Source organism: Arvicanthis niloticus, chromosome 9, assembly GCF_011762505.2.
Source record: "Arvicanthis niloticus isolate mArvNil1 chromosome 9, mArvNil1.pat.X, whole genome shotgun sequence".
Taxonomy (NCBI): Eukaryota; Metazoa; Chordata; class Mammalia; order Rodentia; family Muridae; genus Arvicanthis; species Arvicanthis niloticus.
This window is the reverse complement of record NC_047666.1, coordinates 78,724,565-78,854,668: the sequence shown is the minus strand read 5'-3', so window position 1 is coordinate 78,854,668 and position 130,104 is coordinate 78,724,565. Positions and strand designations below refer to the sequence as shown.

General features: G+C 38.5%; 1 protein-coding gene across 5 annotated transcripts; it reads left to right on the top strand.

Annotated features, from left to right (window-relative positions):
• The first annotated feature begins 54,828 nt into the window (after window positions 1-54,828).
• On the top strand, window positions 54,829-110,394 carry LOC117715352 (solute carrier organic anion transporter family member 1A4). 5 transcript variants are annotated; one of them, XR_013112717.1, is made up of 16 exons: window positions 54,829-54,964; window positions 65,931-66,049; window positions 69,471-69,612; window positions 71,208-71,340; window positions 75,405-75,511; window positions 79,307-79,453; window positions 83,744-83,842; window positions 84,391-84,612; window positions 90,007-90,171; window positions 91,798-91,993; window positions 93,984-94,149; window positions 95,944-96,116; window positions 105,614-105,678; window positions 106,705-106,822; window positions 107,888-107,975; window positions 108,941-109,097. XR_013112717.1 is itself a non-coding variant. In XM_076940767.1 (16 exons), the coding sequence occupies exons 3-16, from the start codon at window positions 65,990-65,992 to the stop codon at window positions 109,158-109,160; spliced, it is 2,013 nt and encodes a 670-aa protein (XP_076796882.1). In that variant the 5' UTR covers window positions 54,842-54,964; window positions 65,308-65,468; window positions 65,931-65,989; the 3' UTR covers window positions 109,161-110,394. The 5 variants fall into 5 exon arrangements, 4 of the variants coding, with proteins under 4 accessions (XP_034368018.1, XP_076796882.1, XP_076796880.1 ...); XM_076940767.1 differs by lacking the exon at window positions 107,888-107,975 and adding an exon at window positions 65,308-65,468 and having other exon boundaries at window positions 54,842-54,964; window positions 108,941-110,394; XM_076940766.1 differs by lacking the exons at window positions 54,829-54,964; window positions 107,888-107,975 and adding exons at window positions 55,597-55,716; window positions 65,308-65,468 and having other exon boundaries at window positions 108,941-110,394.
• The last annotated feature ends 19,710 nt before the right edge of the window (window positions 110,395-130,104 follow it).

Below are 130,104 nucleotides of genomic sequence, written 5' to 3'. Positions count from 1 at the left end.
GCTTATAAAATATGGTTCAAATTATTTTAATTCCTTTATATTCAAAGTTGCTAAAAATGAGATGCTTTAGATTCCTCTAATATATGTGTAACAATTGTTAGAGAATAAGATTGGCTTTTATCCGATATTCTCATGGGACAAAAAAAAATGATTGGTTATTAAATTAATCCAAAATAAAGTTCAAATTTAAGATTTATACAACCTAACTTGTCTATTCCAGCTGCCATTTTAATAAATGCTTATAGAATTTTATAGATATAAAAGATGTTTTTATATTATCCCTTTACATTTCTGGTAAAGGTAAAAGGTTTACAGATAATAAATTTATTCATAATGTTTAAGAGCCCATGGAGCAATATTTGTTAAAAATAATTGCCTCAAAAATGGTTAATGTTTTACATTATATATATATATATATATATATATATATATATATATATATATATATAAATAAATTTTGTTGTTGCTTTAATACAAAAAAACGTAAGAGGTTAAATCTTTTGGTGTGTATTATTCATTGTGTGATATTTTATTAGTGGATTTCTCTAAAGAAATTTTTTCTGCAAGCTATTGCTTCAATATAACAAGCTTTAAAAATTTTTTAAAATACTTGTTACTTCAAAAAAGGATTCAAAGACAGTGTCTTATAAATTGGGGGTAGAGAGATAGCTCAGCCATTAAAGGCTGGACTTAATTTAAAATATAAAGGCTAAACTCCCAACGGCCACATGGTGACTCTCAACCATTTGTGGTGGGGATTTAACGCCATCTTCTGGCTTGTGAGTGTACATGCAAAAGGAATATAGTTTACTTTTAATCTTGATTTGCTCTTAGTGATTTTTAAAAGTTGTTAAGAGATATTATTTGGCTAAAACCTCATTTTAAGCTTACCATAGGAGGATCTAAACCTCTGGTTAATGTTTTCAAAGAGATGCAAGTCCTAAATTAAATCATATGTGTATTTTCTTGAGCTTATCTTGCTTCAACACAATTAAATTATGTGTTGTAGCCACTGTTTAAAATGTTAAAAGGGGTTTATCTGCCTTTGTCTTGTTAAATATGGTTTATAAAGTGCAAAATGTTTCGGCTACAAGATTTAATATCTCTAGCCATTTGAATGACAATAAAATTAATAAGGTGTTTTGGGAATGCATCTGCACAACCGGTGTTGGTGTGTGTAGACCCTCCATTTTTCTTTATGTTATCCAACCTTCAGAATAATTCTGATACCTTGGATTGTAAGAATGTTACGTGCTTTTTGGCACAATGCTGGAATGGATCACTAGACCTAGCCTTGGTTGTGCACGTGCCTACCTTTGTGCCCATCCCAGTACATCATTATGGAGACTTAAAAGAGACTTTGGTCAATCAGAGAGTTGATTGGCTCCAAGCCCATGTGAAGCAGCTCATGGATGTGGTTCAAATAAGCTGTGTGTCAGCAACTCCACATCCAGGTATTACACCTCTGAGATTTGTGAATGATACATTTATTTAAAGCCATAATCTTTCTGTTTATTTAAAAGGAAAGTGGAATGGGAAGCTGGACCAGGTACAGCAGCAATTGCAAATCCGGATTTCGAGCCTTGATGGAGTGTGGATGGAACTTGTTTCCCGTGGAGATTTTACTTGTTAAATTTCTTCTGCCTTTTCTTTCTTTCTTTCTAAAGAGCGGGAATAGGCCTGCTTGGTACAGCCCTATGTTGTGAATTAGTATTCATAGATGGTTGGTTTGTAAGCTCAGAGCCCAGCAAAAAATGTGACAAGGTAGCTAAAGCCTAAGCACTCGCAGCCTTAGAGCAAGCGTCTCTCCCTGAAATTTGACTATCTAGGCTAAGAAAGTAGCCTATGACTGAGGCCCTCAGTCTATGCACCCCAGGGGTTCAGCCCATTGCACTGGGTAGATGAGAGGTCTAGTCCAGCCAGCTCTTGCCTAAATAACTGTGGTACCTGAATAGTAGGTTGACAGCCCTTGCACTCCTGGGAGCTATACTCCATTGCACAGGGATGGGTGTCAATTCCTCTTTACTTCCCCTTAGCCCTTGCACCCAGAGGACTGGTTTCCATCGCACCTGGAAGGGTAAGGGAAAAATCTTCGGGCTATAAGCTCTTGATCGCTTATTCCCCCAAGATGGAGTTTGCTTGATCGGGTTTGAGTTCGAATCTTAATTGGTACTACATTTAATAGGCAAAAGGCTGTTTCATTTTTAATAATTTAAACAGGGAGAGATGTTAGGAGCCGCAATATAATCTGCCACCCCAAGTTGGCGCTAGCCTTGTGTTTCCCCAGAAGTAAACAATGATCTGCGCAGATGCAAAGGCAGAGAGCCCGCCAAAGTCACTGAATATTGGGTGGTGAGCGAACAGCCAATCAGAAGTGAATACGTCACTCTAGACTGTATTTAAGCCAGGCCCCTTCCACAGCTCAGCCCTTCCGCGTTTTCCATGTGTGTGATACAAAAGTAAAAGGTCCTCATTCTGCAGTAACTACCCGATCTCTGCGTCTCGTGTTTTCTCTTCCACGGATGGTAAAGGGCTAGGGGGTGCGCGTTAGATCTCTTCCTAGTCCAAGTCCTAAGTCTTGAGTTTCTAGTTCCTAGTTCCTAGTTGTACTCATTGTTGTTCTCTTCCGAGTGTCTAATGTCTACTCCTACTCCTAGTGTCCGAATCTCTGTTACTCCAAATTGTTCTCTCTAAAGTGTCTCTCCTCTCTCTTCTGTCTGCCTCTCGTCTTTATATGTCTCACTTCTAAGCCATGCCTTTTGGTCACACCTTTAATCATATCCTTAGGTCTTGTCTCTAAATCTGATCTCTAAGTCACACTCTTAAGACACACACCTTTAATCTCACATACCCAAGGTATCTAAACCAAGATTATCCGAGTGTGCTCAGCTGTTGTAAGCTATTATAATCCAAGTCTCATCTCAGGGTATAAGGCTCAAGATGGATGCAAAGCTGATAGCCACTTTCTGCTAAAAGTCAGCTCCCAACACAGAAATACCAGCCTTGCCACCAATGAGACACCAGTATGGGAGATGGCTCTGCCAATCTTCCAAGCTATTTCTGCAAGGCTGGGCATTGTCTAGACAATCTCACCAACCATGTGGGTTAAGTAGAAAAATGAAACTCTAATGCTTAGATAATCCAGAGACTTTATATATGTGGTAATGATCAATAACAACATGCCCATACAATCAGAAGTGTTACCCAATACCCAAACTAGATATACCAACTACCTTTGACTGCTAGAGACATGTGAACATCTGCCTCCATGTTTGCCTCTCTCTCTCTCTTCTCCCTCCCTTAGCTCCTCCTCTTCCTTTTTCTCTTTTTCCCTTACTCCTCCTCTTCCTCCCTTACCCCTCCCACCTTAGCTCCTCCTACAGTCAATATAAAGTATTTTCTGGTTACTAGTTCAAGGATTTGCTGATTTGGGAAAAAGGTTTTGTCTCTGTGTTTTTAGAAAAGGTGATCAGTGTCTGTACACCTTCCAGAGTAATATGGATCAGATTTGATAGAGGGAGATTCCAGAGAATCAAACAACAAAGTTACCTTGATCATACTAAAAATTTGTTTTGAGATTTGTATATTATAGAATATGCAGCCTTGGTGAGTCTAATCCTCAGACATGCTGAACTGACCTGCTTGAACTCCTGATGTCTTGGGCTTTCAGCCCAATCCAGTCAGGACATAGACATCAGAAACTAAATCAGTTGTTGGTCTGGCCTTCTTAATGCCAACCAACTCCTCTATTTTCCTTACCTGTCCTTAACCCTCCACCGTCAAAAATATCTCAATACCCATATTCAGCTTGAAGAAGTTATAAAGAGTCAGTGTCCAAATTCCCTGAGCTTTGAGACTACAGGGGGTTATTAGAGGAATGTCTTTCTAGATCATAATTGGAACAGGGAAAAAATAGCTTGAATTGATTGTATAGCCATAATCTCAATTGGTAGAAATTTTTATAATTGTTACTAACTGAAGTCATGATTTCTTAAATGGTACAGAATTTAGTTTGATGCAAAATCAAGGGTTTCATTGGTATAACTTTCTTCTATTGATACAAAATTTTAAAAGTAGAGGACTTAGACCCAGTCCTTCTATAACTGTTATTATAAATTGATCTGAGATGATTAAGCCTGTGAGTTAAGGGCCAAATAGCAAATTCATGGGTGTTTTCAGATATTTTAGTTTTAAATAGCTGGGAATAGTTAATGGATAACAGTCCAGTTTACTTTACTTAGATAGTTGGTTTTCAAAAACATTAGAAATCCCCAGAATGTGACATTTAATGTCACTTATTCACTTGTTGTAGAGATAAGTCTGCTCCTGACAGCATCCCTTTCTTGTATTCAAAGAAAAAATTGATCATCAATGATGTTGCTCCAGTTGTGATAACACAGCCACTAGGCAAGAATTGCCTCATTTAATCTACACAAAAAATACTGTCCAGTGAAAGAACACAAATTATAGTTTAGGGCAGCTTAGTTCTACCAAGACAGAATAGTCTCATCCTTAATAACTCCTGTCTTTCAAAGGTCTGTAAGATGATTCTTGGCCAGAAGGTTGAAGACTGATGCTCCAATTTCCTGAGTTACTGTGACTGCCATTTGTTCTACTATGTTCATAGAAGGGCAAGTGTCCCACTATGTTCATAGAAGCCTTATCTGTGAGTGCCAGAAACAGTCCAGATGCCCTACAGTGGAAGAATAGATACAGAAAATGCTCATTTACACAATGGAATTCTATTCAGCTATTAAGAACAAGGACATCATGCGTTTTGCAGGCAAATGGATGAAACTAAAAAATATCATCCTGAGTAAAGTAACTCAGACCGAAAAGTAGTACATGCATTGCATGTGCTCACTAACAGTTGAATATTATCCAAAAAAGTACAGAATATCTAGGATGCAATCCACAGAATTCAAGAAGGTTAACAAGCAGAAAGGCCCAAGTAAAGATGCTTCAGTCCCATTTGGGAGGGAGAAGAAAATAATCATGGGAGGCAGAGGGAGGGAGAGACCTGGGTAAGAGAGGGGAAGGGAATATTATCAGGTATGATGGGGGGATCAGGAGAGAAGCCCTGAGGGCAAGCAGAATGGATGGAAATATGTAACCTGGGGGTAGGATGGGAGGGGGGCCCTCTAGACAGTACCAGAGACATGGTAGGTGAGAGGCTCTCAGGATTCAAATAAAGAGACCTTAGAGGAAATGCCCAACAGTGGGGAGAGGGAACTAATAAAGTTAACCTCCAGTAGAAAGACAGGGCATCAAATGTAAGGATGGGTTTGCCATCTCACAGTCAAAAACTCTGACCCAGAATTGTTTCTGTCTAAAAGAACTGCAAGGACAAAATTGGAGAAGAAATTGAGGGAAAGATGGTCCAGTGATGAGTCCAAACTGGTATTTATCTCAAGGGAAGGCTCCAAGGCCTAATAGTAATACTGGTGCTATGGTGTGCTTACAGACAAGAGCCTAACATGGTTGTCCTTTGAGAGACCCAACAAGAAGCTAACTGAGACTTTAACAGCAGAGCCACGTTATTTATTTATTTATTTATTTATTTATTTATTTATTTATTTATTCATTCATTTATTTAAGTCTTGGAGCTTGTCTGGCAAACTATATGCCCTAGGCAGAGGTTTGCTAATTTACAGAGTTGCTAAGTGACTGTTTTTACATACATAGAAGGGGTTTCTTCAGCTGTAATAGACTTAATTTCTCCCTCAAAGGCTGCAAGCTACTGCTTTGAAATTTCCTAAGTAGTAGTAAGCTGCACTGGTTCTTTCCCTCACACTTTTGTTCAGCTTTCCTCTGGCCTATGATCAAATCATATTCTCATTGTTTTCTGGGTCCCAGGTACCTCATTGTATCCCCACCACTTGTAGAATGATAGATACTCCAATACTTTGAATAAAACCTCATAGAAATTGCAGTAGCTAAGCATTTGTGTGGGATACTTTGCCCTCCATCTCCCAGGTGAGTACTGGGCAGTATCAGCTAAAGGCAGCAGCAGCAGGGCATGCATTTTTAGAAGCCAGCCCTGGCTCTTCACAGCCTACTCCCTTTGTTTGGGACACCAGTCTTACCAGAGCAACATGGACTTAGAGGGTGGCATCCTTCCAATTCCTAGAAAATAGGATTGAACTGTGACTGCAAAAGTTACACCTTTCTTTCCACCTTTGCTTGAATGTCTTTGGTCATAGGGAGTATTAGTTTGCATTTTCCATCTGGAAATTTTCATAATGTCTGAGTATGAATTTTAAGGGTATGCATGACATGGCTGGCCATGTTGGGTGCCATCTGTTGAATTACTATTGTATTAACCATAATTAATAAAATTAGTATGGAGACATGAAAATGAATAATTCTTAATATAAATGTAAGATGACTTAATCTGGCAGCTGTATTTGTTTACCTTTTGCTAATCCCCAATAACTTCACAAACTAAGGTTTACTTAAAACTGCACCTCAATATCTGAGCAGTTCAGTGATATATCTTAATCTTCTATGCTAATAGAGCTACTGCCCAGATCCATCCCATGAAACTTGAGTATTATTATTAATCTGGCTCTTTAGATTGCTTCTTCATAGCTCCATAGCTCCCACTTTATTCTCTATTCTGTCTAGCCATTGGGTGGTCAGCATTTATTGACAAAGCAGAGAATAAATGGTAAGGACAGTTTACACAAACTTGAGACAAGAGTTCATGGTATAAGCATTACAATGTCATATTGAATTGAAGCAAGATATGAGGGCAGAGAAATCCGTATTTCAGTAATTAAAGGGTAAAATTTACACAGCATACAAAACATTATGCCTATAGGAGCAGCTATGTCTTAACGACATAATACCCCAGTAACCACACAGAAAGAGTAAGCTTTATTAAAATTTTCTTGAGGCAAATACTAATCAATTATTAATTCTAAAACTCCAAGTCAGTCTTCCTCCCAAACAATATTTCCATCTTACTTGTGTTTTCTCAGCCTTTCTTGATCTAGTTCACTTTTCCTGATGTTTTCTCAACCTCTCTGTATGGCTCCATGTTTGACTTCCAGTCTCTTTCTCCACCCTTCTAGAATCTGAAGTCCTATCTATTCTTCATAAAGCCCTGTATTGGCTGACTGGGATTTATTGGCAAGGCAGAGAATGAATGAGGAACAATGTTTATACAAAGTTGAGACAGGAGGACCTAAGAATAAACATAACAAAGCCATATCTGAATTGAGACATGATATGAAGGGAGAGAAATCAGCATTTGAATAACATAGCATAACCTTTACAGAGTGCACAAAAACCATTATGCCTGTAGTTTATGATGTAGTTATGATATGTAGTATATGAGTACACTGCCCATAGAGGTCAGAAGAGAGGGTTAGATAACTTAAAGCTGGAATTACAGATGGTTGTAAGCCACAAAGGTGGCTGGAAATAAAGGTGCTGGAAATAAAACTTAGAGTCCCCAGAAAGAACAGTAAGTTATCTTAACCACTGTGTTATTTTTATCAGTTGTTTATTTTAGTTTTCAGTATCTTTTTGTTTGGACCAGGCTTGCTGGTTATCAATATCTGTATCATTTTAAACTAAACATTAACACAGTTCTTTTTACCTATACCAAAACTCATAAAAAACACAGAGTTTTGGGTTGCATAGGAGAATTTATTTTTGTATCATTCTATAGAATATTTTTTAAAAACCAAAAATTGCTTAAATTGTCTGACAATATTGTTGAAAAAAATTTCTTTGTCTTTTTGTGGAATTTCAAGTTACTGAGACTGTGAGTAGATAAAAACAAATGGACAAAATTCTTCCTACAGTGAGAGAAATTCATTAATTAATGCAGTTTTCATATATTCCTGACATCCTTTAAAGCATCCTTTTACTGAATATAAAATAGAGTGGAAATTAGGGTTGAAGAGATGGATAAGCAGTGAAAAGCAGTGGCTGCTCTTTCTGAGGATCCTTGTTCAGTTCCCAGCACACATGTCAGGATATTAGTCATTTACTGTAACTCCAATTCCATAGAATTTAATGCATTCTCCTGCTTTCTGCTAGCTCTGCATACATGTGATGCACATACATACACACAAGCAAAACACTCATACACATAAAATAAAATAAAATAAAATAAAATAAAATAAAAATAATACATCTTTACAAACTGAAGGCAAAACCTCCAGACTTTTAGATTATTGGCTTCCGTTATAAGAACAGTGTTGTTCACATTGACAAAAATATGTAGAATAACTTAATATCAGAAGTCTAAAGTGTGAGTCTAACCTGTTTAGTACTCACATTTCAGTGCTCATGGCTCAGAGCAACAAAACTCTTTACTAATGATTTAAAACTATAAGTACACACATATCTTTTCTCAAATTACAACAGTGAGTTTTTAGTTCTCAGGGCTCATGGCTACTAGCTTCAACCTTTTAAATGCTTGAGACTTAAGCCTCAAGAAATACATTTTCAACAAGCAGGGCTGGATCCCCTTCTTGCCCACAAATAAATACATGTCAGAGATGTACAAAAAAAAGATAAAATTTGGAATTATAGTTTCAAGAATCATGTAGGCAAAGAAACACACTATAAAGGCAAGTTGAAAGTCAATATCATTTTCAATGTGAAATTATAACTGTATTTACTGAGACAGTGAAGTGCAGCTGGAGAGTGCCTAAGAAATCTGGCTGCTTTTGTAGAGGACCTGTGTTTGGCTTTTTGTAACCATGTCATATAGCTAATGACTGCCTACAAATCTAGCTTCAGGTTATCCAAAGCCCCCTTTTAGGCTCTGAGGGTTTCCTCCCAAATTTTCCCACATTAACATGTAGACACACATATACAGTTTTTTTGTTTGTTTGTTTGTGTTTGCTTTTTCAGTGATAGGAAAGTGAAATACTCAAAGATAGATAAGATGTAAACAATCTTTTCCACCAAAAAATTTCAGGATTCATACAGAAAAACAGATGGAGTTCCCTTTATATAATTACTTATTAAAACCATTTTAAATATGTGCTAAATCAAGTTTTATGGAAACTTGAGCTTCAAATTTGGAGAAAATGTTTCAAGTCCATTTGATAGACATAATTGTGAGTATCTCCAAATAATCTAAAAAAAAAAGTAGCAGATGCAACAAGCTTGTGCTTCATAGGGTGAGAAAAGAATCTCTCTGGGTAACTGCATGGAACTTGCATATCATGGAAGAAGATACTGAGATTAATCTGAAAGCAACAGAGTAACATCTTCGTGGGATCCAGGAGTTACCTCACAAAACACATGAACACTGATTTCAGTCAGACAGAGATAGTTTATTGAGCATATGCCCCAGGAGTGATCTATCAGGACCACGATGCTGATTTAGAAAGTGTACCATGACACTGAGTTAAGATCCAACAGAGTTTTTTAAACCTAAAGTGTGCAAACATCTCTACTGAGATATTCCACCAATCAAGATTTAGATGGGATTTCCTTAGGAACATGTTTCTGTTGTACATTTATCCTGCTTCCATTGCTTGGTGTATTCAACTGTGGCAGGGACTTGCTTTGTCTAATATTTATGTCTTAACTTGTTCAACCAGGATGAGACTTTTCTAACATTCATGTCTTAACTTGCTAACGGGGATATCAGTTACTCATGTCCATGTCTTTTTCTGCCAAGTAGGATGTCAGTTCCCAGGGAAGTCTTGGGAACTTAAACTTTACTCAACCTCTACCCAAATGGAAGTCTTCTTATATTGGTGTAGGTGTCTCTTTTATATTGGCATCCATTCCAGGGGCAGATTGTAAAAGCAAACACCATAAAAGCTTATGCACCAGTGAAGAAAGTATTGCTGGGTCATAGATTTGGGTCTAAGCTTACTGTGGGTAATTATACAAAGCAGTTCTCCTGTCTTCTATCATGATTGTTTTCCAAAGGCAGAGAACATAACAGAATATGTAATCAACTTCAACATAAGAAAAATTTCTAGTAATGGCAGAAACAATATATGAAAAAGTTTCCATATAATATTAGCAACAGAACAAAATGGCAAACTAGTCAAGTAATTTTTATAAAGGCCTTAACATTTCATATAGGACTTACTATTTACCTAGACCTTAACATATATTCATCCCAACAGAGTTAAAGAGCAAAAATTAGATTATACCAAAGCAGTTCTTTGCTCTGTGAATCAAAGTCACTATAATGTAAAAGTAACTTTTTATTCTTCTGCTATAATTGTCATCTTGGAGACATACAGCCTTCATCTGCTAACAAAGACCTAGTCATGGAAGATTCTAGCCTCCATACAATCTTGTCTAGGCCTAGAATGTTGTCAGTCTCTGAAACTTGCTGTTGAATAAGCTCACCCTTCCTTATTCTTTCTGAGCTCTGAGTGGCTGGCTCAATTCAACTCTTTTGGCTCAAATGCCTCTCCAGACTAACTGATTTAATCAGGCTTCTTCCTCTCTCAGCCCTCTACTAAGTTGCTCTGTTTGGCCTCATACTAACTTTGGCAATATATTATAATCTTCTTGTTCCTTCTTGTTCCTTCTTGTTCCTTCTTGTTCCTGGCTTGTTCTTTTTAACTTGTGTCTGGCGTGATCTCTCTTCAACCCATTTCTATAAAAGTTTCCTGGTAAAACAAACAAACAAAAGAAAAAAACAGCCTCTTCTGTCTATGTGATGCTTGATTCTTCCTTTGATCACTACTCTACTGCTCTCCACAAACTCTATTATATTCCTGTACTGTACTCTCTTCTTCCTATACTATCTGTTTTTCCATTAAGTAAATTCCCTTTTCTTTATCTTCTTGTGAGGCTTGGGCATATCCTATTCTGTCACATCTTTTTTGGATTCATCACTTTTTCTGCCACTCAATAAGGTATCATATTCATATATGGGTGTTTCCTTGTACAGATTAAGTTCACCTTCACTGTTTAAGATTAAACATGAGTACTAAGGGCATGTCTATATTCCAGCCAAAGTGATCAAAGGTTTATGCTAAGGTCAGAGCCACACCCTAATTATAAACTAGGTTCAAATACCTTGTTACATTATAGCTCTCTCAACTTTTCTTCATGTGTGATCATCTTGTGAAAAGGAAGGCAGAATCTCAGAAGTCTTAGTTTGAAAGCAATGTGCCTGTGTAAAATCAGTCTCCCAAAATCCCCTTTTTAGGAGACTGTGTTTGGATATTGTTATTAAAAAGAAGAAAGGCAACAAACAACTTAATTTTGCCCCTAAATGGACTAGGAATTATAGAAAACCAACAAAACCTAAATTAGGAAAAAAGTAATAAAAAGTCAATTTAAATATGGAAAAGGAGAAAAACATAATGTGTGTATTAAATAGAAAAAAGAATTATAAAAGGTACTATGAAATATTATAAGTCAACAAATTAGAATAAATTCTTAGAGGCAAACAATCTACAAAAGAGGACTCAAGAATCAATAGCAAGTTTAAGCACCCGTGTAACTAGAGAAAATAGTAGGACAAACATAAGAATCCCTCCAAAGAAAAACAAACACCAGGTTGCTCCACTTGAGAACTCTAGCAAACAGAGGTGAATTAAACAACCATTTCCAAACTCCCTCTAAGGGTTAAAGAGAAAAGGACTTGCCCACACTAAGTGTTATCACCATCATTCTGACACCTGCATGGGGTAATGACACAATGGACAAAGATTATGGTCCAGGAATTCTACTGAATAATAAAGAAGAAATGCTCACCAACCTGCTAACAGGAAGAACTCCACACCACACTGAGAACATGGCAACACAGCCAACGTTGATTCCATATATTGTTTCGCTTGCATTCTATTAATTTTGAAATAGTGTCTTTTCATTTGTCTCCAGGCCATTTCAAAATCACTTAAAAATTCTTCTTAATCTATTGGTCATTTAAGAACATACAATTTATGGGGTCTTGACTAATTGCACACTGGGAAAAAGCATTTACTGCTCTTCTAGAAGATATGAGTTCAGATACCTGCATGCATGTTAGGTAGCTCACAACTGCCTCTATATCCAGCTTCAGGGTAGCAAATGCTCTCTAGTGGAATCTGTAGGAGTTGCACTTAAAATCACACACTCATACACAGACAAACATGTATAAATAATTGTTAAAATAGTAAAAAAAAAAAAAAGTGCTTTACAAAAAGCACATGGTTGAAAAACATGGATTTTCTTGTTTTTATTTTCCTAATGATTTCTAATTTAATTGTTATGATACAGGGAAATAATATCATTTTAATATTTAAACAATTGCTAACTGGAAAGATTATTAAAACAAGAAAGAAAAGATGATTCAATTTATAAAAATTATTCAGTCTAAAGCTTAAAAAATTAATGATATTTTCTAGTTCCATCCATTTGCCTAAGAATTTCTCAAATTCATTGTCTTTAATAGCTGAGTAATATTTTGTTGTTTAAATGTATCACATTTTCTGTATCCATTCCTCTGTTGAAGGACATCTGGGTTCTTTTCAGCTTCTGGCTATTATAAATAAGGTTGCTATGAGCATAGTGGAGTGTAATATGTTGGAGCATCTTCTGGGTATGTGCCCAGGAGTGGTATAAGTGGGTCTCGTCCTGAGTGAGGTAACCCAATCACAAAAGAACACTGATAATTGGATATTGGCCCAAAAGCTTGTAATATCCAAGAAATCACTTACAGGCCACATGAAGCTCATGAAGAAGGAAGACCAAAGTGTGGGTGCTTCAGTCCTTCTTATAAGGAGCAACAAAATAGTCATTGGTGCAAATATGGAGACAAAGTGTGGGATAGAAACTGAAGGAGGGACCATCTGGAGACTGTCCCACCTGGGTATCCATCCCATGTGCAGTCACCAAATGTAGACACTGATGTGCTGATGTGGATGGCAGGAAGTGCATGCTGACAGGAGCCTGATATAGCTGTCTCCTTAGAGGTCTGCCAGAGTCTGACATATACAGAGGCAGATGCTTACAGCATTGAACTGATCATGGAGTTTCCAATGGAGAAGTGAGAGAGAAGACTGAAGAAGCTGAAGGATTTGTGGCCCCATGGGGAGAGCAACAATAGCAGAGCTCCCAGGGTCTAAACCACTAGCCTGGTAGCACATAGGGAGGGACCAATGGCTCCAGCTGTATATGTAGGAGAGTATAGGTGGGAGAGGAGGTTCTTAGTCCTGTGAAGGCTGGATGCCCCAGTGTGGGGGAATTCCTAGGTGGGGAGGTGGGAGTGAGTGGGTGCGTGGGGCCCATCCTCATAGAAGCAGGGGGAGAGGGGGATAGGAGGTTTCTGGGTGGGAGGGAAATGGGGAAAGGGGATAACATGTGAAATGTAAATAAAATATCCAATAAAAAAAATTAATGAACAAAAGTGCCATTGTATTTTCTTATTCCAATGTGTAGTTGATATCCCTGAGAGGACTCTTCTCTTCAGTTCTTTTCTTTTCTCTTCAGAGAAAAAGTGAGAAAGGGTAGATCTTGGGGAGAAGAGAGGTGAGGGCGAGACCAGGAGTGGAGAAAGAAGAAACTGCTGTCTGGATGTTAAGTATAACAGAAGAACTTAAAACAAAGAATCAAAAACATTGTGATAAGTGCAAAAAATATCACATTATAAGCTACTACACACTTAAAAAATAAGAGTGTGGTGGTTTGCTTGAGAATGTCCTCTATGGGTTCAAATATTTTAATACTTGGTCTCCATTTGGTGAAACTTTTGTGGAAGGATTAGAAGGTGTGTCACTATTGAAGGAGTTGTGTCACTAGAAGTTTTCTTTTCTTTTCTTTTCTTTTCTTTTCTTTTCTTTTCTTTTCTTTTCTTTTGACAAAAGAACTTGACATTTTAGAAGTGCAGGCCATTTCCAGTTAGCTTTCTCTGCCTGGTGATGTCCCTCACACTGAAAGCTCTTAGCTGCTACTGCAGCCGTGCCTACCTGCCTTCTGCCATGCATTCGCTGTGATGAACATGGACTTTAACTCTCTGAAGGAACTGTAAACTCCAAATAGGCCTTTTATCCTATAAATTTATTTAGTCATGGTGTTTTATCATAGCAATAGAACAGTAACAAATACATACAGACTAACTAGAAAGAAGAAAAGAGCTACTTCAATATAGAATCTGACATAACTGACATTATTCTCAATATGAGACTGATGGCATTCCATAGAAGATGAGAAGCAAGTTGACAATGATGTGTGCTCTCATCATGAAGATCCACCATAGTGCTAGAGACTAAAGGTAGTAAGAGAAATGGGGGGTGGGTGGGAATGAGGAGAAAATCATCTCAAATTTATATGAATCCAAAGACCCAAATAGTCTTCAGAAGAAAGCCATATTTTATGTTTTCTGCTTTCAATATTCTATAAATCAGTATTAACTAGACAAGGATAGAATCTCTCTGTCTCTGTGTCTTTCTGTCTGTCTGTCTGCTCTGTGTCTGTGCATCTGTGTGTGCGTGCACTTGTGTGTGCATGCATGTATATGTGTGTGTGTGTGTGTGTGTGTGTGTGTGTGTATGTATGTGTAAGTTGCTGGATGTGCAGCTGCATACCTGTAATCCTACCTATTTAGGAACTTGAACAAAATTGGAAGAACCTGAGAAACAAACATGTGCTGGCAGAAAAGAGATTGCAAAGACATAGATCTATGTTTCAGTTATTGTAGACATAAACCTCTGCACTTGGACACACACACACACACACACACACACACACACACACACACACACACACTGGTCCGTTGGGGGATCAGAAAATAAAAGGTAATAAAGTAGAGCCAAGCTAGAAACCTCAAGGCCAGGCCCACAAGGACCTACTTCCTTCAGAGGAGATTCATGTCCTAAAGTTATTCCTACCTCCCAAGCAGCATCACCAGAAAAGATTTTGGGCAGCATTCTCATCCATTCACAACAGCAATGGTAGGGTATTATGGCATATGTTCTCCTTTGTGTAAAACTCAGTTTGTAGAGCTGTCCAGAACCCTGTTCAGTGATCACTTGCTCTAGTTGCTGTGCTGAAGTGAAGTCACAATTTAGATTTTGCTCAGATACTTTATGAAGCTGAAAGAAAGGGGAGTTTCTTATAGACCCATTCACATGATAGATTTCCTCCAAAATTCCTAAGGACTTTGCCCTTGGACTTTGAAGCATTGTCTTGTCTGTAGGTGCAAGAGTTCACAACTTCCAGAGACTCTTTACTCAAATTTTCTCTGTGAAGATAAACATTGAGTCCTGGCTGTTAGATTTAGGGATTAAAATTATTGAAACAAAACAAAATTCCCATCTCAGTATGGATAAGGGATAGTTTAGTCTACATCCAAATATGAGTAACCATGACTCACAAACACAGACTTTGTCTATGCCAGCCCAGTCTCCTATGTGACACTGTTATAGCCACCAGCAGCTTCCTTTGCATCCTCTCCCTTCCTGAAGCCAATTTTTCCACTTATGATTACCAAGCAGTCTCTTTGCCCCTCCCCAGCAAATGCAGTGTACTTTATAGTCTTGTTATCTGGCTCTTAACTCAGCCTTCTCCCTCATCTTCAGCCACTTCCTCAACATAAACATTTTCTATCCTGTACTGCCTGCTTTGTCTTTTTCTCTGACATTTTTTTTTACAAATTACACAAACACAAGATCCCAAACTATTTTAAAATATGATTCTCTTCTACACTTCCAGAAGCCTCGTATCTTCCTCCTTTCTTCAGTGGAATTTTATTTTTTCAAACTCTTTCTCCCTCCTTCCCTACACATACCTACAAAGTTAAGCAGAATATCAATCATACTAGAGAGATGGTCCTCAAACTATTCAGAGATCTCCTGCATATATTTAAAATATTCTGCTTCCCATTAGAAAAAACATATGCATGCTTAACACAAGCCCACAGTCTCCAAAGAAGACAAATAGGACAGGACAATGACTTTACCTGGATTATGGTAATGCTAACCACTGAGTTAAACTGCTCTATACCTCACCTGCTGCCAGGGCTGTTCTCAGACTTTAAATACTTTGGATTTTATTCTCTACATCCTTCATTAGTCAATCCCACTATGTAGGATGCCACTTTTCCTTCCCTCGCTGCAGATCATAAACCGTTCTCTATTACACCCCAAAACTCTTCTGCCTACATTTTTAAACCCCAATAATCCCTCCCCTTATCCAGCCTCTGAGGACTCAAACCCATCATTCAATTCCTTTCATTCAAACTGTTTCAGTCTCACCTCTTCACTCTCTAACCAGCCCCCCCCCCATATTAACAGTCAAAAAGCCTAATGCAACTTTTTACTTGTCTAAGACCTTCTCTCTATTATGAACACTGCCATTGTTCCTCTCCACACTATGGCCCATCCCCTTCCATACAGTCTCCTTCTCGGTACTTTCATTGGACGTGGTTGGTACTTTCATTGGACGTGGTCTGCCTTGCCCCCTTTCCCTCCAGCCTCCTTCAGTATATAGATGACCCTGACAGACTTCCATGACAGTCCCTCCCTCTCTAATAGCCAATCTGACACCACCTTGTTCCTTAATGTCTTCAACAGCAAGAGTTACCAAATCTCACCTACCAAAGTTCAACTCTGCTCTCACCAAGTCACCTCTCTTGGATTCTCTCTCATCCCATCTCATAAACCCCTTACTTTCTTTCTTTCTTTCTTTCTTTTTTTTTTTTTTTTTTTTTTTGTCTTTTTTTGATTATATTTTTATTTTATTTTTTAGACCTCACTAAATTTACCTATGGCTTTCTTTTGTTTTTGAACCTCCTCCCATTTTTATTGGATATTTTATTTACATTTCAAATATTAACCCCTTACCCCATTTCCCCATACACACCCAGGAACTCCCTATCCCATCTCCCCTCCTCCTGCTTCTATGAGGATGTACCCCCACCTATCCCCCCACTCTCACTGCCACCCTCGAATTGCCCCCCATACTGGGCGTCCAGACTTCATGAGACCAAGGATCTCCTTTACCACTTAATGCCTGACAAGACCATCCTCCTCTACTCATACAGCTGGAGTCATGGGTCTCACCCTATGTGCTCCGAGGCTGGTGGTTTAGACTCTGGGATCTCTGGTTAGTTGGTATTGTTGCTCTCCTCATGGGGCTGCAAACCCTTTCAGCTCCTTCAGTCTTCTCGCTAACTCTTCCATTGGGAACCCCTTGATCAGTTCAATGGTTAGCTGTGAGCATCTGCCTCTGAATATGTCAGACTCTGGCAGACCTCTAAGGAAACAGCTATATCATGCTCCTTTCAGCATGCACTCCCTGGAATACATATCAGTGTCTACCTTTGGTGACTGCACATGGGATGGATATCCAGGTAGAATGGTCTCCAGACTGCCCCTCCTTTAGTTTCTGTCCCATAATTTGTCTCCATATTTGCTCCAATGAGTAATTTGTTACTCCTTCTAAGAAGGACCAAAGCAATCACACTTGGTCTTCCTTCTTCATGAGCTTCATGTGGTCTATGAGTTGAATCTTGGGTAACCAAAACCCTTACTTTCTAATGCTTGCCCATCTTCACTCATTACTTTCCTCTGCCCTGAACAAAATACAAACTCCTTTAAACTTAAACATTCTCCTTTCTTTCCCAGCCCTCTGCCTTCCAGATTTGTATGCATCTTTCCATCTTTATAGTTCTAAAACATATAAACATGTTCTAGGACCTACCCTTGTGCTTGTCACTGACCTCTCCAAACTCTAAACAACTGACTTCTTTGATTGTGTACTCTTGTCTCAGCCTCTCTACTCATTACTAAATCTACCAAACTAACTCTGGATACATCCTCACAACCTATTCTCTCTCTCTCTCTCTCTCTCTCTCTCTCTCTCTCTCTCTCTCTCTCTCCCTCCCTCCCCCCTCTTTCTTTCCATCTCCCTCCCCTCCCCTCCCCTCCCCTCCCCTCCCCTCCCCTCCCCTCCCCTCCCCTCCCTTCCCCTCATGTATAAGGGACTCCTCTCTTCTGCTGTCTTGGATTATATTCTTCCAACTTCTCTTAGGAAAAACTCATCACTTACAATTCTCTCCAGTAAAGACAATAATCACACTGAGATGACAGCTTGTCAACCTGTCCTTTCATCCTACTCAACACATTCCGCTTTTTTCCAGCATACCCTGTGGATACACAGAGCCCTGTGACTGGGAGAACCTGTCTGGAGCAAGAGTGAAGTCCAAATGTGTCCAAACACTGAAAATCTTGTCTTGAGACTGGCAAGAGTAGGATTCCTTCCTCTCTGTTCTGGGCCTGCATATCCCCATGCACATAGCCCTGTGACCCCCACCACTGTCACCCTTAAGGTAGTCATGCAGTATGGTGGCCAGGTTACAGGTTAAACTTCCTCTCTTCTTAGAAGGGCATGTCCAGAAAGCACCTGAAATTCCTTGTAGTGGTTTGAATAGGTTTATTTGAATGCTTGGCGCACAGGGAGTGTTACTATTCAGTGTGTCCTTGTTGGAATAGGTGTGGCCTTGGTGGAAGAAGTATATCTGCTGGGGTGTTCTTTGCCAGTCTTCTCTTGGTTCCTTTCAGAACAAGATGTAGAGCTCTTCTCTCCACCACCACCCCCAGTGCCATGCCTACTTCGAAACTGCTATGCTTCCTGCTTTGATGATACTGGACTGAACCTCTGAACCTGTAAGCCAGCCCTAATTAAATGCTGTCCTTTATAAAAGTTGCCTTGGTCATTGTGTGTCTTCACAGCAATGGAAACCTTAACTCAGATATTCCTTTCCATGCAAGTGAAGTGTTCCCAGTACCTCAGCCTCAGCAAATAATGTGCACTTTCCCTAAAAACTCCTACCCACTCCACAAATGTACATAGCCTTTGTTATCCCCCATAAAAAGATATGTCACTGAAAACCATCCCAGAAAAGATTGTTTCCCCTCAGTCATGTCAATCAAGATCCTGTCTAATCCACCTGCCCAGCTAAGCTTCATTTTGTTTTACTCATGTCCAGTATACAATAGTACTTGGCTATCCCACAAGGGAAAAGCAGACCCAGACTAGCACTATCTTACTTCATAAACTAAATAACAACAAACTTAACCTGCCTTCAACATGGGACATTAGACATTGCTTATATAAAATATTTCACTCAAATCTAAATCTCTTGCATCCTTTCTTCAAATTCATCTGACTCTCACACCAGAAGATGAGACTCTAAAAAAAAAAAAAAAAAAAAAAAAAAAAAAAAACAGAACCCAAACCTACAGTGTATGTCAGTGAGCCAATCCCACATATACTGTTCAACCCTCCACCTTTCCCAGTCACCAAGTTATATAGGACAGAATTTATGATAGTCTAATAAATACTAAAGTTATCTAACTGTGATGGATGAAGATACGAGGATGTAAAAGCTTAATTGTAAGTCTATAAATGTAATTTATATAAAAAAAATGTTTTAAGGTCTGAGAATTTAACAGTTTAAGTAAATTATATGGGTTTAAAAAGTGATGTATAGGTCTGAGAAAGTACTCCCCACAGACCCAAAGTAGTTAAACAAGAAGACAGGACCAAGCAAGGATGCTTGAATCACATTCAGAAAAGGAAACAAGAGCGTCATAGGAGGAAGGGGGAGGAAGGGAACTGGGTGGGAAGGAAATGGGGAGGCAAGATCAGGTTCAGGGATAGACAGAAGAGAGGCCCAGAAGGTCAGGAGACTTAATGGAAATCTGCAGCTGTGAGGGTTTCGGGGGTGAGGAAAGGAGAATCTCTAGGAAGTCCCAGAAACCTGAGATAAGGGAGGCTCTCAGGAGTCAATGCAGTTGACCTTAGCCAAGATGCCTAACAGTGGAGACACGGAACCTGAAGAGGCCACATTTTGTAGCCCGGCAGGATCCTCAGTGGAGACTTAAGGACACCAACCTGCCCACAAAACGTTCAACCCAAAATTTGTCCTGTCTAAAAGAAATGCAGGGAATGGAGCAGATACCAAAGTAAAGGCCAAATCATAACCAGCCCAACTCGAAACACATACCATTGGCAAGCACCAATCCCTGACATTATTAATGATAGTTTGTTATGGTTGCAGGCAGGAGTCTAGCATAACTGTCCTCTGAAAGGCTCTACCCAGCAGCAGACTGAAACAAATGCAGATACCTACAGTCAAACAGTCAACAGTGGTCAGGGACAATTATGAAAGAGTTGGGAGAAGGACTGAAGGCCCTTAAGGGGATGGAACCCCACAGGTAGACTAACAGACAACAAACCTGGATCCCTGGGATCTCTCAGAGCCACCAACCAAAGAACATACAAGAGCTGCAACAAGACCCCCAGCACATATGTAGCAAATAGGCAGCTCAGTCTTCATGGCTGCATTGTCTGTCCTCAGAGCGAGAGGATGTGCCTAATCTGACAGATGCTTGATGTACCAAGGTGTGGGGATATCTGGAGGGGCACCACCCTCTCAGAGGAGTAGGGGGTGGGGTGGGAGAGGGATTCTGTGAGGAAAAAACTAGGAAGGGGAGCAGCATTTGGGATTTAAATAAATTAATTTATGTTGAAAAGCACATGGAAGTTGTTTCAAATTTCTATCCTTCTCTCTACTCTTTGTTTGGGTTCCCAAACTTGTACTATGACTCAAAAACGTAAACCTACTACACTTTCCATAATATAAATCACTAGCAATGATAATGTTAATATATCTAAATCATTTATCTCCTTTATAAACTTAAAAATCCTTGAAAGCTTCAGAAAATCAATTTAAATCAAACTCCAGATGAGTATTTCTAAAACCAATAGCCTAAGTTTCCAATGTGTCTATTCCTAAGGGTAGGATCTCTCCCATTTTCTCCTGGTCTGGAGACTCCCCTCTTTCAACTTTCAGGGCCACGAACCTAAAAGATTTTAATGTACACCCAAGAAAAAGTTATTTCTTTCAACTCTTTAATTTTACCTCTGTCCATAGTCTATCTCCTCACAGATTTCAAATCAGTTGTAGACTGCTCCAGTAACTCCAGCACCAAATCCAACTGTTTCTTCTGATCTATGTCTTGTGCCATCCTTCAAACTACAATTCCCTAGCCTCAGCTTGTCCAACAGAGCCTGGAAAGCAAATGACACAGCCTGTCTTGTTCAACCTTGAGCAAGATGCCAGCATTCACAGGTACTTCATAAGAATGCATGCAATGTCATCAGAAATCATCCAGAATGATGTCCCTTACCCTATACCCAATAGCCAAATAGTAAAACAAAAATGGGAACGAAGGGGCTCCAACAAGTCTAGCTCTAGCACAGCAAACATAGGCATGAGCATGTGGAACATGGACAAGTATGGCAAACATTGCGGACTGATATTGCCCTTTTACTCATTTTTTCTTTTCCTTGCCAAAAAAAAGAAAGAAAAGAAAGAAAGAAAGAAAGAAAGAAAAAACCATTAAATTTCTAAAGCTAGTCACCAAGATCTATTTCCACCCCCTCCCTTTTTTTCCACTGACTTATTCCCAGGAGAAAACACCAAGGTCCAAAAATCAAAATTTCTTATTTTGCTAATATGTACATTTAGGTATCAACTTACACTAGCACAGACTCCCTTTTCCCTTAAAAACCTAATCCTGCAGAAACACTCTCACCTGCTCTTGCTTGCTTGCTTTTCTTGTTATTGCTGATGCTGCTCTTGCAGCATCTATTCCCCCTATCTCCTACTTGCCCCTCTGGCGTGATAAATCTCCCCTGTGTTAAGAATTTGGTGTCTGGGTATCTCTTCTACTGATTCCAGGGAACCAATCTCCTTTAAAGAAATTTGTTATTTGATTGTGAGATTCACTCCTTTGTTGGTTTCTGAGAAATATTTGAAATATATTATTTAGATTTATAAATGGTTCACCAGCTGTACTTCTTCCACTTAGATAACAACACTAAACAATTAATTAGTTGGGTACTGTCTAGTGTCGGACTTCCTCAGCCAATAATAAGTCAAGGAAAGGTCTGTTTACCTTTGACAACATGTTTTTTTTTTCTTTAAATATAGAAGTCTCTGAGATGCTTCAACACAGATTTAAGACAGATTGAAAAATATCTTTTGTAGACTTTTGTATCTACATTGATTAGAAATTTTCTTAGTGATTCAACAGTGCTTAATAACATTAGAGAGCTTATCAGTTTCAGAGCAGGAGTAATCAGTCTTAAACAAAGGAAACTGCTTTTCTAAGGTTTAGGGTATTGCTACTTCAATGACTTTTAAAAATGTTTCCTTCCTTGCATAAACATAGATATTATGATTTTTAAGAATGCAATTTCCCTTTTGAGAAAACTAACTACAAAGCAAAAATATTTGGCTTCTACTACATAGGACACTTGCAGGAAGCCTGGCCTCATAGGGTGTTCCCTGGGGAAGTAGCAAAGTGAATTCTTTGATAAAGGGGAAGGAGAGAGTGAACATTTATGGGAGATGAGAGGTAAGCCTTTCATATGAAATGTGGGAGGAGAGATTATGCAAGAGGAGATTGGAAAATTACTACATGATGTTGTTGAAATTTTTAATCTTGACCCAGGGTTTTCACCCTGCCTTTGACCATTTTAGCTCCTGGATAAAAGACATGCACAACCCTTATATTCACAATAAGCCTTAAAACACACAAGTACTGGGCAGCTACCAACCCTCTATGCTTTTAGATTCTACTTTCATATTCATTACCCGGAGTTATCACTTACTGTGTTGCAACTGGGCTACTCTTAACTCCAATTGGCCAGCCCTCTGGGCCCTTTTCCCTTGACTCTTAATCCATGGTGGCTTCTCCTTCTTCCTCCTGCACCATCTTCTTCTCCTTATGGTTCTCTTCTGACCCCAATCCCAAGAAACCTAAACTGCACCTGTGTCTCTTCTGCTTAGCCGTTGGGTGTTGGCATCTTTATTTATCAATCAGAAGTGACTTGGGGCAGGATCACTTTGCTAGCATCTCTGTGCGAACTCTCTCTTTTCTGGAGCAACCAGTCTTGGGGGCCACATATTAGCATTAGAATACAAGCAGCATCAGGCCAACCCACCATATGATGTCTAAACTATGGGCACATTTTATATTGGCTTTTGTTTAGAGAAAACTGACAATGAACGTCCTTATACTTATAAAACCTATGTCAAAAATTATGTAAATATTATGCTAAATATTCATGTGTCTTAGTTAGATCATGGGGTTCTAGACTATCGGTGAACTTAGAAAACAAGTGGAAAAGACTAGGCTTTATGGGACTGACAAGATAGATCACTGGAAAAGGCATTTGTTGACAAGCTTGAGAATCTGTGTTCAGTTCCTGGGATCAACAGTATAAGGAAAGAACTGATTCTTGCAAGTTGCCTTTGAACCTCTACCTATAAACATACACAAATGAATGAATGAATGAATGAATGAATGAATGGAGTATAAAAGATCCTTGTGTTTAAAGAGAAGGGAAATTTTAGTGATAGTGTTGGGCTGTGTGTTCTGCTCCCAGTTCCATGAGGCAGCAACAATGTTCCTTTTCCTGAACTCAAGTTCAGTAAGCATGACTTTAAGAAGTTTATTCTAATTGCCTATGTGTGTTTCCAGAATTTTGTAGGATTCTGGGGATAGATGTCAAAATTTTGCTTAAGGAATCCAGACAAAAGATTGGAGCTTGTGGTATTTCAGTTGATAGAGATTTTGCTTAGGATGCAAGAAGCCCTGGATTTAAACTCCAGCACAGGATAAAATCATACATGGTTTTATATAGCTGTCATCTCAGCACTCAAGACGGGGAGAAAGAAAAATCAGACAGTCAAGGTTGAGGCTGAAGAGATGGATCAGCAGTTAAGAGCATTAGCTTTTCCACAGACAACTTTTCATGTTTGGTTTCTAGCATCCATGGTGGTTTATCCTCATCTGTAACTCCAGTTGCCAGGAACCAGTGCTCTCTTTTGGCCTCTATGGACACTGTGTGCACATGGTACACAGATATGCATAAAATGAAAAATTAATAAATCTTAACAAAAGAAGTTCCAAGTCTAGTGAATTTAAGGTCATCCTGAGATACAAAGAATCCTGTCTTTAAAAATGGATTTGTCTGATGTAGCAATTGTCTGAAATAAAGAGGAAGTATGCTTATTTTTTTTCTTTTTTTATTAGATATTTTATTTACACTTCAGATGCCATCCACTTTCCCCATTCCCCCCCCTTAGAAAACCCCTATCCCATGCCCCCTTTTCCTTTTTGCATTTATACATTTTTTTAAATAATGTTAATCATAAGCGTTATAAGTTTGGAATTGTTCAATCAGAGGTGTAACCCACTGACCGACCTAGATATAACAACTATCTTTGACTGGTGGAGATACATGAATATCTGCCTCCCTGTCTCCCCCCTCTTTCTCTCTTTCATCACCTAGCTTCTCCTATCCTTCTTCTCCTCCTCTTCTTACTCCTTTTCTTCCTCTCAGTACTCCTCCTACCTTAGCTCCTCCTGCACATCACCCTTCCTGTTAAAATGAAACTTTTCTCTCAAAATACAATTAGAGCATAATTATGCCAATTTGTACCAGTGAGGTACAAGATAGTCCTAATACCCAGTCCATCATTTTGTTGACTAACCAGCACCTCTGTCATCTATCCTAACTAAAATATTTACTTCTGAACCTGGCTTTAGGATGAATGTCAGCTGACGACCATCCACTCAAATCTTTTCTCTTACGGTAAGTAGCTATAAGTTTTCAACCCCGTCAGAAATCCAGAATGACTGAGTTAACTATAATTGTGAGAAGCACAAAGCATAGCTTCTAAAACTTAGCCAATTTATAGAGACCTCTGAACACCTGAAAAGCCCCTATACTACCGAACGTTGGAGCATCAAATCTTCAGCCTTCTGGCCCAGAATCATCTGACAGACCTTGGTGATGCAGGATTATTAAGGACTGATTACTCTGTCTAGGCAGATATAATCAGTCGACTATTCTGCATGTGTGTCCTTTTCTGGACAGTAATTTGTCTGTAGATGGAGAGAGGCAATTCTTGCCTAGTAGCTGTTACCACACAACTGGAGTAACTCCAAGGATGCTCAGTTTCTTCTTAGAATCCACGACAGGAAGCTGTCAGGAGCAGACAGGTCTCTAATCAATATGAACATTAATATATAAATATTTGTAGCATCAGTTCTATGGACTTCTGATGTTTTGAAAACCAACTATCCATGTAAGGTAACCTGGACTGTTTTCTGTTAACTCCTCTCAGCTATTTCTAAGTAAAATATGGAAAGCACCCTAACAATAAACTCAAAAATATGAATTTGCTATAGTCCCTTAACTCATAGGTTAACCGTCCCAAATCAGTTTAAAAAGTTAAAAAAGGGCTGGGTCTAGGCATTGTATACCTAGATGTGTTATACAGGCACAATGCCCATGAGTGTATCAATATTCATCTCATTTTTATATTAATAAGAGGCTCGTACCAATGAAAACCTTAAATTTGAGATCAAAGTAAATTTTGTACCATTTAAGAATTTATAACTTCATCTTGATAATAATTATACAGATTTCTACCAGTAGGTTATGGCTATGCAGTAAGTCCTAGCTAATCCCCCCTGTTCCAACAAAACCACTACTTGTCCCTAGAAAGACAGACCATTATTAACCACATTAGTCCCCAATAGGGGAATAATAATAATAGGGAATAGGGGCGCTGACTCTTCTTTAACTTCTTCAAGCTGATTAAGGGCGTTGAGATTTTAGAAGAGGGGTGGGGGGGGGGGAGAGTAAGTTGATAAGCCTCTGATGCTGTGTCTTCACTGAATCCAGATGGAATTCCAGGACATCACAGGTTTGGGCAGGTCTGCTCAGTATGCTTGATGAGTAGATACACCAAGGCTGTGTATTCTGCAATATACAATTCTCAGAACAAGTTTTAGTATCAAGAAAAAAAAAATTCCCACCCCCAGGGGGCTGACATTTTTTTTTAAAGATGTTGGTTCTGAAGACTTTTTTTTCCCCTGCTTCTTAAAATTGGTTGTAGTATTTACGTTTCAGATTTTATCCCCTTAGCCTACTTCCTCCCACCACCCAGAAACCTCCTATCCTATCCCCCTCCTCATGCTTCTATGAGGCAGTGACCACACCTACCCCCCTCACTATCCCTTCCCCGCCCTCACATCCCCCCCCCACTGTGTGTTCATTCATTCATTTCATTCATTCATTTTTCATTCATCTTTTTTATGGGACCAAGAAACTCTTCTCCCACTTATGTCTGACAGGGCCATCCTCCCCTACATATACCTCTGGAGTCTTGGGTCCCTCCCTATGTGTTCCCAGGCTGGTGGTTTAGACCCTGGGGGGCTCTGGTTGTTTGGTATTGTTGCTTTCCACCTGGGGTCAATAACCCTTTCTGCTCCTTCAGTCCTCTCACTAAGTTCTCCATTGGGAAACCCCTGATCATAACAGTGGTTAATTATGAACATTGTCCTCTGAGTGTTTTAGTCTTTGGCTGACCTCTAAGGAGACAGCTATATCATGTTCCTCACATTATGCACTTCCAGCCATCCACAACAGTGTTTAGATTAGGTGGCTGTACATGGGGTGAATACCCAGGTGGAAAGGTCTCCTGATGGCCCCTCCTTCAGTGTCTGTTCCATGTTTTGTTTCCCTATTTGCTCCCTTGAGCATTTTTATTTCTCATTCTAAGTAGAACTGAGGCATCCCCTCTTGGTCTTCCTTCTTCATGAGCTTCATGTGGTCTGTGGGTTGAGTCTTCGCTAATCGAAGCTTTTGGGCTAACATCCGTGGAGATATGTTTGTGTAGCTACCTTCTTTTATGGTTTTTGGAAGATTACTTTCTTGCTTTTTCTAGGTTGTAGTTTCCCTCCTTGTGTTGGAGTTTTCCACCACTTATTCTTTGAAGTGCTGGATTTGTGTTGAGATACTGTGTAAATTTGGATTTGTCATGGAATATTTTGGTTTCTCCATCAATAATGATTGACAGTTTTGCTGGGCATAGTAGTCTGGGCTGGCATTTGTGTTCTCTTAGGGTCTGTATGATATCGGTCCAGGATCTTCTGGCTTTTATGGTCTCTGGTGAGAAGTCTGGTGTAATTCTTATAGGTCTGCCTTTATATGTTACTTTGCCTTTTTCCCTTACTGCTTTTAGTATTTTTTCTTTGTTTTGTACATTTGATGTTTTGACTATTATCTGTCGGGAAGTATTTCTTTTCTGGTCTAAACTATTTGGAGTTCTGTAAGCTTCTTGTATATTTATGGACATCTCTTTCTTTAGGTTAGGGAAGTTTTCCTCTATAATTTTGTTGAGGATATTTACTGGTCCTTTTAGTTGGGAGTCTTCCCCCTCATCTATACCTATTATCCTTAGGTTTGGCCTTCTCATTGTGTCTTGGATTTCTTGTATATTTTGGGTTAGTAGCTTTTTGTATTTTGCATTTTCTTTGACAGTTGTGTCAATGTTTTCCATGGTATCTTCTGCACATGAGATTCTCTCTTCCATCTCTTGTATTCTGTTGGTGATACTTGTGTCTATGACTCCTGATCTTTTTTTTAGGTTTTCTATCTCCAGGGTATTGTCCCCCATTGTGATTTCTTTATTTTTTCTACTTCCATTTTTAGATCCTGGATGGTTTTGTTTAATTCCTTCTCCTCTTTGGTTTTGTTTTCTTGCAATTCCTTAAGGGATTTTTGTGTTTCCTCTTTAAGGGTTTCTATCTGTCTACCAGTGCTCTCCTTAAGTTATTTGAGAGTGTTATTTATGTCTTTCTTAAAGCCCTCTATCATCATCATGAGAAGTGATTTTAATTCTGATTCCTGCTTTTCTGGTGTGATGGGGTGTTCAGGGCTTGCTCTGATGGGGGAGCTGGGTTCTGATGATGCCATGTAACTTTGGTTTCTGTTGCTTACATTCTTGCTCTTGCCTTTTGCCATCTGGTTAACTCTAGTGCTGCCTGTACTTGCTGTCTCTGACTGAAGCCTGTCTTTCTAGTTATCTAGCTTATGTCTGATCTCCTAGGGGTCCAGATGTCTCTGTGATCTTTTCCAGCTGCACTGATTACAGTGGTACCTCTAGGATGCCTCAGGATTTGGTGCCTCCAAGGTAGTAGTCCAGCTAGGTGTCTGCTGTTCTGGGTGCAGTGTGTCCTCTAGAATATCTCAGGATATGTTGTCTGAAGCTCTGAGTTCATTTGTTCCTCTGTGAATCTGGATTGAGTGGACCTTCCAGTATGTCTCAGGTGGAATCCGGGGTCCACACAACAGCAGACCTGGCAGAGGTCTGATCTAGGCCTCAGATCTGAGAACTAGTTTCTAAGACACTGTCCAAGTTAGAGCACCTGGGATCCCTGCTTCCTCTGGGTTCTTGGAGGTTGGGGACAGAGCTGCCACGCAAGATCTGCTCAGTGCTCTGGCCCAGACAGGAAGGAACCAGTGTTCCAGGCCAGGAGTGACTTCCTGGGTCCTTTTGGTTCCCAGTTACTCCCTGTTTAGGGCAGGCCCTGCTGTCTGCTTACCTAAGATACTGCCTGAGTTCGAGCACCTGGGATCCCTGCTTCCTCTGAGTTCTTGGATGTTGGGGGCAGAGCTGCCACCCAAGATCTGCTCAGTGTTCTGGCCCAGACCGGAAGGAACCAGTGTTCCAGGCTGGGAGTGACTTCCTGGGTCCTTTTGGTTCCCAGTTACTCCCTGTTTAGGGCGGGCCCTGCTGTCTGCTTACCTAAGATACTGCCTGAGTTCCAGCACCTGGGATCCCTGCTTCCTCTGGGTTCTTGGATGTTGGGGGCAGAGCCGCTTATTTTTAAGATTTTATTCATTCATTTGTTTATTTCATGTAAATGGATTTTTTTGCCAACATGTATGTCTCTGTACCATGTGTGTGCAGTGCATGTAGAGGCTAGACAAGGATGTTGGAATTCTAGGACTGGAGTTGCAGATAATTGTGGGTTACCATGTCGAATCTGGGAATCAAACCTGAGTCTCTGTAAAAGCAGCCAGTGCTCTTCACTGCTGGGCCATCTCTCCAGTCTCATGAATAGGGTTCATAGTTTAAAAAGAACACTTATCTAATTGAGACCAGGGGCTAACTGTTGGGAGTTTGAGGCTATCTTGGAGAAGGCCTGGACTGTACACTAGGTTGATAAAATTCCAAGAGAAAACTTTCAAGTCGTATTGCTATAGCTGCAGGAGAAATTGTGTGTAGCAACCAAGGGAGTTGCATTGATCCTACAGATAATACAAGAGGACTGAGATTTTCAAAGATCCCACTAATGCTACCATAAAGAAAGAGCCAGATTTAAATATACATCAGATTTAAAAATAGACCAGACAGGCAGGGACAACATGTTATTTAGAAAATGAGTATTAGATGATAAGCGCAAACTGGATGGAGAAACATAAAAATCTGAATTTCAACTTTTAAAACTTATCTTATTTTCATGTGTGTGTGTGTTTTCATTTGTTTTAAAAAGTTTTTGTGAACAATGTATGTGGAAGATCCTGTTGAGGTCAGAAAAATGTGTTAGATCCTTTGTTATTGGGGTTACAGATGAAGCTGGGAACCAAACCTGGGCTTTCTGATAGAGCATCAGTGCTCTTAACTGCTGATCCACCAGTCTGGGCCATTAAATAGCATTTTCATCCTTTCAAATGTTGTATATTTCTCAAAAGATGGGAAACAGGATTACATGACACACATTTGAAATGAGGACAGATAAAATAGAAATGTCTTAGGAATTACTGAGTATAAGAGGTTAGGGGTGGCATGAGACAAGGCAGTACTGGGGTTAATGACTTTTCAGGTATCTTGCCTTGGAAATTATAATATTTTGATATGTTAGCTATTTTTTTCATTGAGATGACCAAACACTTGACAGTAGCAACTTAATGGAAGGAGTTTTTTTTTTTTTTTTTTTCTGGCTTTGGATTTAGAGGCACAGCCCACCATTATGGGAAACACAGCTTGATCTGCAGTGGCAGGATTTTGTGGCTGCTCATATTAGTGACAGGTAAGATGCTGTGATATAAGATTGGAAGCAATGAAAATGTAAGCTAGAGAAGTGAGACCCTGCCTTTCTCCCTCCCTTCCTTCCTTCCTTCCTTCCTTCCTTCCTTCCTTCCTTTCCTTCCCTTTCTCTTCCCTTATCCTCCCCTCCCCTCTTCTTCTTCCTCCTCCCCCTACTCCTCCTCCTCTTCATTCCTCCTCCTCTTCATTCCTTCTCATCCTTTTCTTTCTCTTCCCCTTCCCCTCCTCTTCCCTTACCTCTCCTCCTCCTTTGTGTTTGATAGTATAGACTGAGTTGAAGGTTTGTGTATGTGTATGCATAAAATAAAATGAAGTAACAATAGCTTGCTCACTGGAAACATATGTATATATTAATGTATTTTATGTATGTGTGTATATGTCTGTGTATGTATGTATGTATGTATGTATGTATATGTGTGCGTGATCACTGTACACTCCTTGACATGAAAGGTTTATTTATGTGATTAAAAAATTCTATGAAACATTTAAACAACATCTTGGGTAATGCTATGAAAAGCCCAGAGGAAGTCTTTCATCTCTGTGGGATATCACTAGGATAAAATGTCCTAGTGTTGTGACATTTCTGTTTGTGTGATTGTTGTCTCTAGTTTGTAAAACCTTGGTGCTAAATGAAGGTAACTGATATGGCTATTCAATATTTGAATTCAACACAGCCTGTAGGTTTATAAATATTCACTTTTATGAATGTAGCTTTGATACTGTTATCATAACTTTTTCCTGTATTTCCATGAGTGTAACATACACACACACACACACACACACACACACACACACACACACACACACCACCACCACCACCACCATCACCACCACCACCACCACCAACACCAACACCAACACCAGCAGCAGCAACAACAACTCAGATGTTAGGCCATTTTTCATTTTCTAGTCAGAACACTGACTGTTCACTGAGGTTACTAAGACCTCTTCCAGTCTGTGGAGACTGCACAGCTGGAAGTGTACTCACCTTGCAAACTGGAGGACCTGAGTTTGTTCCTTGAAGTTCATGTAAAAAGAATCAAGTGTGGTTGCATGGAGTTGTCATATCGGTGGTGGAAGGTTGGAACTATGTGGATCCTGGGGCTATACAGGCAGCCCTGCCTACTTGTGAGTTCTGGCCAATGAAATAGCCTGTTTTAGATATTTGTTCATTTGTTTTTAATATGGGTCATTTCTAATGTATTCCTAGAAGCCACTAGAAAGAAAAGTGTATGGTTATAAAAAAAGGGGGTAAATCTCTAAAGCTTTCCAGAGGCTACATCCACAAAAGCACAGGGTAACCGGAATAATGAGGACAGATTTTTAAATTAATCAAATTTATATCCTGTTACCTTCACGTCTTATAGATAGAAAAATGATTTATTCAGGTTACTGGTCACGGTGAGCAGCTCTTTGTTGGAGGTAACAGTGTATTATTCATCTTGGATGACCCAACCCCTGAAGCTAACTATACCCAGAGGGCAATCTGTACTAGTGATAAGCGCTGTCTCAGACTTTAAGGAAGCACCACACACTGTTTCTGTCTCAAAGCAGTCACCCTGAGCAGTTGTTGGACTGCAGTATGTGCTTATAATGGTAAGGTATAGCAGGGTTGTCTCTGCACCCAGATATATTCCAGAACCTTAGCCCTGCAGCATTTTACCAGATGTAGCTACCAGAATCTCCTAAACATCTTGACCCATGAGTTTTCTTTCTTACCATCCACTCAAAAGGCTTGGGATTAAGGTGGGACTAAGTGTGAAAGCTGTTGATTGATCTATTTTAACATTCCATGTTTTGGACTGTGTCATAATATTCTAGGATGCAAAACTTTGTTGCTATCCTGTCAAGTGTTATTAATTACTGAAGTCCTCTGTTGTGTCCTGTCTTGTCTTTTTATTTTTTATGTGACTGTGTGCACATCTCTATTTCATATACAAAGGAATAAACTGAAATTAAACTGTTAGGAATGTACACAGAGTTTGAAAACAGGATGCTCAGAGAGCCCTGCCTAGTTTCCAAAGCTAGCACTTCCTCCCATGGCAGTTGCTCAGCATGCTGCAGGCCTATTATTATTTTCAATGTCTTATTGGTATTTGAATCTTTCCCTGAAAATTTATGGAAAAACCATTGAAGAATTCACCATGTTGGGCTTACACACCCATCAAATTCTCATTGAATCAAGAAAGTTTTTCAAGTTTTATACCAAATACAGAAATAGCAGTTTCACTAGGAAGATGTAAACTGCACTGGAGAGAGGGCTGTGTGTAAAGCACTTACTGTGAAAGTAGCACCCATGTAAAGTAGCAGCTCTTTTTCCCTAGATTTCCTATGTGGAGATGAGGGGGAACCCTGGGAGCCTGGCATCTACAGCTAAGAAATCAGCAAAGAAGAGACCCAGCCTCAAATGAATGGAAGGACTAATATGCAGCATTGTCCTTTGAACACCATACATGTACACAGCACATGTTCTCACACTCATACAACTCCAAACTTTCCACACACACACACACACACACACACACACACACACACACACAGAGAGAGAGAGAGAGAGAGAGAGAGAGAGAGAGAGAGAGAGAGAGATCATTCAAATCATTGAAATTTTGGAAGGAAAAATATATACTAATCTCTCAATGTTGTAAATATTAAAGTGTGTTAAATTTCATTTTTAAAGCTTTTTCCACTTGAGATTCTTTTTATTGGATATTTTACATATTTATATTTTAAATGTTTTCCCCTTTCCTGGTTTCTCCTCCAGAACCCCCCTATGACATCCCCCTTCCCCTACTTCTACGAGCTTGTTCACCCACCCACCCCACCACACTCTTGAGATTTTTAAATCTCAAAATTTAAATCTTAAAATATAAAATTTAAAAAATTCTTGTATACTGTGTAGAGCAAAGAACTTTTCTTAATTTCCAGTTCTTCATATTTTGTTTTGGGCTATATTTTTCATCAAAATGTTGAACATTCTATTTTATTTCTCTAAGCAGTGTGAACATATGTTTAACTTGCCTGAAGTAATTGTCATCCCCAAGGCTTACTGCCTTCCTTTGCTAACCGGGGCTTAGTCCTCAAAGCTTCTAGCCTCTGAACAATCCTATCTAGACCTAGAGTGTTTTTACCCTCTGAGTCTTAATACTGAACAAGCTCAATCTTTCTCTCCCTTTCTGAACTCTCCATCTGGTTCAACTCATATGTTCTGGCTCAAAATCCTCTCCAAGATGACTGGTTCAATCTGGCTTCTGTCTTTAAATCTCAAGTTGAATTGCTCTGTTTGAACTCAAATTAACTCTAGCAATCTGTTCTAATCTATGACTCTTTCTCATTCTCTGGCTCATTCTGTCTTTACCTGTGTCTCGCTTATTCTCTCTTCTATTTGTCTCTGTAAAACTTTCCTGGTAAAACTGCCTCCTCTTCCCATTCTCTCTTTTCACTGCTGTCTTAAGTAGCTTCCCATTCCTCTCTCTTCTCCTGAGAGTTGGGCATATCCTATTCTGTTAATTCTTTGTCTTATTAGTTACTTTGTCTGCCAATCAATTAGAGATCACTTTCAAACACAAGTGCTTCCTTCTACAAATTCACTTTGCCTGCATTGTTTGGGATTAAAGCTATGTACTAAAGATGTGTATGTATTCTAGACAGGAATTAAAGGTGTATGCTAAGCACTGAATCAGACCACAACAAGAAACATTTTCTTTTCCAGTAAATCACATAATCTCCAGATTTACAGTGTGATCAAATATCCTGCAACAAAGCAGTGGTTCTGTACACCTTTAAGCTCAGCTTTCAGGAAGCAGAAACAGGTAGATCTCTATGAGGCTGAGGCCATCAAGGTCTACAGAGCAAGTTCCAGGACAGCCAAATCACAACAAAAAATCCTGTCTTAAAAAATGACATACATATGTATAAACGTGCACCCTCCCATTCTTGGATAGAATGCCAGGCTCCTTGAGCATGAGGTAGCACTCAAGCACTGAATGATAACCCAAAACCACAGCATCTCTTTTGTTCCAGATGCTGAAGTGAATAAGGGGTGTCAAGGTGAATTAGAAGTAAGATTGACTTCCTGCTGATGCAGCTTCAGGTCTAGCTGGTGTAGAGGCTTCAGCAGACAGCAATGGAGAGAGTGATAAAAAAAAAATAAAACCCTCCAGCCAAGGGGAACATGCAGACAAAGGATACCAATGCTAGCCAAACTAGAAAGCCAGTGTAGACCAGCAGTCCAAAAGAAAACCTCTCTATTGGCCAGAGGGTAAAGAACTGTGGGAAGTATTCTTCCTAAGAACATTCCAGAAATAAACAGTATCTTTAGGTTTCTATGAATATGGAGTAGGTTGTCCTGTATATATGAGCAAAAAGTTAATTACTTGAATTCATTATGAGTTTTCCATGGAGTGGGTCTGTGATTAACCTGTACATTTCTCTTATTAAATTTTTTGTGGTATTTACTTTAATAACAACTTATAATATTTTATTAAAGATCTCAAAAAATCCTCTAGACTTACTTACTGTACTCACCTCCTTGGCTTTGAGTATGCTAAAGGTCTGAACAGAGGTAAATAGTCCTTTATAATTAAAAAAGAAAAAAAAACCAAAAGGACCCCTTTTCAAATATGCATCTGCTTGGGAAAAACACAAAACTAAAAGTTGGTGGTAATAATACATTTGTTAGAATTTACTAATTAGGTGACTTTGCTGGCAAGTAGATTAGAGATTGGCAGGGAAGGTTGTGGGCAGTAGGTCAGATGGAGGGCACTGTGTCTCAGGTTGCTGTGTTGCTCAGATCTACTGAGTTCTGTGAAGTGATCAGCAAAGCTTTATGCTCGTTTCCCTCTTATTGGTGTATATAAGTTTCTCGAAGGCAGTTCATATAATATTTTAGTTTATCAGTCATTTTGTGAATTAGATTTATCTAATTTTTGAAAATACATGAAGTTATTTATAAAAGTACCAATTCTCAATGTTCAGCTGTAATTTTATCAGAGTCAAAGGGTGTTACTTCTTGGGAAAAAAATAAGTTCGACCCACCTCATTCCTTTTTATTTGCCTTCTCATTTCTTTTTCATGTTCTTTTTTTTTTCTTTTGGTTGTTTTGTGACAGGGTCTTACTATGTATCCAGGATGACCAGGAACCTACCTATATAGCTTATACTGGTGTCAATGGCTAGATTTAATTGTCACCCTGATACAATGTTGACTCAGCTGGAGAAGAGTCTCAATAAGAAATTATTTACATTGGCAGGTATGTATTCGGAATTGTTTTACTTTACTAGATGGTGGAAAAGCCAGTTCATTGTACATAGCGCCATTCCTAGGCAGGGTTCTTGCACTGAATGAGTGGATAGGATATATATGTAGCCAGCTAGATTAACTGGATTAACCTTGGTGATCAATAGCATGGCAGATTTCACAGCCAGATCACCTTCACATCCTAAAGTACATATTAAATATTAAGTCCTCAATGCTTCCTCATGGAGAAGCATGGAAATTTTCAGCAACCTAAAAATGGTGGGTTGGTATTGATTTATTTATCATTGCGTCAGGTAGACAGACACTGTCATCCAGAGGAAAGGAAAGCAGTAACTGCATTCCTGCATCCTGATAGAGCCGATGGGATTTCAAAGAAGAGAAATCTGAATAAATTTCATCTATTTGTTATATTGTATAACCAAAACCATTTCAAGTATCATGGAGATGAAACTCCACACATTTTTACTAATTCATAATTATGGCCAGCTTGGTAATTAATGTAGAATGTCATGTAATCATATTAACCTGTACTGATGAATCATATTTCACCTTTTGCAAAAAACTTTGGGGAGGATGAAACCTTTGACCACATCCAATTAGCACCATGGATATTTGCTCTTGTGTATCAAGAGATTTTCTGTGCCACAGCTACTGTGCTGTCAATCCCAAGATTAGAAGAACTCATAAAGGTTGTACTTTGTATTTTAACATGTTTCTCTACCTTACATGATAGTATCTTTCAGGGTGGGAAGAGAGATGGGTCCCATGTTGAAAAGCACTTACTGTTTTCTTAGAGGATCCAGTTTAGTTCCCAGTCCTATGTTGGGAAACTTAAAACTACCTGTACCTGCAGCTCCAGCTTATTTGACACATTTGGCCCTGTGGACACCTGTACTCCCATGTACATACTTGTCGCCTCCTGAACCGACCAGCAGACAGAAGACAACGGACACGGGATCTCCTTCCCAACACGGTTTATTCAGGAATCTTGAATTACCACAAAAAGCCCCCATAAAAGCTCCAGCTCCCAGCCCTTAAATCTGTGTCCTCTCCAATCAGAACCTGCCACATGGTCATTCTCAATTGGTGCTGAGCACATATGTCACATGGCCCGAACTTACGTAATGATGAACAAGCAAAATTCATGCACAGTAAAGCCTTGCCTACGTGCCACTCAGGCTTCCTGAAATGGTGAACCAACACGCCAGGGGCATCTGGCACCCAGCCAGGCACCATCTTGAGTTCTGCTCCCCACACATACTCTCATGATTATACACATATATACATAATTAAAATAATAAAAATAAATTAGTTTTTTTGTGTTGTTTGTCAGGATAGGATTTCTCTGGCTGTCCTCAAACTCAATTTGTAATGCAGGCCTGGAACTCACAGAGATCAGTCAATCTTTGCCTCCAGAGAGCTAGGATTATGTACTACTAATATCTAGCTGAAATTAAACTCTTAAAAATAGTATTCTTTTAAGGAGTTACATTAAGTTAACTTCATGAACTTGAGATGATACTTTAACTACTGGTATACTGACATTAATTCCATGCAGTCTCAAAGTTAAAGGACATTGGTAGCTACCTACAAACTGTTACAAGAAAGTGCTAGTTTTAATAATTCAAAGGAATACAGTTGTGAATTGAATTTGTATTTGGTGTCCTCACTAGTAAATCACTGTCATTTGTGTTAAATCTATTTGCCTTATTTTCAGGTATAAACATTTGTCTTTCTTGACATTTTTCTCCATACATAATAGTGTTATCCTCAACTGGATTGGAGGAGTGAGTTCTTTGTGGCTCTGCCAACTCTAATAAATGCTTCTAATGAGAGGCTACAAGGTCACCTCCTTGTAGGTTTCCAGAAACCATTGATTCACCATGGAAGATAGCTTAGAATTGATGAAAATTTGACCATTACCTCATGGTGTTCACATTATAATTCATGTTTGCTTTCTTGTAATCATGTAGAAACTCAGGTGTGATTATACAGACATGAGTCTCCTCAACTGTTAACTGAGAAAAGACACACCATGAATGTGGGCAGCTCAGTCCACTGACTGTAGTCCTGAACAGAATTAAATAAAAGAAATAAAGGAAATAAAAGAAATATAAAAGAAAATAAAATAAATAAGAAAATAAGCTGAGAGCCAACCTTAATATTTTCCTGTTTTTAAGGAAGTAATATAATCTGCTTCTTTGAGATCCTGACTGTCTTTCTGAACATAATTACAGTGGATCTCACAGGAATACAAAAGATCATAAGAAACCATTATAAGCAATTACACATATTTCACATCGAAGATTCAGTGGGATAGTGTATGGGAGACAGGAGAATGTTTCAATGGGATGGGCTCAAATAACCTCTTTAAAATATTAACCTGAGCAGTCTTTAGCATGGTTTCATTGGCAAAAAATATGGACCAATATGCTAACCTTGATGCTTGTTATTAGTATTGACTAGTTCTACCAAGTAACATGTGCTACTTAAATGCTAACAGCTATCTACTATCCTCAGTTGTTTTACAGAGTTAAATCTCCACTTGATTCTCAAAAAGCCTTGTAATAAAATACGCTTTCCTTTTTGTTCAAAGATGTATTTTTATTTATGTATATGTGATTTGTCTGAATGTATGTGCATGCTGTACCTGTGGAGGGCTAAAGAGGGAACTGGATCCTCACAAATGGGAGTTAGTGGCCATTATGAGCCATCATATAGGTGCTGGGAACCAAATCCCAGTCTCATGCAAGAGCAGCAGGTGCGCTTAACTGTTGAGCCATCACTTCATTCCCTAGGATAAAACCTCTCAGAGCCATCTGTGGCCAAGGGCCAGAATCACAGAGGTTCTCAGAGTATTTACTATAACAGGTGTGTTTGAAATTCTTCAGTGATACACTGATGGAGGGCATGGTTGTAAACCTCGTTTCTGTGTCCCTTGGAGCAGACTTCTTTGAGTTTTTATAAAGTTCTCTTCTGTTATCTCCCTTGGAAATTATGACTATTTTCTTTTACTTAGTGTGAACTATTACTTTCCTGAAGTCTCAGCAGTTATTCCAGAAGCATCCCAGCATCACCATGGCTAAATATTAAGTTTTCATTGACACTTGTGTGCAAGTATGGGGGCAAGGGAAAGGAGAAATATAAAGAAAGTTTAAAACATTGACTTTGTAAATGAAAGATGAGTACACAGCTTGTCAAGTGCTAAGTACATTTGTGAAATGCTAACTTTGTAATCTAAAAGTTTCCAGAAGGCCTGTTTGAAGAACTTTTGTTTTGCCTGAAAAGATTTCACACCTTGTGAAACGAGTGTCTGTTTATCAGCAATTCTGAAGTTTTCCACTTCAGTGACTTATCACTGACGCTTTTATTAAAACAACTCACATGTTTGCATTTATGTGGCCCTACCTTTTATCTTAAGCAATTACTATCCGTGGGTTGCAAAGACAACTCATTAAAGTAGCTAAAGTGATAGCAAAGCAAGCATGAAGACTTGGAGTGCAATCCCCAAAGCCTTGGACAAACCAGACATGTGTGGTGGCAGATTATCCCTGGATACAGAGGATTCTCTGAGGAAATTGGTTAGCTAGACTAGAAGTAGGATTTGCTTTTGAGAACCTTCCTCAATAAAGAAGGTAGCGAATGATCAAGGAAAATTCTCAACATCAATAGCCATATGCACATGCCACACAGGTACACTCAGACATAAGTGATCTCTCTCTCTCTCTCTCTCTCTCTCTCTCTCTCTCTCTCTCTCTCTCTCTCCTCTCTTTTGCTCTCTCCTCTCTTCTCTCTTTCTCCCCTCTCTCCTTTCTCTTCTCTCTCTCTCCTCTCTCTCTTCTCTCTCTCCTTTCTCTTTTCTCTCTCTCCTCTCTCTTCTCTCTCTCCTTTCTCTTTCTCTCCTCTCTCTTCTCTCTCACCTCTCTCTCTCTCTCTCTCTCTCTCTCTCTCTCTCTCATACACACATGCAGAATTTATTTACTTCTCATACCTCCTACCAGAAGACCCTTCCAAATATTTTCATAAGATTCCATTGTATTAATATCTTTTATATTTTTAATGTCTTTGATATTCTTAAGTAATTAGCTTCTCATATGAATCATGTCTTTCCTTTTTTCTCATTTTTCTCTCATTTTTAAACAATTTCTTTGTTTCTTTTATTCTTGCATTAACAGGAATAAGGACTGTGAAGTTGTCTTCACAGTCAATGTTTTAAAATTTTACTTACTGGGTGCATGCATAGATTCTTTCATGTGTGCATCCATGTTAAACAAAATTGTCAGTTTGTCAGTTTGAGGTCAACACCTGCATCCATGTTTGTCCTTCTTTCAAGTTAAGAAAATATACACAGCACACATCTTGTGCTCTTGATTAACTTCTTTGAAAACACATCTCATCCAGATTCTCACACTTGAAAATCAGGTGGACTCACTAACTCCTCATTCACCTCTATTTTAATTTTGGTTCTAATCTTCATGGTGTCTGTGTTTAGTTTTTCCATTCTACTTGAGTGGCCCATGATATTTTGATCACTTTGAGTTCTGTGGGTGACTTTGATCTTGTCAGTAGGAGAATCATGGGCATATACATGCTGTCTTACATTCCTTTACCTCAAAATTCCTTTAGCTTTCTTTATTGTTCATTTGAAAATTATTATTTATATCTGACAGAGGCAGGATTTCTAAAAAATATATAATGAACTCAAGAAACTAGACATCAAGAAACCAAATAAACCAATTAAAATGAGGGTACATATATAAACAGAGACTTCTCAAGAGAAGAATCACAGATATCTAAGAAGTACTTGAAGAACTGTTCAACATTCTTAGCCATCAGGGCAATTTAAACCAAAATGACACTGAGAGTTTATCTTACACCTGTCAGAATGGCTAAGATAAAAAACATAAGTAACAGCTCATGCTCATGAAGATGTGAAGTAAGAACACTCCTCCAGTGCTGGTGCTAGTACAAATTGGGACACTTTGAAAATCAATGTCTGTTTCTCAGGAAATTGGGACTTGATAAACAAGACCAAGCTATATCTGGACATATACCCAAAGATGTTATAAAGACACTTGCTCAACTATGTTCATAGCAGATCTATAATATCTGACAGAGGCAGAACTTTTAAATAAATATAATGAACTCAAGAAACTAGACATCAAGAAACCAAATAAACCAATTTAAATGAGGGTACATATATAAACAGAGACTATACAGAAATTGAAAATGACTTAGATATTCTTTAACCAAAGATTGGATTTAAGCAATGGTACATTTATGCAACTGAGTATTACTCAGCTATTAAAAACAGTGACATCATGAAATTTTCAGGCAAATGGATAGGGCTAGAAATATCATCCTGAGTGAGGTACCCCAGACTATAAAAGACAAACATGGTATGTACTTATATACAAAGTGAATATTAACAAAATGTTAAGAATAACCATGCTATAATCTAAAGACCCAGAGAGGCTAAGCAACAAGAAGGGTTGGGGAGGCATGGAGGGGATACATGGATTTCCCTGGGAAAGGTTAATAGAATAAATATTGTAGGTGGACTAGAAGGATAGAAACAGGAGGGATCAGGTGGGAAAGTATAGAGGGAAAGAGTACTGGAAGAGACAACTGGAACAGCAGCATGGTAGAAACCAAGCATAGTGGAAATTGCCAGAATCAATTAGAATAACTATAGCTAAGACTCCAAGTAATGGGGGATACAAAGCCTAAACCAGCCATCTCCTATAACCAAGCAAGACTTCCAGTGGAGTGATTGGGACACCAACCCAGCCACAAAACCTTTGACATACAATTTGTCCTGACATCATGATATGCTGGAGTAAAGGTGGCACAGAAACTGTAGCAGTAGCTGAACAGTGACTGGTCTCCCTTGAGACCATGTCACAAAGTGAGCCTACCCCTATCACTGTCTGGTAGATGAGGAAACTAGAGGCTTGATAGTACAGAGACCTAGGATAGAAACAAGCAAAACTCACTCACACACACACACACACACACACACACACACACACACAATCAAATAAATGATGTCTAATAATGTTCTGCTATACTCACAGATTGGTGAGTAACCCAATTGTCATGAGAGTGGCTTTCATCTAGCTACTAATGGAAATAGATGCAAAGACTCACAGACAACCATTAGGTAGAGTTTGGGGAATCCTACTGAAGAGGGCAGACAAGTATTTTAGGAGCCAGTGGAGAAAGGGGCACCAGAAGAAAACTCACAGGATGTACAAACCTGGACTCATAGGGGCTCACTTAGATTAATTAAATCAACAATCAGGGAGCCTGCATTGATCTAACTTAGGCCCCTTTTATATAGGTTATAGTCGTATAGCTTGATGATTTTGTGGGACAGAGAAAACAGGGGCTGTTTCTGATGCCTTTGCCTGCTTTGGGACCCTTGTCCTTCAACTGGGTTGCCTCACCCATCCATAATATAAGGGGGAGTGCCTAATCTTATTGCAAATTAACATGCCATGTTTTGTTAATATCTCTGGAAGGCCTGTCCTTTTTAGAGGGAACTGGTTGAGAAGTAAAAGGGGTAAAGAAAGGGAGATATAGGAGGTGGAGGGCAGAGGAAGGGTGTGGAAATTTTGGTCCGGATAGAAAGTATAAGAATATTTAAAAAAAAAAATAATAATGTGTGTGCATGTTTTGCTTGCATATATTTCTGTGTGCCATGTGTGTATAGTGACCTCAGAGATGAGAAGAGGATGTTGGATCCTTTTAAACTGGAGTTATAGGTGGTAATGTGCTACTATGCTGGGAACTGAACATGTCTTCTGTAAGTGCAGTAATGCTCTTAACCATCTATCCATCTCTCTAGTCCCAGCTTTCCTTTCCTTGAAACAGCCCATCAGCTCCCTCTTCTTATACAAGGATTATGCATGCAAATATATAAAGAGCTGGATTTGTATAGAATATCTTAGTAAGGGATAGAAAAAACTTAAAGAACAAATTATCCATATATGTTCCCAGAAAAGGTGTTTAATAGCTGTAGTAAAATGTCAGAGTCTAATGTTTCTACCAAATGGGATGGCAATGTACTATGAAACCAATGTAGGTAAAGTTCTGGCCAAAAGCAAAAAACAAAACAAAACAAAACAAAACAAAACAAAACAAAAAAAAAAAAACCACAACCAAATCCACATAAAACAGCATGAAGAAAGAAGTTCAAACATTATTTCTCCTTTGCTATAGTCTAGTAAACACAAAAGCAAGCAATCAGAGAACACAGTGCTACAAGGAGACAAGTGCGCAAACCCAAGGGAATCACAAATAGATATGACTGCTGTCCTTGGTTAATAATTATAAAACTGTGGTAAAATTCTTTTGGAAGTTCAGTTTTACTTCAGTGACATAGGAGAGGCCACAAATGTATTGGTAGATGAATGCAAATAGAGGAAAGTTCACATTATCAATAATGAAATATGGAGATCACATGTACTTGAGCCTTTGGAAAGGCATCATATCATTCCCAGAGGTTCTCACACTGTGTAATGAGAACTTTTTCAGGAAGGAGATTCAGACAGATTTGCAGTGACAGGTGTTTTGAAAAGCTGACATTCTTAGAGAATTTAATTAAAAACTTATTTTTAAATATTTTTTTTTTTATTTTTTGAGACAGGGTTTCTCTGCATAGCCCTGGCTGTCCTGGAACTCACTCTGTAGACCAGGCTGGCCTCAAACTCAGAGATCCACCTGCCACTGCCTCCCAAGTGCTGGGATTAAAGGAGTGCGCCACCACTGCCCGGAGATTAAAAACTTTTTGTATGTGTGTATTTGTGTCTGTCACATATGTGTTTGAGCCAAAGGAGGCTAGAAGAATAGATTAGATCTCCTGGAGCTGGTTAGAAATGAGTCTGAACCATCTGATGGAGGGGCAGCAAGAGCTCTTAATCAATGAACCATCCCCTGGATGTTCTGTGTAAACAGCAGGAATCCCTCTCTTTCCAAGAAAATGCTGAGAGACTGTTTCTATCAAAACAAACAAACAAACAAACAAACAAAAACTACAGATAGTCACCTAAACACAGTGTTGATATTGAATTGAATCTTGGGATAATATTTTTTAAAACCTATAAATGAGCTTATGAGGTGCTTCAGTAGCTAAAAGTCACTTGCTGCCAAGTGTGGGAACATTAATCGAATCCCTAAATCCACATGTAGAAGTAGAGAATTAACACACATGCCATAATATATATACACGCAACACACACACACATACTTTCATACATACTAGAAAATCATGTGTGACAAATTATCCTATGTGAACAGGTGGGGAGGGTAGAAAGCAGCTAAATAGTGAATATATACACCTGATAAAAGCAATGGGAATTTTAGATTTTAATATGTGTGTTGGGTGCTGTAGCAGGTCTCCATGTTCATGGACTACTATAACATTGCTGTTTCCATGGTTGCTAAAGAAGGGTGTGATTGAACCAATAACATCAATCCCTTTTGACCTTTATGCCCTTCAGGATGCTTACCATTCCAAAAGAGATGGGTGCACTGAGTCTACTGATTAATTTTTTACTTTCAACTTTGTGCCTCTGTGGTTACTAAAGGAGCATGTGGGTTCTTGCTTTGAGGTGGCTTCCAAAGGATCCCAGAGTTTGGATTCTGGAATTCAAATATTTGGCAATTACACATTGAAATGAGACTATTGCTTCAGCTGGTTGAATGCCTTATAATCAAACATGAGGAAAGATTCCAAAATCAAAAAATTAGTCCACATTACACACACACACAACATGCCATAATGATATAAAATGCATATACTATATGAGCTGAGATAGATTACAAAAAAATACTTAGTATGTTAACAACAGAGAAAAATCGTCATCACAAACACTTAACTAAAAATGCCCTAAAGTTAGTAATGTATTAGAAAATCTCAAAACTTTGGTAGTTGAGGAATAGAGACCGTCAAAAGCATTTGTTCCCTCTGTGATCTATAATGGAGATTTGGAGGCTTGCTACCCTTTGGAAATTGTGTTCTAGCAACAGACACATTATTTACCATAGCAACATAAGCTCTGATAGTGTGGTTGACAGTATGGAACATGAGCCCATGCTTCAGGAAGCTCTAAGATAGGAGGTGGGGCAATTGTTTAGCTGGTCAAGATCTTGTTGTGAAAACATAAGGATCTGAGATCAAATCCAAGGAAACTAAGTATAGCTAGATGTGTCTGTAGTTCTAGCTCTACCACAAAGAGATAGGAGGCAGAGACAGAAGTATCATGGGAAGCTCACAGGGCAGCTATCCTGGGTATGGAGCAGCAAAAGAGCCTGTCTCAATCTAGTGGAAGGCGCTTACCAATACCTGAAGTTATCTGCTGACCTCCACATGTGTACTTGTAAGTGTTTGTTGCCAGAGTCCAGCCTCAATATGAGTCAGAGGTCATCAAAGACTAGGGATACCTGTTAGGTGAATAAAAAGACACACAATTGAGATACAGTATTGACAGGATGTTCCTTCCATGAGAACCTCTGAACTCAGGAGTCAGGGTGCTCATATAGACTTGACTCAGCCTCAGTCTTTAATTGAAATCATACAAAGAAATTGGGTTACAAACTTCTTAGGGGGGTGGGTAAATGCTTCTCTGTTTTCCTATGCCAACATTTTCTTATGATACAGACTAGAACAGATTTATAACAGAAAAAGGAAACTATAAAATCTCAAACAAAAGTTTGTAGTAAGCACACTTTTTCTTTTTTTAATCTCCTGACCACTTGTCTCAGGTGAGGTCTGGGGCAGCAGCATTGTGATTCCAAAGTCAGTATCTTTCATACATGAGTGAGACAGTATGGTTTCATAAAAGGGCAAACATGAGATCATAGTGTTGACCCTGTAGTCTTTGTAATTTTTGGACCCCATCTGTCTGTCTACAAAAATATCCTCATTTAACCTTTATGGCTGCCACCATCACCCCTGAACCCAAGGAACCCATCGCTGACTTTATGGAAAATATCTGTATGTTATTCCACCCTCACTTTTATGATAAAAATATCCTATTTTTATTATACAAAATTGAGACTAAGAGTGAGGGGAACAGCTGCAGGTTTACTAATCGCTGCCTGCAGCTCTAGGTTACTTTCATTTCCACATTGAGTGAGTGACCTAACATGAATGTTTTGAATTCATAAACAGCCTTCACTTTAATATTATTGGTAGCATCTATTTTCTGGATATTGAGAGGGCTCCTGCTACATCTTGCCAGGTCACCAAATAGCAGTTTAAACAAGCAAGGAGGAAAGAGAAGGAATAGTAAATAGATAAGGAGAATTATAAGTACTAAGAATAGTTGCAGAAATGACATCACAATGTACCTGATTGTACCAAAGAAGCAGGTCTTGGGACCTCTTAGTAGTCATACTGTGGCCCACAAGAGGCTATAGCCTCATGCTTTGAAATACGGTACCCCCGGCAGGTGTTTCTTCCTTGTCATCTGGGTCCCAGGCATCTGGAGTTTAATGTGGGTTGTCTCCCACAGTTTGTCTGTGTGTGCATTTGTATGTGTGTATGTCTAGATACATGTGTACACACAAACACACACATACACACCCACACAGGCACCCACATACAAACCCACACATCCAGAAATTCACAGATAAAGAAAAGAAAATAGTATAAAAGCTATGTAAATACCCTGATGGAGTTAAACCCAGACACTTGGTATTTACACAAAATGGAACACCAAATGGAATACCAGCTACATTTGACCCCAGTATTTGTAAAGCTCATTGTTGTTGCAATGCTTCAAATATACACATAAGAGGAAACCTCTGGAATGGTAACAAGACTTCATTGGAGACACAGATAAAACAAGAACATCTATCAGTAAGGTTCATGACTTTATATTATGATAATGAAAATCCATTATCCAGTTTAATTGTGGGAGCCCACCAAGAGAATCATCTGCCATTAGAGAAACTAAAGGGAATGCCAAGGGCCTTCAAGAAAATGTGTTTGTCTTTGAACATATTCCGCACATTACCAAAGTGATTATTCTCCAGAGATCCCAGACTATAAATGACATTAAGAATACCACTCATCTATTCTGAGCAAACTGAACTGAAATCTTCTTTGTCCTACCTAAAGCTTCTTGTTACAGAAAATTGCCAAAATACCTGAGTAAGTAGGTAGTTGGTTCTTCTTCTTAGTTGCACTCTTGAACATAATTTTTTCTTAGTAAGACAAAATGTAAAATTCAACCTCCAGCACCAACTAGAATCAGTTACATCATGCTGGAATACTGTTACCCTAATTGTCATACATCTCATGGTCTTCCCTGAAATGAGAAGGAACTAGGTTTTTCCATTTTCTTCAATGAGTGGGAGACAGTGATGTGCAATGTGTCCAATGGGAGAAAGTCCCTGATCAAGAGGAGTCTACTTATATTTTAAAGTCAGTTATGACATAGTCTGAAATTTGTTAGATGTTGAAATTAAGAAACAGAAGGCTCTTAACAACAAAAGGAGTTTATTTTTACAGAGATATTAATATGAAATAGGCAATAGAGATGAACATTTATTGATCATCTGCTGGATACAGGACCATGACATACTTACGGTGGGTAGGAGATAGCAAGTGCTCTGTGTGGCTAGTTCTCATACCAGGAAGTAATCATCACAGGATTGGAAATAACTAGTGTTGCAAATATTTTAAGGAGATTTAAGAGAAACTTGAGCCAGGAAAATAAGGATTTGGCAGAGGTTGGGGGTAGAGTGGGGATGAAATTGATGGAGTTAATAAGATGATTCATTGGGTAAAAGCTCTTGTCACTGAGCCTGAGGACCTGAATCCAATCTCAGCAAATCAAGGGATGAAAAGAGAAAAGAGACTCTTGACACCTGTCCAGTGACCCCCACAAGTGTGCTGTGTCACTCCTGTGCTTGCATTCAAATACAGAAACCATTCATATACTCACACCAATAATAATTCAAATATTAAAAAAAAGAATTAAAAAGATTGAAGCTACAGAATTTAAATGAAGCAGAGCAGCCAAGTCTCCTCTTCAGATCCAGTGCCCTGTTTTCCTGAACTGGGGTGTCACGGTCACCTGGTAATCTAATAATTAAATGTGTGATTCATGTCCCATCACCCACTGGGCAGACGCTCCTGTCTGTGGAGCACTCCTAATATCAAAATATGAACTCCCTTCTTTATCTCCCTCCCTAATTTATTCTATATATTACTTAACAGACCTGCTGAGACAGCAAGCAGCTTCTCTTTGACCTTTGCTCTTTCTTCCTGATCTACATTGATCCCCAGAGATTGTGTTACTCGTATTATTGATTGACTTCTAAAATGTTTTAAATAGATGGCTCCACCTAAAGTGTTTTATTTAGGTTAATGTAGAGATAATATATAAAGTTTATTATGATATCTGGCAATAATTACTACAAACATCTTCTTTCTTACATGTCATTAACATGTGATATTCACTTTTCATAGTCATGAAAATAGTGAAAATAACCTGTAAAATAAATTTGAAGTTGGCATGCGGTAGCTTTGCATTTATTATATATGTTAAGTTGTAAAAATCACTAAAAGCTGATATGGTTATGTTTCAAGTTTCAAACCCAAAGACTGAACCTGATTTTTAAAAAATCAATAAACATTTATTTCTTTAAAATTGAGGACATAAAAGAATTTTTTAAACTTTATTTGCAGATATTTCTTCAAGTCTGAAACATCCAAGTAGATTCAATTTTCCTTATAATTTATATCTAAATATTGATTTCTGAGCAGTAAAACCATATAAAGTGGTACTATATAAATTTTTGAGTCAAAAATTCAATTTGAGAATCAAGAGAGAGTAATTTATCTAACCAATTTTCTTAAGCTCAAGAGGTTCATCAGTACAGCTGCTTGCTGTTCCTTGTGGGTTGTTCTTTCCCAGCTCTTTTCCATCCTTTTTCTACCCCTTCAACCCCCTAACACTAGATAGGGGTGAAAAGGAATAGACGGCAGAGAGGGAAAGAAAGAGCTCCCCAAATCTAATTTCTTTTTTTCTTCTTGTTTCTTCTTTGAGCATGACTACTCACACACCACAACCAACCCCCCTGAACGACTAACAACCACTAAACTCACCTCTCTGGTCCTTAATATTTTTATACCCTCTGAAAAGTTTCCAGAATTCCAAATGTCACACAATTGTAGAAACCATTTGCAGCTGGCAAAACTGTTTCTCAGCTAGAGCACAAGGCAAGTAACAGTGAGCCGCTGCGGTCTCTCTGAAGCAGCCGCATATCCCACACCTGGGACTAAAACAAGCACATTCTTGTAATATTTCTATGTTTTTTTTTTTAAGAAATCAAAATTCCAAAATTCTCACTTCATCTCCCTTTCCTGTTTAAACTCATTAACTATATTGTGTATAGAGGGAAATTATAAATAAATAGAGACATTATAATTATATATTATTATATATAGAGAGAAATTATAATATAAATAGAGACATTTTTAGTGAAATAACCAATTTTTTGAGTCAATGACCAAGGTTGTCAGGAGACTTCTCCTAATCAATTCTAATCTTTATCCATTTTGATGGTATCTACAGCTTTTCATTTCCTGTGGGAATATAAACAAATTCAAATTCTCAATGCAAAACATTTGCAGATTTTCATTCTGATGTTAATACATCTCTATAGTATATAGGCTTATTCAATTCCGCAGCATTTTCTATAACCCAGTGCCTCTTGGCTACTGTCTGTTGTTCTTTTTCATTGCCATTTAGAAAGTTTAAATTGACAGAGCACAATTTAGTCTATACCTGGGGTGGGGGGGGGCAGTCTTCTTTCCTCTTTTTTGTTTTATAAGCATTTCCTTTAAGGTAGGATTAGACTACTTATCCTGTAGGATTGTGTTTTATATATAATATGTTTTATATTATAATATGCAAAGAATTGCTTCAGCTTACTAGAGACATAGATAGGGGGCATTGTGAATCTTAATTTATACGGGTGATATAGCCATGATAGTTCTTAGTGTCAGCAAATATGTAATTACAGAATCAGCCTTTGGGAACTCAAAGTAATTTCCCATTGAAATTCATAATATTTATAAATGGTATGGTGTATAAACTTTAGTTTCCCAAGTTCTACAAAAGGAAACATATCCATCAGCCAGATTTTATTTCTTTTCATACTCCTAGGGTGTCTTAGTCAGGGTTTCTATTCCTACACAAACATCATGACCAAGAAGCAAGTTGGGGAGGAAAGGGTTGATTCAGCTTACACTCACACACTACTGTTCAGCACCAAAGGAAGTCAGGACTGGAACTCAAGCAGGTCAGGAAGCAAGAGTTGATGCAGAGGCCATGGAGGGGTGTTACTGATTGGCTTGCTTTCTTATAGAACCCAAGACTTCCAGCCCAGAGACGGCACCACGCACAATGGGCCCTCCCCCTTGATAACTAATTGAGAAAATGCCCTACAGCTAGATCTCACAGAGGGTTTCCCCAAGGGAGGCTCCTTTTTCTGTGATAATTCCAGCTTGTGTCAAGTTGACACACACACACACACACACACACACAAAAACCAGCCAGTGCATAGGGTTACTTCCAGCAGGTGATGGAGTTTGGTTATACAAAGAACAAGTAAGATTGATATATATTTCTTTTCTTTGGCTTGTTGCCAAGTCATAAAAAAAATCCTTTAAACATTTTCCATTAACATGGTGTTTTTCATGGAATTTTGGCTTCTAACGCATTTCCTATCAATAGTCAGTCAATTTCACTATTTTCTTGTGCTAATGGACCTGGCAAGCCTATATGAGACCAAAAATAGGTGATTTATAGTGGATAGTTTCTATACATGGTTGCCTGTTGCAGTTGCAACAATAACACATTGGTGTTCCTCATGCATATCTTCTTTATCTAATAAACACAAGGGCACCTGGCCGTAAATAAACACTGAAAGTTGTCTAATGATCTAGAGTTGGTGCCTGACAAATGGTAAGTTATATATAAACATACCTTTGATGAAACCAGTCCCCGATTACTCCTGATATTGTTTCAGAGCCCCACACTGTTTTCTTTGTGTAACGTACACAAGTATTTTGTTTTCCATCTCCCACATAAAAATTTGGACAATATTGCTTTGACATTAAAGGTCTGTAGGCAGAAGGACATTCTAAGCAGTGACTCAAGACACCTGTTGGTCATTCAGTGGCTCTGAGTAGAAACTTAAGATGGATTTGGACTCACTCATTGAACTCAGATCTATGTAAAGCAAAATAACAGCAAATGAGGAGAGTTGACATGTTGAGAACTTCACTACCCCACATTTGGGGGCCAAGATGATGTGGACCGCTCTGTCAATGTTGGACCCGCACTGCCAAAGCCTTGGGGGGCCAAACTGTTAGAGTCTGCACTGCCCCAAGCTGCTCTGGTCCATGGGTCAGGGTTCAGCAAGAAAGAGAGTGAGGATGGACTCGAAGAATGGAGACCAGACAGAGTGTGATTCAATCCTGTTTATTCTTCAGTCTCTCTTCCTAGTCCAAGTCCCAAGTCTTGAGTTCCTAGTCCCTAGTTCCTCCAAGTTCCAAGTTTCTTCTTCCAAGTGCTAAGTGCCTAATGTCTAATTCCAAGTTCTTCCTCCAAGTGTTAAGTGCCTAATGTCTAATAAGTCTTCTTCCAAGTGTCTTCTACCTAATACCTAATAACTAACTCCAAGTTGTACTGTAACCTAATTCCTAGTTCCAAGTTGTACTGTAAGTTGTACTCTCTAACTTAATTCCTAGTTCCAAGTTGTACTCTCTGAAGTGTCTGATTCTCTGTTCCTCTCTTCTGTCTGCCTCTCACCTTTTATATGTCTCACTTCTAAGCCACGCCTCTAAGTCACACCTTTAATCATACCCTTAGGTTTTTGTCTCTAAATCTGATCTCTAAGTCACGCCCTTAAGTCACACACCTTTAAGTCTCACACACCCAAGGGAAGATCCTGGGTATCTAAAGCAAAATGTTATCAGAGTGTGCTCAGCTGTTGTAGGCTGATGTAATCAAGTCTCTGGTCAGGGTATATGGCTCAATATGGCTACTGGGATGATAGCCACCTTCTGTCGGCTCCCCACATTGACAGATGCCCTAAATGAAGTAAATAGAATTTAAAAAAAGAATTTATGAAAAGAATTAAGATTCAACATTATTCTAGCTTAGCTAATATCTTTTTTAATATTAAAGATTTAATTCCAGAAACACTGATTAATTTTACAACTGCTTAAATATTTTTTTTTTTTTGAGACAGGCTCACCTTCTTTACCTTGGTTAGCCCAGAGTCTACCATGAAGATCAGGATTTCTTTGAACTTACAAGTATCCTCCTGTCTCTTCCTCTGCAGTGTAAAAACTAGGGTTATAGGCTTGTGCTCCTTTTATCGATGCTTTAAAAAACATTTATTTCATTTATGTGCCTGTGCACTTTTGTGCAGATGCGCATGGAAGCCAGAAGAAGAATTTTGGCATTCCTTTCTGGATTCCCCAGGGTTTGAGTGCAACCTGATGTGGGTGCTAGGGTCTTGTGTGCAAGGGTCCCTGATCAATGCTAGGGTCCAATTTTCAGTCCTCTGGCCAAGGAACAGGAGTTGTTAAGTAGTAGTTCTTTATCTCCTGTACCATAATTAAAATAAAATCTCCAATGATACTTATAGATAACAGCATAGAAATTATCAAGGAAGAAATAAAACTAATGTGACTGTAAACCCATTCAGAAGATTCTGGCTTACCACTTATACAGAGACACACGATAAGGGCCAGATTAATTACTACAGTTAGTCAGAGTCTTCAGGGGTAAATATTGCCTTTGGCCTTTATAACCTATGTGACATTAGACAGTGAGCGATTCAACCTCTCTGTGGTTTAAATCCTGTATCCTTAAAAATAGGTGACAATACTCAGGCCACAAGGCTTTAGGAGAATTGAATGCACTGATATGACAAACATTTCCAGAATAATGCATAAAATATGCAAAGCACCTCGAGTTGATGTCTATTATTTATTAGCTATAATCTCCTATGTTGTCCATCTGTATCAACATAATGTGTTCTCTAAATGAGATCAGAGCTGTCTTTCCAATGTAGCAGCAGTCCTGTAGGAACAAAGGCTCTTTTAAACATTTCTTGTGTGTTACTCAACTGAGAAACACACTTCATCAGTGAAGTCCAAAGTATCACTTTGAGCAGCAACTAAACTGGTGTTTTGGAATCTGGTGGCTTATCTCTTTTGGCAAGTAGATTTCCTGGCAGCAATTCTCCAAACACTTGTTCTTTTCCTTGTGAACAGACTGTACTCTGTGAAGATCTGATGACTGTGGCCTTTTTACAGTGATACTGAAGGGATGAGTTCATGCATCCCACTCAGTAAAGAAACCAGTTGACATGATGGCAAACCCTTGTGTTTAGGTTTTGTTGTTATTGTTGTTTTTTGGGGTTTTTTTTTGTTGTTGTTGTTGGGTTTTTTTTTTTTTTTTTTTTTTTTTTTTGAGACAGAGTTTTTCTATATAGCCCTGGCTGTCCTGGAACTCACTCTGTAGACCAGGCTGGCCTCGAAGTCAGAAATCCGCCTGCCTCTGCCTCCAAAGTGTTGGGACTAAAGGTGTGCACCACCACTGCCCAGGTGCCCTTGTGTTTAGTGTAACTCAGAGATGTGAGTGTAGGAATTGAGAGCTGCAGAAATATGGAAGTGAGTCAGAGCACTAAGGACTTAAGTCTATTATGTAGCAACAAATAGGTACCATTGGCTCAATGTTGCTTGTGCACCCATTTTATAATGTGCACTAAGCATATTTAATGCTGCAGTGAGGATTATGGCTATCTTGGCCAGTGTTCATCTCATCTTCCATCAATTTTCACCCATGCTCTCTTCATTCTCTATCTCAGAGACTGACATATAAAGCTTAAACTTGTTATGCTCCCTGTTCATCAGAGTCTGTTAGATTATTGCTGGGAAATATTTGTGTGACACTGGAAGTGTGAAAATTTAGTTAAAAAGCCTAGCATCAGATGATGGCTTTATGTCCTGAACATCTCAGCTCTTTCTTTTTCTGATACAGCCTTTAACCAACTTTCTAACTCTTCTAAGCCTTTATGACTGTTTTCCAACATTAAATATTTCTACTATCATGAATTCCATCTCCTTCCTAGTTCTTTGAGAAAGATAGATGTTGTTTTCATGTGTAGATAGAGAAGTGAGTGGCCTGTCTAAATTGTGGAGAACTTTTGGGGCTGCTTTCCAGAAATCTGACATTAGCCAAGGACAAGGAAATGGGCTTTAGGCAGGAATCTGACATTGGGCCATGACAAGGAAGTAAGTTCAGGCAGGAATCTAGGCTAAAACAGATAAGTAATTTCAGTTAGGAATCTAAGTCTTAGGCTAGAACAAAGAAGTAGGCCTCAGGCATAAATATGACTGTGGGCTAGGACAGGGAAGTAGGCTCAGATATTTTGGTCATCCTGACAAGCCCTTAGAAACAGTGATCATGGGAGTGATCAAGGAACTTTGCTTATTGCCTTGCTTGTTCCTTGACTATTTGCATTTATTGTATTGCTAGTTCCTCAACCTAGAACTGACCTAAATACTTGCATGTAATTAAAATGGTTTAAAAGCAAATTGGGAAAAAATAAACCCTCCTTCAGCCTTAGAACTGGCTGGGGTCATGCTACAATGTTGTCTAATCATCTTTTTTCTTTTTACTCCTCACTCTTGTGCTGAAGAACCTGTTGACTGACTGAGCTGTCTTGGTCACTAAATGTACCCAGATAGGTTGCAAGTAGATCTTCAAATTTGTGCTAATTTTTAGCCTAATTTTTAACTAATTTTTAGGTGGTTAAACCATTTTGCTGCACCCAAATGAAAGATGAGAATGGTTTTCATCAATCTCTTTTTCTCTCTGAAATTGAATGAATCATGGCAATTGCCATCCATTACCACTTACTAATCCAGTTCCCTCAACAGTTTCTGAGACCTCTTGAGTGCAAGCACAATTCATCTCCAGTTCCCTAACACCTACTCCTGTGTTTAGAGTTTAGTAGACACTTAATAAATATTTGTGTGATGAATGAATGTTAATCAGTGCCAACAGGACTGTGCATTAGAAAGCCTAAAGCTGCCCAGTAAGACTTAGTGTCTCAAGTGTGGAAAATTGGCTTCTCCTGCAACTATCTCCTCACTCTCTACATAAGATTGGTACAGGAAGTGACAGTGATGCCATTAACAGCTGGCTCTGCTATAGGTAGAACTTATATTTTGAATTTCCTCTTCTGCTTCTCAGTTTAGATTTAGAACATGTCTAAATTGACAAACTGACTAGATTGCTGATTGGTCTATATTCCAGTATTATTTTGCATGATATAACCATATTAATGGGGAATTTTCTTGAATCAGATAAGGTTTCCCAGGTATCTGGAATGTAGAAAATAAAATGTACCTGTATATATCATACATAACAAGTGGAGTTTAGCATTGTCTCGTTTGGCTTCTGGTTGAAAGGAGCTGATCAAAATAAAATCACTTGCTAGGAATCAAACAATTCATTGTATTTTCACAAGTCCTTTCTTGGCAAGTCCTTCCTTGGCTTGGTATTGGTTGAAAGCATTTTAGCTGGAAGGCACCCAAGAAAGAGGCTGTCTTTCACAGTTAGAGGCAAATTGAGGATTCTGAAAATAAGTGCTTTTCAAAGGACTTTCGATGCTTTGACTTTCTTTTAGTCTCAGCTTGGAGAGGACCATCTTCTAAAGCATCTTCATGTATGGACTTCTCACTTGGCCATGGTAAAGCAAAGCCTTCATTTCCTTAATTCAGTAATGCAGAGTAGATGCAATGAGTAGCATGCATTTTCTGATACTGAGTGTGTGGATGCTGAGTGTGTGTAAGCGTGTTTATTCACTTTCGACAAAGTTGTATTCTCCTGTGATGAAGATATTATTAAGGACCACAAACCAAAGGGTGCCCACTCCTGAAGATTTCTGCTTAGTGAGTGTAGAGTCTCAGTACTGCAATGTAATCACAGTTCTAGATATCTGCTTTCTAGGATGCTCACCCACCTACCGAGAAACAGTACACTGTGTTCTCAAATAAAAAAGCAGATACATCTTCCATCATATTCCTTTAAAATAGAACAAGCAATGCAAAATGTTTCATATTTCTGGCCAGTTTTGCCTAAGAATGGGTCTGATGCACTCCTATTTCTCATGTAGATGCTAAAGAGGGGAGCACATTGCATTGCTGACTGCTTAATTAAAAGTGCAATGTCCTCCTTTCTAGCATTCATGATTGATCTGGCTTTATCTGTGCTACTGTGTGATCCTGGGTGCAGGAACCATTGTTTAAATAACCCTGTGCTAACCAAGGACACTGTTTACATTTTAAGCTGCTAAAGAAAGTGAAGATAGCTTTGACGTGGGAGAAGAATAAGTTCTCTCTTACTGATGAGTAAGGTGACCAGCCTGGGCTCAGACAGGGGTGAGGAAGAACAGAAGAAAGGCTGATGAGAAATTGCTTTATGTATGAGAAAGCGAGGCAGGTGAGGAGAGTTGAGAATGTAATATTTCAGCTATATTCGAAGTAGATTTGAATCATGAGTTTCCCTCTAATGATTCCTCTAAAATCTTCCTCTTTCTACCATTCTTTCCAAAATCAGTATCAGCTCCTCTCAGGAAATTAAGTGGACTTGAAGTTTTATGTGAGAGCCTTGAGTCTGGAGGTTTCATTCAAGTGTCTGCTCAGGACTCCTGAGATAGTCTCTGTAATTTTCATCCATATATTATGAACTTTCAATCCTATTTATACAAGAAGCAAGTTGAGCCTCAGCCTAAATGGTCTGATTTAATCACAGTGTATGTTTATTTATTTGTTTATTCATTCATTTATTTATAACAAATTTTAACTTTTCCAGAACAATAGGTTCCTGGGGATCTGGGTCCAAGCAACTTTCTCTGGTGTTTGAGCAGTCTTGAACGATTCAGCCTTCTGTAGAACAGCAAGCTTGTGTTGTTATTTGTTGAATATTTGTGTTTCATGAAGTGAATGGAACATTCACTTACATACTTATTGAACACCTAGTATGTGTTCAATAAGTATTTGTTGTAGTTGAAAGGCAGTAAAGAGAACTAGAGTCATACAGAATGGCTCAGAGCTCTGATAAATGTTTAAAACGATTTATAAACTTAGAGCCATTCTGTATTAATTGTAGAATAGACATTGTTCAGAGCATTTTCATACATTTGTACCGTGGACATTGCTGAGAAATCATATGGATATGTTAAAATAAATTTTGTAGATTAATTATGACATTAAAATACTTTGATAGTGATAAAAATTATTCCATTTTAAAGACACAAAATAGATAAAGTTTTATGACATTGAAATAGTTGAATATGGCTCAAGTCACCTTTCTGCATTGCATATAAATACTTATACTGACATATTGCTTGTACAGAGATTGACATATTCACCTATATATAATATGTAGGTCATAAATAACACACTTAGTTCTCTTTTTAGGTGTCTGGTCTTTTCTTAAACTCTACATTTTTAAACAGCATTGTTATATTTATCCACAGAGACTTATTTGTTGTTTTTACTTAGTTTGTTTTTAATGATTAAAATTCAGTGTCTCCCCAGGTTTCTTTGAAACAACAGTGTTTCACAGTGTTTCTCTTTCTGAGACTCCAGGGAAGTCTTGGAATGCAAAGAACTCAGGAAGTAAGCCTGGTCACACAGACTTTGTTGGCTCAGTGAAGCAGAGATTTACTACAAACACAATGGATGTCTTTGCATTTTTTTTCTTGTATTTAATCACATTAACATCTTAATATAGCATGAATTTGTTTGGGGTTTCCATGGATCAGAAGCTGAGCATATTTTCTTGGAACTTCTACTCATGATACCATAAAGCCTCAGTGTTATCATAAGTGGACTGCATCCTTCTGTGACTGTGGATCCAGTAACAAATGGAGAATGTGATGGGAAGACATTATATTGTTAGGTTATGTTGCACTGCACAGTAGTGGGATAGGCTTTCTCATTATTCTAAGTCCTTAACAGGAGCTCTTACTCTAGGATTGGAGGAAATAAACTGCTTTGACTGTAAAGATTGTGAGAGGGTCACATGGCCAGGTCTAAGGTTCTTTTAGAAATCTAAATGAGTCACTATGAAGACTCATTACTACCGACTCAGTACTACAACTGCAAAGGAAAAAAAAATCAATGTCTTTGCATTCTTAAAGGCCAAAGCTTTCCAGTGAGTTAAAAGGGTATCTCCTGGGTCTCACATGCTTTGACTAAAGAATAGAAAGTTTTATTTTAACTACATTGCCATTAGCTTACAGTCAGAGCCTAACAAGTTCCAAGGCTATCTTTAATATTTTCAAAGAATAAGTATGCATTGGCTTTTTTATTAGAAATTAATCAACCCAATCTCCTCTTATGGATGTATTTACAATGACAGTCAAACTAAAAAGACTTTCATAAGTAACTTTATAACATTTAAGATATTGTTTAAATTGTTCCTATTCAAGAGATTTTCTCTCTCTCTCTCTCTCTCTCTCTCTCTCTCTCTCTGTGTGTGTGTGTGTGTGTGTGTGTGTGTGTGTCTGTGTGTGTGTCTGTGTCTATGTGTCTCTGTGTGTTTGTTATAAATGTATTTATGGATTTGGGTGTATGTATTTGAGTATAAACATAAGTATGTCTGCAGGTGCACATGTACATATGTTTGCCAGCCTGATTTAGCTCTGGCCTCTGGGTTTTAGGATGGACTCAAAGTAATGAAGCTTAGCTTAGTTGGTATATTCTACAGGATCATGAGTGATGTGAGTGCTAGGACAATATAGCCTTCTCACAGATGGTTTTTAGTGAAACAGCTCTCCTTTATTGGGGGTTACAACTATATAAACCTTGGGGAGAGGTTAGCAGTTTAGGGGGTAAAAGTATATTATTGGCTGGTGCTGAGGTGCTTGGAATGCTTCACTTGCATGAAGAGAAATTCTAGGTGCTTGCTAGACATGATCTTATATAGAGAGAGGAAGCTAAGGCTATGTGACTACTTCAAGAGTGTCAGAGTTGGGTGTTGAACAGATTATGTTGCTGGGACATGCAGGCACAGAGCAAGAAGGGAACAGTTCTAACTCCTGCTGGTCTTATGATGAGATTTTTCAGGGTTGGGACATGTCTTGACCTCACTCTTACTACAGGCTGGCTCCTCATAAGGCTTGCTAATCTCCCCATTTTTGTTTTATAATGGGGAAGTGGTATGATAGTCATCAATCTCTGGTTTAGTGTTGAACCAGAACCCAATTGGCAGTGATTTTTGCAATGTTATTTATCTGCCATTTTAGAAATTGGATGAGGCAGGATGCCAGATGAAGTAGGGCTCCAATGGCCAGTATGGGGCCAAGGAGGTGCCTGGCAACTTTGCTGAAGATCTTTGAACATTTGTATTTTTGTTTCACCAGCTCATATTCACTGACATAGAAACATTATTCCTCCCCCAACATAATGCAAGTCCTTCTCTGTTCTGTAGTCATTAAGCCCAGAACTCTCCAGTTTTGGAGAACAACTCCCATTAGGTAGGTGACCTGTTCCTGGAGGGACTAAAGACTGCCCGTGGTTGAACCCCTGGCCTGTTATGCTTATCCTGAAGTTCTCATCCAGCTGTTGTGTCTGGTCCTTTTGTTCTGAAAACACACAAACTTTTGAACATAACATTCTAAGTATATTTCTGCATTAACACATGTATGGAATGTGGAGTGTGCACAATTTATGTAACAATGATTCTCTGCTCTGTGTTTGAGCAGGTAAAAGGAATCTGTCAACTTTATAAGTCTGTTGGGACTGCATGACCAGACTGTGACATAAATTTTCATCCATGCCATGTGAAACAATGGCACATAATAGTAAGTCATGAGGAACAGATTTGTTGGCTACACAGAGGCATTCGTGTCTCAGCTGATCTCTTGTTGTCTATGGAAATTGTTTCCACATAGAGGAAGCAGCATTTACATAACATGTTTTGTTGCTTTTCTATGTCTCTGTCTTTATGTCTACAGCCAAGATTTTTCGGAGGTCTCTCCTGACCAAATCTAATTTTTATTAGCTTTGAAGTCACATTTTTTTTTTTTTGCTTCCTTTTAAAGCAAGAGAAAAACTTCTTCCACACATTCCTTAACATGTCCTTAAGGTATATAAACAGAATTAGTCAGTCCTTTCCAAAATCTACTACTTTTTAGCAGCTGTGTTATCTTTCTCATTAATCTTCAAGAAAATTTGAATTTAATAAAGCATCATTTATCACACCTGCTTAGTGTAGCTGAGAAAGGAAACCTATGCTAACCTATGTGACATGTATAGAGAAACATGGAGAGGTCTATTAAAAAGGCAGTATTTTGGAGAATGGTGATGTTTCTTGGTGACCCTTAAAAATTTAATTTAAAAAAACCTCAGAAACTTTAGAAATTAAGTACCTGGAGTTAATTTAACTTCCATGAAGAAAATAAATCAATTTGGAGATTGCTAACTACTAGGATTATTATAAGCAGCATTAGTTATTAGAAAAATTCCATACATTACAAGAGATGACATTATGCCAATATACAATTTTTTTTGTCACAATAACAGCTTGCCTGTGTAAAATAAACTGGCCCAAATGAATAGTCTTAATTCTATACATTAATTAAAGACTAAATAATATAAACAAAATAAAAGAGGTCAAAATATTTCTGTATTAGTTGTTGTACATGTTAGATATATTGGTAAATAAAAAAGAAATGTATTAAAGTAACTTTTGCCTATTTTGTTAGCTTTTAATGTGGTTACTGGAAGATATAAAATTATACAGTTTACATTTTATTTCTATTAAATGGTGCCTTTTAAGATCATAGACTTTAATTAGGTTGATTCAGAAGCAATCCTATGTATGACAGCATGCCTATAGATAATTTCTCAAGAGCAATATAAAATAGAGTAGTATCTTGGCAGCATTTATCAATCATAATTCTGTAGTTTTATTAATTTAGTAATTATAGATTGCATTTGAAAAATGGTAAAATATGAACTAGTTGGTTCATTTTACACGGACCTTAGTAATTTCAGTTCTAAATGATAAAATGTTATTTTTAGATTAACCAAGTATATTGATCAAATTAACATGAGTACTGTTCAATCTTTTCTTAAAGGCAGACCTAAATCTATAATTGTTGATATATAAAATTTCTACAGATCAATACTCTATAGTCCCCTTTACCTGGGAGAGTGGATGCAAGATGATTTTCTGTGGTTTACAAGGTTTTTTAAAAAGTATATTGAAAGCTACATTGTAGAGAAGGAAATAGATTCAAACCTTTATGTTACAGTAGAACCTTGGGAAATGCTTTTGCATTTAAAGCATGAACATTCTTCAGTTTGACTGAAATCCATCAATGAGGGGCTTCTTTTCTCTATCCAGAATATTGGGTGTATATAGATTTAACATTTTTTAGCCTATACTTAAAAGACAAAGAAACTTAAAAATCCTTAACTTGTGACTATGATATCATCAGAACTCCATTGACCAACATAAAGACTTCGGACTTTATATAGTATGTTGTAGTAAATACCTCTGGATTCTTATCATCATTACCCAAAAATCCATACCAAAGTAATATATTGAGATAGGTTGCTATCTTAGAGAGGAGCTATAATATCATTTAAACCATTGATTTTTAATCTTTCTGATGCTGTAAATCTTTTAAAAATGTTAAAGAAGTTTAAAATCCCCCAATTGCGGGTTTGTAATATTAAAATAAAGTAGCTTTTAAGAGTAAAGATATAAAGCGTAACCATAAGTTATGTCAGAAGACAAAATAACCGAAATACAACTGAGTCAATCCATCAGTCTCCTGTAGTTTATTTTTATTTAAAGTCAATTCTCTTTTAGCCTCAGCTGATAATTTTCTTCAACTACTTAAGTTCAAATCATCTTATAAGATTTGAGATACATAACTTAGTTTTTGAGTGGTTAATTTGATAGTGGGTTGTAGCTGGTCAGTCAATATGTCCATGAATGGAACGCTGACAATCAGTTGTTTCTGCTATAGGTGGAAGGGAGGGTGGGGGTCTAAAGGAAGCAACAGAAAAATTCTAAGTTTTGGTCAAGTGGCATTGTTCCAAGCTAAGTCAGCACAAGCTGCAGCTCTAGCAGGAAAACTCCACCCATCATTCTTATAATTCTGGATTTGCAGCTCTGTTGCCCTTAGCTGCTAAGCTGCTAAGCAACAAGTTTGCTCAGTCTGCCCAGAGTGTTTAACTTGGCAGTGAGCATATAGTACAACCTGGGAAGATCCTTTCCATTCTTCCACCATCCATGCCTGGCCTTGGGGAGGGGATCCTGGAGGAAAGGACCACCCAGCCTTTTCCAGTCAATACCTCTTTCCTTTGTTTGTTTGTTTGTTTGTTTGTTTACCCCCTGTAAAGTAGACCAAGAAAAGAAGAAAGGAGCAGGGAGAGGATATGGGTGGGGCAGGGGGTGTGGTTTTGTGAGCGAGAGGTTAGGAAGACTGTCTCAGTCTTGAAGCTGGCTGAGGGGCACTCAGCTGCAATACCCTGCTGGCTGAACTGTGGAAAAACAGCATGTTTAAATTAGAGGTCTGCCAGAGTCTGACATATTCAGAGGCAGATGCCCACAGCTAACCACTGATCTGATCAAGGAGTTCCCAATGGAGAAGTTAGAGAGAAGACTTAAAGAGCTCAAAGGGTTTGTGCCCTCATGGGGAGAGCAACAATACCAACCAACCAGAGCTCCCCAGGGTCTAAACCACCAGCCTGGGAGCAGATAGGGAGGGACCCATGATTCCATCTGTATATGTACGGGAGGATGGCTTGTTGGGCATAAGTGAGAGATCCTTGGTCCCATGAAGGCTGATCACCGAGTTCGGGGGAATTCAAGGGTGGGGAGGTGGGAGTGTGAGAGGGTAGGTGGGGACACATCCTCATAGAAGCAGGAGGAGGGGGGATGGGATAGGAGGTTCCTGGGTGATGGGGGAATGAGGTAAGGGGATAAAATCTGAAATGTAAATATAATATAAAAAAATTAATGATCTGCCTTTGAGGGATCAGATTAGTGCCACCCTGGTGGACTGGGCATTAATTGGGAATGCCTGAAATTCGGGACCCTTGGCAGAGCCATGAGTAGAGGAAGTGGTGGAGCTAACTGGGAGATTAATTGAAATTTTTTCTGCTTTAGGGTAGGGTAGGAAGCCAAGGGTTTTATGTAGCATTCTCTCTCTCTCTCTCTCTCTCTCTCTCTCTCTCTCTCTCTCTCTCTCTCTCTCTCTCTCTCTCCCCAGCGTTGTGAAAAGTGAAGCTTTGCTGGCCAGTGGAAAAAGGAAAGGGGAAACCACAATGTGGGGATATGGTTCATCTACCATTGTAAGGGAGTCCTGGGGAGTGCAAGGTTGTTAGCTGCGGGGAGGGGAAGCTGATGGGGCTAAGGGACCATGGGGCTTTCTGGTGAGTTTCATTTTGGGGGATTTTAAGAAGGCCCATATTTTCTTAATCTGAGAGGATTTTGCTTTGTTCTTTTGTTAGTTGGATTTATTTTTTATTTATTCATGTGATCTTCATGATAGAAATCAAAAGAAAACCTCTGATCCAAAGAATAACATTCCTGCAGCCTGTCAAGGAATTCCCCAACAGCCTCAAAACATCAGCCTACTTGCAAGTTTTAAGAGGTCCAGCTACCACCCTGTGTGGTATTTACTGGACACTGTGTTGCCATTTTTGGTTTTGTTTCCTTTGATTTGTCTGTGCTTTTTTCTTTGTTGTTTTTGTTTGTTTGTTTGTTTTGGAGAAAAAGATATAGGAAGTTTTTGATGTCAGGGTTTAGGCCAGAGATTTAGGGACCTAATACTAGAGAACGCCCTGGTCAAAAATCTTCTGTTGACTCTTCAGTGTTTCTGAACCAAATGTGACAATGTAAACCAAAAACAAAAAAGGAAAAGGTAGACTACCAGTCCTCAAGGATACTTGGGATTTTGAGCTGATGCCAAGGTGGGGTGAGGGGGGTGGGGGGCTGGAGGTGGTCTGGGGGGGGTGAGGGGACAGGGAATGTCATTCACCCTTCCCTGCTCAAACCATAGATCCTGTTGTGGGGGTCGGCAACTGCTGCCTAGGATTCTGCTTCTGGCCTCAGAGTAGGCAGTCTGTAATTGAAGGAATGAAGCATGGTTGGGTGGGTGGGTCCCACAGGATCTCAGCTGGCATGAGTGCCAGGGGGTGGGCGGAATAGCCTTCTCAGAGATGGTTTTCAGAGAAATCATCTTTACTGGTGGGTAAGAAGAGCTATATAAACCTTGGGGAGTAGTTAGGGATGGGATGAATGTACATTATTGGCTGGTGCTGAGGTGCTGAGCATGTTTTACTTGTATGAATAGGAATTCCAGGTGCTTGCTGGAAATGTCCTTACAGGAGACAGGAAGTTAAACCTATAATTTGGCCACTAGACTATGTGACTGTATCAAGGGTACAGAGGTGGGGGTTGTATAGGCTACATGTACCAGGAGATGCAGGCCCAGAGCAAGGAGGAAACAGTCCCAACTCCTACTAGTCTCAGGATAATATTTTCAAGGTTTAGACATACCTCAGCTGGCAGAAGTCATGCAGGGTAGGCTGTGGCAAGCAATTGAGCTTCCTGGAGATGGCCTGACATTTTGTATGGCTGCGATGGGTGTGCTCTTTGAGGCAAGGACTCCAGGGACTTCATCCCAGGATTGCTTCTTGCTGATATGTTTTCCATGCTCCCCAGTGATGTGTCCCTCAAATATACTACATGGCTTAGTTTGTTTCCTGGGTCTATACCAACTCTGTTGTGCAGATTTTTTGCAGAATCAATAAGAAGATGAGCATTTCATAATGCTGTTTAGACAAATGGATGACTTTGTAATTCTTGATAATGATCTTATAGAATGCTGAATTCATTCAAGTAATTTTAAATTTTAAACGTCCTGAAAAAAAAAAAGCTACAAATAGACTTCCATGTTATGAGATAATTCCAAAAAAAAAAAATAGGCTTGGAGCAAATTTATGATTAAGGAAAATAGTCCTTCTAGGTTAGGAGTGAGGATACTAATCTCAGTAACTGAAAGTCATAAACTAGGAATGGGCAATTTATTATTGGCACAAGGACAGAAAATAAATGATTAACTAGTTTATCTATATAAGACTTCAAAATAGAAAAAAAATATAGATACAGGCAGATGACTTGTCTCTTGACAAAACCTCACTAACTTGTGATGTTAAAAACTGTTGCTCTAAACTTAAAATGAACTTGTGGATCTAGAAAATAGATAAGGAATGTTTAGTCAGATATGACTCTTAACAGAAAGACATGTAAACAATTCTGTTGTAACTTCTTGAGCATTATTGACTTATGACATGAACCACTGATTTAAACTTACTGTGAACTTGTGGAATGTAAAATTGCTTTGAAAAGCATGTATTCAGTTACCCTGCTGTAATGATTTTAGCTGTCTTTAAGATAATCACTTTCATAGTTGTGAGGTAATTTATTTAGACAGAGAACTTCTGTCTGACATGGTATAAAAACTAACAGCAAACGTAAAATGTGAAAAAGCCCTTTTCTGCTTCATCCAGTGTGCATGTGTGTGACTGACTTTCTCTCTTTTTCTTTCTCTTTGGTTCACGAAGAGTTGATGTGCTCCAAGCCTGCCTGTCACTTGTCCAGAAATCAGCCCCTGAGTTAGAGTAAAGAGCCCAAGTAACTAAGTTTATTTTCCTAATCTCCTGCTGCTATCAGCAGGAGTCAATTGCCACCAACTCTGGCCCCCAGAATAAAAAAAGAGTATTAATTGTCAGAAGCTATCAGCTCTGGCCTCATGGTATCAAGATAGAGTTAATTGCCAAAAGCTATCAGTGTTTGGCCCCACCAACTCTATATCTACTGCAGTACCTAGAAATCAAAGGTAGTCCTTGACACTCAAGCTCCCTCTTGCTAAGGGACTGGCTCTGCAAGTCAAGTGGCTTTCTGGCCCCATGTGTGTGCATATTATGAAGACCTGAAGGCAAGACCATAGGAGAGATTGGTACACACACTGCTATGTTTCCGCTGTTTGGGTCCTCCCAGGTTACAGGCCATTGCAGAGAAGCCCAGCTTTTTTGCTTGATTAGAATTCAAACTAAGATACTCAGTCACGTTTTACCCACTGATGCACCTGTGCTGGACAATTCTATACCAACTCTACACTGGCTAGAGTCGTTTGGGAAGAGGAAACCTCAATTGAAAAAGTATGTCAAGGAAATTGACTAATGTTCTACCCTGTGGTGTATTGACTTGATTGATGTTTGATGTTGGAGGGCCTAGATTACTGTGGGTGGGGTAAACACTGGGCAGGAAGTTTTGGGCTGTATAAGTAAACAGGCTGAGATTGTTTTTAAGGATCAAAGCAGGAAGCAGGGTTCCTCCATGGCCTCCACATTGGCGGTTACATCCAGGTTATGGCTTTGAGTACCTGCCCTGACTTCCCTCAGTGATAAACTGAGATATAAAACTCTAAACTACCATAAGCCTCTTCTTTCTTACTTGCTTTTGGTCCTGGTATTTTATCATAACAACAGAAACTCTGAATAAAATACCCTATCCCTAAGAGAGTTTGGGTTGTTTATCATTGTTTTATTTTTGGTTTTGTTTTTAAGAATGACTTATTATAGTTTAGTAAATAATTTAAATAGTAACTGTCTGCTTTTTAGGAAAGACAGCAATAAGACTGTTTAAAGAATAGACATCTGGAAATAATCAGAAGAACAACATGGAAAAATCTGAGAAAAGGGTTGCAACCCATAGGGTCAGATGCTTTTCCAAGATCAAGGTATGGATTGTTTCTATGTATGCATGTATATAGTCATAGAGGTCTTTTCAAACAATCATTGAAAGTTCTTAAAATATTACTCAGTTTGCATGAAATTTTCCAACACAAAAACCATTTATCAAATATGCTGTTATTTTCTTCCCTTAAAGAAGTTAGTTTTCTAATTACAGATATTTTTATCATGATTATTTACCCAGGAAAATTTATCATAATGATTTAGTGCAGTGGTCCCCAACATGTGGTTCATAACTCTTTGGAGGTGTCAAATGACCCTTCCAAAGGGGTCACTTAAAACTATCAAAACCCACAGATATTTGTATTACAGCTTTCAGCAGTATCAAAATTACAATTAGGAAGTAGTAACAAAAATAACTTTATGGTTGGGGTCTACACAACATGAGGAACTGAATTTAAAAAGTTACGAGCATTAAGAAGGTTGAGAACCACTGATTTAGAGGATATTAAAGGAGGGTGGGGTTTAAAATGTGTTAGATGTGTATTATGTTGTGGTTGAATTTAGCATGAGGTCAGAGGTCAATCTAGTGCTCAACCTTCCAGGGTTCCTGACATAAAGAAAACAGATCATTTGGTTAGCTGCTTTTCAGTATTTTAGATACAACTATTGTTCTTATAGCTCCCAAAGCATCTTTACATCACCAAATATGAACTTACATTAACCCAGGAAATTTGAGCACTGGTGGGTTTCTGCAGAGTCCCTCCTCATTCTTCTCTACGTTTCTGCCTCCTAAGTCATCCTATCAAATGCTCCTTTATTCACATGTAGTGGAATCCATGTATTAATGTAAAAGAGGCTTCAGGCTCAGTTCCTGGAAGCTGATTACCTCTAATGATGTACAAATTATTAGAACTCAGCAGAAAGGGGAGAGGGGCTATGTGAGTGGAGGACTGGGAAGAGAGGGACACACTGGCATCTGGATGTAACACAAATAAATAATTAATGGCATAAAAATAAAGTAAAGAAAAAAGGAGGAAAGAAAGAAAGAGAGAGAGAGAGAGAGAGAGAGAGAGAGAGAGAGAGAGAGAGAGAGACAGAGAAAGAAAGAGAAAGAAAGGAAGTTTTCCTGGACAGGGGAAATTGTGGCCTTTAAGGCCTTTAGTCATGTACACACTGGTGACCTCACCAAGTACCAATGCTTAGTTCTAATCTAGTGGCTACACAGATAGCCCAGATAAACTACCTCATAAAAACCAAACCAAAATTCATGAAGGTTACAAAAGCACTACTAGCAATTTGGGTATTTGTAGGGAAGACAGGAGAAAAAGAGAGAAATAATAATCCAAATATACCATATATGTATGAAATTACCAAAAAAATAATTTTAATCATTATAAACTATTAGAGAAAACAAAGAACAGCTTCTCAAGGAGACTAGGAAGATGCTTTGATCAACAAAGTCCTTACTTAGGAGCAAGAGAGCCTACTTCAGTCCTCAAAGCCTACATAACAACTAGGCATGGTGATAATAAGTGTAGTTTCAGCATGGAAAGATGGAGTCAGGAAAGATCCTTAGGGCTCACTGATGAGCCAGCCTTGCCTCTTGGGTAAGTTACAGGCAAATGAGAGTCTTTATTTAAAAAGAGAAGAAGTAAATTTTTTGAGGAATTACACTTGAAGTTGTCTTCTCGTCTCCCCATGTACATATACATACTGTTGGACGCCAAACTGTTTGTTGCAGCCTGTACTGCCCGTTCCTGTCCGAGGGTCAGGGTCTAGCGAGAGAGAGAGTGGGGATAAAGGGGAAGAGACGCGAAGAATGGAGACAAGACAGAGATTCTGATCAAGTCTCGTATCAAGTCTCTTTTATTGAAGGGAATTCTGAGCTCTTTATAGGCTTTTGCCACGTACCTTGTAGGCGCGTGGATACCACGTGCCTTGCAGGTGTTGATATTACGTAAGCCTTACAGGCGTCTATAGCGTGGACAGCACGTGCACCGCAATGTCTTGCAGGCATGGATAGCACGTGCGCCTTACAGGCATGTATGGCGTAGATAGCACGTGGACAGCACGTGAACTGCAATACCTTGCAGGCGTGGCCACCACGTGCACCTTGCAGCTGGGGGCAGTAAACAGCAACACAAAATATGTGGGATATCAGAGTGTGCTTCAGCTGTTGTAGGCTATTGAAAACCAAATCTTTCGTCAGGGTATATGGTTCCAGATGGCTGCAAAGTTGATCTAGCCGCTTTCTGCTAAAGTCGGCTCCCAACAACATACAAGAGCCAATTCCACACAAACATATACATATACACAAATACACATAAAGAAATGATGAAAGAAAAGAGAATTTAAGATAAAATGCTCTTAGAAAGCAGGAAAAGACTGCTCTAAAAGATTTTGCTTCAGACTCTATAATGCTGAGTTTAAATGTCAGTAGTACTACCTTCATAAATATGGATGTTATGTAATCTTACACCTGAATGTGCATGTCTGCAGGTTTATTTTCTTTCTTCTGCACAGAACCGAATGCTTTTGAGAAATACCAGTGGGCTCACTAATAATTAGCTTTCTTCATCAAAACATAAGAAAGAATAAATCTTCCCAATTCTGTTTTCTTTTTTTTTTTTAATTTGATAGATCTCACTTTTAAATATAGGATCTGAAATATAAAACTCATAAAAAATTATCAAGATTCAGTCACATCCTCTGAAAGATTTATAGTGGAGACAGAACATCTCTGACAATAGGAATTAGAAGACAACCGTCTATACTTTTGAACTATGCTGAACTTGTTCTCATTCTCCAATTCTCTTATTTTTTTTTCTGCATGTGTGCCTGCTAAGGGTTACCCAAATTAATTGGTGATTGTAATAATAAATTCATAAACAGAAAGTACTAATCTAGCAAATTATAAATTGAATATATAGCCATCCTTTATCCTGTACCCAAGGGACCCTAAAAATGTTCTGCCCTAAATTTATATGCAATGAACACGACTTGGACTTTATTTATTTGCAGAAATAAAGTGTTACAAAGAATATTGTGTAAGGAAGAAACACAGTAGGCTTGCTGCAGACATAATGCCTTGGTGTAATTCTATGTTCTCTTTCTTTCTTTCCTTAATAGGAAAACACTTGTCCTACAAATAACAGTATAGTGTTGAAGCCCCATTTTTACCTGAGTCTTACAGAGAACAACTCCGTATCTTTCTGTATCAATGAGGTACACTGATAAATGAGCCAAGCCATAACTATCAACAACACAACTGCTGACTATTCTAACCACATGTTCAGAGTGAGAACAGCAGAGCAGAGGAGAGATTACACTTTAGAGTTTCTTACACCGGCAGCAGCTGTCTATGTTAAATACAATAATCAGTCTCGTGTGGAGGCTTTTGATTAGTAGATGCTAGATTCATAATCAGAAAAAAATTTCTCATTTTTTCTTAAAATTTTTTCCTAGATGTTTCTGTTGGCATTAACATGTGCATATGTATCCAAATCGCTATCCGGAACTTATATGAATTCCATGCTCACACAAATAGAGAGACAGTTTGGTATTCCCACATCTATAGTTGGGCTTATCAATGGAAGCTTTGAGATAGGTAAGTTATTTTTATGTTTACTTATTTTTTATATATTAATATTTCCTTATTTCCTACATTAGATCATTTAATATGACTGAGATCTATGCTTTCTGAAATTGATTGGTAGTCTTGGTTGCTGTGAAGAAGCCACTATTTAAGTATTCTCATGATGTCCACTAATGATTGCCACACACTCTGACTGTCTTTATCTTTCTTTTCCCCTGAGGGATTCAGCAGATTTAGAGTATTAATATCTAATTCTGTTATTTGAAAATTCAATGAGAAGGTAAGGAATTTTTGTGGCCAATTTAGAAGGTGGCTGTGGGAACCTGGGAAAATTTCTATTCCCAGGAAGAGAGCAAATGTCTCTTCCACATCTATGTCTGTGAGGTTCATGGCTCTCCACTCCTAGCCACTAGGGAAGACAGGGAATCTTTCCTATGTTTGAGTTTTGTCAGACACAATTTTTAAGAAGAATGGATGAACTCCAACTCCTGACTTGGTATGATAAACTGGGATACAAGAGTACAAGGTGTGAAAGAAGGAAATATTCCCTCTATAAACCAAGTGACATGGAACCCGTGGTGCATGTTGTCTTGGGTTTATTCAAAGATTTTACTTTTTTTCTTGTGAAATTGTCATTAATGTATTTAATCCGAAATAGCAAAGAAAGTTATCACTAAGTTGCCCAGGCTAGTCCTGAACTCACTCTGTGGTGTAGACTGACTTTGATCTTTCAGTCTTCCTTTTCTGGCCTTCTAGAAGCTGGGAATGAAAGGTCTGTGCTACCAGGTCCAACTTGTTCTTTCAAGTCCCACACATGTTAATTGAAAGACTCTTTGTCAGTACAGGGCATCCCAATTCTTTTTTTTAACCAAGCTTTCTCATAAACCAAAAAGATGAATTTTTGTTTTAACTTCCAACTCCTGTGATATAGGTTTACATTGGATAATAAGTCCAATTTGGAGCATCAGGACTCTGAACAGTATTATGTGGTCTAAGGAAAGAAGTGACAATAGAAGCAAGCATTCATCTTGGCCATGTTGAACAATAAAGGTGTTTTTAAATAGTATGTTAAAGACATGAACCCATTTGATTCTGAATTGAGCAGGCCTGAGAGGAGATTTCAGAGGTGACATGCAGGCCTACACTTGCTTTTGTATTCATTTACAAGGACAAGATAAGAGTGTATAGAAACGTTCATACACACAGAATGATAAATATACTTCTGTTAGGATACATTTTTTTTACATAATAAAAATACATAGAACATCCTAAACATCCATCCCTGTATTCTTTTTGTTTTGTTTTTTTGTTTTGTTTTGATTTTTGTTTGTTTGTTGGTTTTGGTTTTTTGAGACAGGGTTTCTCTGTGTAGTCCTGGCTGTCCTGTAACTCACCCTGTAGACCAGGCTGGCCTTTAACTCAGAAATCTGCCTGCCTCTGCCTCACAAGTGCTGAGATTAAGGGCCCGTGCCACCACTGCCCGGCCCATCCCTGTATTCTTAATGTGGTTGTGAAACAATGAACCCTGAGTCTAAAAGCTGGAGGTTCTGTTGACTAAAAGTTGGCAATGCTTTAATAAAACATGCATTCTCATTTCCCCCTCCCAGGAAACCTTTTGTTGATTATATTCGTGAGTTATTTTGGAACAAAACTGCACAGACCTATCATGATTGGTGTAGGATGTGTGGTTATGGGCCTGGGGTGTTTCTTAATATCGATACCTCATTTCCTCATGGGCAGGTGAGTATTCCACTCCTTGATGTTATTCTCAGGTCAACTTTCACCTACAGGAAATGAGGCTCAGAATTTCCTCTCTGGGAGAAACAATGCTACCCAAAAATACACAAGTCTAATATGGAGATTAAAGTCTTTGTTCTGCCAGTATCATTTATGAATCTTGTGGCCTCAGGTCTATTTAACGTCCCAACTAATCTACTTGTGAAGTGGGGACTTGAGGCAACTTTTTCATGAAGTTGAAACACATGAACACATTCTCAGAATCTGCTAATGCACGTACTGAGTCATTCCTAAGGACTATTTAGATACATTGGTTACAAAATATCTACAGTATGACATAATCATGCGTCACCATATAATATAATAATGTAAAGGCTGATTATCTTCATGTGTACTAAAGTAACTTACATGGAAAAATTGAAGTTATGTTACTTTTTTTGCCTCATTTCCTGATTTCTGCTTTCTTTCGTTTGTCTGAGTGTCTTGTTAAATTTTAATACTTTTTGTTAAACAATATAAAAATTACTATTTACATTGACATGACTAAAAATATTTCTTCCCATAGGACCATGCTATTTTTGTTATAGAACTTTTTTTTTTTTTTTTTTTTTTTTTTTTGGTTTTTCGAGACAGGGTTTCTCTGTGTAGCCCTGGCTGTCCTGGAACTCACTCTTTAGACCAGGCTGGCCTTGAACTCAGAAATCCGCCTGCCTCTGCCTCTGCCTCCCAAATGCTGGGATTAAAGGCCTGTGCCACGACTGCCCAGCTAGAACTCATTTTTTAAAACTTGAATTTAGTTCTTAGTTCATTTTTTCTATTTGATTGACTTTGTTTGTTTCTCTGAATATTAGACAAGTCCCTCAGCAGCTGGCAAATTGAACATCTCTCAACACATACATTGTTGTCATGGGGATATCTCTTGCTATTGTCTCTTATACCCCTCCTGCTTGTGAACTACAAACTTATAGATCAGCTCAGTGCCATGTCCTTGGAATTCTCCATCTGATTTTTGTCATGAATTTGTTTTTCTTCTTTCCCTCTTCTATTTCTTCCCCCTGCCTCCCTTTCTTCATTAATTCTTTCTTATTTCTTTCCTTTTTAAGATCTTTTATCTATTTTATGTGTTTTAACTGCACATCTCTGTATCAATAAGTCAATCTATCATATGCATATATATGTAACAGACACATACATGTGGCATATATACACACACATTATTTACATATATATATATATATATATATATATATATATATGCCACATGTATGTGTCTGTTACATACAAAAATGAGAAAAGGATGGCGGACCCCTGGAACTTGAATTACAGATGGTTGTTGGCTACCATGTGAGTGCTGGAAAATGAGCCCCGTTCTCTTTAAGAGCCCTTAACCACTGAGCCATCTCTCTAGTCCCACTTTGATTATCTTAAAAACAAAACAAAACAAAACAAAACAAAACAAAACAAAACAAAACAAAACATGGTCTTACTATGTAGTCCGGGCTTGCCTGAAATTTATTTTGTAGCTCAGGTTTACCACAAACTCTTGGTGAACACTTTGCTTCCGAATTCCAAGTGTTGCTATTCCAAGGATGAGTTGTCACAATGACCCTGCTTTGCCTCTTTCTTGCTCTTAATTATTCACTGGAGGAGCATCTTCAACCAAGTTTTGCTCTTTACTCTTTTACACTTTATTCTGTAGAGGAAAATTTTTCCTTACACAATTTAAGGATTTTGTTGCAAAGTTTGTAGATTTCGGAATCAGAATTAGTATTCTAATTCCTGAACCTATTTTGGTTTTTTAGCTTTTAGCTCCACGGTCTGAAATTGATAGCTACTGGTATAATTCCTTTGCCAGCTCTATCAGGTGTCTTCACTCAGGACATTTTGTGAAGTTTTTGCCCTCTTTTCTTCTTCATACTATGTTCTTCCTCGACTCCCCTCCTTTTTCTGCAGCTGCTATTTGAACAACGTCACCCTATGTTTTATTCATATTTTGCCATCTTCATTTTCTAACTTCATGTCTTCTCATTTCCTTGGTGCTTCCTGGGAGATTTAACTTTTTTATCCAGTCCCTTGAATGGGAATGTCATATCTATGAAATTTTGTTGTCAAGGATACCTCTCTACGTTGTGTATTTCTTCTGGAGGAACATCTTATTACTTTGTCAAGAATTCAGTGACTGTTCCTGTATGACTCTCTTCTTTTGTCACCATTGTCTCTGGCTCCTTCAAATATAGCTTTTGTTTGTTTTTAACTTTACTGTAATAACGAATTCCCATGGTGGCCTTGGCTATCTGTTCATATCTAAGAGAAAATAATAGAATGCTAACTGGAAATTCTTTATACACGTATAAACTTGGTTAATGGGGATCTTCTGTCTTGTTCAGAAGAATAACTCAATAGGTAATTGAACATGGACTGGATGACTTTGAGTTGTCTCTAAAACCTGTATAGATCTAGGAAGGAATTCTCTGCTCTTGTCAGGGGATAGAAAGTTCACTACCAGACAGAGAGGAAGGAAAAGATAATTTTTTTTCACAGGTTTTGAAAAAGTAAGGACCCTCCCTTTTGGTCTCCATGTCCTTGTGTACCTGTGTGAATCCTCCTGCACCTGTGAGCATTTCAACATGGAGAGTTGGAGGACAAGTCTGAAGATCTATCTATTCCTTATGTGTACGTTAACTGTAACATTAGATTTTGCCTTATGTGCCCATCTGGGTCCTTCATAGAGAGTATCTTCTTGCAGTCTTTCATGGAGGCCAAGGATGTATCATGTTGCTCTGCACAGCATGATGGTCATGTTTCCCTGACTTTCTGATTCAGTGGCCATTTGCATATCCACATCCCAGTCTCAAAATTGGAATGTCCAGGCAGTTGTTCTAAGGAAAAGTTATCAAGTATAGCTCCATACTAATGTTGAATTCATTAGCCCATTTTTTCCCTCTGGGTTTCTTTTATCTAAGAAATCCAGCATACTTTCCAATGGACAGAGACTTAGATGAACACATTTTTCTCTATGTTTACATTCTATTATTTTTTTTTAGGACAATGATCCTTGGTGATGTGTTCAAGTTAAATGTCCACATTTTATTGGCACTTTTTGTCCCACGACACTGTTGTCAGGTGATGAATTCTGTAACACCTAGTTATAATATGTAGATTTTTCTTCTGTTGGAGTTATTGAACATGTGAAAGAACAATTGTTTGAATTCTCAGAAAGGAAGGATAGGGACACAGCTCAGAGAACCCAGATCACGTGTCCTGTTTTGTATCATTTGTGTTGCTCTAAAGAGTTTGTCTTCTTCATTCTACTTTATTGTGTCTTATTTTTTCTTGCTTTTGTTCTTTTCTCTCACACCAATTATTTCTAGGAAAGTGTCATTTAGAAATCACGGCGAGTTGATATTAGAAAATCTGAAAGCTATGTCACCTACATGGAGGGACTTGAATGCTAACTATAAATAAGTTTCACACTTTTTTGATTATCAGTATCTTTTGATGATATTGCCTACTTACTTTTATTCATTTGTTTTTGTTAGTTTGTTTTATTTTTTTTCAGAAAAGTTAAAATCCGTCCTAAGCTGGCCTCAAACTTGATATATAGCTGAAAATGGCTTTGTGTTTTTGGTTCTGATGTGTTCACCTTTCAAGTGCTTTGGTGGCAGGCATGGGCCACTGCACCAATTTTATGCAGCTCTGGCATTTATATCTAGAGATACCTGGCCAGTTTAGTGTTTTTTAATTATTTATTTGCTTACTTGCTTATTTGTATACCTGCATTTATGTACACGTGTGTGTGTGTGTGCGCGCACGTGCGCAGGCATGCACACACACTCCTGTGGGTTCCAAGTAGTGAACTGAGATCATTAGGCTTTTGTACCAAGTACTTTATCTGCTGTATCATCTTGCTCACCCCACCATAGGATTCGTAATTATTAGACTGGCTGCTGTGGAAATGTCTTCACTGGCTCTCAACCCCCTGTTATCAGGGAATCAGGAGTCAGTAGTCTGCAGATGCTCTCCTTGCACTCAACTCCTGACAGTGAATGTTTCCTGTGTCCACACAGATATGAATATGAAACAACGATTTCACCTACAAGCAACTTGTCCTCAAACAGCTTCTTGTGTATGGAAAACAGATCCCAGACCTTAAAGCCAACGCAAGACCCAGCAGGTTGGTTTGTGCTTCTAATTCTTTTGGGCTAGAGACATGAAAACAGAATGCTCTTTTATGAAGGGCTTTAATATGGCACTGGATTTAGTAGAACATGTAAGACAAATGAACAAAATTTATTTCCCTCTTCAGGGAAGGGACATGTCTAAAAATCTAGCATGCTCTCCCTCCTGAGTCTGAATATACTTATTAAGAATCCTTTGTTTCTTAGGCAACATTGTAGAGTTCCTAGAAAAGAAAATAATTTAGAAGAATGGATTTAGACACACTATGTCATTTGTGGTGGGTCTAGTTTGTTTTTCTGTAGTAATAAGACCCTGACTAAAAGCAACTTGGAGAGAAAAGAGTTTATCTAGTTTCCCAATTACAGTCCACTATGAGGGAAGCCAAGGCAGGAACCTGCAGGTACAGACCAAAGCAGAAACCACTGGTGAATGCTGCATCCTAGCTGGCTTCTCTGGCTTGCTCCTTTATGTCTATTATACAACTTTAGACCCACCTTCCCAGGGGTGGTACCACTCACAGAGTTTATGTCATCTCACATCACTTAGCCAAGAAGTAGAGTGCATTATAGACATGCATACAGGCCGATATGTTGAAGGCAATTTCTCAGCCGAGATTCCTTCTTCTTCAGTATGTCTAAATTTGTATGAAGTTGACAAAAACTATCCACCACAGTGATTAAACAAATAGAAAATACAGCCAGAAAAAAGCTTACCTGGATCTGTGCTGTGTACCAAGCTTTCTTTTTTACCCAGAACTTGCCTTTTAGTCTCTGTTTCCCTCATTAACAGAAACATTACTATGCAGCTCAACTGAACAGTGTGCTTCCTTTATTTCCTTTTGGCCCAGGCCTCTGATACTGGCTCAAGCCTATTCATCTGCTCTAGTAGTTATGTTCACTGGGATTAAAATCCAAAGGAAGAATTTAAGGGAGAAAATCTTTGTTTTCTTTCACAGTTTTAGAGGGTCACTTGGCCCCATGTTTATGGACAAAATATCACAGTGACATGAGTGTTGGCTGATACTGGTCTTCACTTTTGCTAGGCAGAAAGAGTAGAAAACAAGATGCAGGAAGTGGTGAGATAATCTTTGTGACCATGCAACCCCTATGACCAACTTCCTCCAAATAAGCCCACCTCTTACCTTTTAGTTCTGCTCAACGATCTAAGTCTCATGACATCAACAGATCAGTGCACTGATTTTGTCAGTGCCATGATGGCCTGTCTCTGGATAAGCCCTCATAGACACAGTGAAATTTTTTGTAAATGTACTGCATGTATTCATTGCTTCTGCATGCATTACTGCTTCTATTTTACTCTGATACACACCATGATGAAAAGAACGTATACAAGGAGGAGTTCATTCCTGTTTATAGTTACAGATGAGAGGTTCTCAACATTCCCAATGCTGCAGCCTTTTAATATAGTCCCTTATGTTGTGTTGACCCCAACTATAAAAATATTTTCTTGCTACTTTATAATGATTGGTTTGTTACTGTTGGGAATCATAATGTGAATACCTGATGGTCTCATGTCATCCACTTAGGTAACTTAGAGGGATGAGAAGCAATCATGGAAGGGAAGCATGGTAGAAAGAACAGGAAGCTCAGAGCTCATATCTCAGCTATTAGCATAGGACAGAGATAGAGAGAGCAATCTGGAAGTGAGGCTTTAAGCTCCTGAAGCCTGTCTCCAGTGGCATGCATCCTAAACCTTTCCAAACAGCACCACTAACTGGAGACTAAGAATTTAATACCAGAGCCTCTGGGAAGTATTTCCACTCAAACCTCCGAAGTATTCATACAGAGGGCCTGCTTTGGTTCTAGCACTGTCATCAGGTTACTTATGAACACCTGTAAGTCCAGTCCCAGGGAATTGGGTACCCTCTTCTGGCCCTCTTGGGCACCTGCACACATGTGAACTCATGAAAGTGCACACATTTACATTTTACAAAGTGTTTTTAAAGTTACATATTGTAAAAGATCCAACACATTTCCTGAACATTTAGTCTGGAAGCAACTCCTCAGAATCATCTCAGGCCAGAATATCTCCATTTCATGCTGGATTTTTATGCCATAGAAATTGAAGTAGTCTCTAAGGCTTGGATTGTCACTGAGTTCAGGAAATCTGTGGAGATCAAACTTACTTGAGAGTCAAAGAGCAGCCACGTCTGAAGTTCCCATCCATAGAAACCTTATAAGCACAGCAATGTGATGTAACTGTGTATGCTTTTCTAAGTCTGACCTAGTTCCTAACTAAGGACACAGAGGATTGTTTTTATTAACAATGATTTTGACCTTAGTTTGGCTTGTTCCCTAACTAGCTTTTAAGATATTTTAAACCATTTATTCTATTATATGTCTGCCAGATGGCTTATTAGTTACCTCTCCTCAGTTTCATACATCTGACTTCCTCTGAATCTGAGTGGGACTTGTCTTTCTTACCATTTCTACCTCCTTCTAGAATTTCCGTCTTCTACTTCCTCCCTTTGCTATAGTCATCATATTTTTTATTTTGCCCAGTCACAGACTGCCTTAGACAGGAAAGGATAGACAGTGATATATCTTCACACAGGGTATATAAACATTATGCCTACAATATGAGAAGGTAACCTCTATACCACCATTATCACTTCCTGAACTGTCTTTGAAAAGTCTTCCCTTTGTTCTTTTTGCATTGTAGTGAAAATTAATATCTCCTCATGTGCGGAGCCCCAGAAAAGCACTTGATTCTTCTAGTGTCTGACACTTGTCTTAGCAGAGGGTTAAGCATCTCCCAGTGGTCTCTAGACAGAAATTGTCATGTTTCTTAAAGAGAAGAATCTGAATTCCTAGATATATAAATTGATTTTACTGAACTAGGAATTGATAAGTTATTCCACATGGAATAACTAAGTTATTCCTGACAGTTATTCCTCGTGGCCTAGTCGTACTTAGGACATATACAGGCAGCCACTGACCAGTCCACAGGAGGCGGTACATTGTTCTTCAGTTCCCTTAAAACATGATGTCATAGTTTGCCTCTGGAGTGGCAGTTCATTTAGCATAGAATAAACTTGACACCTGCATGCAAACCTTCAATGATTTTCCCTTCTGCCTTCCAGTTCCCTTTGGCCTAGTTTTTGACACTTAGTTGATTTCCTGATACAGCAACTGTTAGAGTACTTTATTGATAGATAATAAGTGACAAAATTTATAGAAAAAATAGACATTTACTATTCACTTAAAAATTTAGTTTCTAAAACTGTAGAGAATTCAGACTTCCACCAAACTTCTGTCTGTGTTATATAAGTACAGCAGGACTTTTCAGAGACATAGACACGTGCATGCTCATTTTCCCTTCCTCAAAATTGTAGAAGAATTAAATGAGGCAACACACCTACTACCTAACTGGGTCCTCTGACTGATGTAAAACTGAGACCCTGTAGATGAGTGAAATTCATAGCTTTTAGAGTTTATTTATTTCTGTGGTGTATATTCTCACTATTTATGTGTTGTCTCCAAAATCTGAGTTGGGAAGAGGTATTGATCTGTAGTCATCTCTCTCACCCAAGTGGGAATTGGCTCCAGTATAGCACTTATACTCCATTGCTGAGTATTCTTTCAGAGTACACAGTAGAGGTGACTCAGTTATTCAGAGCCATCATAGTAATATAAGTCCTTGAATGCTTATCATGAGCTTATGACTTAATAAAGCCTTACGCAAAATTTTAAATATTTTGTAATACTTTCAGTTACTTTCAATAACTCTTGACTGTCAAATACTCATACAGTTTTCTCTCATTTTAATGCAGAGTGTGTGAAGGAAATGAAATCATTAATGTGGATATATGTACTGGTAGGAAATATTATACGTGGAATGGGTGAAACTCCCATCATGCCATTGGGTATTTCCTACATAGAAGACTTTGCCAAATCTGAAAACTCTCCTTTGTATATTGGTAAGTTTGAAAATCATTCTTAGCATCATCCTTAGGATAACAAGTTCTTGGAGTGTAGAAATCAATTATTGATTTGGATGCTTTGTGGTTTCCAAAAGGTAAGTAGAATGCTACAGCTCTGTAGGTCATGAGATTGTTCAGTGGGAGATTGACTACTAGCTCCAGACAAGGCCTTCACCCATCTGCTTCTCACTGTTGGAGAGCCTCAGATCTGCTGACCCTAGAGTCCTCTGATGCCACCACACTCTCTCTAAACTATTAACAGATTCTTCAATATTTCCTGAAAAATGTTTTTAGATTCAATTGTTTTTTTTTTCTATTTTTGCTACTTTTAGGTCTTTATCTATAAGTTACTGCAATTTCATCATTGGCCATTTTGTGTCTGTTGTTTTTTAAAATATAGTTTTACTTTTACTTTTTTTAGTCACTCTCTTTTTGTACGTGTGTGTGCATGCATGTATGTGTGTGTATATGTGTGTGTGTGCATGTGTGTGTGATGTGCATGTACATGCCAGTGTGGTAGTCAGAAACCAGAGTTTTTCTTTTAGGAGTTAGCCTGGAGATTGAACTGTTGCTTTGGATTCAGGTTCAGTGGACAAGTGCTCTTATCTGCTGAGCCATCTGACCATCCCTGTTGTGTTTTCTCTTGTCATATTCTCTTGCAGAGTAAGCCTTACCAAACACTGTTTTAATCATGTCTTGTCTATCATGTTCACCATACCAACTGGCTTCTTATCAGCTGCTCTCTGTACTATTCCAGGCTCTACACTCTGATCTTTTATAATGTTAATGATACAGTTTCCTTCTTATTACTCCTCAGCATAGACAGGTTTCTTCTTTATATTATCGAATATCCATGTTTATTCTTATGGTTGTATTCCTTTAAATTACCTTTTTAAAAAACCTCTAAGCATCCCTCAAGCAATAGCCAATTTACTTTTCACCTCATTATGTTGTCTGCTAGATGATTTGAGTTTACTATGAATAATGTACTTATGTTCCTGAGTAAATCCATCCTTACTTGATTATAAACCAAGGGCTTTGTATACAGAGTTCTTAATTAATGTACACACATCACTTAGAAAAGAAAGAGTGGAAGAGATGTTAGAAATAGGCTGAGTGTTAATCAAGCTGAATTAAATTGAAAATAACTTTTAGTCACATTTTAGAGACTTATTAATTTGACAATAAAATTTTTAGTATTAATCTAGCCATTGTCTTCATATCTCTCACAGACATATAAAGAATAAAATACAAGCACTTTTCTATAATAAATTGTTATAATATCGATCTTTTTATCAAAACTCCAGAGACAAATTATATACAAATATACATAAAGCATAATAACATAACTTGTATATTTTATGTTTAGTACATAAATAGCTAAATTTTCTAAAAATAGCTATATAATCATATAAATATTATATATGGATATATAATCAAATAACTGTGAAACAGAAATTAGAAATATAGTTTTGTATATGGTTCTGTAACTGAAGATATACTGAAGCCAAATATAAAATCTGAAAGTTTTTGATGTAGACAATAAGTTAAACAAGAATCAATTTGTCTTGGGATGGCACATAAGTACTGAGAATCCCTAGGTCCACATACTTGGAGATTGTTCTACTTAGTATGTGGAGTGAGAGGAGGAAACTTCAACAAAGGGTATCAATGGGAGCAAAGTAAATGATAAATACACAGTTTGGAGAAAGTGTTAGGAGGAAGCAGACAGAAGAGGAGTTGGCCAACACTATCAAGTGAGTTAAGAAAGTAAGAGTCAAAAGTGTACAGAAGCCAAGATGGCTGAGGTATAAACAGCATCTGCAACAGGCTAGAGGCAAAATCAAGGCAAGTCTCCCCAGCAATCCCTGGCCATGGTAGCCAGCACAAAGCCACAGCTTATAGCTTCAGTGGTTAGGAGGGGCTCAGTGCATGGATGAGAGATACCACCAACAAGCACAAGCCCTCTGTCCATTTCAATGTCAGCCCTGTAGCCTCCATGAATGAGCCTCTATATTGGAATCCAAGCCCAAGCCAGAGTGCTGCTGTGCTACAAGAAGGAGTCTGAAATCTGCAGAGCTTGCAGTATTTTCAGAACAACAACAACAAAAAAATCAAGTCTGGTGGGAAGATGCTTTGAAACCTTTGTCCCCTATCACTCTCCTCCTCTCAACTCCACAAAATGAAACAGCCTTGACACGAATCCAGTGAGAACTCTTAAATATTGTGATGTGGATTCTGAAGTATAACTCTTCAGATTTGGTGGCTTCTAGCACTGATGTGGGTAGGGAAGGACTCTTTTATTTAAAGTGCTGGCCACTGAGAGTTTGCCCATGCTCCAGTGAGAAAATGAATTGGATTTTTCTATTTTTCCCCTCAACTTTGGGGGAGGTTATGAGAGGGAGATGGACCTGAGAAGACAGAGAAGTGAATGTTATCAAGGTTCATTATGTGAAACTCTCAAATAATCAATAAAAAAATTAACAATATTGAAGAAAGTGATCCATGTGGAGGTCATTTGTGGCACCAAGAGAGAATCTTAGAATCAGAAGGCAGATGAGCATAACAAGAGGCAGAGAGTGTAGGGCAGGAAAGAACTTAGTGAAGGTTGGAGATCTTGTAGGAATTTTTGCATAGAGGACATCAAACAGAAGAAGTGTTTGAAATAAGAAAGCAGACAGAAGTATTTGGTATTGAGAAGTCAGACACACACAGGAAGAATAGTCCATAAAACCACAGAGGAAGAAAAAAACAGAATATAAAGTAAAGAGAAGGAAGGAAGTTGATGTTGGTATCCGGATTTTCTGTGTGTAGGGATGGTTTAGGAGGGATTCTGAACTACAGATACATTGGAAGATTATACAAGTAGTTTCAAAGAAGCCAGGTGTGGTTGGAAAGGAACAAGGAAGTGAAAATAATTATAAGATAAGCAAGGTGACCAGGATAACATCAAAGAGAAGTGCTGTTATGAGGACACATTCTTTCTGTGGAAGGAAGTTTCAAGAATAGAGCTTTGATGAAGCTGGAGTACAAGAAGTTCAGTACAACAAGCATTACTTTAGAAACAGTGTTAGTTTCATTTCTGTCTCTGTGAGAAAATGCAACTTTGGAGATAAAAGATTTCATTTGGAGAAAACAGGTAAATTTGGCTTAGAATTCTATGACAACAGGGAAATGACAGTAGCAGGAGATTGAAATAGCTGGTCACACCCAAAAGGGCAGAGAGAGTGAATGTACAAATTTTATGTCTTTGCTTACATTGTTGGGCTCAACTGTTTCTTCACTCTTACATAGTTCAGAACTTCCATGGGGAATGATGCTGCCCACAGTGGACAGGGTCTTCCCATATTAACTTAATTAAGACAATCTCCTACTGCCATGTCCTCAGTTAAACACAGCATACACATTACTTTATTAAGACCATCCTCCCAGGTAATTCTGTGTTATGTTAAGTTGACAATGAAAGTTAGCCAACACAGAGACTCTCTGAAAACATGGCCATGGAAGAAAAATCAAAGGGCTTAATTCACATCATGGCTTTGATGGGACTTCCAGTGATATTACATCTTTGCTGTTATCTCAGTGTAGAAGACGATTTGAAAGGTGGTTTTAAGTAATGAGGCTTCTGTGTCAATAAACTTTCATTCACTTTAATAAATCCCAGAGTTAATGTTTTATAAAGAAGAAAAATTTATTTGTCTCACAACTTTGGAAGTTTTCATCTATGACACTGGACAATGTGGTTTGGTGTCCTGTCATGAAGCACTGCATTGTAGTTGAAGGATTGTTGAAGTCAAACCATTTATCTTTTGATTGGGAAATAACACAGAATCAGGAAGGTGTTATGGCTTTACTCCAGACAACCTGAAGACCCATAATCATGGCCTGTATAGGAAGGGATCCACCAGATTCCAGTTCCCCCCTCCCCCGCACCGACCCCAGAAAGAATTCTGTAAGTGGAGGTTCTGGGAAACATCCAATATTAAAGCAATGGGAGCTTCTTTTTCAACAGTTATAGAAAACTAACACATGTACAGATACTATGCATACATTACATGTATCATTTAAGTATAGGTAACATAGATATATGTTGAATATATAAAAAAGTAAGGTAATGAGATGTGTAGCTCAGCAATAAAATTTTTTCCTAGAATACTACATTTGATACCCAGCTCTGCAAAGTAAGGAAAAGAAATCTAAGGTTAAAAATAATTTGGTCTCAAGCCTTTTTTTTTTTTTTTAATTCTTTGTGTATATATGTAACTTCCTATCTTTGTTTACTTCCAGGGATTTTAGAAACAGGAATGACCATTGGCCCTTTGATTGGACTTCTGTTGGGATCTTCCTGTGCAAACATTTATGTAGACACTGGGTCAGTGAATACAGGTAACACAATGTATTCTATTTATACAGCCCGGTCCCAGGGTGTGGGAGAATGCTCAGGAATGCTATGTCATTGCCTCCTTTGATGCTGTTAGGTGAATGGTCACATTAGAGATGATAGACCTAAGGGAACAGGAAAAGATAAAATGTTACCTTCTGATTCCAAGTCCACTATCCTTCAATGTTTCAGCCACATGCTTGGTTTCAAACAATTACTCATATAAAGGTTTTTCTCAATGAGGCTATCACAGTATATAAACAGATCTTTCTCTTATGTGGTAAGCACCAATTTACAAAGGTTTCACATGGCAGAGATACTTATTTACTGCTGTTAAAATATATCACCATGTACTGCTTGATAAAATTAATTTTCTTAATAAATACACAAACCATAAAAATAATTGGATACCATGTATTTTATTACATGGTAAACTGATTACAAATTATATACAAAGTTTACATTTAGATAGGATTATGATGATTAATAATTTTCTACAGTCTACACAGGAAAGAATGATGCATGCTAATCCAATATCTGTATTTCTTTACAGATGACCTGACCATAACTCCCACAGATACACGATGGGTCGGTGCTTGGTGGATCGGCTTTTTGGTTTGTGCAGGAGTGAATATCCTGACCAGCATCCCTTTTTTCTTCTTTCCAAAAACACTCCCAAAGGAAGGATTACAAGATAGTGGGGATGGAGCTAAAAATGGCAAAGAGAAGAAGCACAGAAAAAAGGCCAAGGGGGAAAACCGAGGAATCACTAAAGGCAAACATGGAAACTTTAAACTCTGCTTTAGATGGGTCTGTGGTTAATGGGTACTTGTCGCTTGTGCTGAGTCAAGACAGTTTGTGACTAATCATCACTCATCAGTTGTGTTAAATGTCTTCCACAGTCACCACTCAGAAACAATTGACATGATAGGGAACTTGATTTACATGACTTATATTAGACTTTATGAAAAATTCAAGTCAGTCTGAATACTCAATGAGAAAACACATTTTACCATCTATTTTGAAAATCTTATTTTGCAGAAAATACTAGACTAAGTTAAGAAAAAAAGAAAACAGGAGTAAGCAGAAATTCAAGCTCTAGATAGTGGTAAAAGAAAATCTGTTTGATAAGGAGCATTTTAGTTTAGCTTTGAACATTCTTGTAGTCAAGGCTTAAAGAGAAAACATGATAGGTGACATAATCCTCTATATCTGAAGGTGTGTCATAGTTTACCGGACAATTGCTTCCTTAGAACAGACTGTTTTAAGACAAGCAGGAATGTTACTAAGCATCCATGCAGAGTAGAGATGCTTCTGTGAGAAGGTGCAATGGGACAGTGGAGTGTTTTAACTCTCTATCATAGCTGTGTGTTGAGACCTGTGTAGTATTCTCAAGACATCAGAATTCATATATAGGGGGTCTGGCTTGGGCTCTGGAATTCTGAAAGTGTGTAAATTGGAAGATGGGAAGGGCCAGTGCTTTACCTGTCAAATGAGGGTAAAAGTGCATTATATTCCTGGGTTTCTGTTTTGTTCTGGCACAGACTACTACGGTGAGCACCTTATTGATAATATTGCTATTTCTCCCATTACTTATAACCTCCAACACTGTTGTGCTCTGAATAGTCAGTCACATGTCAGCCTTAAACACCAGGGCTGAGGAGCCAGTGACACTTGGAGCCAGTGCAGAGGCTTGAACCTTCTTAGGATCATAGCCATGTTAAAGATTCTCCAGAAAGGGCAAATACTGACTGTTATTTGTGCACTTTGTGGTCTGTCAGATCAATCTAACTTTCAAATCTAGGAAAGAGCTTAGCAGAGAATCAGACATACAGAAAGTAACTGTGCACTGTGGAGGCTAGTTTAGGAGGACAGGGATGTCAACAAACATGGGTGAGTTCTAAAGCTCCTAGCAATACTGGCTGCAACCATTTCACTCGTAAAGATTGATTTTGCATTTAGAGTCCATTGCTTTTCATTAAACTCCTCTGCCTCTCCTTCTAAATGGTATCTTCTTGATACATTTCTCTAAAAAAAAAAAAAAAAAACCTAGGGAATTTATGAAGGGTAATGTAAAAGTAGAAAATCAAGACAGAGACATGAACACATGAAAAGGAAAGAGACAGATAACTGTAGATTTCAGTCAAATTGTCTCTTGTGAGATCCAATCCATTTCCTAGAGATAGGCTACAAATTTGACTTTCACTTCTTAAACAGGGACCAGTTTGGGATAAGTCACTTGGAAAGTGCTTAGTATACACAGACTGATCAGCATTCCTCACAGCAAGATCTTCATTTTGAAATGTTTAAAATTCTTTTGTTTTCATTAATATATATGCTTATTCACTTTACATCCCAATCATAGCCCATCTTCCTGGTCTTTCTCACATGATCCTTGTCCCTATCCCCCTTCCCTTTCACCTCTGAGAATGGGGAGGCACCTCGTGTCATTGCAGGATTAGATATATATCCTCTACCACTGAGGCAAGACAAGACAACCCAGTCAAGGGAACAGGATCCACAGGCAGGGAACAGAATCAATGCCAGCCCCCACGCCAGTTGTCGCCAACGCTTATGAAGTCCAAGCTGCACTTTTGCTACATTTGTGCAGGCAGCCTAGGTCCATCCCCTGTATGCTCTTTGGTTCATGATTTAGTGTCTGGGAGGCCCCAAGGGTCCAGGTTAGTTGCGTCTGTTGGTCTTTTTGTGGAGTCCCTACGACCTATGATCCTTTAATCTTTCCCCCGTCTCTTCCACAAGACTCCCCAAACTCAGTCTAATATTTAGCTGTGGGTTTCTGCAGGTGCTTCAGTCAGCTGCTGTGTGGATTTTCTCAGAGGACAGTTGTGTTAAGCTCTTGTATACAGGCATAACGGAGTATCATTAATAGTGTCGGGGATTGATGCTTGCCCATGGGATGGTTATCAACTTGAACTAGTCATTTGTTGGGCATCCTTTCAATCTCTGCTCCATCTTTGTCCCTGCACTGTTGGAAAGAAGAACACATTTTGGATCACAGGTTTCATGGGTGGGTTGGTATCCTTATACCTCCAGTGGAAGTCCTGACTGACTATAGGAAGTGGCCACTTCAGGATCCATATTCCCAGGTACTAGGACCCTCAAGTGGAGTCATCCTCATAGACTTTATGGAGTCTTCTCCATCCCAGGTTTCTGGAAAGTCCTTGAGATACTTCCCTTCCCCTACCACTACCTCTTTCAGTTCACTCTCCTTGTCCTCTCTCCTTACCTCTTCCTATGCCTGTGCCCCCTCTATTCCCCTTCAAGTCCCCCTCTCCCATCCAGTTCCCTCCCTCTATATACCTCCAATGACAATTTAATTTTCTCTTCTGAGTGAGATTCAAGCTCCCTCACTTAGACACTTTTTATTATTTAGCCTCTGTGAGTCTGAGGATAGTATCAGGGATATCCTGTACTTCATGGCTAATATCCACTTAAAAGAGAATACATACCATGCATGTCCTTTGATTCTGGGTTACATCACTCAGAATATTTTCTAGTTCCATCCATTTGCCTGCAAATTTTATGATGTTCTTGTTTTTAATAGCTGAACAGTATTCCACTGTATAAATGAATCATGTTTTCTTTATTCTTTCTTTGGTTGAGGGGCATCTGAGTTTGTCCCAGTTTCTGGCTATTACTAATAAAGATGCTATGAACATAGTGGAGAAAGTGTTCTTGTGGTATGGTGTGGCATCTTTTGGATATATGGCCAGGATTGATATAGCTGGGACTTCAGGTAAAACTATTCGTGATTGATTTCCAGAGTTTGTACAAGTTTGCATTGTTCCCCATGCTTCACATCCTCTCCAGCTTGTGCTGGTACTTGAGGTATTTATTTATTTATTTATTTATTTATTTATTTATTTAATGTATATGAGTACACTGTCATTGTCTTCAGACACACCAGAAGCAGTTGTTAGATCCCGTTATACATGGTTGTGAGCCACCTTGTGGTTGTTGAGAATTGAACTCAGGAACTCTGGAAGAATAGTCAATGCTCTTTACCTCTGCTCTGTCTCTCCAGCACTTTAGGTTAAGTTTTCAATCTTGGCCATTCTGATGAGTGTAAGATAGAATTTTAGAGTTGTATTAATTTGTATTTTTCTTATGACTAATGGTGTTAAATGCTTCTTAGCCATCAAGATTCCTCTGTTGAGAACTGTCTAACTCTGCACCCCATATTTAATTGGATTATGTGGATTATTGATGTCTAATTTCTTGAGTTCTTTATATATTTTGGATATTAGGCCTCAGTAGGATGTAGGGATGGTGAAAGTCTTTTCCCAATCTGTAAGTTGCCATTTTTTCCTATGGATAGTGTCCTTTGCCTTACAGAATGGCTTTAGTTTTAGGAGGTCCCATTTATTAACTGTTGATCTTATTGCCTGAGCTATTGGTGTTCTGGTTAGGAAGTTGTCTTCTGTACAAATGAATTAAAGACTATCCTCCATTTTTCTTTTCCATTAGATTTAGAGACTATGCTTTTACATTGATGCCTTTGAACTACTTAAACTTAAGTTTTATGCAATGTGATAAATATGGATCGATTTCCATTCTTCTACATGGAGACATCTAGTTAAAACAAGACCATTTGTTAAAGATACTTTCCTTTTTTTGTCTTTTTCCCCCATTGTATGATTTTAGCTTCTTTGTTAAATATCAAGTGTCTATAGGTGTTTGGGTTCATTTCTGGGTGTTTGTTTTAATTTCATTAATCAGCCTATCTGTTTCTATACTAATACCATGCAGGTTTTACTACTAATTCTTTGTAATACAGCTGGAAGTCAGGAATACCTCATGAAATTCCTTTACTGTCTAGTAGAATTCTATGCTAAAACCTTCAGTCCCTGGCCTTTTTTTGGTTTGGGGACTGCTGATGGATGTTTCTCTTTCCTTAGAGTACACAGAGCTGTTTAAATAGTTGACCTGATCTTTATATAACTTGGGTAAGTGGAATCTATCAGGAAAATCATCTGCTTCATTTACATTTTCCAGTTTTGTGGAGTATAATCTTAAGTAAGAATAATCTCTTGGATTTTCTTTGTGTCTCTATGTCCCCTTTTTATTTCTGATTTTATTAATTTGAATATTGTTTCTCTGGCTCTTAGTCAGTTTGGCTAAGGGTTTATCATATTGTGTTGATTTTCTCAAGGGAGCAGCTCTTGGATTTGATGAATCTTTGAATTGTTTTCATTGTTTCTATTTTATTGATTTCAGCCTTGAAACTTATTATTTTTTTCTGTTTAATCCTCTTGTGTGTGTTTGCTTCTTTTTGTTCTATAGCTTTCAGACATGCTGTTAATTTGCTAGTATGAGAGCTCTCCAATTTCTTAATGAAAGCACATAGTGTTATAAAGTTTTCTCTAAGCACTGCTTTCATAGTGTCTCATAAGTTTGGATATGTTGCACTTTAATTTTCATTGAATTATTGAAAGCTTCTAATTTCTTTATTTCTTTCCTGACCCAGTGGTTATTGAGTATAGAGTTGTTCAGTTACCATGAGTTTGTAGCCTTTCTGTTGTTTCTATTTTTGTTAATATCCAGTTTTAATGCATGGTGATCTGATAATATGCAATGATTTATTTTAATTGTTTTGTATCTGTTGGGGCTTGCATTGTGATCAAGTATATGGTCAATTTGGAGGAAGGTTCTGTGAGGTGATAATGCTTCCAATGCATGTACTGCTGTGAAGTGCTGGAGAGATGAAGATGTTGTCTGGGCTGCAGTATAATTTCTGGAACCTTCCTAAGCTTTTAATTTATACACTTTTGCATAAAATACTGATAGTATTATATTATATACTGAAACTTCATCAAATTGAATTCAGGCAGATTTCAAAGAACAGACTAGTCAGCTTTAGCAAATACAGGATATTAGTAGACAGAAGTGACAGAAAAAGAAATAAAAGAGTGTGGCCACAGAAACAATCACATCTCCTTATAGTCTTATTTGATGGCACAATTGTGATCTCATTCTTGTATAGCCAGTTGTTTCCAGAGGTGACTCAAACAATGTTTAGCCCTATAGGGGTAAAAACTGATCAAATGCATTTTTGTCGCAGCACAGGATCTGTGAGAAGATTTTAGGATAACACTGAATACAAAAGACCAGGCGGTTAGCTTGGTAACTAGACACTTTCTTGTTTCAGATTTCTTTCTGTTCATGAAGAGCCTCTCCTGCAATCCGATTTACATGCTTTTCATCCTTGTAAGTGTAATTCAAGTCAATGCATTTATCAGTTCATTTACCTTCATGCCTAAGTATCTGGAACAGCAATATGGAAAATCTACTGCTGAGATAGTCTTCCTCATGGGTATGTAGTTTCATTATTTCTTTAGTAGCATCTTCCTTCCCACAAGGACATTGTCTTAGTTTTACTGCTGTGAAGAGACATGGTGACCTAAGCAACTCTCACAAGGCAAAGATTTAATTGGAGTTGGTTTACAATTTCAGATTCTTAGTTCATTTTCATCATGGCATGAAACATGGCAGCGTTGCAGCAGATATGATGCTTGAGAAGAAGTTGAGAGTTCTTCATGTTGATCTGACTGCAACCAGGAGAAACTGACTCTTTCATTATAGACAGAGCTTTAAATCCCATCCCCACCATGATGCACTTCATCCAACAAGGCCACTCCTACTCCAACAAGACCACACTTCCTAATAGTGCTACTTCATGTAGGCCAAGCATATTCAAAGCACAACAGACATTATAAACAGTATCTATCCTCAAGAGCATGATGAATAGTAAGAGGAGACAACAATGAAATGAAATCTGTTAGGATATTTTTATAAATTTCTTCTTTCCAGTCTCCAGGGAAATCAAGAAAGAATAGGGAAAGAAAGCAGCCATAAATACTCTCTCTGATTTTTCTCTAATCAAAATGAAATATTAGCATAATTATGGACATCTTGGAAAAAGCTTAGATCAGTCAATTTTCATATATATTAATTCAAAGAGGAGTATCATACACCAATATAGTAATTCAAAGAGGAGTACTTAACTCACTGGGATTCTGGGGTTTTTTTTCTATTTTCTATTTTAAGATGCCATCCCCTTTCCCCACGGGACACAAGCAGGATTAGAACACACGGAGACACAGAGAGAGCAGAGGGCCCATGCCCTCTGCAGGTGGCCACCTTAGCTGCTACACCACTGCTGTTCACTGGAATTCTGTTTCTTACTCCAACAACTTACATCCCAGGTTCAGTTCTTGCTCTCCACATTACTCCTAATTCAGTGATTCAGACCCAAGGATCCAATTTACTCTTGAAAACTGAGGATCACAGGCTGCCACCATCCATATTATGTAGGGTTCTCTGAAAGTCCAAATCTCAGTCCTCACTGTCAGATATATAAAACTAAATGCAGCGGTGTGGAGCTACAAAGGATGGTTAAATTCTTCTAAGCCTGGCACTGGTATTGTGTGAATCCACCCTACACAGGTTTATCTCTCCCCTTTCTTTTTCATTCAGTCTTTCTCTTTCATTTTTTTCTTTGATTTTTTTATAGGGAAAGAGAGACAGGGAGTAAAAATGATAGACATAAACAATGCACAAAATGTTCTGAATTTGATAAGCGGGGACTTAGCAACAGACTCAAAATCACACAGAGATGAGTGTAATTCCCATACAAATTCAAAAGAAATACATGAAACATCTAATACCATAAACAAATGTATGTTTATTTGTGAGTGTGTGTGTGCAATGTTTATAAGATATTTATAACCTGCTCCAAATTATTAAATGAACACTAGTACTATTTTAAAAGTGACTTGATACACATACAAAAACCTCTTTTTATATAACATGAATGAATAGGGGTTAGGATCACTGTATATTAGAGCTCTATTTATTCTTAAGTTAGATGTATTAGATAAATTCATAATGTGTTTTTATTTGCTATCTTTTATCAATACTATTTTACTTGCAATTTTAGGTCTTTATATGTTACCTCCAATATGCCTTGGATATTTAATTGGTGGTTTGATTATGAAGAAGTTCAAGATTACTGTGAAGAAAGCTGCATACATAGGATTCTGGCTAGCCCTGTCAGAGTACCTTCTGTCTTTTGTTAGCTATATGTTGACCTGTGATAATTTCCCAGTTGCTGGATTAACTACCTCTTATGAAGGGTATGTTGTTTCCTAATGAAGATTATATTTTCACAATTGCTAGTAAATTTTCTTCATAGATTGAATATAACCAGATCATTTTATTATGACTTAGTAACACTGATTCATGGTTTTCTTGCATTTTCCTTCAACCCATCAAGCCTATAGAAGCCTGCAGAAGTAAGATTATTAAAGATATCTGAGGACTAGCACTGAGGAAGTTTTTGATTCAATAGGCATCCAATGGTGATATCCTACTCTGCTTTAAAGAGTAAGGAAGGAAAATAACCTAGAACTTTGTAGTCTCAATTAGCCATGTATTTTATACTCCCATAAACAGATAGCATTAAAAGTTAACTATATAAGTCAGAAAGTCTTCATCAGTTGCTACAGCAGTCTCAAATTTAGAATAATAGAATGTAACTCATGGTAAGTCAAAAATGTATGCATTTTTATATGGCACTGGTAGAGTAATATCTCATGTGTTCTGTGGTCTCAGATTTTGAGTTTCAAGAGATGCTGGGTCATAGTCGATATTACCATGGGAAATTTAAAAACTTTTAGGGCATAGTTATATAATCAACCATTCAGTTAATGTGAAGTAAAGTATATACTTATAGCTTCCTTTCAAAGGGCTAGAGAGATGACTCAGTAGTCAAGGGACTTCTGAGCTTGCAGGAGGACCTGAGCTTAGATTCCCAGTACTAATCTAATGCTTAAGATGGTAGGGTATCTATAATCCCACTGCTTCTACAGTGAGCTGAGTGGCATAGGCATGAACACCTGAAAGCTCATGTGTCTACTATTCTGTTATTTTTAACAGTGAACAACAGGGGACTCTGTCTCCAACAAGATGGAAGATTATCGTCTGACATTCACATTCATGGTGCTGTACAATGTGCCTGTACACACACACACACACACAAACACACCAGAAAGAAACAGAGTAAGACAGAGAAACAGAAACAGAGGCAAAGAGACAGATTAAAACTAAATTGAATTAAAAGTAAAGAGTAAAATTGCTTTCAAAATTTTTAAGTATTATGATTAGAATAATTTTTAATATAAAATCATGAGGAAATACATAAATATATATGTATATATCTGATATATATCCATATGTGTATATGTGTATGTATGTATGTGTATGTATATGTACATATATATAACATATATAAATATATATGTATATATCAGATATATATACATATATATACATATGCATATATATCTGATTTGGATTTGTATCTTTTTAAAACAGGGATATTTCCATTCACTTTGGAGATATACAAATTAAAACTCATGGGTCAGTAGTGTGTTTAAAGAAAATGGCTTCAATACCACCAGAGTAGAGTTGTACATACGGAGTCCATCTCCACCCATGCTAACTCCACACTGTGTTTGAGGAACAGGATTTAAATTCAGCCTCTAGACTCCCACATTTTTCTGTTTCAACATCATTGTCACTACTAGACACTTTCTCAGAAGAGCATCTTGGTTAGTAAAATGAATCTGTTTGGGGAGCTAAATATAGCATCTATCTTATAAATGAAAGTTGCAGGTTTATTCAAGCTAGTCCTTTTTCATTATTTTTCATCTTGCAGATCAATGAGAGATTAGTTCTCTTCAATTTAGCTCTAACAGCACTGTATTTTCGCATATGATAGATACTTAATGCTTGTTTTGGAAATAATTTTTTAAAAGCAGTCATGCAAACACTGGCACAGATAACTTTTGTGCCAAAAACATAATATAGAGACCACATGTTGATATATGGATGATTTTTGTTTCTGTTCTGGGGGAGAAGATACACTGTGATAATATGTTTTTTCTTTCTGTCTTTGTCTTTCTGTCTCTCTGTCTCTGTCTCTCTGTGTGTGTGTGTGTTTGTGTGTATGTGTGTGCGCGTGTGCATGCATGCACACACATGCAAATCCTGAGATGAAAAGAAAAATTAAAGTGTTTGAGTAGTTTTCTTTAGTATCCATAATATTATTTCAAATCATTTCAGAGTTCATCACTCTCTGTATGTGGAAAATGAGGTCCTTGCTGACTGCAACACAAGGTGTAGCTGCGTAACAAACACATGGGATCCAGTGTGTGGAGACAATGGCCTAGCATACATGTCAGCCTGCCTTGCAGGCTGTGAGAAGTCTGTTGGAACTGGAACCCACATGGTAAGAATCCTTTCAGTGTTTGGGCTGGTGTTTTGTGTACTGAATTAATATTCTAAAAAGAAAAATGTAGTCCTTGCTTAAAATAGATCAGTATTTTTTATGAACAGTTCAATATACTCTTTTCAACATATTTGACCTTAAAATTTCAGGATGGTATGTAAAACCATGACACAGTCTGAGTGTTCTTTCATAATTTCAAACACTTGAAATCATTGTTCAGTATCTGAGTTACAATGCTCTAGACAGCTTGGAAGGATAACTCAGCTATAAAGATCACTTGCTGCTCTTTCAGAGGGCATGTTTAGTTTACTGAACATACAAGGTGCAGCTCACAACTCCATCTCCAGGCCATCTGATACCCTCTTCTGCCTTCCTCAGGTACCCACATGAATGTGTTTGTATATACACAGATATAGAAGCATATGCATAAAACATAAAAATGATAGCCTTAAATTACTCTGTGCAGAATCTGCCTTTTGTTTTAATAGGGTCTCATGAAGCCCAGGCTGACCTCCAACTTATTATGTTGTTAAAGTGGACAGAAATTTATCTTTTCATGCCCCAAGCCTTTCTATTTAATGTGTTTATTTATTTATTTGGTGTGTGTGTGTGTGTGTATGTGTGTGTGTTATGCATGTACATGTGCACATGGAGGCCAGAAGGTAACCCTAACTGTTGACTTTCAGATCCCATCTTCTTTGTGCTTCTGGGACAGGATATCAGTGATTTTTAGATCTATTTCTGGTAAGCTGCCTGGCCTTCAGATAATTAGTGTTGCAAGCACATCCTCTGTGCATGCACTTTTCACATGTGTGTTGGGATGAGAGCTCAAGTCCTTATGATTGTGCAGAATTATACTGACTGTCCCATTTTCCCAGTCTACAACATAGTAGTTTAGCAACATAAAGGGTCAAGCATTTTTCCTTGCCTCAAACATGGTATAATAATGAGAGTTGGTTGATAATCAAAATAAAATATAAATGTTGATTCTTAATCAAACCTGATAATATGATTCAAAAATATTGGCTTCTTTGTTTAAATAAACTTTTGTCCTTGGGGACACAACTTTATTTAATCATAAGCAATTAGCTATATCATCAACATTTTGAGATATATATTGATTTAGTATATAGTATTAGGTAAAAACAATACAAAGTCATACTTATTTATTTAAAAAAAAAACTATGTGTAGGCTAGAAATTTGGCTCAGTGAGTAAAGGCATATGTCACCCACTCTTACCACCAAATTAAAAATTAGGACCCACATAGTAGGAAGTATGAACTAACTGTCATAACAACTTCTGACTTCTGCATGCATGACACGGCATACACATGTCCACATATATACACACACATGCATGTGTACAAATGCACATATGCACACACACACACGGAAAACTAAACAAGCAAATAAATATAAACAAAACAGTGTTAATTCTAGATAACTGAATTTTTGCAGATTTACTCCTTGTACTGGGAAAAAATAACAACTTTTAAAGTCCACATCTTTGTATGGAAGTTATATAAAATTACATATTATAGAATTGTAAGATAGCAAAAGATAAAACAACAAGGAAGAAGGATCTACTATTTTACTTAGTACTTTTTTATTTAATGGTGTTTGTGGTCAAGCTTGTGAACATGTTCAGACTAGGTGTGTGCTCTTTTCTGAGTCATATCATTGACCCCAACACTCTCCTGTTAGAGCCAATGAGCTTTGTAGAAAATACAGGTTTAAGTTCAATATTTTCTTCTAAGTAGGTCACTGGTTTATTTTATTTTATTTTTGGACAGGTGTTTCAAAATTGCAGCTGCATTTGGTCATCAGGAAACTCATCTGCAGTCCTGGGGCTGTGTAACAAGGGTCCTGAGTGTGCTAACAAGCTGCAGTACTTTTTAATCATATCAATAATTGGATGTTTCATCTTCTCACTGGGAGCTATACCTGGGTACATGGTTCTTTTGAGGTAATAAATAGCTCATTTATATTTCTCTCTGTTCTTCATAGTATGTGTATATGCGTGCATGTGTGTGTGTCACTGTGTTGGCATGTGTGTGTGTCACTGTGTTGGCATGTGTTTGTGTGTGTTGTATACCTGTGCAGTGTGAGCTCCTATGTACCCCTAAAAACAATGTCTCTCAGAAGACAATGTTGGGGAATCCATTCTCTCCTTTCACCGTCTATTTGAAGCAGGGTCTCTCATTATTTCAGCTACTGTCCTGCTTGTGTAGTCCAGCATACCTGGGGCCCAAGGTCCCAAGCAATTCTGTTTGTTCTTTCTATTTCCCTGTAGGAATGCTGGGATTACAGATGCCTGACACTGAATTGGTCTTTTATTTTTTTTATTTTTATTGGATATTTTATTTACATTTCAGATGTGATCCCCTTTCTGATTTCTCTCTCATCCAGGAACCCCTTATCCCATCCTCCTCCTCCTGCTGCTATGAGGATGTGCCCCCACCCACCCACTCCCACCTCCCCACCCACAAATACCCCCACACTGGGGCATCCAGCCTTCACTAGACCAAGGACTTCTTCTCCCACCTATGGTCAACAATGCCATCCTCTCCTACATATACAGCTGGAACCATTGGTCTCTCCCTATGTGCTCTCAGGCTTGTGGTTTAAACCCTGGGAGCTCTGGTTGGTTGGTATTGTTGCTCTACCCTTGGGGCCACAAACCCTTTCAGCTACTTCAGTCTTCTGAAGTCTTCCCTCCATTGGGAACCCCATGATCAGTTTAGTGGTTAGCTGTGAGCATCCGCCTCTGTATATGCCAGGCTCTGGAAGACCTCTAAGGAGACAGCTAAATATTTTTATATATATTCCTGGACTCCGGAGGCTGATCTTGCGTCATCAAGCCTTATTTTTTTTACCTCTAAGCCATCCTGCATACTCCAGCACACCTGGTGCCAAGGTCCCAAGAAATTCTATTTGCTCCTCCTACTTCACTGTGGGAATGCTGCCACCGATGCATGCCACTGAGTTCGGCTTTTTATAAAAAGTATTTATTTACATATGTTCCTATGTTTTGAGGATTGAACTTGGGTCACCAAGACTTCCTTTACCCACTGAGCCACCCCACCAATGTCATTTAGATATTTTTGATCACTATTAAATTTCTTTTCCCAAAAATGACCGTTGGAGTCATGGTTCATAGACCCTCAATGCTCTAACATACCTTTATTAGGACTCTAAACAATGCTTTATTAGGTTCTGCTAAATTTAACAATAATTTAAAGTTTACTGTAACTTTCTTTCCTGTCCTTTCCTATGGACTGTGAGAGTACTTGGCTAGAATTAATTTTCTATGGCTCAGCTAACTGACTTGCAGAGAATAAAACTCTCTGTGTGAAAGGAACTAGGGTCCCTTCACATCCTGCTCTCAATCCATCTTGAACAACAGCAGCAATGACAGCAACAACCACAAACAATGCAATAACATACTCTCTAACAAGAAGGTACATTAATGCAATGATCTATACTCAATTCTCTACCAAAAAGTAAGGAAATTTCAGAGCTAGGTTTCATTTTTTTTTTTATTGCAAGAAAGTGTTCCTTCCAGTGCTAAAATCTTTACACCCACTAACAATGTGAAAGGGTTCAGTCCTCCTTTTCTTGTCTCATTGGAATTCAGAAGCGAAGTTGAGTTAATCTGGATGTGTAATTCATAAGTTTATCCTTGTAGACTGGACTAAGCTTCTCACTTCTCATTTCCTTTCCCTGTGTTTTTTCATTTTCTTGCCCACATTCCCTTTCCACCTTGAACCTCTCCTCCTCTTCTCTTTATCCAAACTCCATTCCCTCTTTTTTCTTCTTTGCTTCCCCCTGTTCTCCCCTCACTTCTGTTCTTCTTTCCTGTCCTCTCCTCTCCTGTCCTTTCCTGCCCTCTCTTTTCCTCTCTCATTCTTCCATTCCTCTGCTTCTCCTTTCTTCCCAGATTCTACCCAACATACAGCTCACTAAAATAAGCATGACCTTATATATTCATTTTCTAATGTAAGATGTTATATTCTTAATTCCTACAAATGGAGATGTAGTATATGCCTTGTTTTGGTTTATGGGTTAATAGCCAGAAAAAGGAACCAAGTACTGCCTGTGAATCGGGCTTAAGACATACTCTTATAAGCGAGGGACATTTGGATGTGACATCTGTCACTATATCACCTGCTAGGCAGATTCAGCTGATGGGGCTAAGTGCTGTCTCCTTTCTCCCTTACTACTCCAGATGCCTCAGTGGCAAAGCTGCATGCTCAGTTGATAATGAAGACTTTCCTCATCAAGGAGGAGGGTCACAGGTGAAGGGCATGTGAGCTGCTGAAATCTCCTGTTAGAATCCCCGAACACACTATGGAGAAATATTCTCAGATCTACTGCATGCCTGTTTCCACTCCTCACTCATGTTCACAATTATCTTACTTTCTAAAGTTTCCACTGGCTGAAAAAAAAAAAAACATGGCTCATTGATGTTTTAATGTTTGATTATTTGAAATACTTTGTGTATAAGTTAAATGTGTTTGTTCATGTGCATGAACTTATGTGTGTGTGTGTGTGTGTGTGTGTGTGTGTGTGTGTGTGTTCACATGCCATGGCATGCACGTTAAAATGAAAGGACAGATCACAGGAGTTGGTTTTATTTCTATTATGTGGATTCCAGGTATTGAACTCAGTTTTTCAAGCTTGATGGCAAGCAACTTTACCCACTGAGCCATCTTGTAGGTCCTAATGTAAGTTCTTGTTGGTCTATTTAAGTTGGGTGTTTTATTTGTTCTTTTTTTTTTTTTTTTTTTTTTTTGCTGAATTTGATGATTGTGATATAAATAATGAATGATATAATGCTACTATTTGCATGCTATCTTTACTCTTCAAGTCTATTTTGTTTTCTTGGACTCTTTCATGGAATTGTTTCCAAAACCGAAATCCCATTATTTATGCTTTTTTTTTTTTAAACCAAAGGTGTATTTGTTGGGAAAAGAAGATATTTTAAAAGAGCTTGTATATTCCTAATTCATAAGAATATTTTTCATTTTTTTCCTGACTGCATTATAGGCCTCTCCTTCATATGTAATTACCAAAATTATCTCAAGTCTTTTTCTACAGATAGTATGGGAGAGACAATTATCTAAAGTTGTTAGCTCTATATAACCAAGAAGTCTTTTTCTGAATGTCATAGCCTCCATGATGATTTCTTGCTCTGTTTATCTATAAAATCACCTCTACAATATTTTGAATTTTTTTTTTTTTTGGTTTTGGATTTTCAAGGCAGGGTTTCTCTGTGTAGCCCTGGTTGTTCTGGAACTCACTCTATAGACCAGGCTGGCCTTGAACTCAGAAATCTGCCTGCCTCTGCCTCCCAAGTGCTGTTGAATTTTTGTATAACATGTATTAACACATTTTATCAGCATGAAAAATGCCTGGCAAACAACTTAAGAATATCAAACTTTACTTTGTTTATAGATTCACAGTTTCAGGTCCTTTAAAGTGGGTATAGCTTGCCATGGTAATCAGAAAAATGATTCACCTATGTTAGTAGACGATGACTAACTGTTAAAGGGCTCAGCTGTGCTTTAGATGTGTGGAGGTTGGGGGCCACCTTTCAGAAGTCCTTACTGTCCTATTTCAGTGTAGACATTACAAAGGCAAAGGTAGAGCTGTATCATTCTTTTTTTTTTTTTTTTTTCAATCAGCAGAGGTTTATTAGGGAGAAAGTTGGCTAGCCAAGGTCAAAACTGCTCGTCCACGCAGGAACAGAATCTTGACAAAAGGCCAGCAAGCTGAGGGTTTTTTTTTTTTTTTTTTTTTTTTTTTGCATGGGGTGGGAAAAGGAAAGAATTTTCACGAGGTTACACATGATTGGTTGCATTTTCGAGCGCTTACACATGATTGGTTGTTTTACAAATTTTGAACATCAGCAGGCTGTAACACTGGGAAAACCTCAAGGGGGGGGGGTGGTAACCAAGAACAGTGGAACATTTCAGAGGAATCCACCCTAAATGACTTAGAGCCACGTGAAAATCATTCTGCACACTCATTCTTCTCAAAACTGTAGTTTTACCATGTCACTGTGCCCTACCCTGTCATTACCAACTATTTCTCTATTACTATTTCTCACTTGCCATAGCCTTGAGAAGCCTCACCCTGAGGCTTGAGGAATGTTAATCCAGCAAGTGTCCTCTGATTCAGGGATAATGCCCTCCACCCAGAATGTGTCCCCGGGCAGTGAAAGCCTGAAATCTTACATCCAGTTCCTCTTTCTGGAACTTGCATTCTTTTGCTCAGGTTTGGGGTAAAGAAAAAGCATATATATATATTTCATAAAATGGTCTTTATAATTCTTACTCTACATCCCCACTTTTTCTGATAAGGTTATGTTTTTAATTATAAAAACTCAATTATTAATAAGTCTATTTTCACCCCACTTTTTCTGATGTGGATCTAGCTTTAGAAAAGTTTAAACTCCAGTGTCATCATAATCATCATTTTCTTGACCTAAAGCTCTATATTGATGGTGTAACACAAAAAGCTGAACAGCACTTATCCTTTTTCTAACAAAAGTTATTAATCTATTTAAAATGTAAGGACCTATGGTTAAAAGCAAGAGTAAAATTACAAGAGGTCCAGCAAGGGAGGATAATAGGGTTGTCTTCCAAGGGGACTTATTGAACCAACTCTCCAACCAACTTTGCTCTCTATCTTTCTGTCTCTGGTCTACATAGAAGCAACATTCTTCTCTTAGAGCAGCAAACAAACTTCCTTCTTTAAGAAACAGCAAGTCTAGTCCTCTTAGCAGCACCTGACTCCACACCTGCGGCCACTCCTAGTCTCAATGTAATAGCTAGAGTCAAGGAAAATAGGCTCTCTGTGGAAGAGTCTAGGATGTATCTCAAGCTCAGTTCAAGAGTACCTGTAGGGTGGTAGTAAACCCGAGGAACTAGCTGGACAAGTATATAATAATCTTTGACTTCATCTAAGACAGAAGTAGATATATAAAGGGTTAATTTTGAACTGCAAGCTCACCATTTATCAATCTTAGGCACTAAGTATTTGTTAGCAGGTGTCCTCAGGCTTTATTTTATTGGCTAGGGGGGTCTCAAAAAGTTTTTATTCTTGTTAAACACACTTTCAAAGTTGTCCTTTGACTTTTACATATTTTGTGGTACATAGTTGTCTACATATATATAAAATCACATATATAATAAAGAGAAATTGCAAAAGGAACAAATCTATAACTCTAGATTCACATTTCAATTTCAATCTTGGAATCACAAGCTGTCATTTAACCTTAGGTGTACACACCCTAAGCCACACCCTCTAAGGCAGCAATACCCCTGTGCCTCTAGGGTGGGATGGCTCAGGAGTCAAGGCCTGCTGTTCTTTGGACTTGTAGAATAGCAGAAATCCTTGAGCTAAACAGCGGGAGTTGTTCTGGATGTTCTTCAGTTGGCATCAGGCACAGGTGGTGTTGGTGAACTTCAAGGAGGTCAGATGGTCACCAGCGCCAGGAACAGTCTCTTAGTAGCCTGAAAAATCATTTCTCACACAAAAGGGACATTTTTGGTGTGGAACAAGGACAAGGGACACTCTAGCCAGCGCCAGTTCCCGAGGGCAATTTAGTTTTAGGGTTCTGTATATTCTCTCTACCTGTCCTGAGCTTTGGAGACAGTATAAACAGTGAAGCTTCTAATATCTCTGACAATTTCTGAATTACCTTAAAAACAAAAGTAAAACTGCTATCTGATCTAATTACCTAGGACACTTGAAACCTCGTGAAGGTCCCTATTCTAGGCTGTTTTCTCGTAGGTATTTTCTTATTTACTCTAAGTCTCATAAGCATTTGCTTGTTGGCATATCTTACACTGCCTTATCATTTCTCTAGTCCAAAACCTGAGGTCCATTATATGCTTTAAATCTCCTGGCTGCTTGGTTGCACTCATATCTTAAGAGTCCATCTGTGCATTTAGCTTGGTAAGTCTTTTGTTTTCTGGGGAGTACAGTTCTCCCTTCTTGTGTACACCATTGCCTCTTTTCCTCTAGATAGTAGCTGGCAGGATGGCTAGCAATCTGTGTTCTTTCTCTTACTCTGTGTTTTAAGTGAGGCCATCTCTTAGGCCCAAAACCAAGAGGGGCTCCTGTATCAAGCCATTTGATCTGTCCGGTTATTGCCTCAGGCCACTGAGTCCCTCCCTTTTGGTGTCCTGGGCAATGAATATTTACAGCTGCTGGCTTCATCAGGGTTTCCTCTATTGGTATATAGCCCTGTGGACATGGGCTGTGGCAAAAGCATACTTGCTTGTCGGCCCCAGGTTCCAAGGTTGCTCTCTGCACCAATGATCCCAGGGGTGGGGAGTCAGCCCAGATGACATTTGTGTCCACCACAGTACCACTGGCTTGTCTCTGACCAGCATGGAGAAAACTGCTCCCTTCTGTAAAGCAGGTTACCTCGGCTCCTGGCTGGAGTCAGTAGGAGAAGCCTTTCCTCTACCCACGAGTTCTTGTCAGTTAGTTGCAGCCCATTGGGTAGGAAGTGTATCTGGACCCCCATCTTGGGGAGTAAGTCTCAACCCGACAGAGGGTAGGAACAGTCTAGGATGACCATAAATGAATGGGATATCCAGCCCATCACTTAGTCCATTATTTTCGGGTAGTCCATGAATACATTTTGGCCCATTGGCCTGGAGGAGGACCCTGTGTTTATCAAGAGTTGGGTGGCTCCAAGTTGCCCCATCTATCTCAATAGCTGTCTTCACACGGAGCTTATATCTTCGCCATTTGGGGTGTTTTTCAAAGCCTGGGATTTCCTGGCCCTGGCTTCTATTTGTTAGGGCCCTCATGGACCCCGAAGCTGGCTCCTTTACTTGCAGTGTGCACACTGGTCTTTTTCAAGAAGTTTCTTATCTCCCTTGGATTGGAGTCCCTCTTCTCTGCTTTCTGTAAATTCTTTTCCTGTTACCTTTCTTTTTCTTTACCTCTCTCTAGTCTCAGCAACTTATACTAGTCCTTTTATCTTACACTAAACCTTTTATCTTCTCCACTCCTTTTTCTAGACTTACACTAAACCTTCTCCACTCCTCTTCTCCACTCTTTTTCTCTAGACTTACACTAAACCTTCTAATGACTTATCTTGTAGTTTCTCTAGCCTCCCTGTTTAACCTTATGTGCCTTGGTCAAAATTAGTGGGGTCTCACGTTCTTACACAAGATCTATCAACGGGATCTGGTGTGGGCTTTTGGGTGTCCCTTACTTTCTGTAACCTGCTGTTGACCATGGCCTGATCAATTGATGGGGTCCCCATGTCTGAGGGAACATTCTTTTCCTGGTATCCTCTCTTGTTCTTCACTCCTGAAGACCAGAACCTACAAGGGTCTTGCGGAAGAAAGGCTTTTATTGGGGGGAAGGGTATTCTTCTACTAGATTTATCTAGGTGACTATATTGGGCACTAGATCTAGGTGCCTGAGGGATCCTGGCCTATCTATTGCTTTGATTACTAACTTATTTTTTTACTATAAATTTGTATCTGTACCAAAATGGAGGCCTAATCTTTTGCCTCTCTGACACAGGACAGCCTGTAACTTCTTGTAGTACGCAACCTGCCTGACCTGTCTGACCTGTCTGCAGGCAGGTTTGTTGGTTCAGCGTTTCTAAGCTGGAGTCACATCACGTGACTTGTCTCAGTGTTACTTATTTACTTTTCCTTTAAAAAAAAATCTCAGTGCTCTTCACGCACTACTTTTTAATAAAAAAATATATATAATTATAACTCACAGGTGAATAATCTTGCTGGGGCTGTTTGTCTAGCTGCCCTGGCTCCACTGCCAGGTTTTTAATTACCTGGGCCCTATCTATCGTCATAGGTGGCAGGTGGAAAGCCACCAATTTTTTTACAGCATCGACCCTGAGGTCCCCAGTACAGTCACACACACACACACACACACACACACACACACACACACACACACACACCAAATTAGGTGGCAGCCAACTTGCATGGCTGAGTGGTTCAAGGGTGCTGTGCTGGGGAACCACAAGCTGTCTCCCACCAAGTGTGGTCTGGGCGAGGGCGCCCTCCATGTGGTGTTACTTGGAGGATACCCTACATGTGGTAGGCAGGCTGTCCAAACCCGAACTGCAAACAAGGTTGGTGCCCCTTACTAAAGGACCTGCCCACCTCTCTGCTCTGCAGCAGCACTCTTGTGCCAGTGACTTCATCTCTTTCTCTGCCAGTGATCATGTTATGTATTTTTAACTCAAGATGTTTAACACAGTAGATTAATGGCTAACACACAGATGATTTGCCAAGAAAATACAAAAAAACACAGATAGCTCACCCCTCTCAAGGGCGGCACATAAATCAGGTGATACAGACAGTTTTTGCCCCTGTCACGGGCGCAGACCAAGTTACACAATAAGGGCATAGAAAGACAGCCAGAAATCCTCCTGCTTCTGCCTCTTAAGTAAGACTCCAATAACCAGACAACGCGGTCAGTCTTCACAGGTTCAGACTTAACAGAATCAGACAACTTGGCCAGCCTATGCTGGACCAAGTCTAACAGATTTCTAACATGCCAGCAATGAACAACCCAAAAATAGACATACTGCCATGAGAGCACAACAAGTGAGAGCACAACAACTGCTGCCCTAGGCTGCGGTGGTCATTTCTGACCTTTCTTCTCTGCCCCATTGTTAACACACAAAGAGACTAACAAAAGCTTGTCTCAATCACTAGTGTCAGCCGAGAGGGATTCCACATCCTCTCTGGCACCTAAATGAACCCCCAGACATCTCTGGGGTGCAGCAGCTAGTGACCTCATGGCATGTTTGCTAATCACTCGTTTATCTCCTCTTGAGACAGAAATGGTTTACTGCCCCTTATAAGACAGAAACAGCTGCCAGTCCAAACCAAAAGTGCACTTTTCAGAAACCAAATAATTCAGACAGATGGGCACAAGCAACTTAGAAACCAAACAACTTAGACAAACCTAGACAAAACCGCACACGAGAAATCAGACGATTTAGACAACCCAGCACATGAAAAACCAGAAACCAGGCAATTTAGACAAAAGGTCACACAACAACCAGACAGAAGACCTCCGTGTTCCCTCACCTCCCAGTGGGGTTCTTGGATTAGGGTGGTCGCAAAATCCAGGACAAGCCCCCAAATGAAGACCCCCAAACTCTGGAGACCCTTCCTCAAGTCTCAGGAAATCACAACCACCAAAAAATCATAAGAAACCATACCTGGATGCAATCAGCAGAGGTTTATTAAGGAAAAAGTTGGCTAGCCAAGGTCAAAACTGCTTGTCCACACAGGAACAGAATTTTGACTGAGCTGTATCATTCTTACTTCAGGATGAAAATTTTAACTATTAGAATCATGAACTACCACAGTCATTGGAAGGATACTAGGGCAGATATGAATTGGCATGATGAACTTTTATATATGTATATATTTATTTATTTCTCAGGTGTATGAAGTCTGAAGAAAAGTCACTTGGAGTTGGATTACATGCATTTTGCATGAGAATATTAGGTATGAAAATTTCCCCAACACATCAGACCAATATTAAATACTTAGCAAATCAATTAATTTTCTTTGAATAAAAGGATAAAATCTATATTATTAACCAAGCACAGCTCTTACATTAAAGGTAATAAGTGGGTTTATTCTTAAGTCAAATATAAATCAACATGACATGAGAACAGTTTTGGGTACTCCCAATTTTAGGTTCCAACAGAGTAACAGATGTTGATATTTGTAGTTAAAGAACAAAGAGAGTCATGAATAAGGCACTTCTCAAATATTTCTTTGAAAGCATTTGGTAGGTGGAGCATGGAGTTCTGTGATATAGGCTCAGATATCACATATCTCATAGCATTCTTAGTATTTGTGTGTGTAGAAGCTAGTGACCTGTTAGGTCAATTCATCCCAAACAGCTTCATATGATAGTCACATGGATATAACTCAGATACATGGATGGTCAAGGAATGATCAATGAGAGAGATAAAGATAGTTTCTTTCTGGATCTGCAGTGTCCCAACTGTCCACATCCAGAAATTCCCATGAGCTGGTAGCATCATTAACATAGACACACTTTATGTGAACTTTTGTTTATAAGTCATTATGTTTGGAACTGTCCCCTTGTAATTAGTTGGGAATGAAGTAACTACAGAAATGAAAAATGTTTCCTATTACCTGAACTTTCCTTAACTTAATTACACTTTTCATCTTTTAGTAGATTCAAGAACAAAGTGAGAAGGAAATGGTTATGTTAGGTGGACATATAGAAAACCATCACAAGACATTTATGAAAACTCATGAGGTTCTTGATTATGAACTCAATGAATACATTCATCTCATCTCATGAATAAAATTTCTTGTTTCTAAATCTAGAAACTTTGTATTAATTTATAACTTATAAAGGTATATTTAGAGCATTTGATTCATATTTTTTCATGTTTTTTTAAAAATAGAAAAATTAAAGAAATTCCAAATAAAATAATATCTCTTTTCTTTCTTCCTGCCAATGAGCTGATTTTCTTTCTTTCTTCATTGCAGCTGGCATTCCTGCACCTATTTACTTTGGTGCTTTGATAGACAGAACCTGTTTACATTGGGGAACTCTGAAATGTGGTGAGCCAGGGGCCTGTAGGATGTATGATATAAACAGCTTCAGGTAAAGATTACTTTTGAGACCTAATTTTGTAGTTCATAAAATATCTTCATTCATATCTAGCATATTCTTGAGTCATTTGCAGAATGGGCATAGATGACACAACTTTCTTACCTTCTTACTTATATATTTTAATATTTTCCATTATTTAAAAAGAATATATATATATATATATATATATATATATATATATATATATATGCATACATGAGGGAAATCAGAGTTTCTGAATAGAGGCTCAAGAGCAGTAGTGAAGACCTGCATGTTGAGCCAATCTAATATGGCAGAATACCAGAGATTAAAAATATGACAACAAGATACTGTGGCAAGGGACAATGATGCTGTGAGTGCAAACAAACCTCTCAGCTCCTACAACAAATATCTATGGACAGAAAGGAGGGACTCCTTTCTTACGTGGGGGTTGGGATAACAGAGTCCCAACACATTCGGGCAGCATGATATCTGTTATTCTACCTCTTGGAAACTTCACAGCTCTCTCCTACTTGCAGCATGAATAGATTTAAAAACTCAAATATGTGTAGCACCCTTTCAGTTAAAAATAAATCATCCTGAGTGCTGTAGCCAGAAGTGACCTGCTATCTAAATTTGACTGCCAGTTTCATATCTGGAAACCTGTAATCCCCCATTTTACTTAGTGATTAGTTGCCTCATGAACACAATACTGGCTCAGTATAGTGATTTTGGAATACTTTGGAATTTGGAATAAATATGCATATATCAAAAATATCTATTACCCCAAACATAGTAAGTACAGAAACTTTAAAGTATATTTTATCCAATTTACAAAGAAAATATACTTATAACTGTTTACAAGTTATTTTATAAGTTATTCTAGGAAGTGTGAAAGGGAAAATTAGCTAATCTATTTATGGAAGCTTTGCAGTCTTCATGGTTTAACTGAACAGAATCAGCAAAGGAATAGAATGTGAAGCTAAAGAGATAGCTCAGGGGTTAAGAGCACATATTGCTCCTGAGTAGGGCATGAATTCGTTTCCCATAACCCAAATTAGGAAATCACAACTTTACTCTATCTTCATTTACTCCAAGTTCACAGATATCCTGGACTCATTAACACATACCTACACTGAGACCCACCACATACACATAGATAAAAACAACAACAAAAAAAAATAAGGTAAGTTGACCACTATACATCCAAAACTAAGCACGAAAATTAATAAATTGAATCTACTAATATATAAAAATTATTAACATGACTAATTTTAGACATACAAGGTTTTCAATAGCACAAAAATCTATTAGTTTAACACAGCATACAAATGCTGAAAAGAAAATAAAACTTGAAAAGTGATTTTGCAATATTTTATGCCAGTGTGATCAAACTTTGAGCAAATAAAACAGAAGAGTTTTCTTAACTTGATATAGGGTTTTATTGACTCAGTATATAAGAGAACAGAAAATAATGTCAGAGGAGGCATAGTGGTGGATTGGGAGAAGGCTGGTCATGTTGTATATGCTCCGTCAGGAATCTCCAAGTATTAGAAGTTCAGAGCATGATGCTAACAATCATCATAGGAATTCATTATCAGTTAAAACTTTCTGAAAATATCCTCATAGACACACCCAGAAATGTATTTCTATAATGGTCCTAAATCCAGTCAAGTTGACAACAATACCAGCCATCACCAAAAAGAAGAAAATACATTTAAACTTCTATGATAGGAATGTTTTTGGGCTGGAGAGATGGCTCAGCAGTTAAGAGCACTGATTGCTCTTCCAGAAGTCATGAGTGCAATTTTCAGCAACCACATGGTGGCTCACACCTATCTGTAATGGAATCTGATGCCCTTTTCTGGTGTATCTGAAGACAATGATAGTGTACTCAAATACATAAAATAAATAAAATATTAAACAACAATAACTACATATATATATAAATAAAAGAAAGAATTTAAAAAGAAATGTTTTCAACATTTTAACAGAATTAATAATTCAGCAAAGTAGATTATATAAAGTATATGGAAAAAATAATGCCCTAATGCTTTTCTTTGAAGAATAAATGATGATCTGTAAGAATATTAAAAAATTGGCTTTCACTTCACACATTAAGATTTAATACAGATTAATTCTTTTCAATAGGCGCATTTACCTTGGGTTGCCTGCAGCACTGAGAGGATCAAGCTTTCTCCCTGCCGTCTTCATTCTAATACTTATGAGGAAATTCCAATTTCCTGGGGAAATTGACTCTTCAGAAACTGAACTTGCAGAGATGAAGCTCACAGTGAAGGAAAGTGAGTGTACAGATGTGCACAGAAGTCCTAAGTTTGAGAATGATGGAGAACTGAAAGCTAAGCTGTAATGAATTTTCTACTGACCTGTACAAGGCCATAAACAGAGTGTACATTTCAATAGTTTTGAATTATGAGTAGAATAGGAACTCTTATCTTATTCTTAAGGCCTTCAAAATTACTTTACTCATGATAAAATTAGATAGATAGATAGATAGATAGATAGATAGATAGATAGATAGATAGATGATAGCATTTTCAAAAGGTTGGTGTAGCTCTTAAGATATTCCCAGGGAGAACTTCTATAGTGACCCCCACTCTTAACCTTAAAGCTGCTTTCATTTTTAAACAGCATGTTCTCTTTTACCTCAGTCAAGGGAAATGAATATTTCCTACATATCTTCAAATATCTTTGAAACTTTTCTATTGCAGAAATACTATATTTAGTTATTTAGTTATATCTTGATGCTGGAGGTATTTAGAGTGCAAAATGTGCATTTTGGTTAAGCCACAATGAAATAATTTGTTTTGATTTATCCTCTGTGTGTGCAAGATCTCTGCATTTCTTGTTATGTATGTAGGGGTGCTAACTCTCTGTTTTACTCTAGTCAAGACTTCTGAGTTTAGATTGTTCATAGTGTGCCATCTCCTGTTTTCAGTCCCTTCTATCATTACTCCTGTCACACAGTTGGTCATTTCGTTTACATCACTGAAAACTTTAATCAGGTTGTTAAAAATCATATAGCAAAGATGATTGGAATTTTTTCCCCTAGCAATTCAAAGTTTGTCTTAAAATCAAGAATGGAAGAAAACTAGTCCTTTATAAAGCTCCTTGTAGAGATGGGATGTATCTCAGTGGAATAGTGATTGTTAATACATTTGAGGCCCTGGGTTCAACCACAAGGTAGGGTAAATAGATAAAGTAATAAAAATAATTTAAGTTTAAATGTAATACCAGATATTCTGAAAAGGCTAATTCTCATTAAATTCACATTAAAAACAAAATCTAGTTATATGGTTGTTTGAATGATAAATATCCTTTCTAGGCACAGGCATTTGGATATTTGGTTTCTAGTTAACAACTCTGCTTAGGGAAGATTGGACATTCATCTTTAATACAGGAGAGTTCAAAGCCTAAACCTACTTCCAGTATAGCCTCTGCTTTGTAGTTAGGATGGTGATGTGAAATCTCAGCTTCCTGCTCCAGTCACCTTGCCTGATGCTTGCTGCCATCCCTTCGTGCCATGAGAGATTTCAATCCATTTGGTTTCATAAGTCAAAATAAATCCCTTTTTATATGTGTTACTTTGTGGTGTTTTATTGCAGCAGTGAAAAGTAACTGATTCAGAAGTCATCTTATTTTGTGGCTGATAATACAAAGATTTTTTAAAGGAAAAACAAGCTTTTTTGTTGTTTTAAAGCTGTGGCCTAAGATATATATGTGTGTGTGTGTGTGTGTGTGTGTGTGTGTGTGTGTGTCTGTGTGTGTGTGTGTGTGTGTGTGTGTGTGTCTGTGTGTGTGTGTGTGTCTGTGTGTGTGTGTGTGTGTGTGTGTGTGTGTGTGTGTGTGTGTCTGTGTAATGCATAGTAAAGTGAGAATATCTACAGGCCAGAGCTAAAGCAGAATAAAGGCAAATACAAGCTCACCAGCTCTTTGTGGGAGTCAGAACACTTGTGGGAGAGCTAGGTTGACAGCTTTCTGTTTCTTGAACTGAGACCAACACACTTTCAAGAAGAAAGTTAATATTTCATTCATGCTTCCTGAGTTCTTGGGCCATGATTGCTTATCCCGACTTGATACCTGTGTCTATACAGCACTTTGGGGAAGAAACTGATAAGAAGGAAGCTGCTGATGTCACAGTAGTGGAAAACAAAGAGAAAGGTATTGGAGGCACCAGCAGACTAATATCTCTCCCAAGGGCTTACTGTCATAAACCTATATTTACCCATATTTTAGTGATTCTACCACCTTTTAATGGCACCTTGCTAAAGACAAATATTTTAAGACAGGAGCCATTGGAGATAGTCTAAATCTAAACAACAACAAAAAGAAAGTAGACAACATAACTGAAAGACTTTCTGCAGTTATCCTCAAGGTTGTTATGATTTCCTGAATTAGGTAATGCGTATTATAAAAGGAAAGCATCATGGGAATGAAGAGATGGCTTAGCAGTTATGAGCATGTGCTGCTCTTGCTCAGTATCTGAGTTTGGTTCCCTTCACCCACATAAAAAGTCTCACAACCACCTGTGACCCAGCTCTGGGTAATCTGATGCCTTTGTCCTCCCAGGTACCTGTGCTCACGTGTACATACCCAGTGCCTGGGATTTACCCTTATGAAGTCATCTTTCAGCCTAAGAGCACAGGTCCTTCTTTTAGACTTTGTAGTGGAGAAAGCAGTACAAAAACATAGGCACCAGCATGCTGGGGATTTCCTCATGGTGACCCCGAATCTTTTGAGGTAGGTTATTATTCTGAGCTCATTCAGGTCTCCAACCTCAATAGACAGATGTACAGGAGAGGAAGAGGCATAGAGACCTGCTGGTGATCAGTTTTCCATTTAGCATTGTTATGTGTTTAAACTGAACACAATATCTAGCAGTTTGTTAATGGTTGAACTGTAATTCCAATGTAAGCAACACTGCAAGAAATTAAAAAGTCAACTTCATAAAACACAGAAGCTGGAAAAAATGGAAAGTGAAGAAAAAGCAATAATTGTGTCTTGTTTGCCATTCATGGAATTAAACTTGATAAGTTATATTCTATCACACAGGTTGTTTAGCATAGTTCAGTTCACTACAAAAGGAATCAAAGAGAAGTTTACAAGCTTACAGGTGGTTGTCCCTGGGCCATTGGAGAAAAAGCAGGAAGAACAAAGGCCTCTACATTGGTCTTTCAATTTAATTTCTTTTATGGGCTCATAGCACACACCCTTCTCAGAGAAAGGTGAAGTGGAAATTTCTCATTTCTTTGGAGACTCATTTGTGTCGTGGAATGTTTTTCTGGAAACTCTCTTATGAGAGGATGTTTTGTTGAGAACAGACTTGTGGTGGTTTTCTGGAAAGCAGCCTGGAATAAAAGGTATATGATATTTAGCAAGTGTAGACACTTGAGAGAACATGTGATGTTTGTAAAGGATATAAGTATAACCCCACAGACTGTGGACTATGCTGTGTGGTATTGGTATGCCTTAGCATTTTTTGCTGGTCATCATTGTGCTTTGCTGACCCTGGTCTTCACTGATGACACTTTATGATATGTGTTCATCTTGTCATTCATTGTGGGTCATTGTTTGTCTTGACTTCGTAGAGAGAAACACTACCAAAGAACTTCTTGTGGTACCATGGTAGCTTCTTGCCACTACCTTGAACACAGCCAATTGGCAGAGCCAATTGGTTTCTTCCAGATCGAACTGCCTTTGCCGATTCCTGAATGGTGTTTGCAAGTGGATCAAGCTGCCACTGCTGATTCATGTGAACTGAACTACTGATATCCTGAGCAGATTTGATTTGCTCCAGAGAACTATTTCTAACAAATCCACATCCTCCTTTGCTTTATTAACTATTCCTTCCCAGTACCTTTGGTGGGTGGTGGACTAGAGGGGTTAAAGCATTGAAGAATCCTTATTATAAATAGGATGTGAAAAATCTATGTCTACAGAAGATGTGCCCCCCGTAAGGTTCCATCTTACCCTGGGGAATCTATTCCATCAGGTTTGAGCATATCCTCTTCCACTGAAGACTAACCAAGCAGTCCAAGTATGACAGAAAGGGATGCAATAGCATGGAGCAGAGACCAACACAACCTCAATTCCACTTGGTAGGTGAACCACATAAACACCAAGCTGCACATTTGCTACAAATGTGTAGGGGTCTAGGTCCAGCTCCTGCATGCTCCCTGCATACAGCCTGTTGCATGGAGCTTTCACTACCCTGTCTAAGTTCTGGGAATGGGCCTAAACTTAGGGAACAGGCTGCACTACCAGCCCCCACCCAGATTCTCCTGAATCCAGGAATAAAAGACAGAGACACACAGTTGTTCAATTTCAACTTGCCATTTGACACATTTGTTGGGCACTAGTATCTCCCACCTGAAAAACTGTGCCCTTATCAATATTCTTAGCTCTATACCTCCACACTTCCCCTCAACTTTAGTTGTTCAGTTAAATCTAAACCCAGATAAATACTTCTGACCTCCTGATTATAGGAGTGGCTACAGGCTGCTGCTCTGCCTGAGATCTCACATGGCTGCTTAGCTTTTCTCTTTCTCTGAAGCTTGGCAAACTCTCCTCTTCTCTCCTTGCACTCCTCTCTTGTCCCCATGGATCCAGGATCTGGAACTTTCACCTATTCCTTTCATCCAACAATTAGCCCATGGATTCTTTACTGACAGAACATGAACTAATTTGGAAACAGAATTTTAGCATCAGAACCACCCCTACAATAACTTAGGTGGCCCAGGGTAGTTGACTCTGGGGGTCTTCTTGTGGTATTTTTGACTGCTCCTCACTCTATCCCCAATCCTTCCACAAGATTACTTTGGCTTCACCTGATGTTTGTTGTTGAGGACCACACTAGTCCCACGTTGGGGTGGCCAAAAAATGTCTCGGCCTGAGCAAAATGTTGAGGCCCAGGCCGACCCACGTTTGGGCGGCCACTGTATCCCGGCCCAAGCTGCCGCTCCGGTCTTTAGGTCGGGGGTTCAGCAAGAGCAAGGGTGACGGCAGATTCTACCTAATGTCTGAGATTCATCTCTGATGATCCCTCTATAGTCTCTGATCTCCGTCTATATTCTCTGATCTCTGGTTCTGTCTTCTATCGTCTCAATAATGTCTTCTCTCTGCTGTGTCTCCCTAATGTCTGAATCCTACTGTCTGCTTCTGCATTTTATATGTCTTACTTCTAAGCCACGCCTCTAAGTTACACCTTTAATCATGCCCTTAGGTCTTGTCTCTAACTCTGATCTCTATACTTCTAAATCATACTCTTAAATTACACACCTTTAATCTCACACACCTTTAATCTCAAGGTATCTAAACCAAGATTATCAGAGTGTTCTCAGCTGTTGTAGGCTATTGTAATCCAAGTCTCATGTCAGGGTATATGGCTCAAGATGGCTGCAAAGCTGATAGCCGCTTTCTGCTAAAAGTCGGCCCCCAACAGTTTGTGTGTGTGTGTCTGCATCTGCATACATGTGTTGCTAGATAAAGCCTCTTGGGAGACAGATAGCATAGCAGAGTATCATTAAAAGTGTCAGAAGTTGGCTCTCTCACTTGGAATGGGTCTCAAGTTGAGCAAGTCACTGATAGGTTGTTCCTTTTGTATCTACTTCATTTTATCTCTGCACATTTTGTAGGCAAGATAAAATTTTGGGTTGAGGTTTGGGAATGGATTGATGTCCCCTGCCCTCCTCTGGAAATCATGCCTGGCTACAGGACTTAGTCATTTCAGTCTCTATATCCTCCTCTGGCAGCAATCTAAGATAGAGTCACCCTGTAGACTCACCTATCCTCTCCCATCCCAGGCCTCTAGCTAATCACCAGAGATACCCCCCATTTCCATTATTAATCCCAGATCTCTGCTGTTCCACTTCTCCCCACAGCTGATAGCCTAGTAATGGATTCAGTGGACAGCTAACTTGGACAAGACTTCTACAGGGATTTCAAAGATCACCCACTATTATTGATGAAACCCTCCACCAGGGCTTACAGGTATACAATGGCACATGTATCAGTGCTCCAGTATGTGGATGACTTACTGTTGGCTGCCACCAAAGTTGACATTTGCATGAAAGCAACCAGGTCTCTTGCAGAAACATTGCAAAGACTAGGATATAGGGTCGTACCCAAGAAGCTCAGATTTGTGTAGATAAAGTAAGTTACTTGGGTTTCTGGCCCAAGGGAGGTCAACAAAGCCTCTTTTAAGTCTGTTAGGCTTAAGACCATCTTAGGTATCCTGATGCCTAAGACCAGTCACTAAGTACGGGAATTCCTGGAGTCAGCTGGTTTCTGCAGACTCTAGATACTGGTATTTGTTGATATAATTAAAGCATTCTATGAGGCCACTAGGGGGCACAAGGAACTTTCACAAAGATTGAGGAAAATGGCAAAGCTTTCCAAGGCTTAAAATCTGTCCCAGCCCTGGCTCTGCCTGACATGACAAAGCCTTTTCATCTGTTTGTGGATGAAAAGAAAGGCACTGCCAAAGGGGTACTGTCATAAACCTTGGGTCCCTGGTGATGACTAGTGGCCTATCTGTTCAAGAAATTCAATCCAGTGGCAACAGGGTGGCCCAACTCCCTGCTCACTAAGATATAGACAAACTAATTTTAGAACAACCTCTGACAATAATCCACACAGAATCTCTCATGCTATAAAAGGATTCCTCAAAAGTACCAACCTTGATTAGCCACTCTGGAGTTTCCATTGCCTCCTGCTCCATGCACTTCGCAGAAACCTGCTACACTGCTACTTGATTTGGACTTGAAAAATCCACTGATAAATTACTATTAGAAACCCTGCAATATATAAGTGGGACCCAGTCAGACCTATTTGATTATCCCTGGCCTAATGCAGATCTCATCAAATACACAGATAGAAGCAGCTTCATGGAAGATGGCACCAGTACTTAGTGGCAGCAGTGGTAGATTTGGAAAAGACATTATGGGCATCTTCTCTCCTGAGCAGGACTACAGCTCATAGGGAAGAATTAATAACCCTAATGTATGGAAGACTTACTAGCTAAAATTTCTAATCATGATGTCCTTAAGTCAATCTCAGCACTCTAGAGGGTCCAAACTAGCCTGCATGCCTATGTTTTACACTTACATGAACCTGGCCCACTAACCACCCCTCATTGACTCCAGACTGAAGATTTGGTTCTGGTTAAAAGACATCACAAAGATTCCCTGGACCCTCCCTGGAAGGAAACTTACACTGTAATCCTGATGATTCCCACAACAGTCATGCTAGACTAGATCCATACTTGGGTTCTGTTCCGCGCCCCTTCCAAGTCCCCTTGCCCATAAGAGAGACACGGGAGGCAGTGTTCAGGTAGTTACTACAGCGAGGCTTTATTCTTGTATCAGCTGAATCGGAAGACCCCAAGCCCGGAAAAGGCACTGCTTATATGCACCCTAGAGTGGCGTGTTCACTTCTGATTGGCTGTTCACTCATCACCCCATATTACACCCTGGGATGGGCAGTGGCTTGGCATGCTTTCGCCTCTTGCACCTGCACAGTTTAGTTGTTTACTTGTGGGAGCACCGGATGCCAGCGCCATCTTGTAATGGCGAATGTTGTCACCGCTCGCTGTGGCTCCCTACAGGGTTCACCATTCCCATCTGAAGTCTCGAGAACATCAGGACTCAAAACAACTGTGGACCATCCAGCCTCATCAACAGGATCCACTGAATTAAGAATTGTGGCCAAAAGACAACATCAAGGCCCAGAGTGATGAGGAACTATATGATAACACCCAGAGTTCCCTCTAAAGATAAGACTTGTTCCAAATGGACCATTGCCCTTTGTTTCATACTTACGATAACTCTTGTCCAATTCTAGAGTTAATCAGACCTAATAATTATAAGCCAATACCTTGGCTATAAAGCTGTCTAATACTAAGACAGACAGTATTATAATTGACCTATATCATGATGATTACTCTCAACCTCGAAGAATTGTTTCAGACCTTTGTTACTTATGGCCAGAATGAGGCACTAAGCCTTAAGAAGCTCACATTTACCAGCCTTTACCTTATGATTCTGTGGCATAACAACATACGCCTGGACATGAAGGTATAGGGCTAACAATGTAGTAGAAGAACACGTAATACAGGATCAGTTTTATATCCAGAAGAAACAAGATCACGGGCACTCAGTATCCTGCTGATTCAAATCGCCATCATTGGGGATGTTAAACCTGGCAACCAGGATGGAAAAATGGAACATGCCTCTTTTATTGAAATAAAACTCACTTGTAATTGAGACTGTAAAATTCCTAAGACTTGTAATCCTTTGGTTGTAACTCTCAAATCTTAGAACTCTTTCGTTTCCTGACTGAAAGGTTGAACACACCTGGGGATTCAGAGCTTCTGTGACAGAACCAGATCCTGGAATATTCTTTAAAATCCAATGATTAGCAAAACCAAAAATCCTACACCCAATGGGACCTCTAGTACAAGTTGCAAAACACAGTCCTTTGACAAAAATAGAGCCTACAATACACTCAAGTCCCAGGGGCAAATCCAGGGAGAAATGTTAACAATTACTAGGCATTTCCTCAGACTATACTACCTCCTCAGACTGTGCTTTCTCCTTAAGAGGTCCCTGAGCCATTTTATTACATGGGTTTCCCTTAGTCAATGCCATAGAAGCAACCTTTGAGTTTCTTAATGTTTCTAGGCCAAATATGACCAATGATTGCTGATTCTGTTTGGATCCCAGACCACCTTATTATATAGAACGGCTACCATTTAACCCTGAACATTTCCAATTACTCAAACTAGTCCCTCCAATGATACTGTTTCCTGTCCATGGAAGACTTTGATCTCTCTGGGGGAAATACATGAAAATGAAACTTGGTCTTCTTAACCTCCATATGGTTTGTGGGTTGTATCGTGAATATTCTGAGCTTTTGGGCTAATATCCACTTATCACTGAGTACATACCATGTCTGTCTTCTGTGACTGGGTTACCTCACTCAGGACAATATTTTATAGTTCCATCTATTTGTCTATGAATTTCATGAAGTCACTGTTTTTAGTAACTGATTGGTACCCCATTGTGTAAATGTACCACATTTTCTTTATCCATTCTTCTGTCAAGGGACATCTGGGTTGTTTCCAGCTTCTGGCTATTACAAATAAGGCTGCTATAAACATAGTGGAGCATGTGTCCTTGTATGTTAGAGCATCTTTTGAGTATATGTCCAGGAGTGGTATAGCTGGGTATTCAGGTAGAACTCTTTCCAGTTTTCTGAGTAACCGTCAGATTTGTTTCCAAAGTGGTTTTAGTATTCTTAATTAATCATCTTCTCATATGTTTCATATCACTCAACATGTGACCTTCCCTATAATTTTTAAATAACTTCTCTTTTTTGGACATGTTTTTATGTAGTGAAAAAATGATCCTATTAGTCAAGTGCTGGTTTTTCTCCCATAATATCTTTTTCTCAATGTGGACATGGCTTGGCTATGATTATTCTCAGAAGGTGTATCTCCAGTTCATGTAAACAATGCTCCTCATTCATTCTCTGCCTTGTCAATAAAAGCAAATGAGTCAATATAGAGCTTTAAATAGAGAATAAGGTGGGACTTCTGATTCTAGAAGGGGCAGAGAAAGAGATGGGAAGTGAAGGAGGAAGCCAGGAGGAGAGGTTCAGACAAACATCAGAAGATGATCAGCTTGATCACGAAAGGGGAACAAATGCAAGTAAAATGAGAAGATAGTTTGGGAGAAAGCCTGACTAGCTTGGAGCTTTATAATGCAGTAATGATTGCTCAGTATTTGGCTCAAGGCAATTTTAATAAATCTTAGTCTCTCTGAGTGGTTATTGGGGGGAATTAGCTAGGTAAGGAACAACTGTTGATATACTAATTTTATAATAATTTTCTAATGATGCCCAACTTATGGCAATTAGAACCCAAGTTTGCAGCCTCCAAAGAACTCATTGAAAGGTGGGGGAAAAGTTAGCCTAGCAGCACAAGACATGTGGTTTATTTAAAACACAAAGAAAAGCAGATGAAAGCCTATGGACACAAGAGCTGTGACTTCTCCCAGTTGTTGTCAGTTAAAAGTATGCTAGAGAGAACTTGGTCTGAAGCTCTGCATAAACACAGCATGTTGGCAAGGCCTGGCCAGGGCCAGCAGAAGACAAAACCAGGAGCCCTGAGCTATTTGAATAGCTAGGGCAGAGCTAACACAAGGTACAAATTATAAAGCCCCATGCATCTGAACTGATCAGATATTAAGTTTAAAACTGGTAAATTAAAATAATTTAGGAGAAAGTCAGACATTAAAGGGAAAATATTTTCTATGTTAAAAAACGACCCTAGGATCTTATATAGTTTCCTATTATTTGCTGTTGCCATGGAGCTAGTTACAGTATGTTGTGTAATGATCACAGTTTTCTGTGTCCTCACTTAGAAATTTCAGAATAAAACAGACTTAAGTCAGTGGAAAACTAAGAGACAGAATAATAAAAGTACAGGCAATAAGAATAGAGGAAAAAAAGTGTCTCCCTAATAGAAAAGAGGAAACTGATAGTTGCTAAAAACTCAGAGCTCCCTGCCTGTGAGATGTTTGTTAGCTCTTTCTGCTAAAAGGCCCAACAATACAGGGCAGCTACATCCAAATTCCAAGCACTATTAGAAATGGATTTGTTGTCAAAGCATGGGATAACCCATCTGGCCACAAAAGTTATATGTTCTTTTTGTGTTTGTTTCTTTCTTTCTTTGATTGTTGTTTGAATGTTTTGTTTTATCCAAATAGCAAAAGATAGAAAGGATATTTTCATTATTTGACGTTGTTAAAACATAAGAGATTTTAAATGAATTCAAAATATCACTACACTTCAAATTTGTTCTTTTCTAAGTTAAAGAGCTACAATGATTTAAAATTGAGATGAAATAACTGAGCAGGACAATAGTAGCATATACCCTTAGAGCCAGCACACAGAAGACAGAGACAGGCAGATTTCTGAAGTTCTAGACCAGCATGGTCTGGATTGACAAGTGGCAACAGAACTCCATATGAAAGGCTGGGAGACAAACATGAAAGTTACATGTCCCCTACAGCCAAAAACTCATGAGAGCTAAGATGAAGTAGTGTTTCATTTTACTTTGAGCAGCCAACCAGTCTCCTTGAAGCATTGACCTCCCACAGGAGAACTGATGCCATCCCCACCTATCATAAAATACAGAACCCAAACCTCTAGACAGGTACAGTAATTATTGAAAATTAATCATGATACTCTAGGCAGCCAACTAGTATTCTTGAAACATGGGGTTCCCATGGAAGAATTGGTGGCATCTCAGTCTAGCAAAAAAACAAACAAACAAAAAAAACCAAAAAAAAAACAAAAAACAAAAACAAAAAAACCCAAAATACAAGCCCATACCTCTAAACAGGTACAATATACTTAAAAATATAATATGCTTGAACAAGTTAGAGCAAACAAAACCAGAGACAGATAGATTCCTTGTGAGTTCCAGGCAAACCTGATCTACAAAACAAATCCAAGACAGTCTGGTGGGCTAACACAGAAAAACCTTGTGTCAATAAATACAAATAAATATAAATCACTGTCCATGAGGATATTTGAACTCCATCTAGCCTTGTTTTGAGTTATCATTATGAAAACAGATGCATGTTCAATGGTAATGGCAGTATATAGCACATGTTCTTTGAAAGAAATTAAAACAGAGCAGATCTGGATTAAAAAATGGGCTGCTAATTGGATCAGTCTATACTAATGAGTTCAAACTGCTGGACAAAAGATATATTATGTTGGTACAGAGTCTTTATGTTTGTGTCATAAGAAAAAGTGAAAATGCTTTGGATCATCCAAATTAATAAGTAGTAGATTTGATAGAGGGAGAGCTCCTGAAGACCTTGGCTCCAGGAAGGAGGAAAAGAGAAATCAAAAGGACTTCACAAGATGATGGTTTCTTGTTCTATCCATTTGCTTGCCAAATTCATGATGTCCTTGTTTTTCTTAGCTGAATAATATTCCACTGTGTAAATGAACCACATTTTCTGCACCCATTCTTTGGTTGAGGGAATTTGGATGGCTTGAAGTTTCTGCCTATTATGAGTAAGGCTACTATGAACATAGTGGGGCATGTGTTCTTGTAATGTAATTAGGCAAGACTTCCAATGGAGGGATTGGGACATCAACTAAGCCACAAAACCTTTGACCTACAATTTGTCCTGCCAGCATGATTGCTGGGGTAAAGGTGGAACAGAAATTGTGGGAATGACTAACCAGTGACTGGTCCAGTTTGAGACCCATGCCACAAGAGGGAGCCTTGTCTGGTGGACGCAAAACTAGAGGCTGGGTACTCCAGAGACATAGTAGAACCAAACACAACTGGAAAAAAAAAAAAAAAAAAAAGAGTTAGTGAAATGATACCTAATGATATTCTGCTATATTCGTAGCACCTATACTCCTTTGCCTTAAAATTCTGTCAGTTTCCCCCTTATTGTTCTTTCAAAAATTATGACTTACATCTGATAGAGGACTAAGTTCCAAAATATAAAATATACTCAAAAGACACTCCATCCTACTACAAACACTTGCTGATGTATGTTCATAGCATATTTATACCTAACAGCCATAAATTCAGCAACTACTTAGCTATCCCTCAACCAACAAATGGATAAAGAAAATGTGGTATATTTATACAGAGGATTATTAATCCGTTGTTACAAACAATGACACCATGAAATTGCAGGCAAATTGATGGAATTATAAGCCATCCTCCTGAGTGAGGTAACCCAGATTGAGAAAAACAGACATGGTGTATACTCACTTATAAGTGAATATTAACTATGAAGTAAAGAATAACCATACTACAGTTTACTGATCCAGAAAGGTTAAGTAGCAACAAGAGCTCAAGGGAGGGAAGGATGAAAGGATGAATTGATCTCCCCAGGAAGGGAAATATAAACACTGGGTGAACTGGAGACATGTAGAGATGGGACCAGATGAGGAGTGTATAGAATGAGGGATTACTGGGAAAGACAACTGGAACTGGGGGATCATTCAAGAGCAAGGTAGAAAATAAGTGCAATTGAAACTATCAGGAATTTATTAGGGTGATTGTAGTTAAAACTTCTTGTAGCTGTTCGTATTCTTATGCTAATTGTGTTCCTTCCAAACCCATTTGCTGTGTTTAGAAGGTAAGACACTGAGGGACCCTGCCACCAGTTTGTTTTGATTGGTAAATAAAGTTGTTGGCAGCCAATGGCTGGTCAAGGAGACAAAGGCAGGACTTTTAGGATTCCCTGGTAAAGGTCTGAGGAAGGAGCAGGGAAAAAAAATCTACCATGCTGGGGAAGGTGAAGGAGAAGAAAGATTCCAGTGGACAGAGTGCATAGCCACCATAGAGGAGGGAAGAAAAGTGACCCCAGTAGGGCCCCCTGACTGGGTCTAGGGCAGCAAAGTTGGAATATTGGATTAGTAAGTAGTAACTTGGGAATATCAGGGGTTGGTGGATCAGCCACTTGGAGGTTAGGACGTGTCCCAGCCATTGAGCTGTTTAAGGCATATCAAAATATAAAGTCTTTCTCTGTCTCTCTCTGTCTCTCTGTCTCTGTCTCTCTCTCTCTCTCTGTGTGTGTGTGTGTGTGTGTGTGTGTGTGTGTGTCTGTCTGTCTGTGTATTTCATTCATGAGCACAGAACATTGGGGCGGGTAGCAAGGAATGTGCTGCCAAGATTGATATGGGTAGTGTTAATTAGCAACAGCCCCTAGTAAAGGGAGATACAGAGCCTGCACCAGTAATCTCCTATAACGAGGCAAAATTTCCAGTGGAAGAATTGGGACATCAACCCAGTCACAAAACCTTTGACCTACAATTTACCTACCAGCATGATGTACTGGGGTAAAGGTGGCACAGAAATTGTGGGAATGACTGGTCCAGTGTGAGATCCATGCCACAAGAGGGAGCCTAGACGTGACAATGTCTGGTGAATGCAAAACTAGAGGCTGGGTAGACCAGAAACCTAGAATAGAACCAAATACAACTGGCACACACACACACACACACACACACACAAATGAGAGTGAAATGATGCCTAATAATATATTGCTATACTCATAGATTAGAGCCTAACTCAATTCTCATCAGAGATGTGTCATCCAGCAACTGATAGAAACAGATGTAGAGACCCACAGCCAATCATTAGGTGGAGTTTGGGGATCCTACTGACCATGGTAAGGAAAGACTATAGAAGCCAGAGGGGTTAATACCACAAGAAAATCCCAGAATCAACAAACCTGGACTCATAGGGGCTCATTGAGAATTGATAATCAGGGAGGCTACATGGCTCTAACCTAGGCCCTATGTTTATGTTATAGTTGTGTGCTTGGGGACAACCCCAGTGTGGTCTTTTTTGTTCCTGGTTCTTCTTGAGGTAGAGGAGAGGGAAGATGGTCTGCAGAGGGTAAGATTTTTGTCTTACAAGATACTCAGGGTTGCTGTATAATGATAAAAAGTTTACTTAGCTAAATTTAAATTACTTTGTTGCTGTAGCTGACCTGCCTTTTGAGTTCCTCTGAGGACAGAAACTACATTCTCTGGCACTTAGCACTTCATCCTAAAACAACAAGGGATTAAGTAAAGTAGCCCTTGTTCTATCTCAGCAGGAACTGAGTTGCTCTAACTTTCAGCCTGTTAGTTGCAGTAGCAGGGGAAAAAAAGGACACTTAGAAAATTGAATTTAGCATTTATTTCTAAGTTGAAAAAGTTTCCTATGAAAGCTCTCTAAGAAAAATGGGAAATTTGAAAAGATCCTAAATGTGGCAAGGAAAAATTCCCTCTCCTCTTTTTATCCTAAGCAGTTATACTTCTTTCAGGATACATGATCACATAGTAAAAAGTTCATAACAAGTTTACACATAAATTCAAATCATAAATCAAATAAGTTTACAACAGCGAATGTTTACATGAGTATCCATTACAAGTAATTATCTGGGTAAACATTCATCACCTGTCTCAATTCTGCAGCTTCATGGAGAGTTAAAAAACATATCTAAGTCATTAGTGATGTTTTCTATAGATAAACCAAGTCAATATTTTATCTTCTGCCCTTGCACCTATAATAAATCATACTTCTCTTTTTATGAGCTTTGGTAAATGGGTTTCCAACCTGTTGGAATGAGCTCTGAGTAAGAGAAACAGTTAACTGGTGACAGAAACTAGCACAGTTCTCATTGCAGTTTTGACTATCAGAAAGGACCTAATAGCAGTTCCACTATCAAAAAAAAAAAAAGCTTAATAAATACTGATATAATTTTAGGAATTCTTACAGGATAATCATTAAGAATTAAGAAGTCATCTCTTTGTCTTTATAGCATCATTTCAAGACAGTACATTTTTGTAGTTTTGCAAAGATCTGCTCAAATGGGTAGGCTAATGTCTAGTGAATGTTATATATGTTTAATATAACAGGAAAAACATATTAATAGCAGGAATCCTTTCTAAAATGATTTTCTCCTGGGCCTTGTTTATGGAAGCAAATCTGTCATGGATTATTTATTAATCCAAAGCAGAATCATGTCAGGAAGATCACCTGCTAGTTATTATCCTGAGAGTTGTGTAACTTGGTGATTTTTGTAGGACTCCTAATTGAGGTAGCTGGGCTATTTCAGATGCCTTTGTCTCCTATAAGACCCCTGACCTCCCACTCAGTTGCCTCATGCAGGCTTAATATGAGAATAAGTGCCTAATCTTATTGCAACTTGGTGTGCCACGTTTGGCTGATATTCCCAAGAGACCAGTTCTTTTCTGAAGGGAAATGGAGCAGGAGTGAGTCGGGAGGGAGAGGAGAGGTGTAGGAGATAGGGGTAGAGGAAAGGAGGGGAAACATTGGTCATCATGTAATATATGAGAATAAATTTTAAAAATTACTCTGTGTGTGTGTGTTTGAGCATTTCCTGCATATATATATATATATATATATATATATATATATATATATATATATGCTCTGTGTATCATGATCTCAGAGATGAGAAGAGGGTATTGAATCCCCTTGAACTGGAGTTAGAGTGAATATGAGCTACCATGTTGAGATTGAACATGTGTCCTCTTCAGCCACTAGCTTTCCTTTCTCTGACAGAATCCACCCACTACTCCTTATGCAAGAATTATACATACAAACATATATATAATTGTATTTTTATACCATATCTTATTAAGAAGTGAGAGAATTAAACAACAAAGTATCCATATATGTTTCCAGAAAGGGTGTTTAACATCTGAAGGAAGATTTAAGAGTCTCCAGTTTCTACTACATTAAAGGACAGTGTGTTATTGAATTCAGTCTAACTCAAATTCAGTCCAAAAATAAATAGGAAAACATGACTAAATCCAAACAAAACAGCATCAAGACTGAAATTGATATGATATTTTCTATTCGCTATAGACTAGTGAACACAGAGGCAAGCAGCCAGAGGACAAAGTGTTCAGAGGAGACAATCAGCGTCAAACTCCAAAGTAATCACAAATAGAGATAACTACTGTCCTTGACTAATAATTTTTAAATCTGGTAAATTTCTTTTGGAAGTTCAGTTTTACTTCAATGAAGTAAGAAAGGCCAACAAAGTTATTGGTAGATGAATGCAAAAATAGTCTAGTACTGTTTTGGATTTCAGTCAAATATGTTAGAGAAAAGCTGAATCTTAAAATAAGAAGCTAAGATTTAAACAGTTACCCAAATTTGATAATGAGAAAATTATTTTTGTAATGAGGAAAAGTTTATTTAAATGCAGATTGTTGAGTTGAGGAAGAAGATAGGTGAAACAAACTGAGTCATGGTCCATGAGGATCAAGGAAAAGACATATGATTAGACATTCTGGTTGAGGACTTAGTTATTCTTTGTATATTTTATTGCTTTCTGGAGAATTAATATATTAGTCTTCTTTTAATCTTGTTATAACTAATAGCGTGTATAGTTTGTAGTTGGTTACCAGATTCTTTGAAATGTTTCTTCTATGTAGTGTATGAGAGAGAGAGAGAGAGAGAGAGAGAGAGAGAGAGAGAGAGAGAGAGAGACAGAGAGACAGAGAGACACAGAGAGACAGAGAGACACAGACAGAGACACAGTGACAGAGATAGAGACAGAAAGTGAGAAATTTTTCTCCTGTCACTTTCATGTATGTTCTGGAGATCAATCTCAGATCACAATTTGATAGTCTGTCATTATTAGCTAATGTTTTGGGGTTTTTTTAGTGCTAAAATAATTGACTATTACATATTATTTAAAATTTGCACTAGGATGACAAAAGATGTTGGCATTCAAATGCAGGTTGCCTATGAGAAACCTCTCTGTTGGGAGATAAAACACCTTGTGTGGACTGGGAGCTACCCAGAGGTATTTGCCTGGATCCTAGAATTAAAAAATTTTGTTCCATTGTGTGATAAGCTATAAACAAATGTTTTCCTATTAGTAGGTTGGCTACTAAAAATGTACAAACAATTCTGAAAATTCTTGCCTGGGTATTCTAGACCTGGGCAAATAAACAATGAATTAAGGCTAATAGAAATCTACTTTTCTGTATGTAAACAAAGTCTAGATGTACAGAAAGAGGGACCACTTCTAGACCATCCACATTTCCTTTCTGTGTATGAGCATCTCTTTCCTTCTACTACTCGACTTCTGTCTGTGAGGATCCCTTTCCAATCAGAGCTGCAACACTCTGGTGAAAACTTCCCCTGAAGCAGAGCTATAACTCTACCATTGGAGAAGGCTTTCCCCTCAGAGCTGTAACATTTTCATAAATTGAAATAACATCTACTAAAATTTGCATATGACTTTGATATAGCAATGGTTAATTTTCATTATCAACTTGATTAGATTTAGAATCATCATGGAAATACTTATCTATGGAGCTTATCCTGAAAGTTTAACAGAGGTGTGAAGAATGTGAGTGATAACATTCTATGGGATAGGGGGTCCCAGTCTGAGTAAAAAGGACAAGGTGAACTGAGTACTAACATTCGTCACTGCCTGCTTTCTGAGAGGGTGTAATGAGACAGCTACCTCTCAGTCTTCTTACAACTGTCCTGTCATGATGGATTATACCCTCAAGAACTGAGCCAAATAAGTTCTGCCTCATATTGCTTCTGTCAGATATTTTGTATCAGAAATGGGAAAAGTAATTAGTACAATGATCAAGGAAGTAGACTGTCACCCACTGAGTAGAATAAAAATATGAAAGTTCATAGAGTCTTAAATTAGTCTATATTGGGAGATAAGAGAAACCCAAACCCATCTGCTGCATGTAACATAAATAAGTGAGTTTAAAATTTCACTGAAATCTACATCTAGTGAATAATATTTAGAAACTCTGTGGCCTATAGAACTGAACACAAATGACCTATGTGACAAATAAGAAATTAATACCTTGATAGTAATAATTGAAAGATAAACATGGACCATGAAACTAAAGCTCACCTTACCTGTACTGGGACAAATAGACATCATGTATTTGAGCCTTCAGAAAGGCAGCATACCCTTCCTATAGTTTCTCACTAAATCTGGGACATGAGAAACTTTTCACAAAGGGATTTCAAACATATTTATATTGAAAGGTATTATGAAAAGCTGACATACTTAGTGATTTTTTTTATTAAGAACTTTACCTTTGTGTGTATATCTGTGTCTGTCACATGTTTGTCGGTGCTAAAAGAGGCTAGAAGACAGTATTGGATCTCCTGCAGCTGGAATTACATATGGTTCTGAACCACCTGATGTGTGCTCTTAACCAGTAAACCATCTCTCCAGCCCCATAATATTCTCTTTAAATGCTCAAGAATAAACTCATTTCCAAGAAAAGAGTTAGACACTGCTTGTATCCAAAGAAACTACAGATAATCACCTAATCACAGGGACAAGATAAGATTGAGTCTTGGGACAATATTTAAAAACATAATGGGATCTCTGAGATGTCTCACTGGATAAAACTCAGTTGCTGCCAAGCCTTAGGTCATGAATCAAATCCCTAAACACACATGGTGGTAGGAGAGAAATATCCTGTTAGTTGCAGCCATGCCTACACACACACACACACACACACACACACACACACACACACATTCAAAGATCAAGAAAGGAAAATATTAGAAAACCTAAAAGCAAGTCTGGATGGAGTTTCAGACAGATACTTTGTTTTCACACAGAACGGAACACCAAAGGGCAGATATATTTTTCAACAGTATTAAAAAAGCACATTGGTGTTGCCGTGCTGCAAATATACACAAAAGGAGAAGGCTCTGGAATGGGAACAGGGCTTCATTAGAGACATAGGTAAAAGAGGTGTATCTATCAATAAGATTCCAGGCTTTATATTATGATAATAAAATTCCATTATACAATGTAATTGTGGAAGTCTAGAAAAGAGAACAGAGCAGCACTTAGAGAACCTCAGGGCATGTCCTCAGTGTTTAAGAAAAATGTGTTTGTCCTTGAATATTCCCTGCACTCTACACATGTGGTTATTCTAGAGAGGTCTCCGAATATAAATTATATTAAGTAGAACATCATTCACCCATGCTGAGCAAAATAATCTGAAATATTTGGTGTCCTATGGCATCTTCTTATAGAACATTGCTAAGATACCCAAGTAGTAAGTGTCTAGTTGGATCTCATTCTTAGTCATTCTCTTGAACATACCTTTCTTCACAAAATAAGACATGAAATCCAATGTTTAACACCAACTGGAGTCAGTTACATCATGCTGTAATACTGTCAACCTAATCCTCTAAGGAATCTCCCCTCCATAAACCTTATGGCTTTCCCTGAAGTGAGAAGTCTATAGGTGCTTCTATTTTTTTTTTTTTTTTTTTTTTTTTTTTTTTTTTTTTAATGACTTGGAGGCAGTAGTGTGTGAAGCTGTGTCCAATGGGAGACAGTCCTTGCTCGATTGCTGCCACCTAGTACTTCAAATTCAGGTCTGGTATAGTTTGAAGTTTGTTAGATGTTGAATTTTTTTTTTTTTTTTTTAATAACAGTTTGAGGTACAGGAGGGATGGCTCAGCAGTTGAGAGCACTGGCTGTTCTTTCAGCGGACTCAGGTTTGAATTCCAGCATCCACATGGTAGTTCACAAATATTTGTAACTCCAAGTTATAAATATATAGAGATGTAACTCCACATAGATGTCTGTGGAGGGAAAACATCAATGCACATAAAATATAGGTAAATAAAAAAAAAGCATAAGTTTCTTAACAAGAAAAAGGAGTAGATTTTTATAGATATATTTATATGACAGAGTTAATAGAGATGAACATTTATTGGTCATCTGTTGAATACAGGACCATGACATACCTAATTTGCATAAGAGATAGTAAATGTTCTCTGTGGTTACTTCTCGAAGAAGGAAGAAATCATCAGAAGACTGGCAATAGCTAGTACTGCAAATATTTTATGAAGACATGAGAGAAACAGTTAGTTAAATGAGCAAGGAAAATAGGAAATTGTGTGAGGCTGAAAGGTTTGGAGTTAGTAAGATGACTCAGTGGGTAAAAGCTCTTGTCACTGAGCCTGAAGACCTGAATCCAGTCTCAACAAATCATAGGATAAAAAGAGAGAACAGACTCTTTTTATCTGTTCTGTGACCCCCACAAGTGCACTGTGTCACTCCTGTGCTTGCATTCAAGTACAGAAACAATTCATATACTCATACCACCAATACTCAAATATATATATAAAAATACAATTAAAAAATTGACTGTAGGGCCATGAAAGAGGTCTTGGTTTTGGTCAAAGCACTGGCTGGAAAGCCCGGAGACCCAACAGGTGTCCATTGCCTGTAAGGGAGGCATCTATTCTACCGTGCTCCCAGAATCCAGGCTCCCGTAGCATGGAACTCCATTGACCTACACTATTCAATCACCTTCAGGGCAATACAACCCCTCCCAAAGAGCACAGATAGAGGGTGACTACAGGCCTCAGGCCCTAGAGAGATTTACATACTAATGAGATGCCTGAAGGCCAGAGGGCAGAGCCAATTAAGCATTCTTCCCTAGCCCCTCCCCACTCTCCTTCCCTATTTAACTCAGGTCTGCCCTGAGTTTCTCAGCGGGTGCACATCCAGATTCAGCCAACATCTGTCAAGCCAATAAGGCCATTTTGGCAACCCAAGGATGTTCTCATGTCATTGGGGCCGTGAGGAACGTGGAGAAGGTCTTTAATGTGCCGCCATAGCCACAGCCGCCATGCCTAACTTCCCACCTGGAGGAACTTTCAGCGTTCCCAGCCATGCTACCCACAGTGAGCTTGTGTGTAGGTG

Excerpts from the sequence above, each read along its gene's own strand:
- LOC117715352 (XM_034512127.2), top strand. The coding sequence starts at position 65,990 with ATGGAAAAATCTGAGAAAAGGGTTGCAACCCATAGGGTCAGATGCTTT. Across the intron at positions 66,050-69,470 it reads GATGCTTTTCCAAGATCAAG|ATGTTTCTGTTGGCATTAAC; the intron begins GTATGGATTGTT and ends ATTTTTTCCTAG. Across the intron at positions 96,117-105,613 it reads GGGTACATGGTTCTTTTGAG|GTGTATGAAGTCTGAAGAAA; the intron begins GTAATAAATAGC and ends TTTATTTCTCAG.